General features: G+C 41.8%; 1 protein-coding gene, 1 non-coding gene and 1 pseudogene across 6 annotated transcripts; 2 read left to right on the forward strand and 1 right to left on the reverse strand.

Annotated features, from left to right (window-relative positions):
- The first annotated feature begins 2,663 nt into the window (after window positions 1–2,663).
- LOC113902018 lies at window positions 2,664–2,767 on the forward strand. The gene has a single exon (XR_003513664.1). It is a non-coding gene; the product is annotated as a U6 spliceosomal RNA (small nuclear RNA).
- A 54,070-nt stretch (window positions 2,768–56,837) lies between these two features.
- LOC113901113 lies at window positions 56,838–57,661 on the reverse strand (annotated as a pseudogene). The gene has a single exon (XR_003513307.1). The product of XR_003513307.1 is annotated as a 60S ribosomal protein L7 pseudogene (transcript).
- Window positions 57,662–66,505: 8,844 nt separating this feature from the next.
- GALM (galactose mutarotase) lies at window positions 66,506–121,162 on the forward strand. Of its 4 annotated transcripts, none has more exons than XM_027555046.1 (9): window positions 66,507–66,947; window positions 79,046–79,200; window positions 83,550–83,756; window positions 89,301–89,382; window positions 102,502–102,672; window positions 103,305–103,346; window positions 117,578–117,719; window positions 119,168–119,342; window positions 119,971–121,162. In XM_027555046.1, the coding sequence occupies exons 1-9, from the start codon at window positions 66,758–66,760 to the stop codon at window positions 120,046–120,048; spliced, it is 1,242 nt and encodes a 413-aa protein (XP_027410847.1). In that variant the 5' UTR covers window positions 66,507–66,757; the 3' UTR covers window positions 120,049–121,162. The 4 variants fall into 4 exon arrangements, with proteins under 4 accessions (XP_027410850.1, XP_027410847.1, XP_027410848.1 ...); XM_027555047.1 differs by having other exon boundaries at window positions 66,508–66,947; window positions 102,502–102,603; XM_027555048.1 differs by lacking the exon at window positions 102,502–102,672 and having other exon boundaries at window positions 66,509–66,947.
- The last annotated feature ends 734 nt before the right edge of the window (window positions 121,163–121,896 follow it).

Genomic DNA, 121,896 nt, shown 5'->3' on the forward strand with positions numbered 1-121,896 from the left:
TTTAAAAAGATTGAGAAGTAAAATTCAGGAGGCATGTTTAAAAGAAGTAGGTTTTTAAGGTCACTGTGAGTGACCTTTGAGCTTATTGCAGATAAGTTGTTCAGCGACAGTAAGTTCTTAGATACAGAAAATGCTAATTAGCCTGTCACTAAAACATGAGAAGAGCTAAAGAAGGAAGGCATAAATTATATTCTGCATAATTTAACTTAGGTGAGATAAAGAAATTACACACTTCCCGGTTAGCCAGAAATGCCTTTAAAACTCAGAAACAGTTTGTAATTCATGCAAATAATCAGTTATTTAACTCAACTGCAATTTCTTTTGCACTACTTTGTGCATACAGCCTCAGGCCTTTGACAAATTGCTTGATTGGATTGACTGTTGGTGATTGGTGTAGGCAGCAGCCATGAATTCCCATTGACACAACTCACAGGGAACTACAGGGTTATCCTAGAGTGGGAGACAGATTCACGGACAGTCTCAGGAAACTGATAGTCAAGGTTCTTTAGCCCCAAATTGCCTTTTAGTTTTAAATCTCATTGCTGACCTGTATAATATAATTTATAAGATATTTTGCTGGATGATGAAGAGACTAGAAAACTATATGAGCTGGTTTTTGTCTTCTCAAAGCTTGCAGTTAAGTTGAGGAAACAAGGCACATACCCAGGAGAGACTACAAGGCACATCTAAAGCATTACTCAGTCGTATCTAACTCTTTGTGGCCTCATGGCCTGTAGCCCTCCAGGCTCCTCTGTCCATGAAATTCTCTGGGCAAAAACCCACTGGAGTGGGTTGCCATTCGTTTCTCCAGGGGATTTTCCTGACCCAAGGATCAAACCTGGGTCTCCAGCATTGCGGGCAGATTCTTTACCATCTGAGTCACCAGGGAAGCCCCACAAAGCACATCTAACATACATATAATAACAGCAGCCACTTAAATAACGTGCTGTATACTGTGCTAACCACTACAAGGGTCATGTCAGTAAATTCTGACAGAAACCCCCTAACACAGGCATTATTATTACTGTGGCCATGGTACATTTAAAGAAAGTCTAGGAGAAGTTAAGAGACCTGCCCTAGAGCCACAGTTAGTAAACTGGAAAGCCAGGACTGGAACCCAAGAATCTGATTCCAGAGCCAGTACTTTTCATCAAGAAGAATGATTATTTAAGTGTTATTTACTGCCAAAGACATACAGATCAAATTTAGAGTCACTTATTATGATATTCAGTCACTAATTTCTAACAGGGCTTATACCTCTAATTCTGGGAAGGCATAAATAGATTATCACTTTTTTCACTGGTATAAGGAAATTCAATTAGCGTCTGTAGGAAATTACAAATATACTGTTTTAGTGTTCATTTTAAAATGTAATTTCTATAGACAAGGCCCAGAAATCATAAAGTCTCACCATTTTCTGATGGATGCATCATTTTGAACAGCTAGAGATGCAAATGATAAGATTTTATGCCCAAACTCAATTTCCAATATTGCTGTTTTGCTGAATACACAAAGTTTTGTTTCCTGCCTTAGCTTCTGCAAAAATCAAAGCCTTCATCTTACCTGTGAACAATATTTCCAAAGGATTGGAACCCTAGGGATGTGTTTTAAATAATACATATTTAACATGAAGGGATTCTCTGGTAGCTCAGCTAGTAAAGAATCTGCCTGCAATGCAGGGGACCCCAGTTCAATTCCTGGGTCAGGAAGATCCCCTGGAGAAGGGAAGAGCTACCCACTCCAGTATTCTGGCGTGGAGAATTCCGTGGACTGTATAGTCCATGGGGTCGCAAAGAGTCAGACACAACTGAGCGACTTTCACTTTCACGTTAACATGAAATCCAGCTTCAAACAAAGTCCATTCAGAGATATTTCAATTATTAATAGTTCCTATGAAAGTTTGTCAAATCCAGAGTATACTGTTTGTGATACTATTTTCCTTGTAAAAGATCACCAAGAATGAGCACTATGGTGCTATTACCAAAACTAACCCCTTTAATTCTGGAGAAGGAAATAGCAACCCACTCCATTGTTCTTGCCTGGAGAATCCCAGGGACGGGGGAGCCTGGTGGGCTGCCATCTATGGGGTCGCACAGAGTTGGACACGACTGAAGCGACTTAGCAGCAGCAGCAGCAGCAGCAACCCCTTTAATTCAGTCCACATTTGGTTAGTTTTGGTGAAAAAGAAGCCACCGTTCCAAGAGTATGCACCCTGCAGGAAGTGCATCAAAGCACTATTACCTAACTGTGCAGTCAAGTGTAACCACAATGGTATTCTATTTCAGATGCTCTCACCCGGCACATCTGCTTTGGGCTGGAGCTGCCACTGTGTTTGGTCTCTTAAAAAAAAAAAAATCCAGTAATTTGGGACAAATCTGCAAAATGAATACATTGACCCTAGAAGGATATGTGGTATACGACCAGTGACAGGTCATATTCTTGTTATCAGTTATAGCCACTTACCCCTAGTCTTAGCAACAATATTGACATTATTTTTACCTTCCTGTCTGACTCATGTGAATTGATAGTGTTTAGATATCTTTTAAAATAACTGTAATAAATAGAGTAAAATCATAACATCTGTTCACTGTTTAGAATAAATAGAATTTATCAAAATAAATTCATCTTGCATATGAAAATAGAGGTAAAGCAAAATTAACCAGGTGCTCACTTCGGCAGCACATACACTAAAATTGGAACCATACAGAGAAGATTAAGAGCCCTATGCAAGGACAACATGCAAATTCATGAAGCATTCCATATTTTTGAGAGAGTGGACATATGTATACCTATGACTGATTCATGTTGATGTATGGCAGAAAACCACACAATATGGTAAAGCAATTATTCTTCAATTTAAATGAATTTTTAAAAATTTAACCAGTAGCTGTTAACATTTAACAAAATGGTATTAAGTGCTACAGATCACCCCAATAATTAGTGATCCGTAGCATGCAATACCTTTTTGTTAAATATGAGCTCTCGGTTCTTTTTAAATTTGAGTGAAAAATTATCTTGGATATGGCCCACCCCACCCCATCAAGGAAGTTTTTCATAAGGAATTTGCTATTAACCTCATCCTTTTCTGATCTTTGATGGCCAATGTAAAATGACAAGGAATGCTAACAATAACACATAAACTAGGGTTTGTTTGTTTGTTTAATTGTTTTTGACCTCCCCGTGTGGCACGTGGGACTTTAGTTCCCCAACCAGGGATTGAATCCATGCACCCTGCAATGGTAGCTCAAAGTCTTAAGCATGTGACCACCAGGGATGTCCCTAGACTTTTTAGACCTCAGTGTTTTGACCTTTGCTGTCTAGCTTTCTTGGCCTGGCAACGTCTTTCATTCTAAACATTGTTCAGTTGCTAAGTAGTGTCTGACTCTTATGTGACCGTGATAGACTGCAGCACGCCAGGCTTTCCTGTCCTTCACTATCTCCTGGAATTTGCTCAAAGTCATGTCCATTGAGTCAGTGATGCCACCCAACCATCTCATCCTCTGTTGCCCCCTTCTCCTCCTGCCGTCAATCTTGCCCAGCATCAGAATCTTTTCCAGTGTATCAGCTCTTTACATCAGGTGGCCAAAGTATTGGAGCTTCAGCATCAGCACTTCCAGTGAATATTCAGGGTTGATTTCTTTTAGAATCGACTGGTTTGATCTCCTTGCTGGCCAAGGGACTCTCAGGAGTCTTCTCCAGCACCACAATTCAAAAGCATCAGTTCTTCGGCACTAAGCCTTCTTTAATGTCCAGCTCTTACATCCAAACATGACTACTGGAAAAACCATAGCTTTGACTATACAGACCTTTGTCACCAAAGTGATGTTTCTGCTTTATAATATGCCATCTAGGTTTGTCATAGCTTTTTTTCCAAGGAGTAAGCGTCTTTTAATTTCATGGCTGCAGTCACATGTTAGGGGACATTTTAATCAAAAGAACAGATTTTAAACAGAATTGTATAACTACTTCTCTTGTTGCTGTTTATTCTTCCAAACCGTTGCATCACTTTCCCCACTGCCACCTATAAGACCAGAAAATTAATAAACCACCTTTATTTTAAGACAAAAGAAAGGGATCTTGCCCATACTTCATCCTCCCAGCACCACATCCTCAAGAACCACAGGTCAGCTGTTGGGTTTGGCCTAGACCTGTGCTGTCCAATACAGTGGTCACTAGTGACAAACGGCTATTTAATTTAAATAGATAAAATGTAAAGTTCAGTTTCTGAGTCATACCAGCCATACTTAAATGATCAATGGCCACAAGTACAATTGGCTGCAGCTTTGGATAATACTGGACTGAAGTATAACATAGAAGATGACTGTGTCTTTTTCATCTTTGTGTCTTTAAAACCTAAAACGTTACCTGGTATGTAGGAGGCACTAACTAGACATTTCTTGATCTAAATCAAGCTTCTCTTTCACATAACTCATGAAAAAAAAAACATAAAGCATGTGAACTTGACTATGCAGGTGTCTTAAAGACTGATTTATAATTTGGTGTGCTCCTCACCCATATTTGAAATGAGATCATTTGTAAGATATAATTGTTTTTCAAACAACTAAATAATTAGCTTATTGTGTGCACTGAATGTACCAAGATGTGTATTATTTAAATATGTAAAGCAACAATTTTATTAAATGTGAGAGAGGCATATTTAGTAAAAGGTTTCCTCTTGTGGATATTTTTCAAAAGTAGAAAATTCCTCTCCCAAAATGAGTAGTCACTCTATGATTTATCTTTCAGAATACCTTTATATGAAAATCAGGATTTGTACTGAATTGAGAATTAGGCAAACAAAAAAAGTTTTCTTTAAAGGTGCTATCATAAGCATCCAATGTTGAAAACTTTGTAGGATAAAATTATTATAACTAATTATAAATAACCAGCACTGTGTAGCACTTTACTGTGTATAAAGCAGTTTCACATACTTGGCATCATTTGATTCTCATGGAAACCTTATGAGGTAGGACAGGTCCTTACTGCCTCCATTTGTCAGATGAAGTTCAGAAAGTCTAATCTTTTGTCTGTAAATTCCCATAATCTTTTCATTATACCAATGAGGACAAATGAACTATCTGTGGTGATTAGATTGGAAGTGGAACTTTTAATTTTTCTGTTCTATTTAGATGGACCTACTTTGCTGGAAATATAATTTTTAAAACAACATATAAAAACATATGTGTGATCTAAAACTATTGTTTGACACATCTGAAAAATATGTCTCAACACTTGTTTCAGAGAAGGCGTTCAATAAATATTTGCTAAATCAATGAAAAATGCTTGGTCCTAAAAACAAATTGAGCAGATTTTATCAGTCAAAGTTAGGCTGCAGAGAACAGAATACACTCCAGTTAGTAATACACTTGAAAAAAATAATTGGTCATGCTGCTAAGTCACTTCAGTCGTCTCCGACTCTCTGCAACCCCAGAGACTTCATATTAGGGACCAATTCTCAAAACCACACCTCAGAGCTAACACCAAAAGAGCTATGCTCCTCCTTTTTGAGAAGCTTGACATCTTCAGAACTACGGGACTGCGGCCACTGTCTGGAAGCTACCAGAATCAAGAAGCTGCCACTTCCTCAGTGAGCTCCAGAATCACACTATACCACCTGCAATCTGAACCAGCAAAATGGACGCACCACCCATGCTTCCTGACGTTCACAAAACTAATGACTGAACAGTGACACCTCTGTAACTCTGCTACAGAAGAAAAAGTTGCCTCCACATCTGTACCTATCAGAGAAACAGCTTTCCAAATCTTACATAGAAGCGTTTGTTGAAACCTACATACTTCCATAATATAAGCGCTGCAACAGAGTCTAGAGAATGTGATCCTGGCCTAACAGTCCTCTGCCATACAGGAAGCATACTTGAAGCTTGAAGAAGATGACTATTAGGTGCAAGCCTGTTTATCTTCCATACTCAAATGAATATTTGGTTTAAGTAGACCATACATTTTGTGCTGCACATTTCACAGAATATGGAATATATATATATAATACTCTCTATATATATACTTTGTATATAGAGAGAGAGCTCAGAGAAGGCAACGGCACCCCACTCCAGTACTCTTGCCTGGAAAACCCCATGGATGGAGGAGCCTGATAGGCTGCAGTCCATGGGGTCACTAGGAGTTGGACACGACTGAGTGACTTCTCTTTCACTTTCCACTTTCATGCATTGGAGAAGGAAATGGCAACCCACTCCAGTGTTCTTGCCTGGAGAATCCCAGGGACGGAGGAGCCTGGTGGGCTGCCATCTATGGGGTCACACAGAGTCGGACACGACTGACGTGACTTAGCAGTAGCAGTAGCACAGAGAGAGCTCCATGCTGCCAGAAAAGTTACAAGATCAAATCTCAGATCCCAGGCAGGCCATTTTAGCACAACTTCTTGAAAGGTAAAAAGCATGTTAATGATTATCTATTTTGCCTCCCAGCTGTCTAGTAATATTATCTACTGTTTTCTAGATCAGTGCTCTCAAAGTTTAATGTGCACATAAATCACCTGGGAATCTTATAATAATGCAGATTCTGATTCAGTAAATTTCGATAGCGCTGTGATTCTGCATTTCTAACAAGCTCCCAGGTGATGCTGCTGTTGCTGATGTGAAGACTACATTTTGAATAGCATTTTATCAGCCCTCTCCAACCAGGTTGCCCATTGAATGGAGTACACTGAGATGATTCCCTTCAATCCCTGGGGCAGTTAGGTTAGGCTACGTGCAGGCAGAGCCTCCAGGTTAGATGGCTCTACCTTACATCACTGTGCAATACACATATTAATATTTTCTACCTATAATGTTCAAAATTCTCCAAGCCAGGCTTCAGCAGTATGTGAACCGTGAACTTCCAGATGTTCAAGCTGGTTTTAGAAAAGGCAGAGGAACCAGAATTCAAATTGCCAACATCTGCTGGATCATCAAAAAAGCAAGAGAGTTCCAGAAAAACATCTATGTCTGCTTTAGTGACTATGCCAAAGCCTTTGACTGTGTGGATCACAATCAACTGTGGGAAATTCTGAAAGAGATGGGAATACCAGACCACCTGACCTGCCTCTTGAGAAATTTGTATGCAGGTCAGGAAGCAACAGTTAGAACTGGACATGGAACAACAGACTAGTTCCAAATAGGAAAAGGAGTACGTCAAGGCTGTATATTGTCACCCTGCTTATTTAACTTATATGCAGAGTACATCATGAGAAACGATGGGCTGGAAGAAGCACAAGCTGGAATCAAGATTGCTGGGAGAAATATCAATAACCTCAGATATGCAGATGATACCACCCTTATGGCAGAAAGTGAAGAGGAACTAAAAAGCCTCTTGATGAAAGTGAAAGTGAAGAGTGAAAAAGTTGGCTTAAAGCTCAACATTCAGAAAACTAAGATCATGGCATCCTGTCCCATCACTTCATGGGAAATAGATGGGGAAACAGTGGAAACAGTGTCAGACTTTATTTTTTGGGCTCCAAAATCACTGAAGATGGTGACTGCAGCCATGAAATTAAAGATGCTTACTCCTTGGAAGGAAAGTTATGACCAACCTAGATAGCATATTCAAAAGCAGAGACATTAGTATGCCAACAAAGGTCCGTCTAGTCAAGGCTATGGTTTTTCCAGTGGTCATGTATGGATGTGAGAGTTGGACTGGGAAGAAAGCTGAAGGCTGAAGAATTGATGCTTTTGAACTGTGGTGTTGGAGAAGACTCTTGAGAGTCCCTTGGACTGCAAGGAGATCCAACCAGTCCATTCTAAAGGAGATCAGTCCTGGGTGTTCATTGGAAGGACTGATGCTGAAGCTGAAACTCCAATACTTTGGCCACCTCATGCGAAGAGTTGACTCATTTGAAAAGACCCTGATGCTGGGAGGGATTGGGGGCAGGAGGAGAAGGGGACGACAGAGGATGAGATGGCTGGATGGCATCACCGACTCGATGGACATGAGTTTGAGTGAACTCCGGGAGTTGGTGATGGACAGGGAGGCCGGTGTGCTGAGATTCATGGGGTCTCAGAGTCAGACACGACTGAGCAACTGAACTGAACTGATACTGTGATGTGGGAAGCATTTGGATAAATGCTTGAATAAACATTTCCATTATTGAATCTTGGTCAATTATTGACCAATATGTATGCTCATTTTGGAACCTGAGTCACAGGTAATTTTTTAAATATTAAATATTCTTTCAACAAATTAATAAAACTAAAAATAACAATAATCAACTTATATATCACCAGATCAACTCTTATAATAAAGATTTTTCTTTTTTATTGAAGTATAGTTGATTTACATTTTGTAATGTTTACAGTGAGAAAAGAATATATTAATATAGCAAGTTATCTTTGTCCAAAACCAGTTTTAAGATGGTCTCAGCTGTTCTGCCAATGACACCAAAATGACCATAGGAAGGGAGAAGAAAATCAATCTGCTTGACTATTTCCATAGTACAATGCTTTTTGCAGAAAAGAAGTGAAAATTTTCAAAAATGGTTTCTCCACAAATTCCAATGTGTAATCTATAACTAAAACATTTTATATGTTTGGGGATTTTGTCTTTGTGGTTTTGGGGGGAGGTTGTTTGAGGGTTTTTTTTTGGTTTTTTTTTTTTTGGTTTTGTCCTGCAAACAGTAAGACAAACTCTAGTCATTTTAAACTAGGTAAGGCAACCATTCTACCTAATCAGATTGAGTTCTTTTCAAAAGTGGTAACATTTCAACTACTCCTTAAACAACCCTTTTATACCCCATTTCTCAAACCTATCAACCAGCTAGAGATGGAGTAATAAAGGGGTAATTTCTGGGTGAGCAAAGGAGGGAATTTTATAATCATGACCTTACATGGAAAGCTGTCTTGTATGTACCATGGTGTGGGGTTCTAAATGGTCAGGGCACCTTGGGTGTTGTATGCCCAGGGAAGAAGGGCAAAGAAAGCTAAGATTGCCAAAGACAAATTTCCCCTACTTCACAACTTGAAAAGACTAACTCTGCCAGGTGTTGTAGTGGAGAAGGAATGTTGGCTTGCCAGTGACCTCTAGATTATCATGCCCTTGAAGCTCTAATACTTCAGCCACCTTATGTAAAGAGCTGACTCACTGGAAAAGCCCCTGATGCTGGGAAAGACTGAAAGTAGGAGGAGAAGGGACAACAGAGGATGAGATGATTGGATGGCATCACTGACTCAATGGACGTGAGTTTGAGCAAACTCTGGGAAATAGTGAAGGACAGGGAAGCCTGGCGTGCTGCAGTGCATGGGGTTGCAAAGAGTCGGACCTGACTGGGCAACTGAACAACAGTCTTAGAGATTCAAACAAGAAAGAGAAGAATGGGTTAAAGAAAACAATCTACAAATGAAATGGATCGAATCATCAAGTATTTATTGATTGCTGTTTATCTCCTAGTATTTTAGAGGGATCAAGTTCTGACATGCCAGACTTCATAGTTCACTAGTGGGACAGATTCAGTGATTCATAATCCAGTTGATATCATTGCCACATTTGGAAAGAATGCTTATTTATAGACACTCATAACTACAAATTCAGTTCTCTTCTGCATTTTCAGCTAGGCATACAGCCACCCAGCTAAAGACTTCATTTCCCAGCCTCCCTTGTAGCTAAACATGGCCACATGAGAAAATTCTTACCAGTGGAATATAAGTAGAAATGATGGTGCAACTTCTGCACCATTGGTTTAAAAAGAAATTGTTTGACTTTCATGACCTTTCTTTCTTTTTCCTATATGGCTGGAGTACAGATGTGCTGCCAAGTTAGCTTTAGCCATGCACAACACTAAAAGAGCAGAATAGCAAATTAAAGGCACCTTGTCCTGGAATGGTTTTTGTAGAGCAGCGCCACCCCCGTGTACTTACAGACTGTTACATTACAGAGGCAAACTCCTATTTTGCTTGTGTGCTTTATTTGGTGACCTGTTGTTTATGGCAGTTTCTAGACTAAACCTAGCATATCCATGTTAAACCCTCCAGGGAGGGAAACTGGATTGCTGGAAATCCCAGTTTGAAAAAATATTTTATACATTCTTTTATACTTTTCAGCTTCTGTGCTGTGTATATGTATTCCCTAGTTATTAAAAATTCATCAATCAGTTAATTAATTTTTAATGGCTTTGTGTCCCTGCTAAACAAAAACCAATGTTATCTTGCTAGAGAGTGCTTTTTCATCCTGGCCAAGAGGAGGAGGAATGTATTTGTTCCCAGATCTTTAATATGTTGGCTTCTACCACCAACCTTAGCAGATATTTCTAGCAGAGTCTGATAGCAAGGGCAACAATTCTTAAATCATTAAGTATAATGATAACTATAAGAACTAATCATAACACGAATGCTAATGGTTTTATGGGAACACCAACCTTTCTATGCTATCATCAGCCCCAATAAAGTCAGACATATTCAGTTAATCACTTCGTGTGTTACTACTCTTACCCCTCTCTGTCCATTCAACAAATGTTTATAATAATGTACATTTTCAACCTGATGTTGTGGTGGGCACTAAAGATACGAAGATGAATAAGACCCCATCACAGCTCTCTCTGGATCCATGTATATATATAGGTGTGTGTTTCTTTTTTTTTTGACCAACATGTGGCATGTGGGATCTTAGTTCCCTGACCAAGGATTGAAACCCTGCATTGGAAGCGTGGAGTATTAACCACTGAACCATGAGAGAAGTCCCAGTACTTATATTTTAGAGAAGGCTAAGGCACATGGTTATCTTTTACTCCCATGGACTTAAGTGATATTTCATAAAACAGTGAGGAAGATAATATAGGGAAAGAGAAATCCTCTGCTTCTGAAATCACATTGCCTATTCAAAAGCTAAAACTGTCAGATAAAATCCTCACCCAGCACCATTACATCCCACTTACAAAATCAGAGCATTAGAAATTGTAATTAAAGGCAAACTTTAATTCTCTTTAATAAGCTATTAATAATGAATGTGTTTTGCTAAGTTAATGTTTATAAGGTCCCTATACCAAGTTTGAGCCATAAAATAATACCATTTATCAAAGTAATTTTACTCATAATAATTTAAGTTTAATCCAAACAAATTTAAAAGCTATGTACATGAAGGTGCTCACATTATCTATATCTGAGAGTGGGGAATCATTTACATAAATTATGATTGTCAAATAGATAAAATGAGGAATAACTCATTTGTAATCTTGTTACAAAAAAGGGTGTATTATTTAACAGTTTTGAAATGCATAATACAAATGTGCATGTATGTACAAGGGTTTCTTAATCTTGGGACTATTGACATTTTGGCCTGGCTTGTTCATTCTTTTGAGAGGGGCCTATACTTTGTAGTATGTTTAGCAGCATCCCTGGCTTCTACCCATGAGATGCCAGTAGTGCACTCCTGCCCCTAGTAAAGACAGTCAAAACTGTCTCCAGACATTTCCAGCTGTCTCCCAGGGGGAGTGGGAATCACCTCTTGTTGAGAATCCTTATTAGATGAACAACATATATAGTACATATTTCTGTGATCACAGTTATGTAAAATATATGCACATAGAGACAAAGCTGGAAGGAAATTTGGAAGATTTTTAAAGACATTTTTAATAGGATGATGAAGTTTTTGAAGCTTTTAAACATTCTCTTTAATATTTTTGAAATGAAAATATTAAGTGTTAAAATTAAGGACTGTTATGATTTATAAAATCTTCTAAGGAATTTAAATCTTTAAAGATTATTATATTGATACATTTCACTATTAGAAATAATGTTTATCTCCCCACTATAAGCATATCATCAAAAGAAACTTTATTTAGATGGTTACAAAATCATTTTTTAAAAACTCATAAAGCCAAATTGATATGTGATTCAGATGAGGAAGAAGGACAGAATGACTCATTAATACTGGATGTGATTCTTACTCTGCAGAATGCTTCTTGACTTAGTCGGCATTCAGAGTTGCCACAATTTCAAAGGAAAGGAACTTCATACAAGAAAAAAGTGAATTCAGAATTATTCCATCACCAATCTCCATCACTGGATTTGAGTAAGAACTTAATGTATGTTTGACTTCAATGAGAAAGTTACTGAAAACATTTGACAATGCCCAATTTTGTTAAAAAAAAAAAGTATTAGGAGTTATAGCATTTAACAGTTGCAGAATAAATGGGGAAACAATGGAAACAATAACAGACTTTATTTTCTTGGGCTCTGAAATTATTGCAGATGGTGACTGCAGTCATGAAAATAAAAGATGCTTGCTCCTTGGAAGAAAAGCTATGACAAACATAGACAACATATTAAAAAGCAGAGACGTCACCCTGCTGCCAAAGATCTATATAGTCAAAGCTATGGTTTTTCAAGTAGTCACATATGGATGTGAGAGTTGGACCATAAAGAAGGCTGAGTGCCCAAGAATTGATGCTTTTGAACTGTGGTGTTGGAGAAGACTCTTGAGAGTCCCTTGGACTGCAAGGAGATGCAACCATTCAATCCTAAAGGAAATCAGTCCTGAATATTCATTGGAAGGACTGATGCTAAAGCTGAAACTCCAATACTTTGGCCACCTGATGTGAAGAGCTGACTCATTTGAAAAAACCCTGATGCTGGGAAAGATTGAAGGCAGGAGGAGAAGAGGATGAGATGGGTGGCATCACCGACTCACCATCAATGATAGATGGCATCACCGACTTGATGGTCATGAGTTTGATGGACATGAGTTTGAGCAAGCTCCGGTAGTTGGTGATGGACAGAGAAGCCTGGCATGATGCAGTCCATGAGATTGCAAAGAGTTGGATGCCGAGGACCAGCCCCGGCTGATCCAGGGTATTCGAAGGGGAGACGGCGTCGGCGACTATTTATATGCTAATTAGAGATATAGAGAACAATAGAATGAGGATAGCTCAGTAGGAAATTTCAGTGGAGAAAAGAAGCTGAGTAGCTTGGTTTACGCGGGAGACCAATAAAACTTCAAGACAAGAAGTTTGCACCACTTACGTAGGCCGCAGGCGCCCTCTCGAATAGCGGAAGGTGTCTCACCCTAGACACCTTCTCGAGTGGGTCTTAGAAGCCCAGGCATGATTAGTAAGCGTGGTGGGTTCCGCGCTCCAGATGGAGACTCAGCTGGAAGTTAAAAGAATGACATGGGGAGACCAAGCGTTGGTGAGCAAGGCCCGTAGCTTTATTTTTAACAGGGGCTTTTATACCCTAAGTTACACATAGAGGATAATAGGGGATGCAAAGTCAGCAGTCTTTGATTCTTATCAAAAACCAAGGTTTCTTTCCTGCAAATGTATCGTATACAAATGGTTTAGGTGATTTACATCATCTTCTGGCCAGAAGGCCTACTAACATTTTATGACTCTTGACAAGGACTTATCAACAAAGACTTACTTTCTCTAAGAGTAATTATTTCAAGGTTTGGCACCATCTTCCAAAGATAAAATTGCATTCCTATAGGGCGGATGTGTAATGGGTTTACAACAAAGAAAGAATTTATTACCTTAAGGGTCTAAAGTTACTAACACCAAGGCCACTACTTATTTTTTCTACATACCCACTATTAATTGATACATATTCAAGGATACAATTCAGGGGATGTGAAAACTTGGCAACAAGCATTGACTCATCAATGAAATCCTTTACTAGTTTATTCTGACAGTTTTTAACTCTCTGAGAGGCTCTAAGCTATTTGAATATCTTAAGCTTCCCATGCCTCTCGAGGCTGGGAGACTGTAAACAATCGTATGCATAGCTGCAGGAGTCCGGGTAAACTTGTCAGGCGAGTTAGAGAGCCATCAGAGGGGTTTGGATTTAAACACTCCTAATTGCCCAGGAACTTTATTAATTGGAGCTGTAAGTTAACTCTTTGACACAGAGAGAGAGAGACGGTGGTAGGGGACAGCCCCCAGTAAAGTCAGAGGTGAGAGCACAAAGCAATAAAGTAGGCAGACTCTGGTTTTTTTGGGGGAAAATGCTCGAGAATATCCGGGGGGACTCCTGAGGCTCGATCCCGCCTTTGCGTATGCCGAGCCTCCTTCCTCATGACCTTTGTCACGAGTGGAATGCCTCACCGGCTCCCCGCAGTTGGACACGACTGAGCACCTGAAATGAACCAAACTTACAGCGTTCATTCTGTCATTTAATGGAAATGAGCATAAGAAATAGAACTTCTGTTTATGAATATGTGCTGAGCAGCACGGCCAGTATAGAACACAGAACAAAGAGTGTAGGCTATTCAGCCACTGTAGGATTAGGGAAGAATAAAACCATTGTCATCATGTACATAGCCATTCTGTTCCCTGCTCCATTAGTACGGGATGATTAAAAGCTAATTTTGGAAGTCTCAATGACATTATTCTGAAAATCACTCTATCTGAAAAGCAGGTGATCCAGTGGACCTCCGCTTTGGCAAAGAGAATGATGGTTCTGGGGCATATATTTGAATCTGTAAACAAACATAGGTGTTGACTGGCGGTTTGAGTGATTTGAAAACTGAGGAAGAAAGGAAAAGAGAGCAGATTGTGAACAAGAATCTGTCAGACCCAAGTAACAAAGAACAGAGTGGGCTGGGGATATCGTCTTCATTTCTGAATGAGTGGAGCAAAGCAAGTACAGTAAGTGCTGTGTGGAATTCAGCAGACAAAAAGCAGAATTTATCTGGTGAGTTCCAGTAACAGGGTTGGTGACTCCTTCAAACAGATTTTGAACAAGGGACTTCCACCAGGAGATTAGACCAAGACAGGAACATGAGCAGGTTTGTTCCTAAGTGCGTGCAAAATACCCAGTCAAAACTCCCAGATTAACTGGTGAAGATTTTGAGAGAGGAAGTTATTGAAGTCTTTTGGGTATGTGTTTATTATTGATGTGACTCTTTTGGTTCCCATAGGCTAATAGGTGTGAGAACATTCAGACTATATCTGATTAACAAAAAATATCTTGCAGTTCCAGTTTTATATTTGTTAGGTATTCCTCACTTTATAAAATAGATATTTCAGAAAAGTTGACTATTTTCTCATAGGTAAAATTCTTTTTTTCTTGTAAGTAAGCATTTTTAGGTATAATTTACATACATGGAACCATTATATTCTTTTTCAGGCAGGAAAAAATTGGATTAAAAACTTGATAAGAAGAGCATTGAGATGAAGACTAGGTTGGAGAAGGCTGGGTGTTAAGAAGTCAATAGGGGCATATCATCTACTCTAAAATTATTCCTCCTCTGTTAACCACTGCCATGGCTCCATGTTCACAGCTACCAATTTTTTAAGCTCATATTTATGAAGCCTAATAAATGAGGCTGTAATAGCAACCTTTCTACAGGTACTATGTACACTATGTACACTAAATTAAATTTTACTTAATTATTTCTTCAGTTCAGTTGCTCAGTCATGTCCAACTCTTTGCAACGCCATGAACCACAGCACGCCAGGCCTCCCTGTCCATCACCAACTTCCAGAGTCCACCCAAATCCATGTCCATCGAGTTGATGATGCCATCCAACATCTCATCCTCTGTCGTCCCCTTCCTCTCCTGTCCTCAGTCTTTCCCAGCATCAGGGTCTTTTCAAATGAGTCAGCTCTTCACATCAGGTGGCCAAAGTACTGGAGTTTCAGCTTCAACATCAGTCCTTCCAATGAACACCCAGGACTGATCTTTAAGATGGAGTGGTTGGATGTCCTTGCAGTCCAAGGGACTCTCAAGAGTCTTCTCCAACACCACAGTTCAAAACATCAATTCTTCGGTGCTCAGCTTTCTTTATAATCCAACTCTCACATCCATACATGACCACTGGAAAAACCATAGCCTTGACTAGATGGACCTTTGTTGGCAAAGTAATGTCTCTGCTTTTGAATATGCTATGTAGGTTGGTCATAACTTTCCTTCCAAGGAGTAAGCGTCTTTTAATTTCATGGCTGCAATCACCATCTGCAGTGATTTTGGAGCCCAAAAAAATAAATTCAGCCACTGTTTCCACTGTTTCCCCATCTATTTCCCATGAAGTGATGGGACAGGATGCCATGATCTTCATTTTCTGAATGTTGAGCTTTAAGCCAACTTTTTCACTCTCCACTTTCACTTTCATCAAGAGGCTTTTAAGTTCCTCTTCACTTTCTGCCATAAGGGTGGTGTCATCTGCATATCTGAGGTTATTGATATTTCTCCCAGCAATCTTGATTCCAGCTTGTGCTTCTTCCAGCCCATCGTTTCTCATGATGTACTCTGCATATAAGTTAAATAAGCAGGGTGACAATATACAGCCTTAATGTACTCCTTTCCCGATTTGGAACCAGTCTGTTGTTCCATGTCCAGTTCTAACTGTTGCTTCCTGACCTGCATACACGTTTCTCAAGAGGCAGGTCAGGTGGTCTGGTATTCCCATCTCTTTCAGAATTTTCCACAGTTGATTGTGATCCACACAGTCAGAGGCTTTGGCATAGTCACTAAAGCAGAAAGAGATGTTTTTCTGAAACTCTCTTGCTTTTTCCATGATCCAGCAGTTGTTGGCAATTTGATCTCTGGTTCCTCTGCCTTTTCTAAAACCAGCTTGAACATCTGGAAGTTCACAGTTCACATACTGCTGAAGCCTGGCTTGGAGAATTTTAAGCATTGCTTTACAAGTCAATTCCATGTTTATTCTAAAAGCTTGGAATGTTTTATATCAAATGATATAATCTCTGTTGGGGACCATGCTTGCTAGCACACAGGATAAGATTCTACTCCATAAATACTGAATGAATCTGTAATGGACGTCATTTATTTTAATAGTCTGATTCCTTCCCTTTAGACTAGAGCTCTTCTTTCCTGTTAGGAACTCAATCCAGGTATCTTAGTTGGGGCTGAACTTTCAGGGCCACATGATCATCATCACAAGAGAGCACAAGTGGCCAGATGAGGCCAACCAGAGTTCCCCATTTCCTGAGTGTCATTTCTTGTTTCAGAGATGTACAGGTAACCCAGCAGAACATCAGAATCACCTTCAGGAATTTTTCATCAGAGCTATTGGGAAAGGCTTCTCTCTTTTCTGGATTTGCTAAGCTGGAAGCATAAACATCTGGAACTTGAGAAACCCAGAATGAAACTGCAAGAGATAAGCAGAACTAGGAGGTAGGGAAACAGCCCTGATGACATCATTTGAGCCCCTGGATCCAGTAATATCTAAAGCCCACTCCATGTTAACTCCTTTTTTGTCCTACCATCTGCTCTGAAGCAGTAGGCTCAATTGCTCCAGTCCCAGACTTATTTACCTGGGTCACCTGCATTGCAGGCAGATTCTTTACTGTCGGAGCCACCAGGGACGCCCTTGCCCAGCTCACCAGGAGTAAAAAGTCTCACTATTTCCCAATCCTGGATTCCTTGAATTTCCTTCAAGCTCATTTGTGTGAATGAAACAACTGTTGAGACAATTAGAACATGCAAGCACATGATGTATTGTCTTCATTAACTTTGACCAAAGTCAGGGAGAAAGATAACAGGTTGGAAGTACCAAAAGCTCTCTCACGTCTAGATAATCCTTTTCACAAGCAAATTATTTTCTTCATGATACTACTCTTGTATCTGTGGTCAAACACTTCTGAAACTTCTCTCCAAATCATTCCCCAAACTCCTCTCTAGATAGTTGCCCAAGGTTCAGCTAGCAAGACTGCCTATGACTTTGCCCTACAGTTAGTTATTTAATGTGCAAGTGGTCTTTGTCATTATGATAAAGAGGACGTTCTATTGCTAGAACTACTGTGGGGAAAGAGCGTACATATCACAATTTGAGTGAAGCTTGAAATACACCAGACATTTCCACTGTGTTCTTCACTGCCCTTGCTTTGTGTTCACAAAAATATAGACATTCTGCAGTTCCTACTTGTTTCTCTTCTTGTTTGTCTCCTTCCAAAACTTCTAGCTGACATGTTTGCTTTTCTTGAATTTATTAACTTATTTTATTTATACTAATTGATATAGAGAGCTTACGTTCCTTCTATATAATACATTATTTCTCTGAATTTCTCTTTTAGACCAAAATTGTTCTTTCAGCCCCCTGAATCTCCCAACTGGCATGAGCCAATCAGTTCTTCTTTTGCTTGAACCTGTGTGCACAGGGTTTCTTTCACTAAAAAGTGACTGAAGAAAAAAGTGACTCAAGGACTTCCCTGGTGGTCAGGGTCTATACTCCGTGCTCCCGGTGCAGGAGTTCTGGGTTCAATCCCTGGTCAGGGAAATAGATCCCACATCCTTCAACTAAGAGTTCACATGCCGCAACTAAGGATCTCACAAGCAGCAGTGAAGGTCAGAGATCCTACGTGCCACAACTAAGACTTGGCACAGCCAAATAAATGAATATTTAAAACAGTTGAAAAATGACTCAAGCTCCTTCAACAACCTGCTCAACTGTTAAACCTTTCTTGGGAGTTTTTATTCCTACATCCAATTATTGGGATGCTAACTGTCATAAAGCCTGGGATTAAAGATCAAGTTAACTAGATAAAGGAAGAAAGACATGGCAGAGTGACCACACGTCTATTCCTCCTCTCAAGCACCAATAATATAACAGTAAAGAAATACAACAAGTTGGAGGGGAAACAGAAACCAGAAATATTCAACAAACTTACAGAAGATGGAAAGTGAATGTAGTAATAACTAACTTAATAGAGCAGAGGGAGTTGAAATCTAAGCATTTCAGAGGGGAATTCCGATGAATGAGCTAAAAATTGAAAGTCTCAGTGTTTGGAGGTAGCAAGTACCACAAAAGGAGAAGTGAAGATGTGACTTTAAAATTAGTGGGATTGGTGGACAAGTGTGGGAAATGGTTGGATCCCTAGTCCCAGGTCCCCTTCCAACTCTAAACAGCCAGATAGATATTCCCCTCTCTACTCACTACTGCACAGGAGAATGGAAGTTCGTACTCTGGAGAAATTAACCCAAAAGGCTCTGAACTTGGAGACCAAGCCACACACAGGGCAAGGACAAGTCATTGAGTTGAAAACTGGTATATTGTATAAGAAGCTATATGCTGAACTACAGAAGCCCTAGCCATGTCCCTTTCCTGCTCCCAGAATGCCAGCAACCAAACATATACCTAAAGAATCTGCCTACCAATGCAGGAGACATGGGTTCCATCCCTGGTCCAGAAAGATCCCACATGCGGCAGAGCAACTAAGCCCATGCACTACAACTACTGAGCCTGTTTCCTGGGAGCCACAAGTACGTAGCTGGTACTCTGCAACAAGACAAGCCACCACAACGAGAAGCCCGCACACCTCGACTAGAGAGTGCACACCTCAATTCACCACAGCTAGAGAAAAGCCTGAACAGAAACAAAGACCCAGCACACCCAAAAATAAATAAATAATTTTAACATAACATCATAATTGCTATTAGAATTCTCATTGGTGGGTACATGTAATTAATATCTACAATAAGTTCCAAACATGCCTATAAAATGCATACAGTAGGCTTCAATGTGAGCCTGTCATCGTGCATCAATAGCTCCCATACTCATGTGCAACATACTCTGTGATAAAACTTAATTCATTTCTATCTCATTAGAACTCAAGCTCAAAGCAGGATCTTTGCAAGGATCCTGGCTTTGTTTCTATCAACAGCGCCTAGAACAACAGTTGGAATATAGTACGGCTCAATAAATATTAACTGAATGAATGACTCTCTTGACTTCCCTCTTTTCTTCTTGTTTTTCTACTCTACCACCTACTACTTTTGCAGAAGAAAACCACCACATGTCAGGCATATGAGGAACTTGACTGCAAAAGGTAGAACTGCTGCCTGGTTCCTATTCTATGCTATAGTATTTTCACATTGTGCAGCCAGCAAAAGGGTATTTTCAACCATAAAGAGGTAGAATTTTTTTTACCATACCCCCAAAAATATGATGAAAAAAAAGAATTTGCATAGACTTTATTTACCTCCTACTACCTGTATAAAGCATGTGGTCATGGTTGTTTATGAATGACATTAGTGACCACTGTCATTGGCAAAGCTCCTGTCTTCTTTATGCTGAAGTTTTAAGGAGGAGGGAGTAGAATGGTGAAGATAGAAGATCATTTAGGACACAGGTCTGAAGCGCTACATTTTAAAGTCACTTTGATGTAACCAGGTCAGAATTGCCCTATATAAATGTGAAATCACTATTTTAAAAAACTCCAAGTATGGATACAATAGACACACTTAACTTTGGCCCACCCCTATCAGAACTATTACTAAGATACCATTTCCAAATTTAATGATGACTTTTTTGGAACTGAGAATAACATCCTGCTTATTTATTTTTTGTTAATTTGTTTATTTATATAATCCCACCTCAATCAGAGTCTAATATATACCAGATCAAGATCAAGAATAGCATAATTATGAGGTGTACAGAAAATAGAAGTATCTATACTCTAGTGTAAAACAGTGTTTCTCACCATTTTTAAAAAACGTTTCTCCTTTTTTGGTAAATATTGATACAAAAATGCCAGCTCTAACAAACTTATTTTCCTGGAATTTCTCTAGCCATCTGATGGTTGAGACTCAGCGCTTTCGCTACAGGGGGACATGGGTTCAGTCCCTGGTAGAGGAATTAAGATACCCCTCCCCTTTCTTCCCCACATGCCCTGCAGCTAAGCCTAAATAAGTAAATTCATTTTCCTACTTTCCAAGGAGATTTTGTCAAGCTCTATGTTCTTTGATTATAGTATGAAAAATGAATTAAATGAGCAAAAGTCTCTCAGTCCTGGCTTTTAAAGTCTCTTGAATGACTCAGTAATGAGGGTAGGTAGATGCTCAGTGACTTCGGGAGGATAGTGGCTCAGTGATAGGAACTGTAGAATGCTGGGGCAGTAAGGGGAAGAGCCTGAAGTCTAGGGGGTGTCCAGGATCCTTCTTAGTCACTGTTCTGGAAGGACTAGTTTGGTCTTATTGCTTGATGATGAACTTCAGCTCATGTTTCCTTCCTCTCTGGCCATTTAAGGTATTGCGCTGTCACCACTGGTGGAGTTGATGGTTTTGTCCGTTTGCTTTCAGTCATGATGTCTCCACAGGGCTCTTTGTCCCAGCACAGGCCTCTATTCAGTGGTGTGCTGCTAATATTTAACAGCTGGCTGTCTCCAAATTACCTCATGTCCTCAGACCCCTAACTGCACGGGGTGCTCCGTAGGGCACCTCTTGTGGACCTGCCTGTTACTGTGGTCTGCTATAGACCTTCTTGAATCTCTGGCTACTGTGAAAGAATAGGGCTTCTCAAAACTCTTACAGTGCTTTTCCCCTCTGGTCTCTAGATAAGTGGAGATGAGAGCCTTAGGTGGCCAGAAGTGGACAAGGACTCCAGAGAGTTACACTGAGTAAATTCCTGGTGGTGTCCTCTATCTACCCCTCTATACCCCTTCTCATGCAAGACTGTCACTAGTCAAGTCAGAGAGAAGCTTGGAGAATAGTTTACTTTCCTTTCCCTCTTGGTCTCAGTCTCCAGTAGTCAGACGCCCATCTTTATCAATCTCATTCACTTTTCCAACAGAGATTGTCCTTTATGTACAAGGTATACAGTAGTGAACAAACCATGATCTTCATTTGTTCTCTGAGACTGTAATCTCCAACAGGAGATGTGTATACAGATTATGTTTCTTTTAATAAGCACATTTTAAAAACTATTTATTCATTTTAGCTGTGGTGGGTCTTCATTGCTGTTCAGGCTTTTCTCTAGTTGCGGGCAACAGGACCTATACTCTAGTTGAAGTGCAATGAGTGCACGGACTTCTCATTGGCGTGGCTTTTCATGTTGCAGAGAATGACGCTAGGGTGTGTGGCCTCAGGAGTTGAGGCATATAGGCTCAGTAGCTGCAGCTCTCAGGCTCTAGAGCACAGGCTCAATAATTGTGGCACATGGGGTTATTTGCCCCACAGCATGTGGAATCTTCCTGGACCAGAGATGGAACCTGCATTTTCTGCATTGGCAGGTGGAGTCTTTACTACTGAGCCACCAGGGAAGCTCCAGATTATGGTCTTTTTTAATGTTTTTATAAGTGTCAGAAGAGTTTTTAAAGACAATGAAGCCGCTTGTGTGGTGTTACTCCTCAAATGCTATGCAAGCATCTCTCACAGCTCAAAAGCAATCTATATTTGTGTTGCCAATTTGTAATCTCAAGGGTATGTGTCAAACCATTAAAAGACATATGGACTAAACATGTAAAAATGAATATGGTTCATTTGTTGAGTGAGTGAGTGAGTGAAGTCGCTCCGTCGTGTCTGACTCTTTGTGACCCCATGGACTGTAACCTATCATGCTCCTACATCCATAGGGTTGTCCAGGCAAGAGTACTGGAGTGGGTTGCCAGTTCATTTGTTAGGGTGATGAAATTATGAGTGACTTTTCCCCAACCGTTTTGACTTGCATTACCATGAGGTTTATGAATTTTTTTATGTTTAAAGCAGTGGTCCCCAACCTTTTTGGCACCAGGGACTGGTTTAATAGAAGAAAATTTTTCCACAGAAGGAGGGTGGAAGAGATGGTTTGGGGATGATTCAAGTGCATTATATCTATTGCATATTTATTTCTAATCTAATGCCACTGCTTATCTGACAGGAGGTATCAGTCCATGGCCTGGAGGTTGAGAACCCCAGGTTTAAAGGAAAAAGGCTAAAAATTGTTGTCAACAACCTAACTCCAGAGACTGATTCCCAAGTAGCCCAGTTCATCTCTGAATTCAGTTCAGTTCAGTTCAGTCGCTCAGTCATGTCTGACCCTTTTCGAACCCATGAATTGCAGCACGCCAGGCCTCCCTGTCCATCACCAACTCCTGGAGTTCACTCAGACTCACATCCATCGAGTCAGTGATGCCATCCAGCCATCTCATCCTCTGTCGTCCCCTTCTCCTCCTGCCCCCAATCCCTCCCAGCATCAGGGTCTTTTCCAATGAGTCAACTCTTCACATGAGGTGGCCAAAGTACTGGAGTTTCAGCTTCAGCATCATTCCTTCCAAAGAAATCCCAGGGCTGATCTCCTTTAGAATGGACTGGTTGGATCTCCTTGCAGTCCAAGGGACTCTCAAGAGTCTTCTCCAACACCACAGTTCAAAAGCATCAATTCTTCAGCGCTCAGCCTTCTTCACAGTCCAAATCTCACATCCATACATGACCACTGGAAAAACCACAGCCTTGACTAGACGAACATTTGTTGGCATACTAATGTCTCTGCTTTTCAATATGGTCTCTAGGTTGGTCATAACTTTCCTTCCAAGGAGTAAGCGTCTTTTAATTTCATGGCTGCAGTCACCATCTGTAGTGATTTTGGAGCCCAGAAAAATAAAGTCTGACACTGTTTCCACTGTTTCCCCATCTATTTCCCATGAAGTGGTGGGACCAGATGCCATGATCTTCATTTTCTGAATGTTGAGCTTTAAGCCAACTTTTTCACTCTCCACTTTCACTTTCATCAAGAGGCTTTTGAGTTCCTCTTCACTTTCTGCCATAACTGCATATCTGAGGTTATTGATATTTCTCCCAGAAATCTTGATTCCAGCTTGTGATTCTCCCAGTCCAGCATTTCTCATGATGTACTCTGCATATAAGTTAAATAAGCAGGGTGACAATATACAGCCTTGACAAACTCCTTTTCCTATTTGGAACCAGTCTGTTGTTCCATGTCCAGTTCTAACTGTTGCTTCCTGACCTGCATGCAAATTTCTCAAGAGGCAGATCAGGTGGTCTAGTATTCCCATCTCTTTCAGAATTTCCACAGTTGATTGTGATCCACACAGTCAAAGGCTTTGGCATAGTCACTAAAGCAGAAATAGATGTTTTTCTGGAACTCTCTTGCTTTTTTCATGATCCAGCGGATGTTGGCAATTTGATCTCTGGTTCCTCTGCCTTTTCTAAAACCAGCTTGAACATCAGGAAGTTCACGGTTCACATATTGCTGAAGCCTGGCTTGGAGAATTTTGAGTGTTACTTTACTTGCATGTGAGATGAGTGCAATTGTGTGGTAGTTTAAGCATTCTTTGGCATTGCCTTTCTTTGGGATTGGAATGAAAACTGACCTTTTCCAGTCCTGTGGCCACTGCTGAGTTTTCCAAATTTGCTGGCATATTGAGTGCAGCACTTTCACAGCATCGTCTTTCAGGATTTGGAATAGCTCAACTGGAATTCCATCACCTCCACTAGCTTTGTTCGTAGTGATGCTTTCTAAGGCCCACTTGACTTCACATTCCAGGATGTCTGGCTCTAGGCCAGTGATCACACCATAGTGATTATCTGGGTCATGAAGATCTTTTTCATACAGTTCTTCTGTGTATTCTTGCCATCTCTGCTTCTGTTAGGTCCATACCATTTCTGTCCTTTATCGAGCTCATCTTTGCATGAAATGTTCCTCTGGTATCTCTGATTTTCTTGAAGAGATCCCTAGTCTTTCCCATTCTGTTGTTTTCCTCTATTTCTTTGCATTGATCGCTGAAGAAGGCTTTCTTATCTCTTCTTGCTATTTTTTGGAACTCTGCATTCAGATGTTTATATCTTTCTTTTTCTCCTTTGCTTTTCACTTCTCTTCTTTTCACAGCTATTTGTAAGGCCTCCCCAGACAGCCATTTTGCTTTTTTGCATTTCTTTTCTATGGGAATGGTCTTGATCCCTGTCTCCTGTACAATGTCACGAACCTCATTCCGTAGTTCATCAGGCACTCTATCTATCAGATCTAGGCCCTTAAATCTATTTCTCACTTCCACTGTATTATCGTAAGGGATTTGATTTAGGTCATACCTGAATGGTCTAGTGGTTTTCCCTACTTTCTTCAATTTAAGTCTGAATTTAGCAATAAGGAGTTCATGGTCTGAGCCACAGTCATCTCCTGGTCTTGTTTTTGCTGACTGTATAGAGCTTCTCCATCTTTGGCTGCAAAGAATATAATCAATCTGATTTTGGTGTTGACCATCTGGTGATGTCCATGTATCGAGTCTTCTCTTGTGTTGTTGGAAGAGGGTGTTTGTTATGACCAGTGCATTTTCTTGGCAAAACTCTATTAGTCTTTGCCTTGCTTCATTCCATATTCCAAGGCCAAATTTGCGTTACTCCAGGTGTTTCTTGACTTCCTACTTTTGCATTCCAGTCCCCTATAATGAAAAGGACATCTTTTTTGGGTGTTAGTTCTAAAAGGTCTTGTAGGTCTTCATAGAACCGTTCAACTTCAGCTTCTTCAGTGTTACTGGTTGGGGCATAGAGCCTTGACTAGACGGACCTTTGTTGACAAAGTTATGTCTCTGCTTTTGAATATGCTATCTGGGTTGGTCATAACTTTCCTTCCAAGGAGTAAGTGTTTTTTAATTTCATGGCTGCAATCACCATCTGCAGTGATTTTGGAGCCCAGAAAAATAAAGTCTGACACTGTTTCCACTGTTTCCCCATCTACTTCCCATGAAGTGATGGGACCAGATGCCATGATCTTCGTTTTCTAAATGTTGAGCCTTAAGCCAACTTTTTCACTCTCCACTTTCATTTTCATCAAGAGGCTTTTGAGTTCCTCTTTACTTTCTGCCAAAAGGGTTGTGTCATCTGCATATCTGAAGTTATTGATATTTCTCCCAGCAATCTTGATTCCAGCTTTTGCTTCTTCCAGTCCAGCGTTTCTCATGATGTACTCTGCATATAAGTTAAATAAGCAGGGTGACAATATACAGCCTTGACGTACTCCTTTTCCTATTTGGAACCAGTCTGTTGTTCCATGTCCAGTTCTAACTGTTGCTTCTTGAACTGCATATAGGTTTCTCAAGAGGCAGGTCAGGTGGTCTGATATGCCCATCTCTTTCAGAATTTTCCACGGTTTACTGTGATCCACACAATCTCTGAATTAATCTCCTGAGAATCTGAGAATTCTGTAAGGTCCCACAGAACACTGCCAGCTTTACATGGTCATAGGAACTTTTTTTTTTTTTAAACAATTTGGGAGTGTTTTATGTATTATATATAACATGAAATACTGTTTAAAATCATTGTTACACCTTTGGAAAAATGATGTGTTCAGCTTACAAAATTATACAAAAATCAGTTGCCTTTCTATATACCAACAACAGAATATCTGAAAAAGAAATGAAAGAAATCTCATTTCTAAAAGCATTAAAAACAATAAAATAGTTAATAATACTTTTAACTGAAGAGGTGAAAGATCTGTACACTGAAAACTATAAGACTTTGATGAAAGAAATTGAAAGACACAATTAAATGGAAAGATAATCTGTGTTCATGGATCAAAAAATTAATATTATTAAAATGTCCGTACTACCCAAAGCCATATATAGCTTCAATGCAATCTCCATCAAAATTTCATTGACATTTTTCATAGAAATAGAACAAATAATCGAAAATTTGTATGAACCACAAAATATCTTCAAAAGCCAAAGCAATCCTGGAAAGAAGAACAAAGCTGGAGAAATCACACATCCTAATTTCAAATGATATCACAAAGTTATAGTAATCAAAACAGTGTGGTACTACCATAAAAATGGACAACGGAACAGAATCAAGAGCCCCCTTCTCCACAAAATCATACATATATGGTCAACTAATGGGCTTCCCATGGGCTAGTGGTAACGAACCTGCCTGCCAATGAGGGAGAAATAAGAGATGCTGGTTTGATCCCTGAGTTGGGAAGATTCCCTGGACGTGGACATGGCAACCCACTCCAGTATTCTTGCCTGGAGAATCCCATGGACAGAGGAGCCTGGCAGGCTGCAGTTAATGTGGTCACAAAGAGTCAGATATGACTGAGGTGACTTAGCAAGCACATACCCATCAGCAACTAATAATTTACAAGGGAGCCAAGAATACTCAATGGGGAAAGGATAGTCTCTTCAGTAAATGATGTTGGAAAACTGGATGCATGTGTGCTAAGTCACTTCAGTTGTGTCTGACTCTGTAACCCTATGGACTGTAGTCTGCCAGGCTCCTCTGTCCACGGGATTCTCCAGACAAGAATACTGGAGTGGGTTGCCATGCCCTCCTCCAGGGGATCTTCCAAACCCAGGGATCAAACCTGCATCTCTATCTCTCCTGCATTGGCAGGCCAGTTCTTTACCACTACTGCTCCCTGGGAAGCCCAGAAAACTGGATAATCTCATCCAAAGAATGAAGTTGGATTTGTATCTTCCACCAGTCACAAAATTAACTTGAAATAAATTAAAGACTTCCTGGAGAGAGGAATGGCTATGCAGATTAAAGACTTAAAGACAAGACCTGAAACCATAAAACTTGTAGAAGAAAACATAAGGACAAAGCTCTTTAACATTGGTCTTGGCAACAATTTTTTAGGTATGACACCAAAAGCACAAGCAACAGAAGCAAAAATAAACAAGTGGTACTACATCAAACTAAAAAGTTTTTGCACAGCAAAAGAAGCAATCAACAAAATGAAAAGGCAATTTATAGAGAAAATATGTGCAAACCATCTATCTAATAAGGGGTTAATATCCAAAAAATAAAAGGAACTAACACAACTCAATAGCCTATCCAAAAATTGTTTTAAATGGGCAGGAGATCTGAATAGACATTAAAAAAAAAAAACATGCAAATAACTAACAGATACATGAAAAGATGCTGAACATCATCAGAGAAATGCAAATCAAAACCACAGTGAGATACCATACCTATTAGAATGATTATCAAAATGACAAGAGATTACAAGTAGGGACAAGGATATGGAGAAGAGAATCCTTGTGCACTGTTGGTAGGAATGTAAACCAAAAAAGAAAGAAAGTAAAAAAAAAAAAGCCACTATGGAAACCAGTAAGATTTGAGCTAAATAAAACTCCCCCTCCTACACAAAAAGGAAATTTAAGAACAGAGGGTTGTTAACAGGGACCCAAGAGTCAGGAAATAACATCAGGCACCAAGATGGACTTGAATCAAGAAATGGAAATCTGTTAGAGGCAGTACAAATGCCTGGAATTCATATGAGGGTATTTTTATGGTTAGTGCATCCCCATCTCTCTCTCTTCCTTAATATCATCTTCCTTCCTCAAGGTTTCTTGCTTCTTTCTCTGAATATCTTCTTCCTCTGTCTCATTCTTTTGTATGCCCCAGGCATTTGCTTTGCTTCTCCATGTGTGCATGGCCAAGTATAGTTGCCCCCCAGCCTGCAAGTATACTTGTTCTAAATTCAAGTGGTCATAATTCTAAACATTGGAAGAGGAAATCCAATTAACCTTGTCTTCTTCTCCTCTGAGCCAATAGAATATGTCGTCAGGCAGTCACGTAATGCAAACATGAGTACAGGGCACACTCCTAGGGGAAGTTCTCAGAGAAGGAGGCTTGTGGTCTGGGCAGACTTCCCAAAAGGTTTATTCTCCAGCCCTTGAGGTTAGAGTAGAGCCATGGTCTTTCTGACTCTAGAGCGAGAATTACCTACCATGTTAATCTGAAAGAAGGAAACAATATCTACTGGATTTCTACATTGTTAAAGTCACAGCAGGGGCTTCTCTTGTGGCTCACTGCTAAAGAATCCACCTGCCAATGCAGGAAACACAGGTTTGATCCTTGATCCAGGAGGAATCCCATATGCCTCAAAGCAGCTAAGCCCATGTGCCACAACTATTAAACCTGTGCTCTAGAGACCAGGAGCTGACTGTGGCTCAGACCATGAACTCCTTATTGCCAAATTCAGACTTAAATTGAAGAAAGTAGGGAAAACCACTAGACCATTCAGGTATGACCTAAATCAAATCCCTTATGATTATACAGTGGAAGTGAGAAATAGATTTAAGGGCCTAGATCTGATAGAGTGCCTGATGAACTATGGAATGAGGTTCATGACATTGTACAAGGGACAGGGATCAAGACCATTTCCATAGAAAAGAAATGCAAAAAAGCAAAATGACTGTCTGGGGAGGCCTTACAAATAGCTGTGAAAAGAAGAGAAGCGAAAAGCAAAGGAGAAAAGGAAAGATATAAACATCTGAATGCAGAGTTCCAAAAAATAGCAAGAAGATATAAGAAAGTCTTCTTCAGCGATCAATGCAAAGAAATAGAGGAAAACAACAGAATGGGAAAGACTAGGGATCTCTTCAAGAAAATCAGAGATACCAAAGGAACATTTCATGCAAAGACGAGCTCGATAAAGGACAGAAATGGTATGGACCTAACAGAAGCAGAAGATATTAAGAAGAGGTGGCAAGAATACACAGAAGAACTGTACAAAAAAGAACTTCACGACCCAGATAATCACGATGGTGTGATCACTGACCTAGAGCCAGACATCCTGGAATGTGAAGTCAAGTGGGCCTTAGAAAGCATCACTACGAACAAAGCTAGTGGAGGTGATGGAATTCCAGTTGAGCTATTCCAAATCCTGAAAGACGATGCTGTGAAAGTGCTGCACTCAATATGCCAGCAAATTTGGAAAACTCAGCAGTGGCCACAGGACTGGAAAAGGTCAGTTTTCATTCCAATCCCAAAGAAAGGCAATGCCAAAGAATGCTCAAACTACCGCACAATTGCACTCATCTCACACACTAGTAAAGTAATGCTCAAAATTCTCCAAGCCAGGCTTCAGCAATATGTGAACCGTGAACTTCCTGATGTTCAAGCTGGTTTTAGAAAAGGCAGAGGAACCAGAGATCAAATTGCCAACATCCGCTGGATCATGAAAAAAGCAAGAGAGTTCCAGAAAAACATCTATTTCTGCTTTAGTGACTATGCCAAAGCCTTTGACTGTGTGGATCACAATCAACTGTGGAAATTCTGAAAGAGATGGGAATACTAGACCACCTGATCTGCCTCTTGAGAAATTTGCATGCAGGTCAGGAAGCAACAGTTAGAACTGGACATGGAACAACAGACTGGTTCCAAATAGGAAAAGGAGTTTGTCAAGGCTGTATATTGTCACCCTGCTTATTTAACTTATATGCAGAGTACATCATGAGAAACGCTGGACTGGAAGAAACACAAGCTGGAATCAAGATTTCTGGGAGAAATATCAATAACCTCAGATATGCAGTTATGGCAGAAAGTGAAGAGGAACTCAAAAGCCTCTTGATGAAAGTGAAAGTGGAGAGTGAAAAAGTTGGCTTAAAGCTCAACATTCAGAAAATGAAGATCATGGCATCTGGTCCCACCACTTCATGGGAAATAGATGGGGAAACAGTGGAAACAGTGTCAGACTTTATTTTTCTGGGCTCCAAAATCACTACAGATGGTGACTGCAACCATGAAATTAAAAGACGCTTACTCCTTGGAAGGAAAGTTATGACCAACCTAGATAGCATATTAAAAAACAGAGACATTACTCTGTCAACAGAGGTTCGTCTAGTCAAGGCTATGGTTTTTTCAGTGGTCATGTATGGATGTGAGAGTTGGACTGTGAAGAAGGCTGAGCGCTGAAGAATTGATGCTTTTGAACTGTGGTGTTGGAGAAGACTCTTGAGAGTCCCTTGGACTGCAAGGAGATCCAACCAGTCCATTCTGAAGGAGATCAGCCCTGGGATGTCTTTGGAAGGAATGATGCTAAAGCTGAAACTCCAGTACTTTGGCCACCTCATGTGAAGAGTTGACTCATTGGAAAAGACTCTGATGCTGGGATGGATTGGGGGCAGGAGGAGAAGGGGACGACAGAGGATGAGATGGCTGGATGGCATCACTGACTCGATGGACGTGAATCTGAGTGAACTCCGGGTGTTGGTGATGGACAGGGAGGCCTGGCGTGCTGCGATTCATGGGGTCACAAAGAGTCGGACACGACTGAGCGACTGATCTGATCTGATCTGATCTAGAGCCCAGGAGCCGCAACTACTGGGCCCATGTGCCACAACTACTGAAACCCTTGAACCCTTGTAGACTGTGCTCTGCAACAGAAGCCACTGCAATGAGAAGCCTGTGCACCATAATAAGAGGGCAGCCCCCACTCTCCACAGTCAGAGAAGGCCTACCAGCAGCAACAGAGACATGGCTTCGCTGGTGGCTCAGATGGTTAAGTGTCTGCCCTCAATGCAGGAGACCTGGGTTCAATCCCTGGATTGGAAAGATCTCCTGGAGGAAGAAATGACCCAGAGCAGCCAGAAATAAAATAGATAAGTAGAAGTTTTAAGAAAAGATTTATTGTAAAGTTTTATGGTGTTAACTCAGGAACAAATAGACCAACAGAATAGATTAGGTAACACAGAAATAGATTTACACATGGAAATCTAATATATAATAGAACTGACATTGTAACAAGTTATAGAAATATGCATACAGTATGACTACATTGATAAAAAGAAGTTGAAAATAGACAAAATCAAGCAGTATATTATTTAGGGATTACCTGGTAAAACAATTTTAAAAAGTAAGAACCAAGATTCAAACTTTGACAACCCCAGGGCTTAGGAAGGATAAGACTGGAGAGTTTCACACAGGTGTCATCAAAAATATTCTGTTTCTCAAATTGAATGAGGATACAGAGGTGTTCAATTTATTACAAAGTTTTATATTATAAAAATGTGCTACATATATTCTTTTGTTTGAGTATCTTTATATTTTTAATTTAGAAGGTCATCTGATCCTTTTTTCTGAGTTCATTTTAAAAATCATTAGGTTAAAATTTGAAAATGCATAAATAATAAGGTTAAAGCATCAGTATTATATAAAATTCATATAAATTAATCAGATAAATATTGTGTTGGAAAAGGACAAGTCAAGAATAGACAAATTCAAAGAAGAGATATAAATAGCAGTTAAACACATGGGGTTAAAAAAAGAAAACAACTTCCATCAAACTAAGTAGTAAAAAAAAAAACCCTAAAATTGAATATTTAAATACTATCATCTCTCAAATTAAAACAGTTTAAAAGTGTTTATACTCTTTGGTTAAATAATACCATCTACAGGAAGCTGTTCTATAGAAGTAATTATTATATATCCACAAATATTTTCATTACAAAATGAATAATATTTACTGACTATTTATGCCGTGTGCCAAGTATGGTGCTAAACCATATGAAACAGATAGTGTTATAATCCCCATCACGAACAGCTGAGTTGGGCTAAATCACTACTCAGATTACTCAGCCTAGAGGTACATGGGCCAGGATCCAAACCCAGGCAGTGTGCTTTTAGGGCCCATATTTTTAAGTGCCATGTTATACTATAGTATTGTTTCTAATTGTCAAAACAAAATATTTTTAATGATTCAATAACAGAGTGAGACAATTATTCATGGGGAAAAAAAGGAAAGAAAAAACTGAAAGCAACCTGTCTAGTGAAAATTAAATAGCAAAAAAAAAAAAAATCCAATGAAAGTCAAATAGCAAAGTAAAGTATGGTATATTTATATGCAATAGGAGAAGGGAATTACTCAATTCAGAAATTTTCATACATGGAAAAAATGCATCTTAGAATGGAAGAAATGTGGTCTCATGATTCAGGCTAACTATATCACTGTTAAACTAAAATTAGAATTCATACTAATGGTGAATCAATAATGTATAAACAAACAAAGGATAGCACATTCTTATTTCTATTTTAATGTTAATAATATATTCACATTGTCCAAACATCAAACAAGTATAAAAATGTACACAGTAGAAAGTCTCACTCCCACTCAGTCCCAGATCTTTGGTTCCCATCCTTAACCATAGCACAAGTCATTGATTTTGGAAGTTTCTTGTTTAGACTTACCAAGAATTGTTTAGGGTAGAAGACAATGAGTATTCTTTGTCCTCTTACATTGTTTACATGAATAATAAAATACTATACACATTTTCCCAGCAACTTGATTTTTTCATTTAATGTATCTTGAAGATCTTTCTAAATCAATACAAAAAGTATGTACTCATTCTTTTTAATAACTGTGTAATATTCCAAAGTGTAATTATCTATTATTTAACAAGGCTTATACTAATTGACATTTATGCTGTTTCCAATTTTTCACTATTGCCCAAAAAGAATGTTGCATTGAATATTATTTCTTAGACACTATTTCTAGAATCATTATTAAAAATAGAATGCTGGATCCAAATGTATACCCACTTACAATTTTGAAGGATACTGCCAGTCCCTAATGGGCTAACATCATCATGCCTGTAAGTCTTTCTACCCAAGAACACAGTCTACCTTTCCATTTGTCCCAGGCCTCTTTTATGAAGGACAACAAATCTCAAACCCTTTACCTCTCAAAAAGCAGTATATACACAAAACTGTATACATTTCAGTTATCAAAAAAAAAAAAAAAAAAGAAGCTTATGTCAACATCGATTAATCTATCAATGCAGATGAGATTATGGTTTATATGGGTTACCACTATATTCTTCTTAATCCTTTTCTGCATTTTTCAGTTCTTTATTTTGTTTTGTTACAATGAGCGTGACTTTTTTTTTTTTTTTTTCTGGCTGTACCCTGAAGCTTGTGGGATCTTAGTTTCACAACCAGGGATTAAACCCGGGCCCTGGGAGTGAAAGTGCCAATCCTAACTACTGGGCCACCAGGGAATTCCCATGCTTACTTTTTGTTTGTTTGTTTTAATCTTTTGGTGGAGTCACACAGCATGTTGGATCTTAATTCTCCATTCAGGGACCAAACCTCCAGCCTCTGCATTAGCAGTTCAGAGTCTTAACCACTGGACCACCAGGAAAGTCCACTCATGATTACTTTTAAAATAGAAGTTTTATTAACCATCATCTGGCCCAGCTTTTGACCTTAAGTCTGCCAAGATGAGACAAGTCAAGCAAAGAGTTTAAACGACAAGTCTGGGGTCATATTAAAGTATTCATCTTTGCTGGATGAAAGTTCAAATATCCTGCTTCCTAGTATGGGATTCCCCCCCACCCCCCACCCGGCCAGTTTCCATATCTTGCTGCTTCATTTGGCAACAATGAAGCTTTTAGTTACTTTCTAAAGTTTGGGAAAGGGCTTCCCTGGTGGCTTAGTGGTAAAATAATCCACCTGACAATACAAGAGACACCAATTTGATCTCTGGGGGGGAAGATTTCTCCTGGAGAAGGAAATGGCAACCCATTCCAGTATTCTTGTGTGGGAAATCCCATGAGCAAAGGAGCCTGACGGGCTACGGTCCATGAGGTCCCAAAGAGTTGGACAGAACTTAGCAACTGAACACAAGCAAGGTTTGGGAAAGTGAGTTTCATACATTTAATTCAGCCATAAAGGACTGTTTTTAAGCTTGACTTAGTGCTGAATTTCTATACAACCTCAGGCAATATTTTAAACAGGCGGTCACCACATCCCAAGGACAAATGTCTCCCAAGAAGCCCTATTCATTACCATAATATTCCTGAAGATTAAGCTGAAGGCAGTTTAATCTGGCCAACTCCCACTCTTCTATCCTACATCTTCACTGCCCAAACATCTACTTGGATCTTCAAAATTAGTATCTAATCTGTACTACCAAAAGAAATAATTTTTAGGGCTTTTGCTTGGTGAAATCTGGCTCAATTTTGTGACCAATAAATACATTAGACATTGTTTGATAGAAAAGGTGAGGCATAGTAGAAGATACATAGTTTTCCAGAGGCCCAGAAAGGAAACACAAATTTTTAGTTATTTTAAATTTTTTTAATTAAAAAAATCTGAGTAGTCAATAACTTATCAAAATAATAAGATTTAGCATCAATCTTCAGGAAAAAGCATGATAAATCCAAGAATAATTGGCTCAGAACATTAGGCACTTGGAGATGAAATTGTAGAGTATCTAGATTAAGCAAATTTCCCCTTTGTCCTTACTGTGTAATAAATAGGTGACAAGTTCATGAACGATAACTTGTCATGAATGATAAGTAAGGAAAAAGCTATACCCTTGCTCTAAGCTTGACCTTTCTCAAAGCAGAATGTGGTTTTGCTAAAATAAGAGCAGAATCTATCAAAGTCATGCTATACTTGGTTGTTATCTTACAAAATGTGGCAGAAGCTTGGCCCTAAACCTATCAGCAGTGCTGACAATTCCACAGAAGAATTTGTTTAAGCACCATCACTACTGATGCATAATCTCATTTTAGGAAGCTTTATGGTCTTGGGAAACCACAGTTTAGATATGTATATTTTAAATTTTCTATGGAACAGTTTAAACAATTTATGAAGAGAAAAATTCTAATATAGAAACTCATTGAAGAAAAAAATTTGCTGAAAGTTTCCTTTATGGGAAATTTCCTGTGTGGTGTAAATGATTTTACTCCCTTTGGTCTATTCTTACAAGATCTCTCTCTCTTTTTTTTTTTAAAGACCAAAACCTTTTGAACTTTATATTTGGGGAAGAAAGAAAGAAAAGTCTTAAAATTTTAGCAGAAATAAGAAAGGACTATTCTCAATTTTGCTAGGGCTCATCCTAGGGAGAATTAAAAGCAGTTTTCTCTCCTGCTTTATAACTCTCTGTATCCTCTCCAAACTTAATTTGTTTTATACTTGTTCATATTGTTCTCCCTAGCCAAATTTCAAACATGGAAGCTTATAAATTCATAAGATGGTTTTCTTTTCCAAGGGATATTCACATTTTAAAAAACTTTGTAAAGACCAAAAGGAACATAACTCTTAATACTGGTGATTTAGAGACTGTAAGAGCCTGGTGTGGAAACAGCAGAGGCCCATAGCATTCCTGGCCATACATGCAGATTGGTTACATACACCACCTACTTAAGGTTAGTTCCAGATCCCCAAAATGCCCTAGGAAAAGAATCTTCATTACTTCTACCTCAAAACAGAGGGAGAAGGAAAATATTTAAGTGGATAGCATAAAGGTTTTATTTTTGGTCTTCAAAGAAAAAGATATTTTCAAACCATGGCTCCAAATCATGTTTCATTTAGAATTTCATGTAATACATTCAAAAATCTAACTATTAAAGGAAATGTATAAATTATTCATAAAAGTAAAAAAGGACATCTACCACACCTAATGTGTATCTCAGTACAAGAAATAATTAATCTTTCTAAATATAAATTTTCTTTTGAGGCAACCTGTCAGATCACTCAGTTTTCCTGGATCAGAAATAATGAAAACTTCTGCCTGCTACAACAGATTGTTTGAGTTTTATTCTCCCGATTTAAAACAATGAGGTGCATCTTGGACAGTTTTGTAAACTCCTCAGAGTAAAAAATGTACAAATAAAGAACATTAAGACAAAAGGTGGGACTTTCCTGCTTGAGTCCCGTGGTTAAGACTTCACCTTCCAAAGCAGCAGGTACAGGTTTGATTCCTGGTCAGGAACTAAGATCCCACATGTTTTGTGGTCAAAAAATCAAAACATGAAACATAAACAATATTGTAACAAATTCAATAATAAAGAATTATTTAATAAAGAATTTAATAAATAATTATTAAAAAATGGTCCACAATAAACTCTTGAATAAGTAAATAGGATATTTTTAGAAAAAGACAGAAGATAAATGAAGATTAGAAAATAAAGCCATAATGTGGTTAACACATAAAAGCCATGCCACAAAGCCAACTTTCCTGTTAATATGAGTGTACTGTATTGTTGGATTTGAGCTTCTGGCAGCCAAACAAGAGGAAACTTAAATCAGTTAGAAAACCAAAAGCCAAGTTAAAGTTCTAGTCACAGAGCCCAAGAAAACAGGACACAAATGTGGTCAGGTAGAACATCATATGTTTATCTGAGCTCTTCTATGAATCTGTTATCAAGGACCAAGATGTAGAATTGTAGCAGGGAGAATTCAGGATATACCTAGGAGAGAGCATGCCCTCAACTAAATCTGGTGGCTGGAGGAGATTCACAGACCATAGTCAGCAAGGGCTGGCCTCTGGGAGATACAGTTGCGTCCTGGTTCATCCCCATCTAGCAGGAAAAACTGGATGTTCTAAGATCAAGGGCAATACCAGGAGTTCCTTACAGAAAAAAAAAAAAAAATGAATGAAAACATTTACGATACAGAATAAAGAAGACAGTGGAAAATACGAAAAGTGAACTTAAAGGATTCACAGCAAGTTTATGGTTGATAAGCACAGAGGGTGAGGCAGAGATGGAATGTGATGATGGGTGGGGATCCAAGGTACTAAATGTATTGGGGAATATTTTATTATTTACACAAAAATATACATAAAGACTAAAAACAAATATGTAAAAAATGCCAACCACTCTCAATTCTGGGAGGTGAGAAAACTTTATATTCATCTGTATTTTTAACTCAGCTTTGTGTTTTTCTTTTTCTTTTTTTTTCTAATAGAAGAGATTGCAGTAGAGTGGTACATTGGTAAAGAATTCTTGGATAAAATGTTTTGAGGCAAACTGTAAAAAATGGACTCTAGAAGGCCTCAAGGGAGAATTGTCAGGGTCGAAGACTGAGGAGCTTTCTGTTTGGAAATAGTCCCTGTTCTTGAGAAGCTAGTTAGGGAGTTGTTTGGGGGGGGTGGTTTTGGTGAAAGTCACTCAGTCATGTCCGACTCTTCGGGACCCCATGGACTATTCAGTCCATGGAATTTTCCAGGCCAGAATACTGGAGTGGGTAGCCTTTCCCTTCTACGGGGATCTTCCCAACACAGAAATAGAACCCAGGTCTCCCACATTGCAGGTGGATTCTTTACCAGCTGAGCCACAGAGGAAGCCCAAGAATACTAGAGTGGTAGTCTATCCCTTCTCCAGGGGATCTTCCCAACCCAGGAATTGAACTGGGGTCTCCTGCATTGCAAGCAGATTCTTTACCAACTGAGCTATGAGGGAAGCCCAATTAGGGGCATAAGAATTATCTATGTGAAACACCCAGACACCAAAACAGAGTCACACAGACTTAAAATTATATCACTTATTACTAATAAAAGAAAGCAAGAAGAAAGAAAGAACGAAAGAAGGTGGGAGGAAGGGAGGATGGAAGAGAAAGAAAGAAAAGAAGAGAGGAAAGAGGAAGGAAGGAGAAAAGAAGAAAGGAAGGAAGAGAGAGGGGGGAGGAGAAGGAGGCAGGGAGAGAGGGAGACTGGAGAGCAGAGAAAAGGGAGATCAACATTTGTCCAGGTAACTCACTACTGGGCAGGATTATTATTCATCCTAGAACAGAAAGAAAAAAGAACAAGTCCACAACAGATGTTCCACATATCATCTTTCCAATATCATCTTTGAAAATAAGTTTTGTATTTTGAGGGACTTCTGCCCCGTAACGGTTGCCCTAGAAGGATACATGGCAAGTCTCTCACCCTGTAATTAAAATATACCCGAACACTTCCGGCTCTTTGGAGTGTCTATTTTTATGAGTACCTAGTTACAACAAAGGGGATCTCCCCCAATGGCTCAGTGGGTAAAGAATCTACCTGCAATGCAGGAGACACAGGAGAGGGAGGTTCAATCCTTGGGTCAGGAAGACCCAAGATCCTGGAGAGGGAAATGGCAACCCACTCTCATATTTGTGCCTGGGAAATCCCATGGATAGAGGAACATGGTAGGCTACGATCAGGCCAAAGGGTCGCAAAGAGTTGGTACATAACTTAGTGAATAAGCAACAGTTATAACAAAAGTCCTCCCCATCATGTTCCTTAATCCTATTTGTATCAGCTCAAGTTCTTGATGTCATTTTTGTGTCGAGTCCTTTGCTTTTTAAGGATACTTTATTATCTTGATATCTTTGGGAACCATGTTATCGATTAGCAGCATGACAGACACCTGGCAATAAATTCTGTTACCATAGCTGCAGAACTCATCTATGCTATAAAACTGCATTTAAAATTTTGTCTTTTCGAGTTTGAATGAACTATGATTCCATTATGATGGTAAAAAGCAAATCTGTAAGGTAAGTATTCCCAAACACTCCCTCTATGATAAGATGGCCTCTTTTCCCCCTGAACTGTTGAGGACTGAGATCTGTTACCTGGTTTAAAACAACCTTAATGTGAGGTCAGTGTCAAATGCTCTAAGTCCTACAGATCAAAAAGCATAAAACCAAGCTGACCATATTCTTTGGGGGAAAAAAATATGCATATTTTCACTATAATTACTGTGTCTTAGTCCTTAATGAGATATGCCTTTTGCAGAGAAAATTTAAAAAGAAATGCTGATGCAGATAAAATGTTTACATGAAGAGGGAGAGAGGGAACTGGGGACCCTGACTCTGAAACTAAATAATGGTAAGTTGTAAGAGCTTCCACCAATTACTTAGTTCTTATGGAAAGTATTTACCATGGCAACCATGGCATCGAATTGTTCTTAAATAGTCCTGAGCTGTACACAATAAAAAAGGAAGCAGGAAAAAATTTGTCTACTAGACCTATGTTTGTTCAGTTTAGAGGCAGGTAGCCTACAGTAACCTGGTAATACCTGCATATTATTTGTGCACCATGCTTTCCTCTTTAAACAACACCTCATATATACCATTTTATAGATGTGCTTATGATGGTGCAATCAGTTTAATTATCTTGATCTCCTTTCTGACATTTCAGAAAGGACTCCCTGACTATTTAATTGTGAAATAGTAGGTCTTTAGCAAACGGTAATGGAAGGGTCCCTCCTCTCGTAGGATTACTGAAAACGTTAAATTCTTGAAGCCCCTTCCATAACCACATGGCTTCTTCCAAATTTGATTTCATATTATAAATGAAAATATACATATTCTTAAGGAAATAATTTGAGGTATGGACAAAGATATCAGAACAAAGATATACAGTGCAGCACTAAAATAACCTAGATATTAGAGCAGGCCCTGGCTCTTTTATTCTTATTAGGGCAAGATAAGAATAAAGGAGTAAGGGCATGGACTCTGGAGCCAAATTGCCTGGTTTTAAATCCAGGCTATACCACTTCAAACTACCGCACAATTGCACTCATCTCACACGCTAGCAAAGTAATGCTCAAAATTCTCCAAGCCAGGCGTCAATAGTACATGAACCGTAAACTTCCAGATGTTCAGGTTGGGTTGAGAAAAGGCAGAGGAACCAGAAAGCAAATTGCCAACATCCACTGGATCATCGAAAAAAGCAAAAGGGTTCCAGAAAAACATCTACTTTATTGACTACGCCAGAGCCTTTGACTGTGTGGATCATAGCAAGCTGTGGAAAAGTCTTAAAGAAATAGGAATACCAGATATCTGACCTGCCTCCTGAGAAATCTATGCAGGTCAAGAAGCAAATTAGAACTGGACATGGAACAACAGACTGGTTCCAAATTGGGAAAGGAGTACGTCAAGGCTGTATACTGTCACACTGCTTATTTAACTTATATGCAGAGTACATCATGTGAAATGCTGGGCTGGAAGAAGCACAGGCTGGAATCAAGATTGCCGGGAGAAATATCAATAACCTCAGACATGCAGATGACATCACCCTTATGGTAGAAAGCAAAGAAGAACTAAAGAGCCTCTTGATGAAAGTGAAAGAGGAGAGTGAAAAGTTGACTTAAAACTCAACATTCAGAAAACTAAGATCATGGCATCAGGTCCCATCACTTCATGGCAAACAGATGGGGAAACAATGGAAACACTGAGAGACTTTTTTGGGAGGGGGCTCCAAAATCACTGCAGATGGTGACTGCAGCCATGAAATTAAAAGACGCTTGCTCCTTGAAAGAAAAGCTGTGACCAACCTAGATAGCATATTAAAAACCAGAAACATTACTTTACCAACAACGGTCTGTCTAGTCAAAGCTATGGTTTTTCCAGTAGTCATGTATGGATGTGAGAGTTGGACTATAAAGAAAGCTGCATGCTGAAGAATTGATGCTTTTGAACTGTGGTGTTGTAGAAGACTCTTGAGAGTCCCGTGGACTGCAAGGAAATCAGACCAGTCCATCCTAAAGGAAATCAGTCCTGAATATCCATTGGAAGGACTGATGATGAAGCTGAAACTCCAATACTTTGGCCACCTGAGAAGAACTGACTCATTTGAAAAGGCCCTGATGTTGGGAAAGATTGAAGGCAGGAGGAGAAGGGGACGACAGAGGACAAGATGGTTGGATGGCATCACCAATGCAATGGACATGAGTTTGAGCAAGCTCTGGGAGTTGGTTATGGACAGGGAAGCCTGGTGTGCTGTAGTCCATGGGGTCGCAAAGAGTCGGACACGACTGAGTGACTGAACTGAAATGAACTGATACCACTTCCAGATGCTATTTTGCTCCTATAGTCACTGATCTACCTATGTGTAATACTAAGATCTTTTTAGCTAAGGTCAGTAGAAAAGCAGGGTATTTGGGGATTATCTAATTTTTCTCTAATACTTTTTTCTTTTCTTCATATACTTTATATTTTTACTATGTCTGAATCAAAAATGACTTATTATAGATGCTATACATGATTTTGGAGCTTTCCCCTTTTGGTAAAATTTTGAGTTGGCAAAATTGACATTCCACTTTAAATTTATCTTCACAAAAAGAAGAAATTTCCCAAATGGCACTTTCTTGAATAATTCATGATATAAACAGAATTTTAAATAGCTCTTAAAGATTATTCTATTTAATCCATTTAATAATTAATTTATTTAATTATTTTATTTAATAATTGCACAATTATTAAAATTATAATATAATCTCTCTTATTCTGACTTTTATTATTTTCATAAGGATTTACATTTATTCACTCAACAAAAATCTATTGTTCTTCCTACAAGTATCTAGCAAATGCACCCTTAATAGTTGTGTTAACTGTCCATCTGTTTCCCTATTCATTTGACTCCTGAAAAGTTCTTAATAATTTTCATGGAAAATGAATATCTTTTACAATCATCATGAATTATTCTGGCATATTCCTCTTGCAATAATAAATACATTTTTTATTTCAAAGACTGATAGAATTCCAATGTACAAAAACACGCAAAGAGGTTTTTCACCCCAACTTATATCCACAAAGCTAAATTATATTTGAAAAGGAATTTCCAGATATTAAGAATAAATCCAAATTGCATGTCTTGTTCAAATAATTTGAATAGCTGCACTGATTAACTATAAAGTTAACTACGAGAGTATGTGAGCACTGATCACTCCTTGACCCCTGAACTGGGTGCCAGGAATGATCTGGAAGCAGGATTCAGCTCATTGGCCTTCCCCAAAACAAAGCTTATGCCAGTATTGTAGCTCTTCTTTCACTTTGAAAAGTTTAAAATATGCAGAAAACCTGATTTTGTTTAGGGATATTTGAGAACAAAATTCAACTGAATACATTTTAAAGATATTATCAGCTGTATTCAATAATTCACAAATCAGGCAGTATCCATGCTAGCAGATAGAAAGCAGCTCCAAGATGTTCCACAAAATGATTTTTGTAGGCAGAAGGAAGCAGGAACAAGGAAGTTGTACTTGGCAAAAAGGCAGATTGGTTATTGAAAGGTTACTTTCTTTTCAGAGATGACAGGGGTCTCAGATTATCTAACTAGTGCTGATCAGGGGATTCTTAATTGACTGATTTAAGATTTCATTTCAGGAGGAACTAAGTCTCATTTCAGAGACTGAGGCCTTAGCTTAATGACTCCACTTTGGGCCTGTTGTCTTGTTTTTAAGGGGAATTACATGAATATGTATCACAATTACAAAGGCATGTCTGAGAGTAAAAACCAAGTTCAAGTATGAATTTGGTTCTTTTGTGGGAAAAGTGAGGAAAGCAGTAGGTGAAAGATACACAGAAGCACCAGTCATATTTGTAATATTTCATTTCTTAAACAAGATTTGAAACTTGATTTTTTATTATATTTTTCTCTACTTTTGGCATGCCTCAAAAATTTAATATTAATAAACAAAAGAAAAAAGTAGAGAATTAAAAAGTGTGCTTATCAAGAAGCCCACGTACAATTCTAGAAAGTGGCTCAGATGGTCGAGAATCTGCCTGCAATGTGGGAGTTTCAATCACTGGGTTGAAGGTCCTCTGGAGAAGGGAATGGCCACCCACTTCAGTATTCTTGCCTGGATGGAGAATTCCATGAATAGAGGAGCCTGGTGGCCTTTAGTATATGGGATCACAAAGAGTCAGACACGACTGAACGACTAACACTTTCACTTTTTCACGTACAGTTCTAGAAACCAGAAATATTATTTTCCTACTTATGAACTTTTTTCTGGCTTTGCCATGTGGCATGCAGGCTCCCCCATGCTTAGCTCCCCCATCAGGGATCTGAGCCCTTGCCCCCTGCAGTGGAAGTGCAGAATCTTAACAACTGGACCAGCAGAGAAGTCCTATGAACTTTTCAAACTGTAAAAAGGTTTTTAAATTGGTATTTAACTTTCCTTCAGAGATGAAATTATTAGTTATTAAAGCATCCACTTAGCTGTTAATTTATTTAAGTCTCAAAAAAATAAGACAAAAATAAACAGAAAGCTAACTTTTTTAATAGCAAACTGGTACAAAATGCCTTTCTGCTATAAGGACGGTAATGCCTAAAGGAAAAAAGAGGCTAAGAGGAAGAGAAACTTGATAGCTTGATTGTGTCAGGGGTAAGATCTCTACTTTCAGTGTAACATAACCCAATATCAAAAGCTGTCTCATTGAAATGTTTCCTCACTTTTGTTCAGGCACAGGTTTTCATTTCTCAGTACTAACTGTCACAAATTTTCTGTTTCTCTCCATGGTTCCTCAAACCTCTGATCAGAAAGCCCTGGCCTAGAACATTTAGGTGATAGTTGTTTGCTCGGTACCTGCTTCATTTCCTGTTTTTTTCTCTCATCTAGATACACCAGGTACTAAGCAGAGCAGGATATGACAGTTAGAGGGAATGCTACAAACAATAATGAAAGCAGTTACTCCGAGTCTTAGGCCCATTTGCTCATTTTCATTTCAGCAGGTAAATGATATTATCTCTTGCAAATAACAAAAACAGGGACATGGGCTGTACCATGCCAGGGGACAAGAAAAGGCACCTGGCTCAGTTAGTACTTCCAGCCAGCAAACGTTTGGCCCCCCAAAGCCTTAGGGTTTGGTTTTGTTTTGTTTTTCTAATTAAACTCTTCCCACTACTGAGATTTTGCATTTGCATTATGAGTTTTATAACTTTATATCTAATTTATATCTTTCTAAATCTCATCTCTATTTTTAAAAAAGGCTGAAATATAACAAAGATAAGATTTAGAAAACAGTATGATTCTTTAGGACAAAATGAGAAAAGAGATGAGGTGCTTAAAAGTTCTGCTTCAACTGAGTGCAATACCGCATCAGTTCACACACACACACACAACTCTACTGTAGCAGATGAATTGGCTTGTGACATATTTAAATCAAATTACCTACCCCAAAGCTCATTTTTACAGTGTTCCTACTGACTTTACAGCAGAAAATCACTCTTTAAAAATTTTTTGCTCTAAGAAAATTAGTGGTTGCCTAGGCCTGGGGGTGGAAATAAGAGTAACTGCTGCTGGGTAGGGGGTACTTTCTTTGATAGTAAAAATGTTCTGAGCTTAGATTTGGGTGGTGGTTGCACAACTCTGTGAATATACAGCACCATCGAATTGTACACTTTAAATGGATGAACTTTATGGTTTTGAATTATCTCAATAAAGATTTTTTTTTAATCTGTTCTTGAGGAAGAATCTGGAAGAGAGAAGAGTGCCATAAAAAGAAGTTGCTTGGATATGAGTAATCTCTTTGCTAAAGCTTTAAGGCCAGGAAACAAAGGCCAGACCTGAGGTTTTTGATCCAATATATCCTAATATTTCACCATTTTCTTTCCCCATTTTTCAGCAAGATCCTTCTTCATAATTTATCATATGAATAATCTAACCCAATGGAGCCCTGTGATAGACTTTGGGGACTGACAGCCCATCAGCCAGTCAGAATGTCCTCTCCTCCTGCCCTTTTCCAATATAGGGGCTAGACAGCAAAATAAAATTGACTTTCTGTATTATGGGTTCTGTATCTGTGGATTCAGCATCCATGGATTCAACCAACCTCAGATTGGAAATATTCAAAACTGAAAAAGATTCTAGAAAGTCCCAGAAAGCAAAACTTGAATTTGGCACATGTTGGCAACTACTTACATAGCATTTACATTGTATGGACAACTGTTAACATAGCATTTACATGTATTAGGTATTATGAGTCATCTAGAGATGATTTAAAGTATCAGGGAGGATGTGAGTAGATTACGTGCCAGTACTACACCATTTTGTATAAGGGATTCAAGCATCCACAGATTTTGGTATCCAAAGAAGTCCTGGAACTAATCCCCCAATGACTATGTTTCTTTTTCCATTTTTGCTGCTAGAAGCAACTACGTGACTTTGATCCAGTCAATACAGTGTAAGCAGAACTCTCTCATTTGAGATTTCCGGGGAAGTTTTAGTTCCACATGAAAAGGGATAATTACAACTGGCAGAGCCCTTTTTTCTCTTCCTTCTTCTTCCTACCTAGAAAGCAGGCATGAGACCTGGGGATGCAACAGCCAGTTGGGGACATGAGGGGACAAGCATGAGAAAAAAAACCCATAAGCTAAGGAAGGTAGAGCAGAAACATTTGGTCCTTGTCAACATTTGTCAGCCGCTGTACCAGTGCAGGACTGCTCAGCTCTGGATTTCTCCTTATGTAAGAAAAAAAAAACCTGTTTTTTGTTCACCTACTATTACTTGTTGTTGCAAACAAGTAGTTTGTTGCTGTTGCTGTTCAGTCGCTTTTTAAAGGCACTTTTAAAAGTATAGTTTTCATTTATTTATTTTTGGCTGTGCTGGGTCTTCTCTGCTGTGTGGGCTCTTCTCTGGCTGTGGTAAGCGGGAGCTCCTGTCTAGTTGCAGTGCATGAGCTTCTTGTTGAGGTGGCTTCTCTTGTCGCGGGGCATGGGCTCTAGGGCACACAAGCTTCAGTCATTGTGGCACACGAGCCTTGGTTGCCCTGGGGCATGTGGGATCTTCTTGGACCAGGGATCAAATCCGTGTCCCCTGCATTGGCAGGTGGATTCTTATCCACTGTACCACCAGAGAAGTCCCAAAATCACTTTAAACAAGTCAATTATTAGACTTTTCATATTTAAAAATTATCTAAATATTTCAGTCTCAAAGTGAGTTTATTTTAATGTCCAGGGGCTGCTTCTTGTACGCAAAGAAGTCCATTTATAGTTAATCTGGGTTTAAATTCTTATGCACTTTAATGGATTATACAAATTGGTATATACTTCATTGAATTACACAAAACTGCACAATTTTCCTTAAGCATTTAAGTTTAATTAAAATATTTTATCTTCCTTAAAAAGCTATTACATGCCATACTACAGATCTATGCAAAAATAAAGAAAAAGAAAAGTTGTTTTACAGAGACACATTTGAGCTAGGTCTTAATGAAAGAAGAGAAAGTAAAATTCTATACAGAAGAATACATAAACTCAGAGGCATGAAAGCGTATGATGTGTTAGATGGGCGTGGGAAGCCAGAGCAAAGATGAGGCTAAAAAGCTAACTGAAGTCAAATTGTTCACTTTTATGTATCAGATGAAGCACACTAAAGTTTAAACTTTATCCTGCAGCAAACCGGAAGCTCTTAGAAGTTTTGAAGGGAGTGATGTGATTATGTGTGTATTTCAGAAAGAGAAAAAGCTTGGAGAAGGCCATAGAAGGCCATAGAAGGCTAGTTGAAGACTATTGCACTATAACAAATGAGAGAGGATAAAGGTGATTAAAAACAACAACAACAAAAACCCTGTGCAGATCCTGCAGGAGATCCCAGGGCAGGAGGCCAATGGGAGGATGAAGCAGAGGCTCAGCCGGGAGGAACTGAGAGGAGGCCAGGTCTGCAAGGGAGAGGGTCAGCATTCCTAGGGAGCATTGCCTGGTCTGTTATGAGCCACGTTTTAACTATCTGAGAGTTTGGTTTTGGTTTTTGGTTTGTTTTAATAAAGAGAAACTGAACATACCTGTTAAATTAATTCAATGAGGCCATTACACTGAGGTGGCTCTAATGCCATGGGGCCCTATGTAAGCAAACTGAAATCTAAGCCTGTCAATGCCTCAGTGTTAGGAAATTGAAACCTACAGGCAACCAATCACAAATAGCCAACTAGTTTTTGAGATATAGCCTATCAGGAACCTGGCGGACTGGTGGTTAAGGCTCCACGCCTTCACTGTGCAGGGCTTGGGTTTGATCCCAGGTCAGGGAATCAAGGTCTCAAAAGCTTCATGACACAGCCAAAATATGTGTGTGCATGTGTGTATATATCCAATCAATAATTTCCTTACTTTGCTTCCACTTTTTTCTATAAAAGTATCTCTTCAGGCTCCTATTGGTGGAGTGTTCCTGACTGTTTCTGATTTGGTGCTGCCCAATGGCAATCCTGGTGGCTCAGAGGTTAAAGTGTCTACCTGCAATGCGGGAGACCTGGGTTTGATCCCTGGGTTGGGAAGATCCCCTGGAGAAGGAAATGGCAACCCACTCCAGTATTCTTGCCTGGAGAATCCCATGTATGGAGGAGCCTGGTGGGCTACAGTCCATGGGGTCATAAAGAGTTGGACACGACTGAGCGACTTTACCTTAATGGCAATCCATTTTTGCTCTAACAAACTCTTAAAAAGTTTTAAATGCTTCAGTTTCTATTTTAACATACCTGAAAGGTTTATTAAATTATTGGCATTGTTGTGCTTTAAACCAGATGGGATATTTAATTTATCATCACCACTACCAATAACTAACCAGTAGGTGGGAGCTCTAGAGAAGACCGCATCAGTTATGGACAGAATAGTAGGAAAAATCCATTTTATCTGCGTGACAAAGTTGAATTATACAACTCTGAATCAGAAGCCCACAAAAAAAGTCAAGTCAAAACTACAAATATTTGCTGTTTATGTGCTACACCACCCTGAATCTGTGGGACATCAGCAATTCGGTCATCAGAGGAAACTCCCACTTACGAAGCAAGTACATTTTGGGAGGGCTAGCCCTGGCCCAAACTCTCCAGCTTTCTGCTCCAATCCATGCTTATCAAATGGTCCTTGATTATTAATCCATCATAAAGTTAGTCCATTCTAGAGACTGGCAGCGGAAAAGCATAACCTCCTTTTGAGGAAACAGAATGGGCTTTTGTTTTACACATCAGTGTCTTAACAGTGTAGCTGGTATTAGTCACCCTAAGCAGGATTCATCCTGGGGCTCTCAGTTCAGTTCAGTTCATTCGCTCAGTCATGTCTGACTCTTTGTGACCCCACGAACCACAGCACGCCAGGCCTCCCTGTCCATCACCAACTCCCGGAGTCTGCACAAACCCATGTCCGTTGAGTCAGTGATGCCATCCAACCATCTCATCCTCTGTCGTTCCCTTCTCCTCTTGCCCTCAATCTTTCCCAGCATCAGGGTCTTTTCAAATGACTCAACTCTTCGCATCAGGTGGCCAAAGTAGTGGAGTTTCAGCATCAACATCAGTCCTTCCAATGAACACCCAGGACTGATCTTTAGGATGGACTGGTTGGATCTCCTTGCAGTCCAAGGGACTCTCAAGAGTCCTCTCCAACACCACAGTTCAAAAGCATCAATTCTTCGGCGCTCAGCTTTCTTCACAGTCTAACTCTCACATCCATACATGACCACTGGAAAAACCATAGCCTTGACTAGACAGACCTTTGTTGACATAGTAATGTCTCTGCTTTTCAATATGCTGTCTAGGTTGGTCATGACTTTCCTTCCAAGGAATAAGTGTCTTTTAATTTTATGGCTGCAATCACCATCTGCAGTGATTTTGGAGCCTAGAAAAATAGTCAGCCACTGTTTCCACTGTTTCCCCATCCATTTGTCATGAAGTGATGGGACCGAATGCCATGATCTTAGTTTTCTGAATGTTGAGCTTTAAGCCAACTTTTTCACTCTCCTCTTTCACTTTCATCAAAAGGCTCTTTAGTTCTTCTTCACTTTCTGCCATAAGGGTGATGTCATCTGCATATCTGAGATTATTGATATTTCTCCCGGCAATTTTGATTCCAGCTTGTGCTTCCTCCAGCCCAGCGTTTCTCATGATGTACTCTGCATATAAGTTAAATAAGCAGGGTGACAATATACAGCCTTGACGTACTCCTTTTCCTATTTGGAACCAGTCTGTTGTTCCATGTCCAGTTCTAACTGTTGCTTCCTGACCTCCATACAGGTTTCTCAAGAGGCAGGTCAGATGGTCTGGTATTCCCATCTCTTTCAGAATTTTCCACAGTTTATTGTGATTCACACTTCCATAGCATCATCTTTCAGGATTTGCCTGGGGCTCTAACGAGATGGATTTTCCTTAACACAACATTGTCATTCAACTGTCCTTCAATAGAGAGTTCCCTGGTGGCCTAGAGGTTAGGATTCAGGGCTTTCAACTGACAACGCCAGGTTCAATATCTGGTCAGGAAACTGAGATCCCACAAGCTGTGTGGCAAAGTAAACAAACAACAACAACAAAAAACCTATACTTTAATTAGGAAAAAAAAGACTGAGTCTCTTGCCTGAAAGGCTGAGGACCAGACCTTGGACTCATGGGTGAATCCACACTCTGGTAACCACTTGTCCAGTTTCTCCTGGTGACACCACTGTTTCCCTGCCTTGCCCCTTCATCAATGTCATGTCACAGTGGGGACTCCCACTTGAGATGGAGAAGGACCTACACGGAAGTAGAACAGAGTCTGGCCAGATGCACATTTCCTCTAAGGTCTTGCACCTGTCCCACAACACACTCCAGGAGTGGTGGCCAAGCTGGCCACCCAGTCTCTCATCCCCAGTCTACTTCCTTCTGACCAACTCTTAAAAGTTCTGGCTGCTGACATTTAAACTCCTTCTCCTGCTTATGTCCCCAATTGCTCCCCTTGGATTTGAACTTGGCTGACTCGAAAAGCCTTGGGTGACTCCCTAGCCTGTCTCCCTCTACCTCAACCATGAACTGAAGGGCTACTCTCCCACCAGGCCTATTCTGGCTTTGCTGACAGGACTTAGATGCACAGAACTCTCCAGGACACACTCCTGGAACAACTTGGACTCAACCACGCTAGATGCAGCAAGAGATGTAACAATCCCAGCAATTTCCAGAACCCTTGGCTGGGCTCTTCTACCTCAGGGATTTGAGTTCAGCAAAAAGACAGGGAAACACTCATCAGGACTGGTGATTTCCCAGAGAGGTTCTGAGAAGGTAGCTATTCAGTTAGTAACATTTGTAGGCAAAAGCGTTTCCTACTTGGCAGTCCAGGGCTGCTGTGTCAGCGTTGCCGCTTCCATAGCAATGATTATGGAGTGACTGACACTCGGTACTGTAGCGGCAACTCCAGCTCACAACTAAGTCACACCGGCTCAGCATGTTCCCTTTTAATTACTTACTATTCTGAGGTAGGACTTTCTTGGTGGCTCAGCCAGTAAAATCAATCCTAAAGGAAATCAATGGCACCCCACTCCAGTACTTTTGCCTAGAAAATCCCATGGACGGAGGAGCCTGGTAGGCTGCAGTCCATGGGGTTGTGAAGAGTCGGACACGACTGAGCAACCTCACTTTCACTTTTCACTTTCATGCATTGGAGAAGGAAATGGCAACCCACTCCAGTGTTCTTGCCTGGAGAATCCCAGGGACGGGGAAGCCTGGTGGGCTGCCGTCTATGGGGTCGCACAGAGTTGGACACGACTGAAGCGACTTAGCAGCAGCAGCAGCAGCAAAGGAAATCAGCCCTGCATATTTATTGGAAGGACTGATGCTGAAGCTGAAGCTCAATGCTTTGGCCGACTGTTGCAAAGAGCTGACTCACTGGAAAAGACCTTGATTCTGAGGAAGGTGGAAGGCAGGAGGAGAAGAGGACAACAGAAGATGAGATGGTTGGATGGCATCACCGGCTCAATGGACATGAGTCTGAGCAAACTCTGGGAGATGATGAAGGACAGGGAAGCCTGGTGTGCTGCAGGCCGTGGGGTCTCAAAGAGACACGACTTAGCAACTGAAGAACAACAAAGTCTGAGGTAGAAAGTGGGGCCAGGCAAGGCTGAGTTTGAGTACTAGCCATACATACTTGGCTGCATCTTCTCAAGTCTTGGTTTTCTCAGCCATGAAATTACATTACACTTCCCTCACAGGTAAACCACCTGAGAATGCCTAGCATGCACATACCTGACACAGCAGACACTGACCGATGTTAATTCTGATTCCTTTTTCTGAGATTCTGATTCTAGTCTGAGGCAGAATCTCCAGGATCCTAAAGATCAGCTTCACCTGAGAGTCCTTTGTACTCAGTTGTAATTCTTCCTTGTCTTTAAGTCAGGGGAAGGTGGTAACCTACAGTCAGACTTGGGGCTCTGACTGGACAGGCTTCTAGAAAGGAGTAGTGTTGGGGTTGGGGGTAAGACTAAAGGAAATGCTTACTCCCTGGCTTTCAAACTTCAGTGAGCGTGGGAATCATTTAGGGAGTTTATTAAAATACAGGGACTTCCCTGGTTAGGTCAATGGCTAAGATTCTGAGCCTCCACCTCAGGGGGCACAAGTTTGACCCCTGATTGGGGAACTAAGGTCCTGCATGCACCAAAAAAAAAAAAGAATAAATAAAAATACAGATACTCTGGTCCCTCCCTCAGTGACTGAGAGTCACTGAGAGTCAGATCCAGGAATCTACATTTTTAATACGTTTCCCAGAATATTCTAACATGCACCAAAGTATGAGAATCACTGCCCTGTCTGGAAATTTCTCTTGTCTCCTTCTTGACCTAGTTATTCTGATAGACAGAGTGGGTGCTGGGGTCCAGTTGAGGGCCATGGTATTTAAAAAAAAAAAAATTGGTCTTTATCTCCAGTTCCTGGCACAAAGCTCCCAAATCCTTGGAATTTGAGTGATGAGTTTCTTGAGTAAGGAGTGTCTTGACTGATAAAGGTCTTATGCTAATAGTGATTAGTCTTATGCTAATAAGATAACCCTTGGAGGGGTTTGGTGGGGGGCTAGACAGCTTCAGGATGGGAACTGGTCACAAGAAAAATCAACCAAGTGATTAAAAGGGCTAGACTTTCCACCTCAGCCCCTGACTTCCTCTGGGAGGCAAAAGGGGTGGAGACTGAGTTCAGTCACCAATGGCCAGTAATCATGCCTAGCTAATATAACCTTGATTAAAAACCTAAAAAATAAGTTCCGTGAGCTTCCAGGTTGGTGAACACACTCATGTGGTGGGAAGACAGCATAACAGGAGAGAGCGTGAAAGCTCTGCACCAATCCCCACTCCTCAGCCCTATCCCCTATAACTTGCCCTGTGCATCTGTAGGGGAACCCAGTTGTCTCTTTGGCATGCAGAGTATATTGAACTGAAAACTATCAAGGTCCAAGAGACCCAGGAAGAACTTTTGACCTTCCCCCTAACTGCCTAAGAATATATATAGAGGACTTGCTCCCTGAAGGGCACTATCACCACAGACACCTATAGTATAAAACTAGGTTTGGTTGACAATAGCAAAGTCTGTCAAAACTCCTCCCTGGGTCCTAGTGCCTCTGCCTGGCCCAGCAAACATTTGTTTACTAACAAACATTGCTTGTCCACCTCCTGTCAGTTGTCTTCCTCCCTTTTGAAGTCCCAAACCACTAGCCCCAACATCCTCTTTTGTCTTGAACTGAAGATGGTGTGTAAGCTGAGGACTCTGGCCATTTTGGTGAGTTACTCAGCTTTCCTGGGTCTCTTCCAGGTATACATGTTATTACTTTTTGTTTCATTTTGTTCTGTTAATCTGTCTCAAGTCAATTTAATTCTTAGACTAATCAGAAGAACCTAGAAAGGTAAAGGAAATTTTTTTCCTTCTCTGACACATCTTTTTGGCGGTCCCTCATTTATATTCTCTGTAAGGAACTGGTAGGCATAAGTTGAGGAGTTTTATGTCATTCTAGAATATTAACAATGCTGAGGGGAGCCCATGGGGACTCCCAGATTTGTAGTTAGCCAGCCAGAAGAGTGGGTTTCTCAGGTATCCCATTTGTAGCTGGTTTGAAGTAAGGGCAGTCACATGAGACTGAGCCCCTTAACTCATGGGATCTGACCCTAATTCTTGGTAGATAGGGTGGGAATTGAATTGCTGAGGACCCAATTAGTGTCATAGAATTGGTTGGCATGTGGAAAAACAACATACATTTAGTGCCAAAAGGGGTGTCAGAAAAAACCACTACATACATTCTGTCTCCTCCTGACTTCACCTGGCCCTTGCTTAACCACACTTCTTTACAGAATGTGCTTGAGCCCAGAAGAAACAGTCAATTCCGCTGCAATTCTCTGACCTAAATTCAGTGTTAACCTTTTGAAGAGGGAAAGAAGCGGGGCTAAAATTTTCTCTGTTCAAGCCTACCCAAAAGGAGGGCAGAATTTGCCTATCAGCTTCTGACGTAGACTGTAATCAGTAGCACACCCAGAAGACAGTCTCCAACAAGCCAGGGAGCAAAGGGCCTACTCTACAACAGGGTACAAGCTCATTTACTGGAATCATCCATGGACTAGCTGACTGCCTTAACTCTGGCTGGACCCCACCTGAGCTGCTTCAAAACCTTTTGAACCTGGTCATTTGTGTCTGCCAGACCTCTTCCCTCTAACTAGATTCTCTGCCGCTGTTCCTTCTGGCTATTTTTCAGTGGTCAAGCCTTTCCTCAGGCCTCAAAGTTGCTGCAATAAACTTACTCAGCTATGTCCACTAGAATGTGCCCCAGGAGACCAGGTAAAGTCTTTTCTGATAAGCCTTCCTATCTTGGCCTCACCTCTGAAAGGCCTCCTGTGCTCCCAGAGTTTGATGTTAGAATGCTGTCCCCTCACTTCCTTGCCTTCTCTTCTCTCTTCCTCTTCCTGGAGAATCCACATAGTTTTATCAATCGATGCTACACCTCTTGGTACACCTGGTGGCATACCTGAAATCATTCAAAGGGGGCTCATTCCTAGTTGTTTTTTTTTTTTTTTAATATGTGATAATTTTTGACAAGGATTTCTTCTGCTATAACCCTGCTCAGGACAAAATTAACCTGGTCAATAATTGTCTTACCCACCTGTAGGGAGAGGGACACAGTCAATTTTGTAAGGGAGCTGATGGAGGCCTAATGTGCTGAAGTCCAAGTCGTATGAACTGGCCAAGTGCTTCTACTTTGAGCAGAGGCTCAAGTCTTCCATGAAGGAGAAGCTTCCCTGGGACTAGAAGATTATACTCCAGAGTCACCATTATCTAGAGAAAAACACCTGCCAAATGCACAGTCATCCCAGGAACCTCAACTGAGTGTTACTAAGGAGAGTGCCAGGCAACTCCTAGTCAGCCTTAGGAAATTCTTTATTGTAACTATATTGGGTCAACACTGACTCTTGCAAATCTTTCCCTCCAACTTGGTTCTGTCTCCTCTTCCATGACAGAAATAGCCCTTGTCTGGGCCAACTGACTTGGAGTTTTCAATGTCTTTTATGGGAGACACTTATATGAGGGTTGGGGGGAAATTCTGTGTGGTTTGGGCTCTTCCTCAATCAATGAACACATCACCATCAAAATGGTTCCCAAACCTGTACCACCCACCTCTGGGCATAATAAACTTCTCCAGCTAGAACTTCAGACCTTGCCACACTGATCCTATCCTTGGAGCCTCCAGAACCTTAATCACAAACACACCATTATCTAGAGTAAATTCTCTATCTTCTTCCAGACCCCTGAAAGTCATATGATTCCTTTGTCTTCTCACTTTGGGCAATGCCTTCAAAGTATGGGACTTGTAGTTTGTACTCATAGATTTCTGGCTGTGACCAGTACACACCCAAGCCACAGGCTCAGGTTATTATTATGAAGAAACAGTGGGAGGACTTCCCAGGTATCTTAGTGGTAAAGAATTGGCCAAGCAGGAGATCTGGGTTCCATCTCTGGGTTCACTCCAGTATTCTTGCCTGAGAAATTCCATAGACAGAGGAGCCTGGCAGGCTACAGTCCACGGGGTCGCGAAGAGTCAGATACAACTTAGGGACTAAACCACATACACCACAATAGAATATCTAGAATAAAGTCTATACATTTCCCAACATATCCTAAAGTTTGATATGATTATATGAATGCATTCTGGCCAATGGGAGATGAAGGGAAGTGAAGTATACAACATTTAGTATGTGTCCTTAAAGGGAGGTGGCTCCCTTTTCTCCAGCAGTCCCTATCTCCTCTTCTCTACCCCAGTCCTCTATATGGGGACAAGGCAGCATACCTCATTAGCTAAGTGGACGTTAGGCCACACCCTACAGATGAAGCAACAGGTTAGAGGGAACCTAGGTCCCAGATGACCACATCAAGCAGAACTGCCATCCTAACCTTGGATGACCTGTTGAGACAAGCAATTGTGAGCCTGAGCATCCCTGAACACCCCTTTTGGGTATGCCAGCAGTGCAAGACTTGACTGCTCTTTAGCCAACCATTTTCTGAGTTGAATTTGCAATGAGCAGGCTCAAGAGATAAGGTATTATCTTCTCTCAAACAAAAAGCAGGCTTGCTCTCCCTCACTGTAAAAGTGGTAGATTCCAGTTGACTCTCAAACCCACTGGTCCTTTCATGCTGCCTCCATGGGTTTTGAAGGGCATGAGGAACCAATACCAACATAATGCCCATTCTGCTTGAATGCAGTAAGTAGCTAAATCTTTTGTCTCAGACCTAGGAATCTTGTATCTTCAACCAGCATCTGTGAAACAGTAATTCATTAACTTGCAAACAAAGTAAAATCCTAGAATCTCACTTACCTCCCTCAGGACTGTTTTTAGGAAAGAAGTCAATTTGTATCTCTTTTAAGCCACTATTGTTACATCTTGTCAGAAATTTATTATTTAAGCTGAGCCAAACATGATCTATCCAAAAGCAAGAAACTGTAATAGTGTTGGGACCTCTTGAACAAGTGGTATAGCAGATAGGAATTAAGAAAATGACACTATGTTTCCCGTGATGAGAAGATATGAAAGGGACTGAATCCAAGCTTACTGAATCAGCCTGGCAAAATCATGAGAGTGGATTTTCCACATTTTTTTGAGTAAGATAATCTTAAAAAAAAATTTTTTTTTTTTGGCTGTGCCGCACAGCATCATAGTCCCCTCCCCACCATCAGGAATGAGGCCTGCACCTCCTGCAGTGGGAGGGTGGAGTCTTAACCACGGGACCACCAGAGAAATCCCTTAAAATGTTTTTTGAAAGCTATTTTATGCCAAGAATTATATACACCTGTGAGTTTTGACATAAGATTCCATGTCATGAGAAACGGAGTTCAGATAAACTTGGAGAGCAATTCCCTATCTGACAAGGCAAGGATTAATATCCATCAGGCTAGACTGAATCTGAGCTAGCATTCTCTCTAGGATGTTCAGGGGTTCTCAACCTGTTAGGAACCAGGCCATACAGCAGGAGGTCAGTAGCAAGCTAAGTTTCGTCTGTATTTACAGTCGTTCCCCATCGCCCCCAGATGGGACCGTCTAGTTGCAGGAAAAGAAACTCAGGGCTCCCACTGATTCTGCAATATGGTGAGTTGCATAATTATTTCATTATATATTATAACATAATAACAGAAATAAAGAGCACAATAAATGTAAAGCTCTCAAATAATCTGTAAACCATTTTCCACTGCACCCCATTGGACTGTGAAAAAATTATCTTCCAGAAAATTGTCTTCCACCAGTCCCTGGTGCTTTAAAATGTTGATAGCTCTTGTCCTTTGAATAGCAGCAGAGTAATTGACAATGTTGAGAAAGGTTCAAGCAGGGTTGTATCAATACCACATTAGTCAAGAGAAAAGGCAAAGATGAAACAAGAATAGATGTGAGGATGTGGCAACACCTGCTACTGAAACCACTGACAAAATGTTGAAAGTTCTTTTTTTTTTTTTTTTTTCTGCAACATTTTTAATCTGTAAACTGAACTTTTTATCATGCACAAAAGTCTGTGACATAGGCTTTCTTAGATTAGACCCAGTTTGGCCAACTGAAAATGGAAAATCAGGATTGTTTTTTGTACAGGAAAATTTTCAATAAACCCAAGGAATGTTTTTCACAAGACACAGGCTGGACCGTAAGTTTTGCATCCAAGAGGCTAGGCTGTTGATTTGACTTAATCTTCTCGCACCAAGATTTGCAAAGGAAAGATAAAAGTCAACCAAGACAGTACATTTCAATTTGTTTCGATTGTTTATTAACCAGATTACAATAATAATCCTGGTAGATACCTTAGTTCATCCTTCTAATAAGCCTGTTGATCTGGTCTTCCCTATTGCCAGCATCTCCACCTTCTACAAAATGGGTGGTCTTTTTCTTCATTCCACCTCGTGGAGAAGACAATTTAAAGGGCCACAGGAAGTTGTTTGCTTCTTTGAAACGTTTTCCAACGGTATAGATCTCATGAATCAGATCCTCCATGCAGATGATTCCATATTTCCCAAGAGATTGAGCAATCAATGCGTTGTCAGGGCAATTCGCTTTTTGTTGATTTTGCCGTAACCACGCTTGTAAATCAATTCATTTACAGACTTCAGATTTGGGTACCCCCATGCAATGTATGGCTCCACAATTCTCAGCATGTTAATTGATGCCTTGTTGAGCTTCACAAAGGTGCCGTTGAAGATCTGCCGGAGGCGAAGGAGCTGCAGCACCTTTCGAAACTTTGGGCTCACACCATTGATACCTCTGATCCTGATGACAAACGCCAATTTGGGTTCCGCGGGTACATAGAAGTTACCGGCTTTTCGTGCCATCCTAGCCATTCGAATTTCAGTTCTGTACATCTGCCTGTATTCCTTGTGGTAATGCTTAGCTTTTTCATAGATAAGCTTCCTCCTTGCCTTTCGAAGCATCTTTTGGGCAAACTTCTTTCTCAGTCGCTTGATCTTAAGCTCTGCGAAATTCTTCCGCTTTTTCTTAAGGGTTTCTGGCACAGCAGGAACCTTCTTTTTCTTCTCTTCTGCACCCTCCATGGTTCCAGCCGGGAAAGAGCAAAATGTTGAAAGTTCTTCATGAGAGACATGTATTCTTTTTTTTTTTTTACTTTTCCTTTTTTTTTTTAAATTTTATTTTATTTTTAAACTTTACAATATTGTATTGGTTCTGCCATATATTGAAATGAATCCGCCACAGGCACACACGTGTTCCCCATCCTGAACCCACCTCCCTCCTCCCACCATCCCTCTGGGTCATCCCAGTGCACCAGCCCCAAGCATCCAGTATCATGCATCGAACCTGGACTGGCGACTCGTTTCATATATGATATTATACATATTTCAATGCCATTCTCCCAAATCATCTCACCCTCTCCCTCTCCCACAGAGTCCAAAAGACTGTTCTATACATCAGTGTCTCTTTTGCTGTCTCATACACAGGGTTCTTGTTACCATCTTTCTAAATTCCATATATATGCGTTAGTATACTGTATTGGTGTTTTTCTTTCTGGCTTACTTCACTCTGTATAATAGGCTCCAGTTTCATCCACCTCATTAGAACTGATTCAAATGTATTCTTTTTAATGGCTGAGTAATACTCCATTGTGTATATGTACCACAGCTTTCTTATCCATTCATCTGTGATGGACATCTAGGTTGTTTCCATGTCCTGGCTATTATAAACAGTGCTGCAATGAACATTGGGGTACACGTGTCTCTTTCCCTTCTGGTTTCCTCAGTGTGTATGCCCAGCAGTGGGATTGCTGGATCATAAGGCAGTTCTATTTCCAGTTTTTTAAGGAATATCCACACTGTTTTCCATAGGAGACACGTATTTTGGTGTGTCAAAATATTCTAAATGCTTGAACTCTCTACAAGGACTCCCTATGTAGCTATTTTTTATTTCTAATTTCTAATACCCTAATGACATTACTCTTTTTGGTGAGGACATGTTGTTTTTGCCTGATCAGTATCCATTTTCTCTTTGGAAATAACATCCAGATTTTCCCTTAGGGAATCACCCCTCCCCACTCTCACAGTCCATATTCTTGGGTGAGCCTGACTCCACCTACCAACTACCAGTTAATCAGTTCAGAAGAGCACGTGACTGAGTGCGATTCAATACTGGGACTTTTGTTGATATTATTGGGAATGTGAAGTTTGCTTTATTCTAAGATTGTTGTGTGGGCTTCCCAGGTCACACTAGTGGTAAAGAACCTGTCTGCCAATGCAGGAGATGGAAGAGATGCGGGTTCGATCCCTGGGTCAGGAAGATCCCCTGGAGGAGGGCATGGCAACCCACTCCAGTATTCTTGCTTGGAGAATCCCACAGACAGATGGGCTACAGCTCATAGGGTTGAAAAGAGTCAGACATGACTGAATCAACTTTGCACACACGCAAGATTGGAATACAGGATGATATAAGCCTGGGGATACTAGAAATCATAGATAGAAAAGGAATGCTGAGACAAGGGCCAACATTGTGGAAAACAGAAACAAGAGGAAGAGAAATACCAGGTCCTAATGACATAGTTTTAGTCCAGATCCAGCCATGCCTGAACATGCCTGAACATCTTTAGAGTTTTCGCTGTTAGTCAATAAATTCCCTTTTTTGCCTAAGCCAAGCTTGAGTTGGTTTATACTTTTCAGAAATAAAAAACATTCTGACTTTTGAGAGTATTGCTATCACAAAAGATTCCTAGAAGTAGCTACTTAGTCTGTATAAAAGAAAATAATGTGTTCAGGCTAGCTGTGGCCCCAGAATTTATATAAATAGGTGTTATAGTTAAATCAGAGGGAATGGATGAGGGACTTGTTTTAAAGCTGCTTTACATAATTTGCTTAAACTTCTATTAGTCATATCAAAGAATGGGAGGAAGAAAAGACCCAACCAACCCTCCAGGCCAGTCCCTTGGCACCACCACTGACTCAAACTAAAGTGAAAGTGAAGTTGCTCAGTCGTGTCCAACTCTTTGCAACCCCACGGACTGTAGCCTAACAGGCTCCTCCGTCCATGGGATTTTCCGAGTAAAGATCAATCACCAAAGTTTACAGAGCACTATAGGGTTTAATCCATATCTGACTATCAGTGTTTACCAGGGGCATTTTGATAGAGTGCTCTGGATTCAAATCCTAGCTGTACAATTTACCAACCTAAATGACTCTAGACTAATGTCTTGAATGCTGGGATATCTAGTGTGCTTTATAAAATTTTGCATTTGACATAAATGATATGGGCTTCCCTGGTAGCTCAGTGGTAATGAATTCACCTGCCAATGCAGTAAAAGCCAGTTCAATCCCTGGATCAGAAAGATCCTCTAGAGAAGGAAATGGCAACCTACTCGAGTGTTCTTGCCTGGGAAATCCCATGGATAGAGGAACCTGGCAGGCTACACAATCTACGGGATTGCAAAGAGTCAGACATGATTTAGCAACTAAACAACAACAATAAATGATGTATCTGTATCCTTCTGCCACTGATCTTTTTCTCCCTTAAGTATCATAATTATGAAATACATGCTTGAGGTCCTGCAGAGCCTGTTATGCTTCATTTCCTTTTATGCTATATTCCATTATGGAATATGGATCTACCACAATATTTTTATTCCTTTTTCAATTGACAGACCTTACGTTGTTTCCAAATTCTCATTCTTTTGGGGCTTCCCTGGCGGTATAGTGGTTAAGACTTTGCCTTTCAATGCAGTGGGTGCAGGTTCTATTCCTGCTAAGATCCCACATACCGAATGGCCAAAAAAAACAAAACATAAAACAGAAGCAATATTGTAACAAATTCAATAAAGACTTTATAAATTGTCCACATTAAAAAAAAAATCTTTAAAAAAACAACAAAAATAAATTTTCACTTTTTTAGCAAATTTTCACTTTTATGCATACTACGGCCATAAATATTTTTGTGCCTATATGCAAAAGATCATCTATGGTATATTACAAGGAATATAATTGTTGGGTTATGGACCATTGATGAGTTATATGCAATTTGATTTTACTAGATATTGATGAGTTGTCCTCAAGAGTGGTTATATGAATTGAGACTTTCACCAGCTTTGTATTGATATAAGAGATGTTTCTCATCCTTTCTGGCACTCAAACATTCACTCAGCAAATATTTTTTAGTTATCTGCTAATCTGTCCTGGGTACTGGGATTTCCTGCTCTCTTGGAGCTTCATTTTCTTGGCAGGAGACATAATAACAAATAAAAAATGAATATATAAAGGGTCCAGAAGTGATGAGTGTCTTGTTTCCAAGGTCTTTGGGTGCCAAGGACTAGTTCTTCTCCTTGGGCCCTTCTTTAACTACAGTAAGTGAATACAATGCCATCTTGAACCTACTTTCAGAAACTGATTTTTTAAAACTTGTAATTACCATAAAATTAGAAGATGACTAGTTTACATTGATGTAATGTTTTAGAGTTCAGTTAGTGCTTTGGAATCCATGTTATCAGTTAACCATAATACTAGCAGCATATAAGGAAGTGGCCAAATGCCCCTATCTCTGTAGTCAAGCTGCCCAGGATCAAATCTTGGTTTCCTGGCTTATAATCACATGATCTTGCACAAGTTACTTTATCTCTCTAAGCCTCAATTTCTGTTTGAGATGATAGTGTTGACTCATAGGGGTGCTTAATGTGGTGCTCAGTAAATTTTTAACACTTTATTTACTATGCTATGCTATGCTAAGTCACTTCAGTCGTGTCTGACTCTGTGTGACCCCATAGACGGCAGCCCACCAGGCTCCCCCATCCCTGGGATTCTCCAGGCAAGAACACTGGAGTGGGTTGCCATTTACTTCTCCAATGCATGAAAGTGAAAAGTGAAAGCGAAGTTGCTCAGTCGTGTCCGACTCTTAGAGACCCCATGGACTGCAGCTTACCAGGCTCCTCCATCCATGGGATTTTCCAGGCAAGAGTACTGGAGTGGGGTGCCATTGCCTTCTCTGACTTTATTTACTAGTGATCGATTAATAATTGGATGGGTCAATCATGTGATATTCCCATTTTATAGATGAGAAAACTGAGGCCCAGAGTGGCTGAATAAACTGCCCAGACAGTAAGTGCTGGTGCCTCATGAACTCAGGTTCTCTGGCACCAGCATGATAAAGAATGCACCTGCAATGCGTGAGACCTGGGTTGGATCCCTGGGTTGGGAAGATCCCCTGGAAGAGGGCATGGCAACCCACTCCAGTATTCTTGCCTGGAGAATCCCCATGGACAGAGGAGCCTGGCAGGCTACAGTCCATGTGGTAGCAAAGAGTCAGACACGACTGAGTGACAAAGCATAGCATATATGTATGTATATCAGGTATTCATTCAATAGTTATTTATTGAGCAGCTAAAATTGCCTGTCATTGTGCTTGGAGGCAGGAAATTCTAAAATATTCCCACTATGGTGGATCATCTTTGGGCAGGCCTGATCACAGCTATCTGAGGCCAGTCTCAGGACTTTGTTTCATCTGGCATTGACTAAATTCATGAACTGAATTTTGAAGATTTTTACTTACGTTTTTATGGAGGATAGAGATGAACATCACCTGACTTTAGATTGTAAATATCTTGAAAGCAAGGGTCATATTTTACCTACCAATGTACAATCAGCACTTAGCACAGTGCCCGGTATATATTCATTGACTATTTGATAAATGAACATGTCATACAGCAAAGTTTAATCTATCTTCCTCAACAACTTACCAGTCTCCATAATACATTCCCCAGCAGCTATTTCAAAATCGTTGATGAAATGGAGAGGAATTGAACTGTGAAGAAGCCTACCTCTCTTGAGCTTGATGCCATTCTCCCAGGTATGTGTGGCTTCCAGATTCAAGTAGTTTTCATCTGAAACCAAATATAGTGTTGTTTGGGTTACAAATATATATATATAAGTCAAAAATTGAAAAAAAAGTTGCTCAGTCGTGTCCGACTCTTTGCAACTCCATGGACTGTATGTAGCCTACCAGGTTCCTTTGTCCATGGAGTTTTCCAGGAAAGAATACTGGAGTGGGTTGCCATTTCCTTCTCCAGGAAATCTTCCTGACCCAGGGATCGAACTCACGTCTCCTGCAATGTAGGCAGATGCTTTACCATCTGATTTACCAGGGAAGTCCCAAAAAATTGACTCAGGGAGCTAATAGTTGAGTAAAAAGTAACAACAACAAAATGTATTCATGGAGAGATAAGGAATGATCGAAGATAGTACATACTGAGTGTCTGATGAAAAGAAATGATAATAAACATTATTGGAATTCTGAGCAAGGAGAAAGGAAATAGGAGGGTGGTAATGTATCAGTCTGACTGAAAAGCTATTTTAGGTCTCCTTATTGACAAACTGTGAGGTATTGTGAGTTGGTTTTATTACTACATCTCAGAGAGTTTACTATCATATTTTTTTTTTTTCTTATTGGCCATGCTGCCCAACTTGTGGGATCTTGGCTCCTTGCCAGGGATCGAACCCAGGCTGTGTGAATGAAAGTGCAGAATCTTAACCACTGGATCACCAGGACTTTGGGGAGTTTGCTCTGCGTAGCAGCCTGTCAACAGCTTAAGGTTTTGGAGCCTTGATCTTCATGGGCTTAGGGTCTGATGGGCCCACTTCAGACCACCACTTCTACACTTCTGTGTAGAAGGAGGAGGTGGGGCCCAGAGACCAAGATTCCTCATTCCTGACCTCCTAGCACTCAGCTTTGGGGACTAACCTCCATCTGTGAAGAAAAACAGACCTTATACTTGACCTATTCTCCCTATACCTCACTCTCTGGTGGAAAGAAAAGGTATTCTCTGTAACTCCTCTTTGACATAACTATCACAATTCTTACACTCTTTGTCTCATAACCAAACCCTTAGCCTCTACCCTCCAAGTAAAAATAAATATCCCCTAAAACTTGACAGTGCTTCACTCTCAAAATTACTACTTTGTTTTTAACCCAATCCAACATTTGGGACAGAGAAGGCAATGGCAACCCACTCCAGTACTCTTGCCTGGAAAATCCCATGGACGGAGGAGCCTGGTAGGCTGCAGTCCATGAGGTCGCTGAGAGTCGGACACGACTGAGCGACTTCACTTTCACTTTTCACTTTCATGCATTGGAGAAGGAAATGGCAACCCGCTCCAGTGTTCTTGCCTGGAGAATTCCAGGGACGGGGGAGCCTGGTGGGCTGCCGTCTATGGGGTCGCACAGAGTCGGACACGACTGAAGTGACTTAGCAGCAGCAGCAGCAGCAGCATTTGGGATGGAGAATATTTCTTTAGATTTAAATGGCTTCCTCTTTTTTTAAGTTCACAGATATTCCTATAAAGTATTACTGTAGGACTAGGAAAATAAGACACTTTGGTAAGAAAAAATCAAGATTTGTGCCTGACAGCTGACTTAGCACAAAGTGGGACACTATGTTAAACCGTTCAAACCTAAAGGAAAATTGAGGCTGTTAGAGAGGCATCATGGTATGTTTCATTTTCTACCAAGCCAAGTTACAAGACACCCACAGTGATACTTGGCTTTGGCCATCCAAATGCATTTGTTTATTTCTGTGACAACATGAGCTTGGCAGAACATTGAGAACCGGTGGCTGAGAAAAGAAAATTTGGTCTTCTTGCTCACAGAAGAGATTCTAAGTCATCCTTGCTAATACAGCATTGCCAAAAGGGCTTATGTATGAATCAGACAAAAATGTTAAGTGGGCTGATGAGGGTGGCAGAGTTTATGAGAATTTCTGATGGAGCAGCACTAAGAGTGCCTAGCCATTATTGTGTAAGTGCAGTACAGTCTATAATTTGACTTGTTTGGGTCTTTTTGTTATTATATGTTATGCTTCACTGAAGCTTGTTGCAAGTTCTCTTTTTCCCTTTTCTATCAGAACTCCCTTGATTCATGAATGAGAATTGAGGCTTTGTGACAAGAATGTTAAATATTCCTTCAAACTACACAGACATGACTGAGAGACAGTTTTGTTTTATTAGCACTTGATTCCCAGAGCGTGATCCCAATTCTCCCAATTCCCTAGACATAGGTGTATTTTGGCCTTCACCATAGTCTAGCTGGCCTCCTAGGCTGCTGCTGCTGCTGCTAAGTCGCTTCAGTCGTGTCCGACTCTGTGTGACCCCATAGATGGCAGTCCACGAGGCTCCCCCGTTCATGGGATTCTCCAGGCAAGAACACTGGAGTGGGTTGCCATTTCCTTCTCCAATGCATGAAAGTGAAAAGTGAAAGTGAAGTCTCTCAGTTGTGTCCGACTCTTCGCAACCCCATGGACTGCAGCCTACCAGGCTCCTCCGTCCATGGGATTTTCCAGGCAAGAGTACTGGAGTGGGTTGCCATTGCCTTCTCCGAACTCAGTAGTAAAGAATCTGCCTGCCAAGCAGGAGACCCAGTTTTGGGAAGATACCCGGGAGAAGGAAATGGCAACCCGCTCCAGTATTCTTGCCTGAAGAATCACATGGACAGAGGAGCCTGGCAGGTCCTGGCAGCTACAGTCCATGGGGCCACAAAGAGCTGGACATGATTAAACAACTGATCACACATTGTCTAGCTGGATCCCCTCTGAAGTATCTAGAAACCAAAACAAAAGCAGTATCAAGCAAAGATGAGATGAGTATATAGACAGTCAAGTAAAACATGTTGTTAGGATTCCAGAATCCTTCCCCTTCCTAGGCCCAGTACTGTCTGGACAGATTTAGCAAAGAAATACCAGGCCCCTGTATTTTATCTGACAATCCTAATAAGGCCTTTCATATCTCTATTCTAGTCCTCTGCCATCAGTGGGGGAAGAAAAACCAAAACCATCTGAGATTAGTCATCAAAACCTGGAGCAATATTTCTCAAGGTCTGGTTCCAGATAGACTGCATTAAAATACCATGAGGAATCTGTGAGAAAAGGAGATTCCTGAGTTTCACCCTAGACTCACAGAATCAGAAACTCCAGGTATGGGCCTGGGGATATGTATTTTTTTTTAAATCTCTATAGATAATTCTGAGGCACATCAAAGCCTAACAATTATCCATGACCTCTGTCTCTTTTCAAGCAGTATATACTTAAAACATTTTTCTGCTTACGGAAAGGAGATAATAAAAGTACTGCGTGTTCACTCACTCAATTGGGTCTGATTTTTTTCGACCCTATGGACTGTAGTCCACCAGGCTCCTCTGTCCATGGAATTTTCCAGGCAACAATACTGGAGTAGGTTGCCATTTCCTTTTCCAAGGCATCTGTCTGACCCAAGGAACCTGCCTCTCCTTCATTGGCAGGCGGATTCTTTACCACTGAGTCACCTGGGAAGCAATCAAAGTACAGTATCTGACATTTATTAGGACCTTAATAAATATTCATCCTTAATCCCTTTTTAAAGGAACTTTGGATTTTAGGAATAAGAGTGGGTATATACCCAAGGTCCTTGCCCAGTTCCCTGAGGAAAAGAAAGTCAGAGACTGCCTCTATATAAACTATGTCCTCATCTCTACATGGGACCCCGTGCAGGCTGCTACTCCAGGCTGGTAGTCTGGAGAGCCTCTCCGCAGTGGCTCCAGCAGAAACACCTCAGAGCTGTTTGTGTGGGACAAACAGAATGGATCCTCAGTCAGTGTCCAGAGAAACCTGCCGTTATTTACCCCTTTTCTAAATTAGCTTTGTACTTCTTTCCCACTGGGTCAAAGAGTTAAAAATCAAAATTTCCCCCCAAGATCTCCTCCCTTCACTATTCCTAATTCTCATCTCTTCATTTTTCAGCGTCTTATCTGAAAGTCAGCCACCATTAACGGATGTCTTTGCTTGTTGAGAACCTCGTGCCGGAAAAACGGTAGAACACTGCAGATTCAGGATTTCGGTTTAGAAAGACTACAGGCCCCAAAATGCAATTTCACATTCCAAAAACTACCATTCCCAACATGCAGTGCAGTCAGGGTTCCAAAAGAAAAGAACTGACTGGAAGTTGCCAGCCTAGCTGGAAACTTTGCCTTCCCTCAGGCAGAGGAATGATTTAGAGAAGTCCCAGAGGATATTTTTTGCAGGAGTGGTCACTCCCTAAATCCAGGCAAGAAAGGGGAGGAGTGTGGGCCGCGTCCCGCCCCTTCTCCAGTAAATTTCAGCGGCTACAGGTTTAGCGGCGGGAGTTCGAAGGACTTGGAGCAGCTGCACACCCTGAGCTTAGCATGGTTTCGGTGACCAGAGCCGTGTTTGGAGACCTGCCCCTGGGAGCAGGGACAGTGGAGAAGTTCCAGCTGCAGTCAGACCAGCTGAGAGTGGACATCATCTCCTGGGGCTGCACCATCACAGCCCTGGAGGTCAAAGACAGGCAGGGCAGAGCCTCAGATGTGGTGCTCGGCTTTGACGAGTTGGAAGGTGGGTTGAATTCCGCCCCGGGCTGCCGACGGGCCCCAGGCCCGCCGCGCACACTGCCCCACACCAGCAGCCAGGGATGCGGGGACCGAGAGGAAGTACCGAGCTTGTGACCGCTTGGATCCGGCTGACTCAGTGTGTTGTGATCCAGTGTTTGGGAAAAGACAAAGTGAATAGAAACTGCGTAGAACTTAGCTTCCGGTTATACATTCAGGCTTTGCCCTAATTAAAAAGTCAGTTGAGGGAAAGATAAAACTTCAGCAACCCTGGAGCGATCTTTGAACTGCGTGATCTCAGAGGGCGGGAGAGGAGACCTACAGGCTGGAGGGGGTGTGGCTCCCAGCTCTTTCTCTTGCCATTTCTGAAGAAGGGGAAAAAAAATCAAAGACGTGCGTCTTCTACTTCCTTTCTGCTTGATCAGATTCTCTTTGAGGTCTGGTTGTTTCAGAAATGCTCAGTAAGGTAAGCTCAGCGGGTGCAGAAGCTTATCTGCTTTAACTATGTACTGAAAGAACATGGAAGACCAACTTACTGTCAAGAAATGAGTCTCCTTATAACTGGGATGGATTTTATTTTGCAGGAATCCATGACAGCTAAGAACGTGTATTAATTCATGCATTCACTCATTGTTGATTCAGTTATCTCATTCCAGGAGACAGGTCCCTGCCCTCATGCAGCCTGCAGTTTAGATGTGGAGATATACCTTAGTCAAATAATGGCATAAACAAATAATTAAAACTGCAATTTCACTGGGGCAAAGGAAAATGTACATAGTGCTTGCTGTCTCTTGGCACACTGAATAGCTAGAGAGAAAAAGAGATCAAAATAAAGTTAGCAAAGGGCAACTGCTTGAGAATTAATTCTCTGCTCGGTGGTAAACGTGTGGACAAAATCTGTTAGAGAGGAGGTTTGAGGTTTTCCTTTAGGTGTGTGTCTTTCTGTCTGTTTGCTTCTTTAGCAACATAGCCCAGGATGGGAGGTCAACAGAAAACAGAATTGGTTTTCCCTTAGCAGACTGAAATTGGCTCTTCATTTCCTTAACAAAAATGTTTTCTAAATATTCCTGAGGATTCTATTCCTTGCCCTCTGGTTGGTTGTCTTTAACTACCTTGGAGCCTCCACAGCTTGGCTTGGAGAAGCTGTAGGTAACATTCAGCAGAATTTCTTTGGTAATTTCAGCAAGCCTATTATAGGAGACTCTGGTAGGAAGGTACAGGGACTGGGATAATCAGCTCCACTTTCCCCTTACTCTCTACATCCCTTTCAGTTTCTGGATGTTCCTATCTCCTGTCTTCAGAGTCAGAAGGCAAGAGAGTTGACAAGTGGCAAAAGAATGCTTTAGACTCACTTTTGCTGAGTCATCTCTCTGTTAGCATAACCATTTGCTCAGAGGAAACAGAATCACAGAGATTACTTAACTGGTGCAAAATTGCCCGTGGAGTCCAAGGAGAATTGGATACACACACTCATTTCTTACTAGTTTTAATTATTTTTTTAATTAATAGTATTTATTTGCTTGTTTTACTGGGTCCTAGTTGTGGCACTCAGGATCTTCGATCTCTGTTGCAGCATGCAAACTCTTAGTTGCGTCATGTGGGGTGTATTTCCCGACCAGGGATCAAACCTGGGCCCCCTGTATTGGGAGCGTGGTGTCTTAGCCACTGGACCACCAGGAAAGTTCCTAATTTTAGTTCTGATATAAGAGTCACATGGATCTGAAAACAAAAGGCATCTTTGCACAGTTCATACGAAAAGTGTGCCATGATGATGATATGGCACCTGGGAAGCACCAGATTCTTAGTAGGCATAGTGATAGTGATAGTGATAGTGAAGTCGCTCAGTCGTGTCCAGCTCTTTGCGACCCCATGGACAGTAGCCAACCAAGCTCCTCCGTCCATGGCGTTTTCCAGGCAAGAATACTGGAGTGGGTTCCCATTTCCTTCTCCAGGGGATCTTCCCGACCCAGGGATCGAACCTGGGTCTCCCGCATTGTAGGCAGATGAATTTTGTGAGTGCAGTAATGTTGAATACGTTATCTCTGTGAGTCTGAGTTTTGTGGGAGTCTAGGTGAAAGAAATCCACCCCAGTACTCTTGCCTGGAAAATCCCGTGGACGGAGGAGCCTGGTAGGCTGCAGTCCATGGAGTCACTAAGAGTTGGACACGACAGAGTGACTTCACTCTGACTTTTCACTTTCATGCATTGGAGAAGTAAATGGCAACCCACTCCAGTGTTCTTGCCTGGAGAATCCCAAGGATGGGGGAGCCTGGTGGGCTGCCATCTATGGGGTCGCACAGAGTCGCACATGACTGAAGCGACTTAGCAGCAGCAGCAGCAGGAGGTGAAATAAAGTATTATCCCCAAATGTTCTTAAAAGGGAGAAAAAAAATAGATCCCCTTGGATTACAGTGATCTAGCTTTTATTGACTGTATTGCCCCCCACCCCATGTTATTAACATATCTTGAGAAAGTTAAATGGCATTCTTTTGTCGGCATCCATGACTGGGGCCACAAAATGCCAGGTCGAATTAAAGCATCTAAGGTATATTCTGCTGCTGCTGCTGCTGCTGCTAAGTTGCTTTAGTTGTGTCCAACTCTCTGCGACCCCATAGACGGCAGCCCACCAGGATCCCCCATCCCTGGGATTCTCCAGGCAAGAACACTGGAGTGGGTTGCCATTTCCTTCTCCAGTGCGTGAAAGTGAAAAGTGAAAGTGAAGTCTCTCAGTTGTGTCCGACTCTTCACAACCCCATGGACTGCAGCCTACCAGGCTCCTCCGTCCATGGGATTTTCCAGGCAAGAGTACTGGAGTGGGGTGCCATTGCCTTCTCCGAAAGTATATTCTAGATACTGAGAATTCCCTGGTGGTCCAGTAGTTAGGACTCCGAGCTTCTGTTCCACTTGAAGGGGCACAGATTCCATCCCTGGTCGGGGAACTAAGATCCTGCAAGCTGTGTGGCACATCAAAAAAAATAGTGAAGTATTCCAGGTGCTGGATTGAGAGAGACATTTTCAACCTTATGCTATAATTTAGATAATTTAATGGTTTATTTAAAAAGGAAAGCAAGCTATTTTCAAAAGACAAAGAAGTGTTTAGAATATCAAGTAAGACATTCTGTTATGTTCAGCCATCTTCAGGGATGAACTTCATATATGTCATTACAGGAAGGTTTCTGATATGTTTAGCCATCTTCAGGGTTGAACTTCATATATGTCGTTATGAGAGTTCAGTTCAGTTCAGTCACTCAGTCGTATCCAACTCTGCGGCCCCGGGACTGCAGCACACCAGGCTTCCCTGTCCATCACCAACTCCCAGAACCTACTCAAACTCATGTCCATTGAGTCGGTGATGCCATCCAACCATCTCATCCTCTGTCGTCCCCTTCTCTCGCCTTCAATCTTTCCCAGCATCAGAGTCTTTTCCAGTGAGTCGGTCTTCTCATCAGGTGGCCAAAGTATTGGAGTTTCAGTTCCAGCATCAGTCCTTCCAATGAATATTCAGGACTGATCTCCTTTAGGATGGACTGGTTGGATCTCCTTGTAGTCCAAGGGACTCTCAAGAGTCTTCCCCAATGCTGCAGTTCTAAAGCATTAATTCTTCGGCGCTCAGCTTTCTTTATGGTCCAACTCTCACATCCATACATGACTACTGGAAAAACCATAGCTTTGACTAGATGGACCTTTGTTGGAAAAGTAATGTCTCTGCTTTTTTTTTTTCTGCTTTTTAATATGCTGTTTTGGTCATAGCTTTTCTTCCAAGGAGCAAGCGTCTTTTAATTTCATGGCTGCAGTCACCATCTGCAGTGATTTTGGAGCACCCCCGCCCACCACTGCCCCCGACAAAAAAAAGTCTCTCACTGTTTCCATGAAGTGATGGGACCAAATGCCATGATCTTAGTTTTCTGAATCTTGAGGTTTAAGCCAACTTTTTCATTCTCCTCTTTCACTTTCATCAAGAGGCTCTTTAGTTCTTCTTCACTTTCTGCCATAAGGGTGGTGTCATCTGCATATCTGACATTATTGATATTTCTCCTGGTAATCTTGATTCCAGCCTGTGCTTCATCCAGCCTGTGCTTCATCTAGCCTGGCATTTCGCATGATGTACTCTGCATATAAGTTAAATAAGCAGGGTGACAATGTACATCCTTGACGTACTCCTTTTCCTATTTGGAACCATTCTGTTGTTCCATGTCCAGTTCTAACTGTTGCTTCTTGATCTGCATACAGATTTCTAAGAGGGCAGGTCAGGTGGTCTGGTATTCCCATATCTCTAAGAATTTTCCACAGTTTGTGGTGATCCACACAGTCAAAGGCTTTGGTGTAGTCAATAAAGCAAAAGTAGATGTTTTTCTGGAACTCTTCCTTTTTCGATGATCCAGCAGATGTTGGCAATTTGATCTCTGGTTCCTCTGCCTTTTCTCAATCCAGCTTGAACATCTGCAAGTTCACGGTTCATGTGTTGTTGAAGCCTGGCTTGGAGAATTTTGAGCATTACTTTGCTAGCGTGTGAGATGAGTGCAATTGTGCGGTAGTTTGAGCATTCTTTGGCATTGCCTTTCTTTGGGATTGGAATGAAAACTGACCTTTTCCAGTCCTGTGGCCACTGCTGAGTTTTCCAGATTTGCTGGCATATTGAGTGCAGCACTTTCACAGCATCATCTTTTAGAATTTGAAATAGCTCAACTGGAATTCCATCACCTCCACTAACTTTTTTCATAGTGATGCTTCCTAAGGCCCAGTTGACTTGAAATTCCAGGATATGTGGCTCTTGGTGAATGATTACACCATCGTGGTTATCTGGGTCATAAAAATCTTTTTTGTATAGTTCTTCTGTGTATTCTTGCCACCTCTTCTTAATATCTTCTGCTTCTGTTAGGTCCATACTATTTCTGTCTTTATTGTGCTCATCTTTGCATGAAATATTCCCTTGGTATCTCTAACCTTCTTGAAGAGATCTCTAGTCTTTCCCATTCTTTTTTGTTTCCTGTATTACTTTGCATTCATCACTGAGGAAGGCTTTCTTATCTCTCCTTGCTATTCTTTGGAACTCTGCATTCAAATGGGTATATCTTTCCTTTTCTCCTTTGCCTTTAGCTTCTCTTTTTTTCTTATTATGGGAAGGCTTTCTGATATGTTCAGCCATCTTCAGGGTTGAACTTTGTATATGTCATTATGGGAAGCATAATTGTCTCAATCATAATAGTGTGAATGGCAGTATATTAGTATTTTGATCAATTCTAGGTATTAAAACCCATGCTAAGAAATTGGCGACAGAGGTTGTATTTCAGAAGGAACTCTGGGTAGCTGTGGTACAGGGATAGGAAGAAGGCTGGATTTTCACTGTATAGTCTTCGAATGTCTGAGTAAGTATTATATAAACAAACTGAGGCAAATAATTTAAAGCAATAAGATGTGACCGAGTCAGGGTTTATCATCACATTACTATGTCCCCAAAATGTTTTGAGCCACAGGGAAGAGCAAAGCATGGATAATTCCATGAGACATGGCCCTTTTGTAATTGCCAGGTTAGATGTGAACTCTCTGATTTCCCAGATAGATTATATAAACTATGTGGATGATGGCCATGAATGGAGGTCAGAACAGTTCACATACTCCCTAGGAAATGAGATCTTTGTTCTGTAGAATTCTAAAGAGGTAAATAATATGATCTTCTAGTTATATGCTAGAAAAATCAGTAATGCCTCCTGTGAGGTTTTTCTTCTGCCATTTTTTGTATTGAAAATGTTTTTTCTTCTTTTTTGACTTGCTGGGTCTAGGCTGTAGTGTGCAGGCTTTTCTAGTTGTGCCGTGCAGGCTCAGTTGCCCCTAGGCATACGGGACCTTAGTTCCCTGACCAGGGATCAAACCTATGTCCCCTGGATTAGAAGGCTGATTCTTTACCACTGGGCCACCAGGAAAGTCCCTTCAAAATATTTTTTAATGTTTTTTCATCTGCGTGTCCCGCTTGCAGTCATTATGACTTCTTTCAAAACCTTGGTGAGAATATTTGCATATGAGCTACAGGTATAAATAATCTACCCAGATAATCAACATGATTTCTTTCCTTTCATCTTCACCCTAGTTGCCACCAACACCCAGCTATTACTGCCATGAGAGGCATTATGAAAAGATTAGGAAAAAAATCAACTTAGTGCTCTTAGAAAACCTGAGTTTATAAGAGGTGGTGGGAGGAAAAGGGACCAGTTTAGAGACTGCAGTTTCATATTACAGATGCACGAGAGTGTCCTTTTAGAAGCATTAAGGATCCCTAGTTTAAAATCTCTGCTTTGTCCCTTATAGCTCTGTGACCTTGGGCAAATTATTTAACCTCTCTAGAACTATTTCCTCACCCGAAACAAATAGATAATGATTAAATGTGCTATTGGCTGTGATTTTGTCTGACTGTATTGAACAATTAATAATTTTAATTGTCTTTCCTTCCTTTGCCCCCAAATATCTTCCTCACACTCCTCGAACGTCCTATTTCACTTTGTTAACACTGCACAAAATGGCATGGAGATTCATTTGGGACAACCAGCAGCGACTGTAAAACATATAAAAGATTTGGGATGTTTAAAGTGCTTGTCAATTAAACTAGTGTTGATTTTCCTCAGAAGGCCAAAAGAAAGTCATTCAGGGTGTGGAGGGTTTGTCTGAGAATCCTGAGCAATTTTATTTGAGACTTTTAGGGCACTCTTGTTAAGGTTTGGGCTGTCTGAGGTTGATGTCATAGCTAGAATCCTTGGGATGTTTGAGGAATGCAGAAAACCGTACCCCGTTTATTAATGTATTCTGGCCAATCCCTTGCCCAGATAAAAGGGACAAATGTTTTCTCTACCCTTTACCATACATCAGTTCAGTTCAGTCGTTCAGTTGTGTCCAACTCTTTGCAACCCCATGGACTGCGGCATGCCAGGCCTCCCTGTCCATCACCAACTCCTGGAGTTTACTCAAACTCATGCGCATTGAATTGGTAATGGCATCAAACCATCTCATCCTCTATTGTCGCCTTCTCCTCTTGCCCTCAAACTTTCCCAGCATCAGGGTCTTTTCAAATGAGTCAGCTCTGTGCATCAGGTGGCCAAGTATTGGAGTTTCAGCTTCAACATCAGTCCTTCCAATGAACACTCAGGACTGATTTCCTTTAGGATGGACTGGTTGGATGTCCTTGCAGTTCAAGGGACTCTCAAGAGTCTTCTCTAACACCACAGTTCAAAAGCGTCAATTCATCAATGCTCAGCTTTCTTTATAGTCTAACTCTCACATCAATTCATGATTACTGGAAAAACCATAGCCTTGACTAGATGGACCTTTGTTGGGAAAGTAATGTCTCTGCCTCTTAATATGCCGTCTAGGTTGGTCATAACTTTTCTTCCAAGGAGTAAGCATCTTTTAATGTCATGGCTGCAGTCACCATCTGCAGTGATTTTGGAGCCCAGAAAAATAAAGTCTGCCACTGTTTCAACAGTTTCTTCATCTATTTGCCATGAAATGATGGGACCGAATGCCATGATCTTAATTTTCTGAATGTTGAGCTTTAAGCCAACTTTTTCACTCTCCTCTTTCACTTTCATCAACAGGCTTTTTAGTTCTTCACTTTCTGCCATAAGAGTGGTGTCATCTGCATATCTGAGGTTATTGATATTTCTCCCAGCAATCTTGATTCCAGCTTGTTCTTCATCCAGCCCAGCATTTCTCATGATGTTCTCTGCATATAAGTTAAATAAGCAGGGTGACAATATACAGCCTTGATGTACTCCTTTTCCTATTTGGAACCAGTCTGTTGTTCCATGTCCAGTTCTAACTGTTGCTTCCTGACCTGTATACACGTTTCTCAAGAGGCAGGTCAGGTGGTCTGATATTCCCATCTCTTGAAGAATCACAGTTTATTGTGATCCACACAGTCAAAGGCTTTGGCATAGTCACTAAAGCAAAATAGATGTTCTTCTGGAACTCTCTTGCTTTTTCAATGATCCAGCAGATGTTGGCAATTTGATCTCTGGTTCCTCTGCCTTTTCTAAAACCAGATTGAACATCTGGAAGTTCACGGTTCACATATTGTTGAAGCCTGGCCTGGAGAATTTTGAGCATTACTTTGCTAGCATGTGAGATGAGTGCAATTGTGCAGTAGTTTGAACATTCTTTGGCATTGCCTTTCTTTGGGATTGGAATTAAAACTGACTTTTTCCAGTCCTGTGGCCACTGCTGAGTTTTCCAAATTTGCTGGCATACTGAGTGCAGTACTTTCCCAGCATCATCTTTTGGGATTTGAAAGAGCTCAACTGGAATTCCATCACCTCCACTAACTTTTTTCATAGTGATGCTTTCTAAGGCCCACTTGACTTGACATTCCAGGATGTCTGGCTCTAGGTAAGTGATCACATCATCATAATTATCTGGGTCATGAAGATCTCTTTTGTACAGTTCTGTGTATTCTTGCCACCTCTTCTTAATATCTTCTGCTTCTGTTAGGTTCATACCATTCTGTCCTTTATTGATCCCATCTTTGCATGAAATATTCCCTTGGTATCTCTCATTTTCTTGAAGAGATCTCTAGTCTTTCCCATTCTTTTGTTTCCCCCTATTTCTTTGCACTGATCACTGAGGAAGGCTTTCTTATCTCTCCATGGTATTCTTTGGAACTTTGCTTTCAAATGCGTATATCTTTGCTTTTCTCCTTTGCTTTTGGCATCTCTTCTTTTTGCAGCTATTTGTAAGGCCTCCTCAGACAGCTATTTTGCTTTTTTGCATTTCTTTTTCTTGGGGACGATCTTGGTCCCTACTCCTGTGCAGTGTCACGAACCTCCGTCCATAGTTCATCAGGCACTCTAACAGATCTAATTCCTTAAATCTATTTCTCACTTCCACTGTATAATCATAAGGGATTTGATTTAGGTCATACCTGAATGGTCTAGTGGTTTTCCCTACTTTCTTCAATTTAAGTCTGAATTTGGCAATAAGCAGTTCATGATCTGAACACAGTCAGCTCCGGGTCTTGTTTTTGCTGATTGTATAGAGCTTCTCCATTTTGGGTGCAAAGAATATAATCAATCTGATTTCGGTGTTGGCCATCTGGTGATGTCCATGTGTAGAGTCTTCTCTTGTATTGTTTGAAGATGGTGTTTGACCACTTCCAATTTGCCTTGATTCATGGACCTAACATTCCAGGTTCCTATGCAATATTGCTCTTTACAGCATCGGACCTTGCTTCCATCACCAGTCACATCCACAACTGGGTGTTGGTTTTGCTTTGGCTCCATGTCTTCATTCTTTCTGGAGTTATTTCTCCACTGATCTCCAGTAGCATGTTGGGCACCTACTGATCTGGGGAGTTCATCTTTCACTGTTCTATGTTTTTGCCTTTTCATACTGTTCATGGGGTTCTCAAAGCAAGAATACTGAAGTGGTTTGCCATTCCCTTCTCCAGTGAACCACATTTTGTCAGAACTCTCCACTATGACCGATCCATCTTGGGGGACCCTATGTGGCATGGCTTATAGTTTCATCGAGTTAGACAAGGCTGTGGTCCATGTCATTAGATTGGTTAGTTTTCTGTGACTGTAGTTTTCAGTCTGTCTGCCCTCTGATGGGGGAGCCTGGTGGGCTGCCGTCTGTGGGGTCGCACAGAGTCGGACACGACTGAAGTGACTTAGCAGCAGCAGCCCTCTGATGGAGAAGGATAAGAGGCTTATGGAAGCTTCCTGATGGGAGAGACTGACTGAGGAAACTGGGTCTTGTTCTGATGGGCGGGGCCACGCTCAGTAAATCTTTAATCCAATTTTCCGTTGATGGGTGCAGCTGTGTTCCCTCCCTGCTGTTTTCCTGGGGCCAAACTACATAAGTTACTGACTAGATTAAACCAGCATTCTTGGCTTGACCTAGAAACTACCCTTTTTCATGGAAAATAGTATTTTCTGCATTTCAAAAACAATCTTCTTAGCCCTATTCAGACTTTGGGGGACTGCCACTTTCTGTCATTTTGATTTATTTAAAAGCTTAGTAATAAGGACTTACGTGGTGGTCCAGTGGTTAAGAATCCACCTTCCAATGCATGAGACTCCGGTTCCATACGTGGTCAGGGAGCTAAGATCCCACATGCCACGGGGCAACTAAACCCGAGCACCTCAAGGAGAGGCTCTTGTGCCGCAACTAGAGAAAGCCTGTGTGCTCCAACAAAAAGCTGCCATGCCACAACGAAGACACAATGCAGCTGGGAAAAAAAAAAAAAAAAAACTTAGTAACATAAGAAAATAATATAAAATCCAGTTGTTCTGAAGAGTTTCTCAGAGACAGTTAGGAGCAGTCATTTCTGCTATCCTTACCATTTAATCCTTAAAAACTTTTCATCTAAACCAAGGGTTGAACAGTGCTTCTTACTGGTGGGCTTATTCATTGTTGCCAGAAAGTGGTCCCTTCTGAGAGAATTCTTGCAAGTCCATGATGCAGCTTACTGTTGAATTTATCCTTGTCTCCAATGCCAAGCATGTGGCTGGCAACGAGTAGGGGCTTGGTGTACACCAGTTGAATGAATCAAGGTAGGAGTCAAAAGGAGATGTAGCTAAATGATTTTTGAACAGAAGTCCTGCTTTTCACATTTTCGAGATCCTGGAAAGCAAATGAAATTTGTTCCACGTTATATGTCATCAGGGAAAGGGAAATTTAAACAACGTTGAGACCTATTAGAATGGCCAAAGTCCAGAACAGTGACAGCACCAGATGCTGGCAAGCACATGGAGCAACAGGAACTCTCATTCGTTGCTGGGAATACAAAATGGTATAGCTACTTTGGGAGATAGTTGGCAGTTTCTTGCAAGATTAAACATACTCTTATCATATGATCCAGCAGTCACATTCCTTGGTATTTTACTCAAGGGAGTTAAAAATATATCTCCATACAAAAACCTCCATATGAATATTTGTAGTAGTTTTATCCATAATTGCCCAAACTTGGAAGCAACCAAGATGCCCTTCAATAGGTGAATGGATAAGTAAACTGTGGTACATCCAGACAACAGAATATTATGCTGTGCTAGAAAAAATCAGTCCACAAAAATATATGGAGCAACCTTAAATGCATGTTTCTAAGTGAAAGAAACCCATTTGAAAAGCATATGCACATGTATACTCAAATATTAAAGGGAATACGCAGATCTACATAGGAGGGAATGCCCTGGCATTCCAGTGGTTAGGACTGTGAGTTTCCACTGCAGGAGGCACTCAGTTGATCCTAGGTCAAGGAACTGGTGGGGCTTCCCTTGTAGCTCAGTTGGTAAAGAATCTGCCTGCAATGCAAGAGACCCGAGTTCAGTTCCTCGGTTGGGAAAAATCCCCTGGAGAAGGAAATGGCAACCCACTCCAGTATTCTTGCCTGGAGAATCCCATGGACAGAGGAGCTTGGCAGGCTACAGTTCATGGGGTCTCAAGAGTCGGACACAACTTAGTGACTAAACCACCACCACCACCACCACCACCAGGGAGCTGGGATCCTGCAAGCCATGTTACGTGGCCAAAACAACAAGCAAAAGAAATAAACAATATAGATATACATAAGAATATAAATGGTGCACTTTCTGGTGGTCCAGTGGTTAAGAATCTGCCTGCCAGTGAAGGGGACATAGGTTGAGTTCTTCATCTGGGAAGGTTCCACATGCTGTGGGACAACTAAATCAGAGCACCACAGCTGCTGAAGCCTGCATGCCCTAGAGCCCAGCACCCATGCTCCTCAGCAAGGGAGGCCACTGCCATGAGAAGCTTGTGCACAGCAACCAGAGAGTAGCTCATGTGCAGCAACAAAGACCCAGTGCAGCCAAAAAAAAACCCAATATTAACAGTCAGTGGTTCTCTCTAGTGATAAGATCAGGATGATTTAAGTTTCTTCTTTGTGCTTTAGTTTTTTAAAATGTTTGTAAAGAATATGAATTACTTTTGGAAAGGGGAAGGGTGGTGTGTAAAGAACACCAATTTTCCCTGCTTCCATGCACATGTGGTATGCCCATGTTGTTAATACTTACAGCTGCCCTTAGAAGGAAGTGGTGGGCAGCAGTGTGAGCCTCATTTTTGGCTTGAAGGTTTTAAAATCGCTGTCATCCCATATCCTTGCAGGGTACCTCCAAAAGCAGCCCTACTTTGGAGCTGTGGTTGGCAGGGTGGCCAACCGAATTGCCAAAGGAACGTTCACGTTGGATGGGAAGGAGTATAAACTAGCCATTAACAACGGGCCCAACAGCCTGCATGGAGGAGTCAAAGGGTTTGACAAGGTGAGTTGAAGTCATTGCACAGTGTCCTCACCTGGCACACCTCACTAAGTCCCTTCAAGCATGCCTTTGCAAGGCACAGCCCTAGGCCCTAGAGTCAATGCATGGTAAGGTGATCCAGGAAAGAGGCTGCTCTCATGAAGGAGATTGCTGGCTGTGTTCCAGGACCCACCTTTCTCTAGACCATCTGACTATAGTAGGCAGGGGAGCCCCTGAGTGAAAGGATGACAACCTTTGACTTAGGAAAGACAGGGAATGAACGCCTGTCTCACAGTTTTGGGATCAGAGAGTTGACTTTAGGCAGAACAGAAAAGTGGATTAAAGACAATATGTACCACTTCCTGCACAAAGCATTTGCATATATTACCTCCCACCCTTATTAGAACCCCATATTATCACCAGATGAGAAATCTGAGGCCCTGAAAGGCCACACAACTCCTAAGTTGGGCTGCCTGACCCAAAGCCCTCATTCCTATATATACTACAATTGCTGGTGTCTGCCACAGCCACCTGCGTACCCCCAACCCAACACCCCGCTAGTATTGGTCTATGAGCTCTTCCCCCCGACCCCGACAGGCAGGTATCGTGCTGCCCCATCCAGGCTACCCTTCCAGTGAAGGGGCTCACACCTCAAAATGACGTCAGGTTCTCTCCAGTTCCCCCTTTCCACGTTAACTTCCATCCTGTAAGTGAACCCCTGGAAAACCAGGTTAGGAAAATAAACTGATCAGACAGCTTCTCCCTGAGGTGGGAATGCCTGGCTTCCTGTTCTTTCCTAGCTGTGTGGGAGTCTGCAGGTTAACCTCAGCGATTGTCTTACTAGTCTAATTTTAGAGAGGTAATTTTGGTAGTTAGCTTTCCTTTAAATTGTACCACCCAGGTTATTTCCTAGAGAAAAGCCAGAGAAGACAGGAACATTTATGGCATGTTAAGAATCACAATTTCTTCTTTTCTACCTCCTAATCGCCACGTATCCTGCCGAAGGAAGTTGGTCACTCTGTTTGCCCTGTTCTATCAGCATCCTGTCTGTGGCTTAGAGCCAGACAGCCCCATTACTTCCCCTTTCCTCCATGATGAAACTCCTCATGCCAGAGATGGCTGAAGGCAGAGGATGGCTTCTGTCCTGGCAGTGTTAGGGCAGAGGGTCTCTGGAATACGCCAGGTCCATGGGCAAACCCCAACCAGAGGAAGTTAGGTTCAGCTCTGTTTGGCCAGGAGTCTTCAGAGGAGCCTCAGCACCTTGTTCTAGCTTCTTCCTGCTGCCACAGAGGTGTTACTTACAGGGTACTCCGTGTAGGAACAAACACAGAAAGATAGTGAGTGTTTATATCCTTCTCTGCCGTGTGTTTACTGAGCCTCTTCTGTGAACCAGGGAGCATAATAGGATGGGGATTCCTGATACTCCAGTATAGTGAGCATCATGTAGTAAGTTACAAGAATAACAGTTATAGGCAACGAGCCACATAGTATAGATGCCAGAGGTGTGCTACAGGAACTGGTATTAATGGCAGCTAGGGAGGTTGGAGTTGAACTGTTCTTCAAGAAAATATAGCATGTCATTTAATAAGTGGATATTTGAGAGAGTGGCTGTGCAACAGCCCGCAGAGGGTGGGGAAAGACTCGGAATATAATCATGAAGCCATTGAAATTTTAGGACATGAGGTTTTCATGGAGCAACATGAGCAGTATCACATGAACTTTGCTTTCAGTTGTGTTTGATCTCAACAATTACTGCATAATTGTCGGTTTGCGGGTAATTGTTTTCTTATTTATACCAACACATTTTTTTAAAGATGAAATTTGAATAACCTGACAGGATTAGAAATGGTGTAAGTAGGCCTAGAGAAACAAATTTGGAAGTTTTCAGGAAAATTTGGAAACTACTGAGTCAGGGAAATTCTCCTGTGAATAAGACTTTCCACTTTATCTGATGATATTGACTTACACGAAAATCTTTCCATCGTGTCCTTTCTCTAAAGGAGAAAAACAAGGTAGCAAGTTAAGACCATTTTATTTCAAATATTTTATTTATAAAATTTCCCATTTGGGGGATTCCTTTTTCTTTCAGTTCAGTTCAGTTCAGTTCAGTCGCTCAGTAGTATCTGACATTTTGCGACCCAATGGACTGCAGCACGCCAGGCTTCCCTGTCCATCACCAACTCCCGGAGCTTGCTCAAACTCATGTCCATCGAGTCTGTGATGCCATCCAAACATCTCATCCTCTGTTGTCCCCTTCTCCTGCCTTGAATCTTTCCCAGCATTAGAGTCTTTTCCAATGTGTCAGTTCTTCACATCAGGTGCCCAAAGTATTGGAGTTTCAATTTCAGCATCAGTCCTTCCAATAAATATTCAGGACTGATTTCCTTTAGGATTGACTTTAATTGACCTTTTTCTTTAATCACACATATACTGGGTTTTATATTTCAAGTGTCTCAAAAGTTCACCATTTCCAGGAGATAATTAGGGTGTAAAATTAATTTTTTACCAAGGTCACTGAATTTGTTTCAAATACCAGCTGCTTTCACTGTAGGTGAAGGCAGAGACCTCCCTTCCTACCGGGCTCCACTTCCTGGCAAATGTAGTGTCAGTGAGAGATGCAGGCCATGTCAGGAGTCGGTAGGCAGAGCCTGGGCGCATGGGCCACTCTTATGGCCCACACAGGTTGCTGTCTTCCAAGTCTGTTTGGAATGACAGTGTTTGGTCTCAACTCCGCCGTTGAAAACGAAGATTGGAATAAAACATTCACTGAAAGTAAGGCTGTGGAATAGTGTAAACTATTCCACTATAACTCTCAGGCTAAGTTTGAATCCTAGCTCTGTCACTCATTACATGTATGACTTTAAACAAGATTTTTTTCCCTTTAAGTAACTGCATTAAGTGTGAAAGTGTTCTACTCCATCCTATAGAATGTGGGAGGTAGAGTTAACACCTCCCACATTAAGGCCAAGTTAACACCACTGTACTCAGTTTGTTTATCTGTAAAATGTGGGTAATAATATTAGTTGTACCCATATGAAATTGCCAGTGGGGAAAAAAAAAAAAGAAATTGCCAGTGCACAACTGTTTTGACCTACAAAAATGGTAATTTTAGTTGGTTCAGCCAAATCCTTTTCAAATGGTTTATGTAAAGCACCAGGTCAGTGGCTAATGAGCACCCAACAAATGAAGGTCTCATGTCAGCAAAGATTCCCTTTACTAGTGATCCCAGGGCTCCCCAAAGGGACTGGAGGTCTCTGGCTACCTCATCCTCTGATGGTGTATGATAAGGAGGCAGGCTCTAGGATTAGATCACTTGATTCAATTCCAGCGTTTTACTAGCTGTGTGGCCTGGAACAAGCAGTTTATCCTTTCTGAGCCTCTGCTCTCTCATCTTTAAATGAGGATAATGGTACCCACTTTAAGTCAGTCCTGAGACAGAAAAGATTGTGTGACGTTTCTAGCAAGTCCCTGGGCTCATAATGGGCACTTGATAAGGCATAGAAGATTATGTACACATTTCAGGTGTATAACATCGTGGTTCACAAGTTTTAAAGATTGTATTCCATTTAAAGTTATTATAGGGTCTTCCCTGATGGTTCAGTAGTAAAGAATCCGCCTGCCAATGCAGGAGACCCAGGTTCAATCCCTGGTGCTGAAATATCCCACATGCTGCAGAGCTACTAAGCCCATGTGCCACAGCTACTGAGCTTGTGCTCTAGAGCCTGGGAACCACAGCTACTGAAGCCCGCATGCCTAGAGCCCATGCTCTGCGGCAAGAGAAGGCACCACAGTGAGAAGCCTACACTGTGCAACTAGAGAGTAGCCCCTACTCGCTGCAACTATAGAAAAGCCCATGCAACAATGAAGACCCAGTGCAGCCAAAAAAAAATTAACCTCTTCTCTAAATAAATAAAGTTACTATAAGTGAAAGTGAAAGTCACTCAGTCATGTCCAACTCTTTGTGACCCCATGGACTATACAGTCCATGGAATTCTCCAGGCCAGAATACTGGAGTAGGGAGCCTTCCCTTTCTCCAGGGGATCTTCCCAATTCGGGGATCAAACCCAGGTCTCCCACATTGCAGGCGGATTCTTTACCAGCTGAGCCACAAGGGAAGCTGTTGGCTATATTCCCCGTGCTGTATAATATATCCTTGTAGTTTATTTATTTTATACATAGATGTTTGTATGTTTAATCCTCTATCCTTACAGAAACCCCATTGGTAACACTAGTTTTTTCTATCTGAGTCTGCTTCTGTTTTGTTATCCTCACTAGTTTTATTTTTAAGGTTCCAAGCTGTCCTTAAATATTGCAATGTGGCATTTAGCTCGGCACTAGAGTGACTAAATAGCTTTGAAAATACTTTCTTCCAGGTCCTCTGGACCCCTCGGGTGCTGTCAAATGGTGTCGAGTTCTCACGGGTCAGTCCAGACGGTGAGGAAGGCTACCCTGGAGAGTTAAAAGTCTGGGTGATGTACACACTGGATGGCGGTGAGCTTGTGGTCAACTATCGAGCACAGGCCAGTCAGACCACCCCAGTCAATCTGACCAATCATTCTTACTTCAACCTGGCAGGCCAGGTAAGTGAACTTGCCTCTGCTTACCTGCTGTAGTGTAAAGTGTCACTTGCCTCTTCTCTCTTGCAATGAGCTTTGTGGATTGACCTGGGGGTGGTGGGGCTGTGACTGAAGAGACTAACCCACTAGGGAATTACTCTGGAGATGGGGTCGCCCTTGGAGTGAGGACCAGCACCCAGCAAAGCATCTGACTCGTAGTAGCTGCTCAACAAATGGAAATTATAGGGAAGGGAGTACATTAAATAGCTTGGCTGCCCACATGCTCAGACAGGTAAAACTAGCTATTTCAAGAACTCCCTCTCATCTGGGACTTCCCAGGTGGTCCAGTGGCTAAGACTCTTGAACTCCCAAAGCAGGGGTCCCAGGTTCGATCCCTGGTCAGGGAATTAGATCCCACATGCCAAAACTAAGAGTTCACATGCTGCAACTAAGAGTTTGCATGCCACAACTGAAGATCCTCCAGGCTCAGCCAAATAAATAAATAAAAATATTAAAAAAAAAAATACTCCCTCTCCTCTAACTGTGACAAGGGCTTACATTTGCTTCCCCTATTCCACTCCTCCCCCTCCCCTAAAAATTACTTCTAAGTAAGGCATTTTCTATATTGGATCCTTGGAAATGTACTTAGCCCAGCCCCTTTTAGGAAATGCTGCCAGTATTGGGGTGCTCCCACTGTACAAACCACCTAAGAGTGGTGGGAAGACACTGAGAGCCCCTCTTAGGTAATTATCCTTCTAAACTACCTCATTCCCCCCTACTGGTAATATTTTAGCTTATTGAGGAAGTTATTACATGACACAGAATAAAAGACTTAGCTAAACTCTAGATTCCGTCTATGACTTTCTCTTCATCTGAGAAGCTCATCATTGTTCACTATACTTGAATCACTTTGGCATGATTTCCTACCACAAAATGATGTTCACAGCCAGCTAGTAATACCTTGCATTTTTATACTTTTTAGGAGTTTGCTGATGGTCCTGCTGATTTTTTTCTAGAATCTTTTCAAATAGCATGAGCTACTTTGTTCTTACATAATTTCCAAAGCTCTTCCTTTGAAAATAAGAAAGGTGGTTCTTCACTTGCTCATTCCTTATGTTGAAGAAGCATCCTTCTTGAGATCTTAAAGACAAACCAAAAAAAAAAAAAAGACAAACATGCACAAGCCATAAAAGACTCTGCAGTCATAAGCATAAAACCCCACTTTCAAAAATAAGTTCAGAAGGAAACTTCACAGAAATAACACAAAATATTAATGGTATTGTGTGGGTGGCAGATCATGGTGATTTTTCACTATTTTCCACATTTTTTTAACCAAGGGGGTGGTCTAAAGGAATAGATTCAGAAATAGAGAAATTCGGTGTGAAGTATTACATCTGCCTGTGTGTTCCAATGAAGGACACAAAATGGGGGTGTAAGGTTCACTAAGGCTCTTTCTGTTTACCCGAGAGGAGGACCCTCCTGACCAGAATTTTCCTACAAGGACTTGGAGGGACAGGTATTTCTAAATTTTTTTTTTTTCCAGAGGCTGGATTGTTTCCCAGATCACAGATCCCACACAGAAAAGTGGTCAGGGCGAACTCCCTTGTGTGTGCTGTCTTAGTAAGTACAGCTCAGATCCACAGCCAGTAGCTCCAGGGGTGGGGGCCACCAGCCGTTGGAGCAGACACGTAAGAGTTGCTGGGCAGTTAATCAGCCTGGGGTCAAGGGGTCTCTGAATTTTCAGAACATCTCTTGCCCCACCAGAAAAGCATTATTGTGTGTTTTAAACCCTCCCCAGGAAAAATAGCTCAAAGCTTAATATTTAAAGTAATCAACTCATCATATATATTTTCTTTTTGTTTGTCTTTTAAATTTAATTAGCAAACTTTTGTCCTACTTGGGGGGGTCAAGCTTTGACTCATCACTTCTAAGTTTGAGTGTTGAAGGCCTAGAGACAGGAAAGCAGGGTGTTTTTCAAAGAATGGAAAAGGTATGTAGGTTGTAGATTAGTTGAGGTTTTTTTTTTTTTCTTTTGGCCGTTCCTTTCTTATCTAATGCAAAAGTGGGTGAACTTTAAAAAAACAAAACAAAACTGAAACTTTGCCTTAAGAGCTATGAAAGCAGGCCTGGGGCAATTTGAGATGAAAAGCAATAGTTATGGTTCTGGTATGTCTGTGTAGGTATGTGGTCAAGGACCCAAATTCTTCCGTCATTCCATTCTGCTTTTTCAGTGTTACGGTTTTTGTCTTCAGGCTTATCCCCTCATAATTACAAAATGGTTGCCACAGCTCCATGAGTCACCTTTTCATATAGTCACATCCAGAGATTTTAAAAACTGGACCTCCTCTTTTTTTTCCATCTCTAATGTTCCATTTTTAAGAAGAAGCAAAACTTTTTCCAGAAGCTCCTCAACAGACTTTGCTCACATTTTGTTGACCAGAGTGTGTCCTATGCTCTGCTTAACCTAATCACCAGTGAGGGAATTAGACAGTTTGCTCTCTGGGGCCCAGGTGGGGGTCCTATCCCTGAATATATCCTCATATAGGATGAATCAACTAGTCAGTGTTCTGCCAGGGGGAAAGGAGGGTGTTTGCTAATAATGGAGTTGAGACGGCTTTTGGGTAGGAACCAACAGTGTCTATTTTGCTAGAGGTGATTAGAGCTGAATTAAGGTGGTGGTCATGGCAATGCACATAAAGGTCTTTAATGCCCCATCCAAGCCATAGTCAGCTCTCAATGATTAACATTAGTAATACAAACAGTAGCAACCAAAGTTAATGAAAGCAAACACTGAACTCAGAGATGGGCCTCAGTTCTGTTTGTGAATCAGCATTCCTTGCCAAGTTTTCATCAGCCTGGAAAAGAAAATAATCCAACAGTAATAATCCACGAGAGGAGACATTGCATTATTCCAAGTAAGAGAGCCATAAACTGAAAAGCATGCTTTCTTTACTGAAGGAATGTTACTGCTGTTTAGTGACTCAACAATTAAGAGAGTGGGTGCTTAGTCAGTGTTCCTTTCTTTCTCCTCCCAGACTTCTTCTTAACATCTTGGACTCAGTTTATTGGTTTGTGATTTTCATATGGAATCATTTTCTTCCTGCCCTAGTGTTTAAAAAAAAAGAAGTAAAAGGAAATTCCCAAGACACTCTATTCAGAATAGTAAAAAAAAAAATTCTGAAGCAACCCAAAAGTCTGTTAACAGGAGAACAGATAAACAAGTGATATATTCATACAGTGGAATACTACTCAACCTTGAGGTGAGCATCAGACAAATAATTCGAGCCAAAGAAAGAGTCCCAAATTCTCTTCCTCAGTCCCAGGCGCCTCTTCGGTGCTCTCAGTAGCCTGAGGCATGAGATGATGCCACAGGGAGAGTCACATGGGAGAGAGACCCTTCTAGGCTGTAACAGCTGTAGGCAGCCATGCAGGCCACTGCCATCTTGGACCTGCCTTCCCAGGTCAGATCAGGGTCGAAAGATGTGGCTAAGACGGTGTGGGCAGAGGCCTCTGCTCCAGCCTTGTCTCCCACCCACTCCTACCCCCGACCGCTGGGACAAGCCAAGTGGATCCTAGTTCCTCAGAAACAGTTCCTCAGAAACTCTTGGTAGTGTAAATAAACTGGTCTCTGTCATGTGTAGACATCAATTCTCATGGCCTCTAAAATCTTGGCCTTTCTCCTCAGGATGACTCCATTTGATTGTGCGGCTGAGGCCATCTCACTATAGAGTCTGTTTTCAGTTTGTACCCAGAGCGCACACCTCTCTCTGCCTACGTCTCAGGAAACTGCAGAGCCTTCAATTTACCTCAGTTCAGGGTTTCTCGGCCTCAACACTGTTGACGTTTTGGGCCAGATAATTCCTCGTTGTGGGGGTGGGGAGGCTGTCCTGGGTGCGGTCGGCTGTTTGACAGAATCCATGGCCTCTTCCAAGAACTGCTTCCCCAGGAGCATGACTGTCCCTGGTCGTGACAATTGAACATGTCTCAGGACAGCTGTGGGGCAAAATCATCCCCAGTTGGAAACTACCGGTGTAGTTTATTTTGAGCATTCACTCAGCAAAGCCCTCAGCTGCTTTCCATCCCACATCTTTTGTTGCTGCTGCTGCCGCTAGCTAAGTTGCTTCAGTCGTGTCCAACTCTTTGCAACCCCATAGACGGCAGCCCACCAGGCTCCCCCGTCCCTGGGCTTCTCCAGGCAAGAACACTGGAGTGGCTTGCAGTTTCCTTCTCCAATGCATGAAAGTGAAAAGTGAAAGTGAAGTCACTCAGTCGTGTCCGACTTCTAGTGACCCCATGGACTGCAGCCTACCAGGCTCCTCCGTCCATGGGATTTTCCAGGCAAGAGTACTGGAGTGGGATGCCATTGCCTTCTCCGACATCTTTTGCTGGGAAGCTCTAAAACACTGCTATTAGGGCTTCCCTGGTGCTCAGTGGTCAAGAATCCGCCTGCCAGTGCGTCAGACACAGGTTAGATCCCTGATCCGGAAAGATCCCACGTGGTGCAGAGGAACTGAGCCTGTGCACCACAGCTATTGAGCTTGTACTTTAGAGCCTCGGAACCACAGTACTGAGCTTGTGGGCCACAACTACTGAAGCCCGTGCACCCTAGAGCCTGTACTCTGCAACAAGAGAAGCCACAGCAGTGAGAAGCCCTCGTACTGCAACTAAAGAGTAGCCCCAACTCTGTGAAACTAGAGAAAAGCCCGTGCAGCAGTAAAGACCCAGCACAGCCATAAATAAATAAATAAATAAAAATTTTTAATTAACTAAAAATACTGCTGTTAAAATATAACCCTTCTTGTTAGAAGCACATATGTGTATTTTCCAGTTTGCAAGCACATTTGACTAAACTGTTCCCCATGAGAACCCTGGAGAGAATGGGTGCATCAGCCCAGTCTTATGCTGAAGGAAGTGAGATTCCAGGAGGTTTAGTGACTTCCCTGGGCCACTCACTGGGAGCCAGGATTAGACCCCAGGCCTTTCTGACCACCAACTAACACTTAATGTACCAGACTTGGACTCTGCCAGGAGGGCAGGCTGTCTTTATGGAGGAGCTGGGACCCCAGTTCTGACTCCCAGTCTTCTGCTATGTGGCAGGGAGTGGGGGACTTCTGGGTGGGAACTAGGCCAGAGAAGTGGTGACATGGCCCACCCCTAGCGAGCCTACAGGCGATGCTTTGAACACCCAGCACCTGTGTGTTACAGGTTGCTGACCCTTGCTCTTCTCTTTGCCTGGCATGTGAAGAGTAGAAGAAACCCCTCTGCTAATAAGTGTAAACCCTAAAGGCTTTCAAACCACCATTGTCTCTCTGACTTTTCACTTTCATCATTCCATTCAGAAAAGTCATGCTGGGATCATCCTTGGAATCTTCTTTCAGATGTACCGGCTACTATTCTGAGCCCCTACCTACCTAACTTAAATGAACACATTAGTCATCCTCATCAGTCAAATGAGATTTCTGAAGTTTTCATCAATACTTGAAATCATTTCTGCAAGAGAAGTTGTAAAGCAAATATATAAGACTGAGCATTAAATCTTCATTTCTTTCTCTAATTTTTCTCTCCCAGGGTTCCCCAAATATATATGACCATGAAGTCACTATAGAAGCTGATGCTTTTTTGCCTGTGGATGAAGTCCTGATTCCTACAGGTTGGTGAATTTAAACCTTTTATAGGAATGCAGAACTGGGGTGCAGTGTGAGAAACATTAAAACTTCATTTCCCTAAATATATTTCCCCTGTTGGCCTGACACAGTGCTCATAGTTACCATAATTAGTCATTTATTTTGGGTAAGGTTGGGAGACCATGTAGTTAGACGCTCAAACCATGACAATATTGAGAGGGAAAGGGAATGCTGTTAATAATTAAGCCAGGCAACAGGCATACGCTGAGATAGTCCCAAACAACTGGGTCAGATGGTCATTCCAGCTGAGCTTTAGACTTCAGAAGGTCCCCACTAAACTGTTAATCTGTTATTTCTTAGCATCTTAGCAGAGGGGAATTTACCTAAGCATTACCCTACAAATGCAGAACCCGATAGAACATGTCATGGTTTTTGACAGAAGAGGAAAAAGGTGGGATGGCTTGCATCTTGAGTAAGACAAATGCAGGTATATCACCTCTGAAATACAGGGGAATGGCATGGAAGGAGTCTTGCATACTAGAAGGGAAGGTGAGGTGTTGCCAGAGAGGTATTTCATGGGTGTGTGTGTGTGTGTGTATCTCTGTGTTTGTGTGTGTCCTGGGTTAGCTGAATTGAGGTCACTTTGGTTATTATTATTATTTGGGATCAAAAGTACCTTCATTCAATAGGCAAATCCATAGAGATAGAAAGTCAATTAGTGGTTTCCCAGGGGCTGGGGACAGAGGAGAATGGGGAGTGATAATGAGTATGAGATTTCTTTGGGGGTGAAAGATTCTGGAATTGGATAGTGGTGATGGTTGCACAACCTTGTAAATATACTGATCATTGCTGAACTGTGCACTTTGAAATGATATATGAGTTACCTCAGTGTAAAAAAAGAAAGAAGAAACCTTGGTTCGTGTGTTATCTCCAGGATTGATGAGTGTAATTTTGTACTGGATCATATGTGTACCCCCATCTGGCTCCAGGGGACAGATGGATGACAACAAGATGACCTGCAGGGGTACTATTATCTGTGGCAGGTTATAGAAATTAACTTGGAGTAATCACCCCCAAAGCGATAGGTACATATTCTTACTGGGATTTTGTTAAAAGCATCATCAAAGAAAGCTAAAATAAACAAAAGTAGAGGATGAAGGGAAGGCAGAGCAGAAGTCTAGAAAGACAAATGCTTTCTTCATCAGCTCCTCTGATTACAATTTTTTGGCATCACAGAGTTGAATGTTTTCCTGGCTCCAGGGTTTTTTTATATTTACCTTGGTCTGATCACGTGTGTTATCTGATAAGGACGTGGCTTAACAGGTAGGCTTGAGGAAGCTGGCTCGTCTCGTCCTAGAGGCAGAATTATTGCATTGGAGCTCTTATATTGTGAGCTGCAAGGGAAAAATAGTGGCAGCTACTGTTTTGTGACTGATAAGTAAGAAAATGAGCTAAGTAGCTTATGAGCGAGGTGATGAAATAAGGGCATATTTCTTTCTGTATATTTGTAAAATTTTATGTTATCCTACTGAGTTTTGATCAGACGAAAATCACACACAAAAATGCATAATTCATGCCAGGTAAAGATTATTTGTCATGATTGTAAGAGATAATTGTGGCAAAGCACAATACAACTTAACATGTAATCTAATTGACCACGTAAAACTCATGTTCATCACAGTTCTGCACTGTAAGTAGCTTTAGGTCAAATTCTCCCCTCTATACTAATCCTGGACGCCTGTGAAGCTGAGTAGGCTGTAAGAGCTCTGAACTTTCAGGAGGCAAGAGCCCAGGTTCCAGTCTTGGCTTGGCTATTGACTGGCTACGGGACCTTCAGTGCGTGTATAATGCTTTAATATTTAACCTCTCCAGACTCCTTTTTTTTTTTTGCAAATAGGATGTTCAACTCAATCAGGGTTCATAAATTTTTATAAATCATACCCATAAATTTTATTTTAAAAAATTAGGGAAATTTATCTCAGGTTGCTCAGCTTTTCATTTTGCCAAGCTAGAAAGCTATTACAAATACAGAGCTATTAAAATTAATTGGGAATATATGCATATTATATTTTGATTTAAAAAATTTAACTGATTGGGATAATAAGAAGCAGAGTTAAATAGGCTACATTAAAAAAAAAACTACCATTCATAGTCACCATTTTTCATAAAAGAAAGAATATATTAACACTACAAAAATGGGAAAAATTTAATCTTGGAATAAAGAAGGACCTTTTAAATTGAATTTGTCTTACTTTGTAAAAAAATGTGACAACTGATTATCCAAATCTATCTTAGTTTTCTGTGGAACATTGGAAATTGTACCATGTATTCGTGATTGCCTGTGTACTCAGTTGCTTCAGTGTGTCTAACTCTTTGCAACCCCATGGACTGTAGCCCACCAGGCTCCTCTGTCCATGGGAATTTCCTAGCAAGAATACTGGAGTGGGTTGCCATGCCTTCCTCCAGGGGATCTTTCCTACCCAGGGATCAAACTTGTGTCTCCTGCATTGGCAGCCAGATTCTTTACTGCTGAGCCACCAAGGAAGCACCATACTCATGATTAAGAACCAACAATTGGTCTATAAAGTCACTTGTAACTCTTACATTCTGTAATTCTATAAGGCTCTTAGTATAACATTTTACTACCATCTTCACCGTCAAATTCATTAGAACTCTATTACGTAAATAAGTTGCAACAACTTCAGAGCTCATGAAAAATTTGTAATTTTCTTTTACATAATCATACTTTAGCTGGTCCCTCATAGATTATATCTGTTTGCCCAGTGGCACTTAAACTGAAATTAAGGGATGTTTTCTTCCTTCTTTCTCAGAAATGCTTAAGAAACAACTATTGTTCCTTTGGAACTTCCTCCAAAAAGGGTGGTAACTTCTATTCTCCCCTTCAGTGATGTAAGATTTCACATGTCTGGCCCACTTTCAGCCAAGAAGAAATCTGTAGGAGCTCAGATTACATTTCTTTTTTAAACTTTTTATTTTATATTAGAGTATATCCAATTAACAATGTTGTGATAGTTTCAGGTGGACAGCAAAGTAACTCAGAATACATATAAATGTATCCATTCTCCCTTATCTGACTCTTAATATTGACCAAAAGCCCACAGGCAAGTGGCTTAACTGAGGCCAGTCCAAAGTCATTTGGTCATTCAGAAATGCCTCCCCAATTTTAGTAATGATGGTGGATTTTGAGGCTCTGTTTACCTGGCTCTGAAGATGACGGACTTCTAAGGATGAAGATTAAAAATTTCATGATAGTTTTTGTTTCTGTTCTGGGAGTGTTATATGGTTTAAACATTCACTGAAATATGTTTCTTCTTAGAAATAAATTTTTCTTGCCCAATATGTGCTTTTATTGCAACATGAAAAAAAAAAAAAAATGCCTCCCCAGTGTAGCTGGGCTCACCAGGAATTGACTGGTGGAGGAGTCAAGCCAGAATATTATCCACTAACCTGGAAAATAATGTCAAGATAGATATAATCCCTATGATAGAAGAGATGAGAATGAAATAAATCTTGGAAAGGCAAGTAGAATTTTGCCAGGTAGTGAGAAGGAGAAAGATGTTTTGGATGGAGATGGACAAGAATGGGCAGTGCAGGAAACAGCAAGACTGTCCCCGGGGCAGTGCTGGGCTTCTGAAGCATTCAGCACATGCTTTTGGTGGCAGAAAATTATGGATGGATCAATAGAGGTTTGTGGGGGCCAGGTCAGATCTGCACCAGGCTCTGCTATGGCTGCAGTCCTGGGTTGGCCTTGGATGACCCTAGGCTTGCCTGGGGTTCAAGGCCAATCCACCCAGGACAGACTCACAGGTGTACCAGGTATTCAGCCAGAACTGGGCTGCACTGAACCCCAAGCCCACTTCCTTGAGACATACTACAAGAAACCTGTGAGACCAGCTGCACTCATTACGAGTTCTGGGAACTGATATACAGTAACTAGAGACTGCAGTCGTGTTGAATTGAGGCAAAGGAAGATACTGTTTACCTGAGAGATGAGGTGAGGGTTTATAATAATCATGGCTGCCATTTCAGAGAGCACTTTATAAATAAAGAATCCATACCACGACCCTATAACCAGGTTCTGCTCATTTTTCTTATTTAATGGAGGTGGGAACTGTAACACAAGGAGTTTGAGTCATGTACCGAGGAGCACTCACTTAAAGAGCAGTGGAAAGCTGGGGTTCAAACCCAGGCAGTCTGGTGTTAAAACTGAGGCAGGCTCTTAACTCGACCTGTATCCTACAAATGGTCAGATGTCAAAAAACATTCTGGGAGATTGGAAAGAAAGACAAGAGAGGGGGAAAAAAAGAAAAGTAAATTAATTTATTGACTATATAGATAGCCAGGATCACCATATAGCCAAGAAACAGAAAGCTAGGAACTAAATAAATAAAGCTTTGGATGGTTGTCAGTTCTCATTCTTCTGCCACCTTTTATACAGGTGGCCTCCCCGCTTCTCTCACCATTTTCCTTCCCATTTCTCCTTTTTCTCAGTTTATTCTGCTTTTCTGCAAAGAAAACCAAAGACAAGTATTTGCACAAAATATTTACAAAGAAAAAAAAGGAGAGAGACAAAGATAGAGGCCAAGTCTCCATCTTTTGTGGCTGTTAATTTATATTTGTTTTTCAACTCCTTCATAAAGGCTGTAACCTGAGCTCTTAAGGGAAATGCTGATGCAGATCTAGACTTTGAGGGTGTTTTACCTTGGTTATAGACCCTCAGTAAGTAACTTCTCAGGTAGTAGGAAAACCCATTGTATAGAAAGTAACACCTCTTACTGTACGGAAGTTGTAATACTATGGCTGAGCTACTCAGCAAAAAGGAACCTTCCCCCCGTGTATGTTTGGGGTAGAAGTAAAGTCCTGTCCTCCATTTTGTTCTTCTCAGTCCTACTGATGGGAGAAGGCAATGGCACCCCAGTCTAGGACTGTTGCCTGGAAAATCCCATGGATGGAGGAGCCTGGTAGGCTGCAGTCCATGGGGTCGCACAGAGTTGGACACGACTGAAGCGACTTAGCAGCAGCAGTAGCAGCAGTCTTACTGATTGGGTGTTATTACAGAGAGAGGAAAGGAATACCCTGACAGAGAATTTCAGGGAACCAAAGCAAGCATAATATGATGAGATCCCCTCATCTTAAACTTATAGCCACGTTTATTATTTTTCTCTAATTTTATTTTTGGCTCCACTGGGTTTCATTGCTGCATGAGGGCTTTATTCTAGCTGCAGAGCGTGTGCGTCTCATTGCAATGGCTTCTCTCGTTGCAGAGCAAGAGCTCTAGGGCACGAGGGCTTCAGTAGTTGTTGCGCACAGGCTTAGCTGCCCCACGACATGTGGAATCTTCCTAGACCAGAGATCAAACCCGTGTCCCTTGCATTGGCAGGTGGATTCTTAACCACTGGACCACCAGGGAAGTCCTATAGCTGCCTTTAGATCTCTACTACAGGCAGGGCATGAGGACCTCCAGCAGCCTTGGGTACCTGTTTTACTCCTGCCTTTCTTCCTGTTGACAGCTGAGGACATATAAAATGTCTTCAGCCCTTTCTGTCAGTAAAGCATGGAAGACAAGAGCCTGCCCTATGTGGCCTCTTCATTCTTCCCCTTTCTCTGCTCTGGTAGAAGGCTGTTCTTTTCCTCAAAGCCCACCAGAAATGCCCCAGCAAGTGTGAGGCCTGGTCCTTGCTCATAGGCACCTCTCTCCTGCACCAATACGTTTCTGCAAGGCTGAGAGCTCATTTCACCTGTAGACCAGGAGCAAAGCTGCAGCTCAGCTGTCAAAGCTGGGTTTGCATGTCAGCAGTAAGTGGAGCTTAGCTTCTTCTGATCAACTGCTTTTCTCCACTTAAAAAAAAAAAAAAAAAGTGCAGCCCATATAGCATTTGCTACTGCTTAGGATGGGTGCATACTCTGTTACCTGAGGCATCTTCAGCTATTCTTGAGAATGTTTTTGATGTTGTTGTCAGGGCTGTCCCTGCAGTTTCCCAGAGGTGAAACTCCTAGAAGCTATTTACCAGGAAGAACAGGTGGAAGTCCACAAAGACCCAGCACTGACAGGTCAGATATTTAGCTTCAAGGCTTGAATCTGGTGTCCTGCCCTGTGGCAACAGGAAGAAACCGGTCCTTGGTGCCCTGCTTAGGTTCTGAGCCAGCTGAATGTGAGCAGGTGAGAAAATTCAGTCCTTCTTTTCTTCAGGGATTAATTCATTCCCAGGGTTGTAAATATTATATTTCATCCTTTTGCCTTACAGAACTGTGAGACTTGGAGGCGATCTGGGCCACTTGCCCAGCATGACTTTATGATGCATACAACCCAGTGCAGAACTAAGCATGTGTCTTTACAGGCATTTAAAGCACACAGCTTTTTTTTTTTTTTTCTTCTTCTTCTAGTTTTGCTATTCTTTACTCGTAGTTGTAGATAAGGAATTAAATTAACAAAGTGAATGATTTGATTTGCCTCTTAAAGTAACATTAGTAAAGTCTCATCTTATTCTCTTCCTTGAGATGGATACTTTTCATTTTTATAAAATGAAATCCACCCTGTCCCCCAGCCCATCTGCATTCACTTGCGGTTCTCGCTGCTCTCCATTTTTGAAAGCTCCTTCTAAAATTACATGAAAGCAACCCCATTTTGACAAAATTAGAACTGGTAGGAAAGGCTTACCACGAGGCTGCGGAGAGAAGCTCAGCAAGACGTTTGTATTTTATTTCAACCTCTCTGGGTTCAACCTACAATTCAGTTGATTTTATAATTACTTCCCTAGGGCAGGTCTAAGTCTCTGACCTGGAGAAATAACAAATCCCAAAGTAGTCTCCTGGTTCAAAGATAGTGCAAATGAAGACTGTTTTGATCTACGTGTTTTAATCTTTGCAGAGCTTCTTACAGAAAAATCCTTTGGACTTTATATAATTCTAAAGTAATGGGTATAGTATTAGTTTCAACCCTCCATCAATAGGTTTCCTCTTACTTTTTCATCCCACCTCCCTACCCCACTCAATATCATTGTCAGGTCCTACTGATTTTTTTTTTTTAATAAGCTTAATCTTTTTTAGAGAAGTTTTATGTTCACAGCAAAATTGAACAGAAAGTACAGATATTTTCCATACCCTCTACTCCCATATATGCATGTTGCTGTTGTTTAGTCGCTAAGTTGTGTCCAACTTATTCAGTCCTGAATATTCATTGAAAGGATTGATGCTGAGGCTGAAACTCCAATGCTTTGGCCACCTGATGTGAAGAACTGACTCCTTGGAAAAAACCCTGATGCTGGGAAAGATTGAAGGCAGGAGGAGAAGGGGACGACAGAGGATGAGATGGTTGAATGGCATCACTGACTTGATGGACATGAGTTTGAGCAAGCTCTGGGAGTTGGTGATGGACAGGGAAGGCTGGCATGCTGCAGTCCTTGGGGTCACAAAGAGTCAGACACGACTGAGCAACTGAACTATGTCTGACTCTCTTTTGACCCCATGGACTGTAATCTGCCAGGTTCCCCTGTCCATAGGATTTCCCAGGCAAGAATACTGGAGCAGGTTGCCATTTCCTTCTTCAGGGAGTCTTCCTGACCCAGGGGTCAAACCTGTGTCTCCTACATTGGTAGGTGGATTCTTTACCACTGAGCCACCAGAGAAGCCCCACATAGGCATAGTCTCCCCGTTATCAACATCCTCCACCAGGATGGTGCATTTATTATAATTGATAAACCTAAATTGACACATCTTTATCATCCAACGTTCACAATTTACATCAGGGTTCTTTTTTTTTTTTTTTGGCTATGCCATGCATCTTGCAGGATCTTAGTTCCTGCAGTGGAAGCAGAGTCCTAACCACTGAACCACCAGGGAATTCCCTAGGGTTCACTCTTCGTGTGGTGTATTCAGTGGGTTTGGACAAGTGTATAATGACACGTATCCCTCATTATGGTATCATACAGGGTATACTCTAAAAATCCTCTGGACATAGTATTAGTTCCAACCATTCATCAGTATGCTTCCTCTTTCCTTTTCAGTCCCTCCTCCCACCTACCCCCATATTGTTAGTCACTAGGTCCTAATGATTTTTTAAAAATTGTATTCATTTATGGTTGTGCTGAGTCTTCATTGCTCCACACTGGCTTTCTCTAGTTGCCGAGAGGGGGCTACTCTCTCGTTGCAGTGCGCAGGCTTCTCGTTACAGTGGCTTCTCTTGCTGTGGAGTGTGGGCTAGGGCATGAGGGCTTTGGTGGTTGTGGCTCACGGGCTCAGTATTTGTAGGACATGGGCTTAGTTGCCTTGCTGCATGTGGGATCTTCCTGGACCAGGGATCGAACCCATTTCCCCTGCATTGGCCCACCAGGGAAGTTCCAAGGTCTTGATGATTTTTAACAACAAAGTATTTCTTCAATCTGTCTCCTCAATATGTATTGTTGAGTCCTGGTGTAGGCTATCTTTTCTTCTCTAGATCAGTGCCTGGCTTGTATTACAAACTTCATAAATTGGGATCAGTGAAAGACCAAATAGAATGCGGACAACAGTTCTCTAACCAGGGGGTGAAAAATCTCTCTAGATTTGTCCTCCATCTTGTTGCTAAAGTTATCTAACAAAAATGCAAATCTTACTTTATAATACTTTTCAGTTTAAAAAAAAGTTTTACGTGGCTCTCAGGCCAGACACCAGCTGCTTCCCCGGCGCATCACCCACTGTGCCTCACTCATGCCCCTATTTCAGAACCTCCCCCCCAACCACAGGGACCACCTTATAACCCCTCCTTGCTGCACAGACCCCCACTCTCTTCGAGCCCCACACTTCCTCCTTAGAAATATTTCCCCTACTTCCTGGAAACAGAGGATTCTTTGTTGCTCTGGGGGTTTTGTAATGACATAATCTGTTTCAGAGTTTGTGTGCCCAGGCTCCCTTATCTTCCTCTCCGTTAAGCCTGCGTCTACCTCAGATGTTCTATCAGGATTTAGTAATAGATCCAAAGTAGGGAGCTAGAAGGGAGTTTCAGGCTGGGTTTCTTTGGCCTGAAGCTAGAAAACTTATCTATGCTAAACAGAAAAGTGAAACCAAGAAGTAGCCACCCTGCACATGCTATCAATTACTCCTTCCCTTCCCCATCCCTGAGGCTCAGATGGTAAAGAATCTGCCTGCAATGCGGTGGACCTGGGTTCGATCCTTGGGTCAGGAAGATCGCCTGGAGAAGGGATAGACTACCCACTCCAGTATTCTTGGGCCTCCCTGTAAGCGGAAAGCCAGAGCATGGTGTTCTGCTTGTTACCCTCAGCTATGCAATTCTGGAGACTAGCCCCTCCAGGTCCAAGTCTGGCCCCCAAGTTTCTCCTCCCATGCCCTGTCACCAGATGATATCACATACTAGGTGCCAGGTACAATACAGCCCCGGGGAAGGTAGAAGGCTGAGCAAATTAGGTATACCCAGGCTGTATGGAGAACATACAGCCATGGACATAGCACAGGGCGCATCCCCAAAGAAGTCAAGTGAAAGTGAAGTCACTCAGTCATGGTCAGTTCTTTGCGATCCCATGGACTGTAGCCTACCAGGCTCCTCTGTCTATGGAATTTTCCAGGCAAGAGTACTGGAGTGGGTTGCCATTTCTTTCTCCAGACTATCTTCCCCACCCAGGGATCGAATTCAGGTTTCCGGCATTTCAGGCAGACGCTTTACTGTCAGAGTCACCAGGGAAGCCCCTAAATAAGGCTACAGTTTTATTTACCCTAGAGCTGTTTTGTCTATGACAGATCCCTCCTAGATGGTACTCAATGAAGTTCAACAACAGAAACTCCAAGGACCTCTCCTGGCAGCAACAATACCCCCGAGGGGATGTGTTACTGAAACCCACTCTATAAAATGGCCCCGGGAACAACTTTATGAGATCCAGAATAACTCCCAAAGCTACTCGTGTTCCCTACTAGAAAACATCACTGCTATAAGATTGGCAAGCATGAGCCAGCATGCTGAAAATTTGGCAGGAAGAAAGCTCAGAAATAGTGCTTGGCCAGACATTGTATAACTCCTCTGGAAAGTTCAGACTAACATCAAGTTAATTTGTCAGAAGGGGAGTCGTTTGCTAAAACTCTGACTACCACCCTTTGAAAGCTGATGGTTTAACAGCCACCCCTCTGCCCTCAGAGGTCTGGACAGAGGCCTGGCTCGAGTTTATACCTGGCACATAGCAGTCCTTAGAGGTCATTCTGAAGCGGATGAGAGGTAGCTGTGGGTCTGAGGCTAACTCAAGCGAGTTCTGAGAGCAGGCTTGTATTCAGTTCAGCTAACATTGGTAGACGGAGAAGGCAATGGCACCCCACTCCAGTACTTTTGCCTAGAAAATCCCATGGACAGAGGAGTCTGGTGGGCTACAGTCCATGGGGTCACTAAGAGTCAGACACGACTGAGCGACTTTACTTTCACTTTTCACTTTCATGCATTGGAGAAGGAAATGGCAACCCACTCCAGTGTTCTTGCCTGGAGAATCCCAGGGATGGGGGAGCCTGGTGGGCCGCCGTCTGTGGGGTCACACAGAGTTGGACACAACTGAAGCGACTTAGCAGCAACATTGGTAGAACACCTGCTGATTGCTGCTGATCAGCACCAGCTGATTCTCAGCTAGCCAGAGAAACACTGTGTGTGCTCTTGAGAAGCTCACAGGGAGTGGAGACTGATGTAGTCAGGGCAGTGGCAGCGGTGATGCCCATGGAACGAAGGGACCATAGAGGCAGGATTGGAAGAGGCGTTCTTGATATCACTCTGAGCTTTGAGAGGTGTGTCTGTGAGGGTCTGGCAACAAGGAGAGTAAGAGTACTAAGCACAAAAGGTGGGAGTGGGGGTGGACTGTTAAGTCAAAAGCTACAGAGACAGTTGGGCAGGGTGGAGGCTAGGGTGAGGCAATTTTATGGTGCAAAATGTAAGGCAGCACTCATTCTCAGGGCCATGAAGGTGCAGGGTCAGCACCCAAGAATGAGTGTCTCCTTAAGTTTTGAACCCTGGGTCCCTGATTGCATCACCCTGGTCCCAGCCTGGTATTTGAATATAGTCACCATGGGCATTCTGTGCCATCCTAAGGAGCTAGGATTTTATCTTTCAATCCTGGAAGACTTTGAAGCATTTAAGTCAGGGGATGGACCTAGCAAGACTGGCATTTTACAAATATCACCCCAGCCACTGTCAGGGGTGGAGCTTGACTAGAGACAGAGGCTGATGAAGAGTCTATTTCAGTAGACCAAGCAAGAAATAAGGATGACCGCAACAAGAAGTCAGATGGAAGAAGTGTAGTCTTACAATATTTAAGAGGTAAAACTTAGGAAGCCTGAATGACATGTAGTAAATGAGGAAGCAGGAAGGCTATAGGATGGCGTCTGGGTTTCTAGGGCAGCTCCCGGGCAGCAGAAATGGAGATATTAAGAGATATTAAGTAGCACAGGATAGAGGAGGAGGAGCTGGCACAGGGCTGGAATGAAGAAGGGGAAGGGCTGGGGGAACTGTGGATTTGGTCTCAGGGATATTTGAGGTTAAGATGCCTGGGGGGCAACCAGGTGGGGATGTCCAGCAAGGAGTTGGACGAATGGATACATTACGAGAGAAATGAGAGCAGGAATGTAATTCAGCATGTGTTTTGTAGATTAAGCCATATGGATTTCCCAGGGAGGAACCATAGACTGAGATGGTCAAGGGGTCTGAGGGCTGAACCCAGGGGAACTGGAGGCCACCACCAAACTTATTTAAAGTGCAAGAAAGACTCACACTAATGGCACTGAGAAGATGGTCAGAGGAAGAAGGCGAAAAAAAGAGAAAAGGTATCCATCTGTCTTGGACTGACCAGCCACATCAGTTTCCAGAGAACTGGGAACCTGGGCAGCATGCCTGGGCTGTAGTGGCTGTCACTGCTGCCCCTTTCTCAGATGTGAGGAGAGAAGCCAGACTGACAACTGGTGAGTAACTGGGAATGAGATGAGAGGGTCAGGGAATGTAGGCCAGCGAGTGGTTCCCAGCTAAGGCAATGTCTAGATACGGCATCTCGGGACCGCCCTAGAGATTCTCATTCATTTGCTCGAATGTAGAGCTGTAAATGCTGCCTAAGTGAGCTCAGGAAGCCCCTGGTGTTGAATCTGCGTTCAAACAACTTGAAAAGAGGGAAGAGGGTGCTTCCCTAAGATGGAAATGCAGGATCAAGGAAGAGGAGGGTTTTGGTGGGAGAGGAGCAGAGCTGACTGAAGAGAAGTGAAATGTTTGCAAGTGCTGCTGAGAATCCAGGAGAGGACAGAGACTGTGAAATTGTGGTGGCCGCAGTTGGTTCTGGGGGTTCTCTCCATTTCTCTCGGTAGCTGGAGTCAGAAGCAGAGAAAGTGGACTGTGGGATGATCCCTCGGTGCATTTTGTCAGGAAGGAGGAGCAGGAGGAGGGGACAGGGCATAAGGCTGGACAGCATGGGTGTTACTGACCAAGTGGCTCAGGTCATAGACAGTGGGCCCGGGCAGGTGACAAAGGATGTGAGCGCCCTGACGGACACCCTGAAGACCAGGGGAACATGGCGGTGCTCAGGAGAGCGGGTCTAGCAGGAAGACAGTGGGTGAACTTCAGCGCAAATCCCGGGTACCATCTGGATGGAAGTCTGGGGTGGAAAAATCCTCTGCATGAACAGGCCTCGCATGGGCCCATCTGTGGAGTGTAAAATTGCCTTCTCACCTGAAAAACGTCATGTGATGGTGTTCGGCATTTTCTGCTTCAGATGGCATGGAATATCCAGAAGTAGTGCCCTCCTCCACTGTAAGTCAAGATCAAAAAGTTCTCAGTGGGGAAAAAAGAAAAAACAGCAGTAGAATAAAGCTGTAAACTCAAAGCAATGGCAAAGGAAAGAGGAAAAAACCTGCAGCAGAGACAAGCTTTGAGGTTGTGTGATCTATGAAAATTTATAGAAATGTTACCTTAAAAAAAAAATCCCAAGGTGCTTTGACTTGCCAACCACTGGAATGAAGTCCAAATTCACTCCGAGGCTGTTACTTTTAATTATCATTCTCTTTGTGTCATTTCCTAAAATAATAACGGGCATTCTAGAGATGATTTTGTCAAGATGGCTTAATTAGGTGTCAGATGAGTAACTGTGCCCACAGGCCCCATTACAGCTGGCTTCCTTATGCAGATTTGACTGACTGTTCTGAACCCGACGGAAGACACAGACATCACTGGAGCAGCTTGGGCTGGAAGGCACAGCTGGGCCATCCCCATGGAGATCAGACTCCAGGTCTTCCTCCGGCCCCACCTTTTTTTTCTTTTTCTTTTGGAGACGAAAGCACAGCACACGTGAGCCCGGGTCTGTCTTAGATGGTTTCCACATCACTGTCTTTCACCCTTAAAGTGCACACGAGTCGCCTGGTGGACTTGGCAATGACTCTGACTTGGTGTGGGTGGAGCCTGTTTCTAACAAGCACCAGGCGATGCCTGCGCGGATGCTCCCTGGTCCATGCTTTGAGTAGTTGTTGAAAAGGCTCTACACCACTCTGTGTAACCTCCTGTAACTTTTGTTGCTTTCCTCACTTTGGGCACCTATTTCTGCCCATTGACTCCTCTCCTTAACAATCCTGAGTCCTCCTGCTACCCCTTAGCTACCTCTATACCCCACTCTGCTCCAGGACTTCCCACGTCAATGCTTTTTTTTTTTTTAATTTATTTTTGGCTGCGCTGGGTCTTCATTGCTGCCCGAAGGCTCTCTCTAGTTGTGGTGAGCAGGGCCTACCTCTAGTTGCGATGCATGGTGCCTTCTTCTGTTGAGGGGCATGGGCTCTAGAGCACGCAGGCTTCAGTAGTTCTGCTGTGTGGGCTTTGCTGCCCTGCAGCATGTGGAATCTTCCTGGACCAGGGGTCCCACATTGCAGGGTGAATTCTCAACCACTGGACCACCAGGGAAGACCCTGGGCCTCTCTTACAAAAATCTTTTCTTTGTAGCTCATTCTGGAAAGAACTGCTCTCCGTCAACGGCTTCCTTAGGTAAGACAAGCTGAGATTTTTATTTAAAAAAAGAGGAAAGAGTTAACCAGAAATCACAGGGAGCCCCCGAAGGGAACAACTTTCTGCATTGTGTTTGTCTCAAGGGCCATTGTACCTATAGCCCTGGAATGTCTCAGCTGGACAGGACCTTATCTTCTCCAACCACCACTCACCTGTCAAGTATTTGAATCTCAGAACCATAGGTTTTGCTGACACTGGGCAGGATGCTCACTGCCCATCCTGGACCAGCATGTCAGAAAGGCCTTCCTGATATTGAGCTGAAATCTGTCTACCTAGCGCTGACCCCCACCTGGCTTAGTCCTGGGCCTTGGGTCCCTAAAGAGCAGCCTTGTAACTTTAGCAGGCAGCTGTCCTGTCACCTCAAAGTCATTTCTTCTTGAGGCAGAACATCCTCAGGTCATCCTGTGATGCCTCTGCTGCAAATAGTAACAAGAACTGTCAACAACCTCATTACAGTCTTTACGTAACTTCCATTGAACTGACTGCCAACCACATCCTTAAAGTCATTTTCACACCTACTGTGGCTTAGCTACATCTCTTCTTGGTTGATAGTTCAGTCGCTAAGTCGTGTCCGACTCTTTGCAACCCAATGGACTGTAGCCCGCCAGGCTTCTCTGTCAATGGGATTCCCCAGGCAAGAATACTGGAGTGGGTTGCTGTTTCCTTCTCCAGGGGATCTTCACGACCCAGGGATCAAACCCATGTCTCCTGCATCACAAGCAGATTCTTTACTGCTGAGCTACCAGGGCAGCCCACATCTCTCCCTTAGTTGGTAATAATTGTACTAACTAGATTTAAGCTTTATGAGAGTTACTATAATATGATGGTTAAGAACCACCTGCTCTGGAACCGTACTGCCTGGCTATGAAGCACTGTACAAAGAACCATCTACATGTTACCTGTTACCATCACAACCATCATCACATCACTGTGCTGAGCACTTTCCCTGTATTAACTGTTCTTAATCCTCATGACAACTTCATGAGGGAGGGGCCACAGTGTCCCAGTTTCACTAGTGAGGAAATAGAACTTCAGATTGTTTTGTACCTAGGATTAAGAGTTGTAATCTAAATCTAGGTGGTGTCCTTTGGTTTGGGTTTTTATTTTTCAGACACATGCAGGACTCACACATCTGTTCTTGTCCATAAATTTCATCCTGTCATCAGTGCTTTACCCCCCACTTTATACTTTCTTTTGGATTCCTGGTTCTGTTATCCCAAGCATATCTGCCTTCCAGCTTCATGCTCTCTGTCATCGTTTGAGAAAAACCTCCTGTATCTTCATCTAGATTAGCCACAGATCAGAGGCTCTTTGATGACTCCCTGCAGATTCTGCTCACTGAAGCCCGGATGCTTCATCCCTCCAAGCTCCCTGAGCCACAGTCCATGTGACCCAATTTGAGAAGCCAGTGGTTTATATTTGAATGCAACTGCATTTGGTTCCTGGGGAGCGTGCTTCCTCTTTCCTTTTATGTCTCCATTCTAGAATTCTTCCCAGGACAGAGAACTGCTCCCACATTTGTAGCATGTGAGGTTATCCTTGTGGGCAGGGACAGGTGCAAAGACAAGTAGAACTCCGGGTATGTAGGGCACTCTGTTGCAGAGAAGATAATGACCACCTCTTGCAGGTAGTGAGACTGGAGCGGCTGGCCCTGTGTTTCAAGGCTGCCTGCCTCGCTCCACTAGTACAAACACAGAACTGTGTTCAAACTAAGCCAAAGGAGGCTGAGCAGCTATAATGGAACCAACATTTCTGTGTCAGGGGAGCTTGGGGCAGCAGATTCAGGATGAGGGAGACAGGCGTGTGCCTTGAAGCTTAGATGGTATATTTGTGTGGGGTGATTTGTGAGAAGGTGAAGCACTGATGGAGATCAGAGGGGCTAAATCCCCCACATAAAGCCATTTCTTGTCACAGCCACTGGGTCACCTGACCTGAAAGACTGGACTGGTTTCTCCCCTCTCCTTCACAGGTTCTGTTCTCTGACCTAGGCTGTTAACATAATTTGGCTCTCTGTGTTTAGTGACTATGTTTTCCATGGTGCAAGGACATCAGCCCACCTGTCCCTGCTGATCTTTTTGGGTTCCTGTGAACCATGACTGTGGAAGCCTTGTGACTCTTGGGGGAGAGCAGAAGGCCAGGGTTTTCCTGTGAGCCTGGGCTTCCTGGTCCCCCTTTGTAGTTGGAGCTTCTGAAGCAGCAAAACAAACATGCAGGAAAATTCTTCTGCCCCAATGTGTTCACCTTTTGAAATCCTCAAGCAAACCCCAAACACTGTATCTCTGTGTGGTCAGGTAGAAGGGCTGTCCCTCTCATGCCAGAGTAGTTATGTGCCAAAGTCCAGTGGATGCAGGAGGGTTTGGGAAGGTAGTCTTGACCTTCCTTTCAAGACCACCTTCCCAAACCCTCCTGGATCAATGTCCTCTGACCCTGGAAATGCACCTGCTCCTGGGCAGTAGGTCCCCCACCATGGGGCTGAAACGTACGGGGCAGGCAAAGGAGCCCCAGCCAAAGAAATGGACTCAATTCACTGGCCTTACTGAATTGAGTCCTTGGTATGACCATGAATGGCTATTTAAAAGGGCTGATTTTGACTCATCACAATCAGAAAAACACAGTAGTTAACACAGACTCAAACCTTGACTGCTTAGGCTTCAATTCTCACCAGCTCTGTGATGCTGAACAATGTATTTTACCTCTGCGGGCCTTATGTGTAAAGTGGAGGTAATAACTGGACCTACCTCATTGGTTGTGAAGATTTAATGAGGTAATATGTGTGAAGTCCATAGAACAGTTCCTGGAATTTAGTTAAGAGCTTAGTAAGTATTAGCTATTATTATGACCACCATCCGGAGAAGGCAATGGCACCCCACTCCAGTACTCTTGCCTAGGAAATCCCATGGACGGAGGAGCCTGGTACGCTACAGTCCATGGGGTCGTGAAGAGTCGGACATGACTGAGCGACTTCACTTTCAGTTTTCATTTTCATGCACTGGAGAAGGAAATGACAACCCACTCCAGTATTCTTGCCTGGAGAATCCCAGGGATGGGAGCCTGGTGGGCTGCCATCTATGGGGTCACACAGAGTCCGACATGACTGGCGTGACTTAGTAGCAGCAGCAGCATGACCACCACCATCATCATCATTGTCACCATTTACTGTGTGTTTAATATGTACCAGACACTGAGCTAAGCATATATACATACCTTAGCTCATTGAATTACCCTTTGAAATAGGCGTTATGCTTCAGTTAAGCCTCATTTGGAAAAAATGGGCATTTGGAGAGGTCAGGTAACCTGCACAAAGTTAAACAGGTAAGTCATTGGTGGAGTCAATGTTTCTAGCAAGTTTCCCTAACTCCAAAGTCTATGCTGTTATTACCCTTGGCTACGGTCCCTAATAGCAACTATATTACTATTCCACCATTTTTTATAGCAAAGAAAGCTGGGATTTAAATCCAGGACTTTCTGACTCTAAAATCCATTCTGACATCTATTGAGTTTTCCCAGCAAGTGAACAGGATGCTCCTGAAGCCGGTAATAATAATTGGTGATGATGACTTCTGATATATCCTGTGACCAAGAGGACAGTTTGCTTAATCAGCTGTCATGGGGGCAATTTACACTTTCTCAGATACATTATTTTCCTGCAGTTTCTCTGTGCTGTTGACTCGCTCAGATTAAGGCTAGCTTCTGTGTCCTTTCACATACTAGCTGTCCACGCTGCAAGAATATGGAGGAGTCAAAGCAGTCTGGAAGGAGGCCTGGTGTATTGCGCAAGGCCTTTACGACGCTGCTACAGGAATCTGCCAGGAGACACTCAGGCTGCGTTTCTTGACTAAACACCTCAGGTTATGGGACTGCAACATTCCAAAGGTGCATTTTAGCGTCAGAGGGCAGCTTGTTTTGTGACAAGTAGTGGGATAGGCAGAAAATACTCACCAGGCTATATAGATCAGAGATTCTTAACCAGGCATGTATCACTGGACTTTGGAAGTTTTAGGAACATTGTGTGTGTGTGTGTGTGTGTGTGTGTGTGTGTGTGCATTTTCTTGCAGAGAGAGCCCATAACTTTTAGAATATTCTCAAAGGAGCCCATGATTCAGAGACACTTAAAAAACCATTGTTTCAGACTAAAAAATCACTAAGAGAGAAAGTTTCAAAAAAGAGAAATCTTTTTTAATGAAAATGTCAGTGCTCTTTGGAGGAAGTAGTGTACTTTTCCTGTAGTATTAATAACTTAAAGACCATAATGAATAATTGTTCTGTTCTCTGTATTTCTGGAGTGTGTATGTGTGACAGACAGAGAGAGCACTGACTATATGCCAGGTGCTGGCCAAGAGGCACAAACCCCTTCATAGCATTCCCTCAGTTAAACGCCACAGTGCCAGGGACTTCCCTGCCAGCTCTGCTGAGGGCGTGGGTTTGATCCCTGACTGGGAAACTGAGATCCTGCAATCTGCATGGTTCAGACAAAAACAAACAAAAAGAAGAACAAAAAAATCACAGTATCTGTATTTGGTAGATAACACTATTAGCTCCAATTTTCTAAGTGGGAAAATTGAATTTTACAGAGGCAAAGAAATTTATGAAGGTCAGTTGGTAAGTCTGTCTAAATCCTAAGACATCTTACATAGATTCATAAGTCAGTGTATAGGACAAATCATAGAAAATAATTTTTGAATAACATAATTTTTTTTTACTCTTTATTTTTCAAAGGAGAAAAAATTATTAGAGAAAATTTCTTCCCACCTACCCTCCCCCCGCAAATTTTTCTAGAATGTCTATGCCAGATTTTCTTTTCTGTTTTCTCAAAATGGTTTTTAATTGTTATTATAAACAGGAGTTCCTTGTGCTGAGGACTGTCTGGAGGGATTCTGGTTTTCATTGTGCACTTATGTCACTGGGTTGTGTGAGATAAGCTAGAAAGGGGACCTGCCAAAAAGGAGAGAGCTAAAAAATGAATAAACATGAAGACCCAGTGACTCCTGCAGTGACCATCTGTTTATCTTCTCAGAGTCAGGCACTAGGGCCACCAGGAAGCAAAAAGAGTTATTTCAGATAATGGGAAGTTAAAAGCATGGAATTAAAATTCACCCCAGGTGAATTTTCTCAGTCAGGTACTGAGAAGAGCGTCCAGATGTTACGCAGAACATCATTTCAGTAGTCAGCATTCAGCCAGGAGCTCATGAGGACTAATTTACCTTCTGCTCTGTTTCTTAAGACTTTTGCCCCAAAAATTGTCAGAGCCAGGAGCCCATAGGATATGTATAACATAACTGTCTTGCCTTCACCCCAAATATGGACAACAAGAGTCCATTCCTGTGACAGATTTAATGCCTTGTGACAGAGATCTGCAATGTTAGAGAATCTTGTTTCCAGTAATCAGATATACATCATCTTCTTGCAAGATTGAGGAGCGGTAGTTGCCAGAGTGACACTCGCGTGACCACTCTTGTCCTTCACAGGTGATGGTAGTCCTATGCCTTTGTCAAGTTAGCCAGTTCCAACTTACCTTTCAGGATCAGCCTTGGGACACGTCTTTGGAAAACCTCTCCTGACCTCGCTGGCTGCACTAGCTGCTGCCGCTTCCTGCTCCATCAGGGTCCTCTGAACACCATACTCACTGCATCTGTCATACTCTCCTGTGAGTTTTTATTTTATCGTCCATCTCTTTCACCAGATTCTAAGTCCCATGAGGTCAGTTGTGGTTTTGTTTTAGTTTAATTAATTCATTAATTTGGCTGCCTTGGGTCTTAGTTGAAGCACTCGAGATGTTCATTGGGTCACGCGAGATCTTCTGTGGCTCTCAGACTCTGGCTGTGGCATGTGGGTTCAGTGGTTTCAGCGTGCAGACTTAGTTGCTCCGCAGCATCTGGGATCTTAGTTCCCTAACCAGGGATCGAACCCACACATTATGAGGTAGATTCTTAACCACTGGACCACCAGGGAAGACCCCCTGAGGTCAGATTAATGCCTGGTACATAAAAGATACTCAAAAAAGAGTGAGCTAACAAATTTATATTTGTTTCTTCCCTATGCAAAAGTAATTGCAAGGGTTAGTGTTCTTAAGGCAGAATCATCTAAAGGGACTTCTGACTATGTAAAAATAGCAAGGAGGGATAAATTCACTTCCTGTCAGGACTTGTCAAGTGCCAAGAGGTGAAAACATCCCAAGGCGGTACACTAGTTATCTATTGCTCTATAACACTTTATGATCTCTCACTGCGGTCAGGAATTTAGACAGGGCATATCTTGTCTCTGCATATTGATGTCTAGGACCTCTGTTGGAAGATGAGAGAGCCAGGATGGGAATCATCAGAAGGCTCATTCACTTGCCTGTCTGGCAGTTGATGCTGACTGTTGGTTGGAGGCTGTCAGCCAAAATACCCCTTTTGACATGGCTTTTCGATGCAACTTGAGTTTCTTAAAACTTGGCAGCCAGGCTCAAGAGCAGATGTTCTGAGGCAGACAGGACCAAGCCAAAGCCACTCTGTATTTAGAACCTGGCCTTAGAAATCACATAGCACCACTTGTGCCACGTTCTATTGGTTAAGGCAGTTACAAAGGTCCGTCCAGGCTTAAGGGAGGAAACAAGACTCCACCTCTCGGTGAAGGAGTGTCAGCATCACATTGTAAGTAGAGCCTGTGGGATGGATCTATCCTGGAGTGGCCATCTTTGAAAAATGCAGTATGCCACAGGCAGTCATGGGGAAAAGGCCAAGTTCCTCTAAGAATCCCTCATTTGAGAGAAGAGATATGAATCAAGGCAGATGAGTTTCATGAAGGGTGACTTTTTCCTTTACTTCCAGAGAGCCGGCAATTATAACTCTATCAGGAATGCAGATAGAGGAAGATTTAAGGCCTTGTGACAGAGATCTGGAATGTTAGAGAGTCCTGTTTCCACTGCTCAGGTCCACATTATCTTCTTGCAAGAATAAGGCAGCTGTAGCTGCTACAGTGACACCCCCATGAGCTCTCTTTGTTGAGCTACTCCATAGACTCGACCTTATTCCTGGCTCACTGTCACTCCAACAACACTCTTGTCATAATTCTTAATTATTTTATTATCCGTATTGATGATACCATGACCTTTCAGCTTCTTGACATCTTCTTGCAATGATCTTGTCCTCCAAGCTTTGCAGCTACTCACTCCTGTGGTCTGTGGGTCATACCCCCGACTTTGTTACTACCTCTTATCGCTGCCTTCTATTATCATAATGTAAGATGTCTGTTTCAGCTTCAATAATTCTTCAGTGCTACAAGAACCTGTAGCACTGATCCCACCACCCTGTCACTGTTCCTCACCTCCTTCCCTACTAAGATCAAAAGTCCATTATTCGGATCACCCCTTTTCATATGCTCTCAATGCCCTTCCCCTCTCTTTGTGTTCTTGTGTTCTCCTAACAAAGCCCAACCCTGACTAGTCCTACCCCTCCATGCTCTCTACCGTTGCCACCAAAAAGCTACTGTCTCACTCAGAATTCATGACAGCAACCTCAAGTGGGTCCTTAGTTGGGCTTGCAATCAGACTTTCCCTGAAATGGGGAAACAGAAGTACTGCCTCAGGCCACTCCCCTGTCCCAGAGCTATAACGCCGTATCTTTGGGTCAGAGCCCGGCATCTGCCAGGCATTGCTGCTCAGACCTTAGCACACATCCAGCCTTATTCAGGATGGTAAGAAATCCTTATCAGAAAGCAGCTTCTTGGGGACTTTGCTGGTGGTCCAGTGGTTAAGATCTCATGCTTCAAATGCAGGGCACGCAGGTGCAGTCCCTGGTTGGGGCCCTAAGATCCGACATGCCTTTGGAGTGTGGCCCAAAGAAAAAGAAAACAGCTTCTCTCTGCTGACACCATAGCTTTCTGGTGGCTTCAAAACCGAAGTCTGGTGATGTGACATCCTCTCTGAAGGCACCCTTTTCATTTCCGCTTCATTTTATGTACACTCAGCGTTGCTGAGAGAGCTATTTTCATATCTCCTTCTACTCTTAGCACCAGAGCAGGAACTCACGTATGCGGATAAACAGAAATTAAAACAACTGCACATTCATTTTCCAAATTCTTAGAAAAAGCAAGAGTATTTGGGGATTAAGGGTGGGAGGGGCTGCAGCCAAGTCCATCCAAGGGGAGGTGAAAAGTGCCTGAGTAGCGGCCTGGAGACTCTGACACGATGGAGACGCGTCACCTTGGGCAGGTCCCTTTAGCTGTCTGGGTCCCAACCTCATCTGCAAAGCGAGGGGACTAGATGAGGTAATTCCTAAGGTTCTTTCTAAATCTTTCATTCTGACTTTGTCACAGGATGCTACAACATTCACAGTTGCCCGTTTTTTTATCTGTTTACTTGATTCATTCATCAGGTTTTCAATCAAGTAAAGACTCTGCTTAATGCTCAGAAGATACAAAAATCAGTAGGACACATACAGTCCCTGCTCTTTAGGGGCTCACATTCCCTATAGATATATAGCTTGATATAATCCTAGAGTTATGCCTTAATGTGATGAATGTTTGGGGGAAAGTATGTTCAAAGTAGGATGAACAAAGTCAAAAAGGGGGTTAGTTCTAGCTGTGGATGATATATTCCCTCACAGAGGAAATAGCATTGGAGAATAAGCATTCTTAAATACCCTAGTGGACTTTGCCAGAATGGTGTGGGGGGCCAGAAAGCTCATTCCAGTTATAAGAAAGAGTCCAAAGACATAGTGAGTCTGGGAGACAAATACAAAAGTTTTCATATGCCTGACCACCAAGCACATGAGGGAGTGTGTCAGGGCATAAGGCTGGGAAAGATTCGATTAGAACCTTCTCTTTTTCTTCTTATTTAGCAAAAATCTCATTTTAGGATTATCCCCATTGTCTGATTTTTGAGTCAGGACTTCTCTGCTGTTCTTGAATTCTTACCCTCTCTAAGCTCTGCTTGTGTTATATATATATGTATTTCCTGAAATTTGGCCCATTTATTTATGCCATCTTCCTGAAAATGTTCAGGCATATCATTTATCAAATATTTCCATGTAATGTGGAGGGCAACAAATAATAGCAGCTTTGTTTTACAGAGAGAAAAACTAAAGTAAACACTGATTTGTAGATTGCACAACATCAGGTTAATAGACATGAAAGGTGCCCTGGGGTGCTTCCTTCATGAAAATTCCATGACTTTCTTTTTTCTTTAAACTCAAGAAAAGTAAATAATCTTGACTGACCCAGGCAATCGTATTAGGACTATCTTAAAAGGGTTAGATTTTGAGTCAAATATGGCTTTAAGAAAGCACTAAATATTGTGAGCACCATTTAAAGTTAGGAAAGAAAGCAAAACATAAATGATCACTTGGAATATGTGTTGGTAAGATTAAAATCTTGTTGAACCCATGAAAACAGCTGCTTTTTTCCAGTCTAACTGTTGTCTTTTTTAAAGTTTGTGCGGGAGATGGTTGGTCACCCAGACTTCAGAGGACAGTCGTTACAGCCCGGTGGGGTCACTACCACCCAGGATTTGATGTTAGAGATCCGACAAGTTCAGCCCTCAGAACTGCTCAGGGTTTAGAGGACTTGACTGAACTCCGTGTGGATGTCTGTACAGTAAGCTCTTTATATTGTGTCTCTAGCACCATCTACTGGGAAAAGAAGTGCCATTATTAGAATTACATTAGAAAGTGTCAGAAACCCAACTCAGGAAGCAGAGGAGAAAAGGGGAGGAAGGAGTTCAGAAGATTCTAAGAAACGGAGAATTGAATATATTATATTGAAGTTTCTTGTATACAGATGTAACCACTAAAACAAAAATACAAAGTTTCTAAATTATTAGGAACACACAAACACAGACCATATTGTAAAAGATTTTTTTTTTTAAAAAGCAACTAGAATTCATAAACACGCACCATAAAATACAGTGACAAACAAAGAACACTTATAATATACATATGTCTTCTTAATGCATGCGTGCTAAGTTGCTTTAGTCGTGTCCAGGTCTTTGTGACCCTATGGACTGTAGCCCTACCAGGCTCCTCAGTCCATGGAATTCTCCAGGCAAGAATATTGGAGTAAGTTGCCATGCCTTCCTCCAGGGGATCTTACGTCCAATCCAAGTCGCTTATGTCTCTTATGTCTCCTGCATTGTCAGACAGCTTCTCTACCACCAGTGCCATCCAGGAAGTCCGTGCTGTCTTAATAGCCCCTATTAAACAGTCTCAGATTAAATCACACAAAAAAACCCAACAGAATGCCATGTACAAACCAAGTGATTAACTTGGTTTGAAAGGTTCAAAATATGAGCACTCGAAAGCAAACCAAGCAAGTGAAAGCCCAAGTAGCAGAGGGTCTCAATCTGAATATCAGAAAAGACTGATTTCAGGACAGAAAGCATTCGATTACATGAAGGAAGACACTTGGAAATGATAAAGGATGCAGTTCACAATGAAAGTTCACCCCAAAATGACTGTATCTAAGATCATGAAGAAAACCTCTAGCAGTTTCACAAAATACAATGCAGCCAATATTGGCTTAGAAATGTTTTAACTCTTAATAATTCTTGGATCAAAAGAGAAGTCAAGGGACTTCTCCACACTTCAAATTCAAGAGCTGCGGGTTAGATCCCTGGTCAGGTAACTAAGATCCCATGTGCCAAGTGGTGTGGCGAAAAAAAAGAAAGGAAATAAAAAAAAAATTTTTTTTTAAGGAAGCCAAACCCCAGAACTAGGGATATCAGAAAAATAATTATGTATAATGGAAATGTATACATAATATATAGGACTATATAGTAAATAAATAGTATAATATAAAATTATCTATAATGAAAATGCCTACATGTGCTATAATTAAAGTAATAGAAAATTTTAGCACTACTTATATGTTAATTAAAACTTGTGAAATTAAATGAATTATGCATCTAATACAAGATATTTGAAAACAATTAAAAAATAAATCCAAGAGAGCAAAAGAAAAATTAACAAAAATAAAAGAAATTATAATTTTGAAAAGAATCAGAAAAGGTAGTACATAAATCCAAGAGCCACTTCACTGAGGGGGAAAATAACCCCCAAAATAAATATAACAGTAGATAACCTATTCAGTCCACAGAATTAGATATGAGCAGAGGCAAATAATGACAGATGGATGGAACCGAAAGGATCATAAATTATTTCTTTCCTCAACTCTTCACAAGTCAACATGAGAGTAATATAGATGAAATGGATAATTTTCTAGGAAAATATATAAATTTGTGATTGTGAGCCCCAAAAGAAATTTTAAATCGATTATCAGAGAAAGATGGAGAAAACTACAAGTGCAGTGGAGTTGTCTAATGAAATACGGACGTACGTTCAGCAACAACCTCCAAGATAAATTGAGTGAAAAGTTCGGGGTGGAAACAGGCTGTGTTTTATGGATATGCACTTAGATGCTTGGGTATTCTTGTAGCATCTCTAGAAGGTACGTGAGAAACAAGTGACAGTGGTTGCTTCTGTTGAAAGAAGCTGGGTCTGTGGGGAACGGAAAATAGGGAACTTCTTTGCACTACAGGGTATTACTTTGTACCTTTTACATCTGTCATCTTTTAAACTGATTACATGTGTAAATATTACCTACTCAAGAATTTTTTTTGGAAAAGTAGAACCAAGACAAAGGAAATAAATGCTTTTAAAGGCTGTTTTCAAGAATACTGCTTAACTTTTCCTAAAGCTGACTCTGGTAAGAGAAAGATTCTCTTGGTTGAACATGGACCCGAGACTCCGGAATGGTCTTGGCCAGGCCTCCCTGTCTCTCTCAGGTGCTTTGGACGCCAGGCCCCCTTGCAGCTCTGTGTGAACTCAAAGACCCTATTCCTCACACATCAGGAAGAATACATTTCTGAGCAGAAGCTCTGAGTTAAAAAAAGAAAACCCTCTTTTCACCCAAAGGCAGGACATCCCTGTTACTTGGTATTTAGGAACTCACAAAAGCGGAACCAAATGCTTTAAATGGCTAAAAGTCAGTTCTCTTTTTACCTATTTCATTTTTTTTAATGGTAAGATACAAGTTCCTAATTTTTCTTAGCCTCTAAGATTCTAGCTCCACTTTGCATGGTATGTCTCTCAAAAAACAGACGAAACCAAGTTCCTAAAACATCTCCATCTGACCACATGAAAAGAAAAATGACTCACATCCTGAAAGAATATGTTAGACATCTAAAGTCTGTACTTACCTATAAAATATATTATAAAGTTCTGGGACAATACAAAACTTTTAAAAGGACTAAACTGTATCATTGTGTAAGGCTCTATCCCTTTCCGCTTTCCCTCTCAAGAAAGATTGGCCAGATTGCTTGGCCTGCTGCAGAGGAACCTAGGATTCCTTGTATTTGGGGAAAGAGCCTAGGGCCAGGGGCTTCTCACTGCTGAGCCATACTTCTAGGGTAAGACGGCAAAGACCTCTGCTGTTATCTGTTCCCAGGGTTTTCTAGCTGAGCTGCTCAGAGCCTGTACTGGCTTCACTCTAGCTTATATATATTTGTATTTGTAAATTTTTATTTACTTATTTTTGGTTGTGCTGGGTCTTCGTTGCTGCACACAGGCTTTCTCTAGTTGTGGCCTTGCATTGGCAGGTGGATTCTTAACCACTGGACCACCAGGGAAGTCCCTATATATATATATATATATGTATGTATTTTATGTTGTGTACAGTTGACCTTTGAACAATGAAGAGGTTAGGGGCACTAACCCTCCATGCAGTCGAAAATCCACCTATCACTTAACAGTTGGCCTTCCAAATCCAAGTATTCGACCAGTCAAGGACAGTGTGGTACTGTAATATTACTGAAAAAAATCCACATATAAGTCAACAAAAAACATTTCAAACCCATGTTTTTCAAGGGTCAACTATATATTTATTTTACATCTGTGTGTGTTTATTGAACTCCCCTCTGAATATTAACAATAAATTCTGCAGGAATGGGGTAGGGGTTGAAAGTCAGTGATTTAGTCCAATTTATTCATTGCACTGATGAAAAACCCCAGGCCCAGAGAAGTGATTTCAGCTAATTTGGCTTAATCTCTTTCCTTATCTGAGGCAGGTTCTACCCTACTACTACTACTATTACTACTACTGCTTTTGCTGCTATTACTGATATGATAAACACACACAAATCACCTTGTACTTAAGCCGTTTTTCTCCATATCAGTTATTCTTCAAACTGCTTCACCCATTCAGCCTACTATGACCTCACCTAAAGTCTCAGCTCAACTGCTAAACTTTTATCCATGAAATCTCCCCAGTCTGCCACATCTAAGCCAACCCATTCACACCGCCTGTCTTCCTTCTTATAGCTGTGCCTCTGCTGGAACACTCTACACACTATGGTTATGAACTGCTTATATGTCCATTTCCTCCTTCAGGCTGCAAGCAGCTTAAAAAATATGTTCCATGTCTCATCTACGTGGCATCTCTGCCCATTAGAGTGCCTGGCATACAGTAGGTGTTGAATAAGTGTTGATCAATCAAAAGAGTGACTGAGTGAATGGCACCTAGTCCACTGCTTTGGCTTTGACACATTCCAGGAACATGCCTATGGGGGGAAGTTTCCCGCACATTCCCTGAGCTTTCTTAATGGAGCTAACTTCAAAATATTTGTGTACCTTGTTTGATGGCTTGGCCTAACATCTAAAGAACAGACCTGGAAGTTGGGGAAAGAATGAAAGTAATAAAGCAAAATGGCACAATATTCAGAAGAATGTAAAATCCATGTTACAGTCTTTTGGCAAACCCTGTCTAGAGGACTGTCTATTGAGAACTTCACTCTTTCCCTTGGATCTCTAGAAAATTCACCCACAAGATAATTCTGATTCCTCTTTTCTACCCTTGAAGCCCAGACTTCTCCTTAGTGGTTTTAGTAGAGCAGAAGATATGAGCCCTGGGGTATCTCAGAACTAAAGCAAGAAATGTCAACAAGGTAACTGACTCAACAGTTAGGACAGCCTTTATCCACCTTATCCTTTAGTGAAAATTAAGTGCTTCCTTGATTTTTGTACTTTTTTCCACACTTGAATGATTCTGAATTTTATCGTCTTGCAGTCAGTAACACCTTACAATTAAGGAAATCTAATAATTTATTCTTCTTAAGATCTGACTCCCACCTCCTTTACAAATTGAAATTAAGGCTGGGAGGGTAGAACCAGTAGGGTGTTCAGGGTATAAAGATTTTATTCAGGCATTTATCACTCTTTTTTTCTGCTTCTTCCCACCAGGAGAAATTGCTTCAGTGCAAGGAACGGCATTTGACCTGAGGAAGCCAGTGGAGCTTGGAAAACACCTGCAGGAGTTCCACGTGAATGGCTTTGACCACAATTTCTGTCTGAAGGGATCTAAAGAAAAGCGTTTCTGTGCACGGTAGGTACTTTTCATTTGCTGCCTCTGTTGGGAAGAGATCCCAACTCCTATTCGAGGAGCTTTTCCTCTGGCCCTATTAATGCCAGTTACTATGCTGCAGGGGACTGTCTCCCACAACTCAAGTGTCTTTTCAAAGCTCCTGTTCCACGGGTGACTTCATCCCCACCCTTCATCTGCCTTTATCCCTGCCTGGCATTCTGTCTCTTTGTCTCTTCTCTCCCCATCTCTGCCCCATCTCTCAGGCCTTTTTTTTCCCACTAGAAGTGCCAGTTTCTCCTGACTAAAGTCACCTCTGCTTTCCTTGAACTTCCAGAGTCCTTTGTCCTTTCTTGACTCATGATGTATGCTCTGCTTCCTTGCATGGAAGGCTGGAGGTTACGTTTCCCCTATAGCGCTCACCACCTCCAGCCTGTCTGATAGGCATCTGTGTCCACACTCTCCTTCTCACTAAATTCCGAGTACTTCACATCATCTCATCCTTGTGAATCCCTCCCTCTACCTTGACACCTAACACCATGCTTGGCACTAGCACATAATCAATATGTTTGTAGAACGGACGGACCTTAAGTAAAGCAGAGAAAATGACTGAAGCTCTAATAGCAGCAGAAAGAACTTCTAAAGCCTTCTCTCCCTCACAGCCCCAGCACCAACCCCAGGCGTGTTCCTCTAGCTCCTGCCCACTCTCCTCTGTGCCTCCTATTCACATCCCTCTCCAGACGGCCTCCACCTGAGGAGACCTCTCGCCACTCCTGCATTCTCTGGCTGTTCAGTCCCTGGCCTTTCTCTTTCTAAACATCTTTCCCTGAACCTCATTGTGGGATGTTTTACCTTGGTAAGGCTATGAGAGACCTAGCCTTATGTATATCCCTTTGACCCCAAATATAAGACCAAGTAGGTACTCTCTCCTCTGTAGAGGCTTTTCTTTTTTTAAAAAAAGGGAACAGTCTAGCAGCCTATTCTGGGGGGAATAGCTGACTAAGGAGCCCCCTGCCTGCTCTAGCCCCAGGGCGGCAGGTAGTTTAACTTAGAAAAGCATCTCTTCTCTTTCAAAAGACATAATTGGTTGTCTTGTCAGACCAAGCAGAGAGCTCCAACTCCTTATGGGAAATTATTCCAGTCTCCCCCCAGAGCCCTAAAACTGCCTCTGTCCAGCCTGGCTCCCCTGACACACACAAACATATCTGACTAGGGTGAGTCCCTTTTGCCTTCCCCAGGGAAGCCAAGCTCAGAGTGAGAAGGTGCTATGGCGAATCCTCAAAACCACCTACTTACACCTCCCCTGAGAGGCTGCGAGAATCTCCTACCATGCTGTTCTCATCTTTGTCTCTTCCATATCCTGCCTGGCTGTGTGGCTGGGTCTGACTCCTATCTCAAAGCTGCTTCCCAGCTTCTCCCTGTCTGCTTTTTCACCCTGGACCTCCGTATACGTGCTCTGGCTTTATCTCTAGGGTCCATCATGCTGGAAGCGGGCGGGTACTGGAAGTGTACACCACCCAACCTGGGGTCCAGTTTTACACGGGCAACTTCCTGGATGGCACGCTGAAGGGCAAGAGTGGAGCAGGCTACCCCAAGCACTCCGGATTCTGCCTTGAGACTCAGAGCTGGCCTGATGCAGTCAATCAGGTAAGTCCACAAGCCAGCTTGTTAGAGTGGTGGTATGTCCGAGGTCATACCAGATGACAGAGATCACAACACTCAAATCAGATCTGAATGATTCAAAAGTCTGTGTGTTCTCTTCTCCAAGTCAAGGTAAACATAGGAAATTCTTAGCCATGTTACTAACATGGCATTCATATGTTAAAAAAAAACTGTATTTTGTACCTTCAAAGCCTTTATTCAGTTTAAGCTTTCTCCTTATGAATATTTACTCATTTTATACAACCACACTGTTAAGATGATCCTCCAAATCTTTTCATCCTTTCGCTTCCTCCTTTCTTTTCCAGCTATTGCCTAGAGTAATGCTCCTCAAAGTTCAAGCCCATAATAAGACACTTGCAGCCTGCACCAGAATGTAAATCAACCCCTCTTCTTTCATTAAGAAAGTCTTGCTGTGACAAAGTGTGTTTCGTGATGTGGTTATTTTTATCCTGGTTCGAGTTCATCTAATTGCAAACCAATAATAAATGGTTCTTACCCTGGCAACTGGTTCACATTAGAACTGGTCTGGAGACCAGTCCAGAAGCCATCCTGAGTGGTTAAGGGTGCAACCTGGGTTGGCAAGGTGTAACCTGTATTGTTTTCCTCTTCACAGCCTCACTTTCCGCCTGTGTTGCTGAAGCCTGGTGAGGAGTATGACCACACCACTTGGTTCAAGTTTTCTGTGGCCTAAGGAAATGTAAAGATATGTCCTGCTCCAAGGTCAGGCTGGGAGCCCCTTTAGCAGCCTGACTCTCCTATAAAGAGATGAGTTGAAGATTTAGAGGCTTTCAAAGTGATCCTGTGATTTAAAATCATACAAATGGTAGCAGTCAGGGTAGTCAGGTCTGAATATTGATTTCCTTCCCAAAGACTGGCTCCAGGCCAGGTCTAATGACCAGCTCTCCTCTCTGTGAAGTGAAGGGGACTCAACCACCAATGTCACCCATCATCTCAGCCTTGATCCTAGCCCAGAAGTGGCACCTGGGCTCCATGTGTTGGCTCCATCTGTCCATTCTGCCCCTTTCTTTTCTACTTTCCACCCTTTCTTTCTTTAATCCTACTCAATCCTTTTTTTCCCCCTCCTTCTCTAGCTCACATCACCTTGCCCTATGCATCCTATGGAGTTTTCAGGTCGCTTAGCTCATTCAGCCTGCTGGCAGAGGGAGCCTGTCTGCCTCAATAAGGCAACAGATGACGGAGACATGAGTCAGCTGAAGCTTACAGGGGATAAATGACTCACCTAAAGACACTGAACTAGGAAAAATTTTAACCAAGACTCTAAGTCGGGTTATTTGCATGAAAAACGTGCAAATTCAAGTCCCCTTCTTTGCCTCCACTCCAGTCTTCAGGAGCATCCCTAGCATCAACTGATGGGCACAGAGGAGTCTAACCCTTACTGTTAGCTAGCCTTTCTTCCCAAATTCACTTTTATAAAAAGAAGCGCGAGTCTGTTTGAGCTTTACAGGTAATGTGATTTAAGGTGCAAGATCAAAATGTCCAGAAAGAATCTGTAAATTTGATTCTCTGCCTTCACAGTTAACTGAGAAGGCCAGTTCAGCCAAGGCATAGGAAGGAAGTCACTGGAGACAGGAGCTATGTTAGTGTGAGGAGAGGGCCTTAACTGAGAGAACTACAAATTGCACTGGAGAGCACATGTGTTACGTAGACCAGCCTGGGCTTCCCACCTTTCCTAATTGAATCGTCAGTGATGGGTTTGGGTTGGTGGCTTTTAAAGAAATGTATCTTATACTATTATACACTAATAATCAGTTTAAATAAAATCAAAATCTGCACCTTCAAAAAAACTCCGTTTCTTCATTCTGTCAGGTGTGAACCTTTGGGAAATGGATCAAATATAAACCGTGTGTTCTGGACTCTACTATGCTCTCCAGTCCCAGCCCTAGCTGGGAATACCATCTAACCAGCAGCCTGTGGAGCTTCCTCTATACTTCCCTTTCTCTTTGTTGTTCAGTTGCTAAGCTGAGTTTGACTCTCTGGGCCCATGGACTGTAGCACACCAAGCTACAGTATCCTCTCTAAGAGTACAGTATCCTCTACTATCTCCTGGAGTTTGCTCAAATTCATGTCCATTGAGTCGGTGATGCTATCTAATCATCTCATTCTCTGCCACCCCTTGAAAATACGGTTTATTTTTTAATTCACTTTGACATGAATTTTCTGAGCACTTTACAGTTCTCTCCTGGGTCTTTTAAGCAGTTCAAGAGGTGATGTCCAAGATGTAGTATGTTCCTTAGGAACATCACAAATCTCTTTGGGGAAAACAAGACTAACAGGAACAACTAGATGATGTAGAATTGCACCATGACAGAGCTGGGAGCCCTGACCACTGACTTTGCTCCTGCTTTTACTACATGGGCAGTCTAATTTCACTAGGCCTGTTTTCTCACCTCTGAGGCAAAGAGAATAGACTGTAATTATCTGGAGGATGAGTGTAAGTCTGCAGGCAGAAACTAAAGCTGGCCACTAGTACAATTAATGTGAGGTGGTGAAAACAAACCATGGTATTATTTGGTATGGA

The sequence above is a fragment of the Bos indicus x Bos taurus genome, chromosome 11 (genome assembly GCF_003369695.1).
Source record: "Bos indicus x Bos taurus breed Angus x Brahman F1 hybrid chromosome 11, Bos_hybrid_MaternalHap_v2.0, whole genome shotgun sequence".
NCBI lineage: Eukaryota > Metazoa > Chordata > Mammalia > Artiodactyla > Bovidae > Bos > Bos indicus x Bos taurus.

Coding starts and splice junctions, on each gene's coding strand:
- GALM (XM_027555046.1), top strand. CDS start 66,758: ATGGTTTCGGTGACCAGAGCCGTGTTTGGAGACCTGCCCCTGGGAGCA. Junction 102,673..103,304: donor CACAGCACACGTGAGCCCGG/GTCTGTCTTAGA, acceptor TTTTCTTTGTAG/CTCATTCTGGAAAGAACTGC. Junction 117,720..119,167: donor GAAAAGCGTTTCTGTGCACG/GTAGGTACTTTT, acceptor CTTTATCTCTAG/GGTCCATCATGCTGGAAGCG.